General features: G+C 38.2%; 1 protein-coding gene and 2 pseudogenes across 3 annotated transcripts; 1 reads left to right on the top strand and 2 right to left on the bottom strand.

Annotated features, from left to right (window-relative positions):
* The first annotated feature begins 7,238 nt into the window (after positions 1-7,238).
* Positions 7,239-67,926, top strand: ZBTB8A (zinc finger and BTB domain containing 8A). 3 transcript variants are annotated; one of them, XM_007492890.3, is made up of 6 exons: positions 7,239-7,600; positions 25,850-25,947; positions 53,611-54,542; positions 56,502-56,671; positions 62,900-63,231; positions 65,616-67,926. In XM_007492890.3, the coding sequence occupies exons 3-6, from the start codon at positions 53,612-53,614 to the stop codon at positions 65,626-65,628; spliced, it is 1,446 nt and encodes a 481-aa protein (XP_007492952.1). In that variant the 5' UTR covers positions 7,239-7,600; positions 25,850-25,947; position 53,611; the 3' UTR covers positions 65,629-67,926. The 3 variants fall into 3 exon arrangements, with proteins under 3 accessions (XP_007492952.1, XP_007492955.1, XP_007492953.1); XM_007492893.3 differs by having other exon boundaries at positions 7,250-7,600; positions 62,900-63,234; XM_007492891.3 differs by lacking the exons at positions 7,239-7,600; positions 25,850-25,947 and adding an exon at positions 42,031-42,110.
* On the bottom strand, positions 38,870-41,781 carry LOC100618317 (protein DEK-like; annotated as a pseudogene).
* A 28,625-nt stretch (positions 67,927-96,551) lies between the features above and the next one.
* Positions 96,552-98,627, bottom strand: LOC107649115 (actin, cytoplasmic 2-like; annotated as a pseudogene).
* Between the last annotated feature and the right edge of the window lie 45,552 nt (positions 98,628-144,179).

The raw sequence follows: 144,179 nt of genomic DNA on the forward strand, positions 1-144,179 counted from the left end.
GGGAACGGATATTGATCTCTAATCCCCTATAATATTTGGAAATAAACATTTTAACACTTATTTGATAGTTTTTTAAACCAGCTGAGTTTCCCTTCTTATCTTTGTTATGACTTTGTTCATGAAAATTTTTTAATTTCATGTTGTCAGAATGGTTTATTATCTCTTTTGTGATCGCCTTGTGCCTTGTTAAGGACTCTCACTCTCTCTGGTTGAAAATTCACTTGATATGGGCAGCTAGGTAGCTCGGTGGATTGAAAGCCAGGACTCCAGATAGGAAGTCCTGAGTTTGAATCTAAACACTTCCTAGCTTTGTGACCCAGAACAAGTCACTTAACTTCCATGGCCTAGTACCTTTTTGCCTTGGAGATGAAAGGTAAGGGTTTAAAACAAATTCACTTGATAGCTATAATTGGGTTTTGAAAATAGCTGTAATTATTTTTTTAATCTTGTTTCAAATTCTGTCCTTTCCTCCACTCCATTTAGAAGGCAAGAAATATGAATATGAAGTCATGCAAAACATTTTTATATTAGTTTTGTTCCCATTCCTTCCCTCCCCACAAAAAAGGCAAGAAAAAGATAGAAACAGAAGAAAATGTGCTTTATTCAGGTACCCTGCATCTTGGTTCTCTATTTGGAGATGAATAGCATATTTCCTCAAGAGTCCTTTGGATTTATGGTTGGTCATTGTGGTGATTTTAAGTTACTAAGACTTTCAAAGTTGACTATTTTTGATAATATTGCCATTACTATATAAATTATTCTAGTTATACTCGTTTCACTTTGCACCACTTCAAACAATTCTTTCCATGTTTTTCTGAAAATTATTCCTTTCATCATTTCTTATAGCAAAATCATAAACCATAAATTGTTTCGCCATTCACCAACTCATGGGCATTCCCTCAGTTTCCAATTCTTTACAACCAGAAAAAGAACTATCATAAATATTTTTGTAAATGTAGATCCTTTTCCTTTGATCTCTTTGGGGAGCAGGAATACTGTTTGCTAAGTCAAAGGATAGGCACGATTTTATAGTTCCAAATTACTCTCTAGAAGAGGTGAACTAGTTCACAGCTCTACCAACAGAGGGTTAGTATACCTATTTTCTCATCTCTGGTCCAGCACTTGTCATTCTCCTTTTCTGTTATCTTACCCAATCTGATGGGTATGAGGTATTGCCTAACAGTCTGTAAGTTGTTTTGATTTGAATTTTGCTAATTACTAGTGATTGGGAGCATTTTTTCACTTGACTAATGATGGTTTTGACTTCTTCTGAAAACTGCTTGTTCATATTCTTTGACCACATATCAATTGGGGATTGATATCTATAATTGTGAAGGCAACTCTTTCCATTATCCTCTTACCCAGAAGGACATTTCTGTCCCAAGTGTCCTGGTGTCCAAATTGGTGATGTTGCCAAGAATATAATTTCTTTAAAGTCCTAACTTTCATGTTTCACTTCACTATCATTCTCTCTCTCCCCTCAAGACTTCAGTTCCACAGCCTTACAACCACTGGTCTACTCTTCCCTCCATATCCTTCCCTCCTCCAGTTCTGGAACTATGAAATAGGGTCAAATCTACTTTGTCATTGTCTACATCAATCTCTTCCAGTGGGATGTAAACTCATTGAGAGGACAGTCTTTTTGCTTTTGTTTTTATATCCCTAGATATAGGCATAGAATGTGGCATGTAAGTACTCAGGGTATGCTTCTCCATTCATTTTTCTTTTTAAACCCTTACCTTCCATCTTGGAGCCAATTGGCTCCAAGGCAGAAGAGTGGTAAGGGCTAGGCAATGGGGGTTAAGTGACTTGCCCAGGGTCACACAGCTGGGAAGTGTCTGAGGTCAAATTTGAACCTAGGACCTCCTGTCTCTAGGCCTGACTCTCAATCCACTGAGCCACCCAGCTGCCCCCTGCCATTCATTTTTCATGTAACCTTTTGTAGTAAGGTCACATCTGTTTGGAATTTATTGTGATATGTAACCCAAGTTAGTAGCTTAATCTTGTTTACTGATATTGAGAGGATTTTCAGGATCTTGACAGCACAGGTTTGATACAGACAAGTAAACTGCAACTCATCCACTCAAGAGTGTGACACATACCATTGATAGGTGATGGTCATGAGCATCCTACAACTTTACAGATGAGATATATGTATGTATACATACACACAGTACAAATAACTCTACATGCCCACATTTCTCTCTCCCCTGAGAGAATAATAGAAGATGCTTCAGCATTACAAAGCAATTTTGAATTCAGATCAGATTTGGTGGGTAGTCTAGAAAAGACACTTATTAGGATGCTTAATTTGTTACAAAGGAAAGAATGTGTCCTTTAGTATGGCTATTTACTCATTACCAAAGAAAACTGTTATCTTCTTTATCAGTAAATTAGCATTTGTTAAATTCCTACTGCTGGGTAGCTCAGTGGATTGAGAATCAGACTGAGAGATGGGAGGTCCTGGGTTCAAATTTGACTTCAGATACTTCCTAGCTGTGTGACCCTGGGCAAGTCACTTGACCCCCATTGCCTAGCCCTTACCTCTCTTCTGCCTTGGAGCCAATACACAGAATTGACTCCAAAAGGGAAGGTCAAGGTTTAAAAAAAAATTCCTATTACTACTTTATTAGTAGGTTGGAGAGAAGCAGACTAATTTTTGGAACTATTCAAAGTCCTAAGAAGTTTTTTGTTTTTTAAATTAAAACCCTTACCTTCAGTCTTAGTATCAATTCAAGACTGAAGAAGTATAAGGGCCAGGCAAATGAGATAAAATGACTTGCCCAGGGTCACAAAGCTAGGAAGTGTCTGAGGCTACATTTGAAACCAGGTCCTCCTGACTCCTGGCCTGGTGCTCTATCCACTGTGCTATCTAGCTGTCTCGGAGCTTTCTTTTGTAATAGAAGGAAAGGAGGTCATGTTGCAAGGGAAAGAAATATAGTAACAACAAATAGAGTACAACATGGAGTCAATTATGTTTTCCCCCAAATCCACTTTCAACACTGCCAAACTGCTTCTCTAAATTTTCTAGCCCCACTAGTCTATGTTTTTAGGTTTATCCAACACTGGGTTCAATTGTTTCTTATTCTTGCATATCTGTTTGACTTGTTTTGTCTAGCTAGCCTGGAGAAAGCAGCCAGGCACCCTGAAAAAGTGGCATAGACCAGCCAGGTCAAACCACCTCAACAACCATCTTCCCTCAGAACCTGTTGGAGACAATTTAGAAGCCCAAGTCCAAGAGCCCTTGGAATAGTAGGCTCTCCCCTACCTGCCCCATCCCACTCTGCTCCTGACTTGGCCCTTGCAGCCAAGTAATGTATACTGAGGCCAGAAAGATTACATGGAGGTCAACTTGGAAAAGCTTTAAAAGGTAAACAGGAGTCTATATTTTATCTGGGAGTTAATAGGGAGCCACAGTAAAGTACTGAGTTAGAGGAGTGATGTCAGATCTGTGCTTAAGGAAAAGAACAAGCCTGGCAGCGTGAGAAAGATGGATTCAAGGAGAGAGGAGCTTGAGGCCAGGAGACCCATTAGAAAGCCTTTGTCTAAGGTAGGTGGAAGGTGATGAGCCTGTGAGCAGAGAGAAGCGGTCAGATAGACGTGAGACGTTGTGGAAGTAGAAACGGCCAGATTTAGTAGATGGATTCTATGTTATATTACTGTGTGGATATACAGATTGGCTACCTGTTGTGGAGGAGGGTGAGTTGAAGGTAATGTCAAAGTTCTGATCATGGGAGACTGGTGAAGACTTCATCAGAAACAGGACTTTCCAAGAGGAGTAAATGTTTTGTACAGGATGAGTTTAAAGCTATCTCTGAGACATTTGGTTTTACATATCCAGTTGGTGATGGATGATTAAATATCTAGTTGGTAATGGATGATGTGGGGCTGGAAGTCAAAGCAAAGAATGAGACCCAAGTTGGATATGTAGATCTGAGCCATCTGCAGAAGGTTGAGAATTAAGCCCCAATTGGAGAAGAGGGCAGAGAAGAAGGCCTAGAACTGAGGTTTAGGGAACATTCACTAGAAGCCAGAGGGGTGTCTCAAAAATCCAGAGAGGAGAGATTTAGGAGGGGAAGGCGGTCATTAGTGTTACTGTAGCAGATAAACTGAACACTGGGACTGGGAAGAGTTCATCTGACTTGACAAGAGCCTGACGGTGCCTCTGCAGACCAGTTTTAGTTGAATGATGAGATCAGAAGCCAGTTACAAAGGGCTGAGAAGTGAGAAAGCAGGAAGTGGAAGCAACAAGTATGGACAGCTTTTTCCAGGAATTTGGTTGAGAAAGAAAGGAGAGATATATGATAATAACTTAAGGATGGCAGGATCTGATGAAGACTTTTTAAGGCCAGGGAAAATTTAGGCTTGTTAGAAAGCAGTAGAGAATGATCTAACAGATGGGGAAAACTTGAAGATTAGGGAAAGAGAAGAGGGAATGAGTGGGGCATATGGATAGGGAAGAGGCAAGGTCTTCAGTTGAGGGAGGAGAGGGGAAGGTAGGGAGGGTTTTAAAAGAGAAAAGGTTTGGAATGTCTTGCCTAGGGAGTAAGAAGGCGAATTGTTGGGAGGAATAAAAGGTTTGTCTTTGGGCACTGAGAGCTCAGTTGAAATAGAATAGCTTGAATTTGTAATGTACCTCGTGTGCATAATTGTTTAACTTTAGCAATTCAATTCAGAATTATGTTAATAAGAGCAGAGGAGGGGGGTGATGGGTATAATCCAGGACTAAATAAATAGCATGTGGACAGGGGGCCAAGGAATTTACTGTATAGGAAAGTAAAAAGTAGAACTAACTCTGAAGTATAGACTAGGAAGTGTTGGAAGGAAATTCAGAACAGAAGTCCTCAGAAAGTACTAAGTAAAAGACTGAAGATCCTAGTGAGGACCAAGAATAGCTTTAGGAACAGGAGAGCTGGTACATCATAACCAGCATGCTCTGAATTGAAGAGAACATTTTAATTGAATGAACTTCAAAGGAAAAGAGATTTCTAAGTGAGGGAAGTAAAGGGAGAGTCTGAAAGTGGCAGTGGGTAGCAAAGAATGTTCATACCACTCTTTTAAGGTTTGAGGGGTGTTAGTAAAGGTTCAACGATGCTAGAGAGGATAGTCAGGGATGTAATGTCATTGTGGTTGTGGTTGGGGGTAGCCCGGTATCAATGAAGGCTCATAGAGGGAAGAAGTGTGAGAGAAAGAGATCCAGCACAAAGAGAAGTTGGTTCTCTATGGAATGGGAATTCCAGAGGGCACCGTGGAAGGGTGGCAGGTTAGAATAGAACAATGGAAGGCGGTAATAAAGAAGGATGGAGGTGAGAGGATATTGGGATTTGGGATGACTTTCTTCGTATAAGTATGGTGACTGATTAATATTGGGATAGGGAGAGAAACCAAGTGATAGCAGACTGATAGCCACAGGGGTAGTAGAGGGTACCAAATGAACCATAAAAGTCCATAGTATGGGGGGGGGGAAAAGGGGGAAGTATCTGTTAATGGCTAGAAAGGACCAGAGAGGCAGGGCTTCCATCACTCTGCTTTTCCAGTGTGGTTAGGGAGAGGAATACAAAGAACAGTATTGAGTTGGCACGGTGCTTGGGTGCTTGTAGAAGGGCTAGACAGGACTTCTACATTGTCCATATTCTAAATTAGCATCATGTAAACATAATATACTATGTTTATAAATCACCCCTACCTTATATCATCAATTCCATGAGGGCAAAGACCAGATCTTTTATCAGTTTTGTAGATGACTAGCTCATTGCCTCATTGCACATAATAGGCACTTAATACTTGTTAAAGTGAGAAACTGATACATGATTTATTTAGTTGCCTGTTATTCATCAGGTACTGGGCTACATGTTGAAGGTACAGCACAAAAGACAGTAATCCCTAGTCTCAAAGAGCTCCAGGTCCTATGGGGGAGACAACATGCAAACAACTAGGGAGGGGTTGGAGTAGATATCCTTTAATCCCTTCTAGCTCTAAATCTACAATCTTTTTCTAATGGACTTTCAATAAACTTTTCACATATAATTTTTGAGAAAATTAAGATAAATGGCAATGTACCATTGGTGTAATTCAGTCAATACAATCCAAAGAGAAATGTCAATGTTCTTCCATATTCCCACCAATTAAAAAAAAAAAAGACTTTTTGAAAGTTATACTAATAGAGCACACACTATAGAAGATTCTCCCAAATTAGAAAGATTTAAAGGATAGTTTCGGGGCAGCTGGGTGGCTTAGTGGATTGAGAGTCAGACCTAGAGATGGGAGGTCCTGGGTTCAAATCTAGCCTCAGACACTTCCCAGCTGTGTGACCCTGGGCAAGTCACTTAACCCCCATTGCCTAGCCCTTACTGCTTTTCTGCCTTGGAACCAATACACAGTATTGACTCCAAGATGGAAGGTAAGGGTTTAAAAAAAAAAAAGGATAGTTTCTGTAAAAGCCAATCTACTGCCAAGTTCCAGGCTAACTAAGTATAGCTAAGACTGACCACTAAGTAGTTCTGACTATTTTGATTAATGGTAACATATTATCTCTCTAGGAAGAAGAGATAATGGTTAGGCTAAATATCAAGTTGCTCTTCCTCTATGATGTTAAAAGAACCTAAGGAGGGTCTCCATGGCTTTGGGTAGATCTTTTATGGAGGAACAGCTAAGAAGAGTGGAGGAGTTGTGGTCATCTACAGAAGTGGGACTGCATGAGGCATTATGGAATCAGGGTTCTACTGAAGTTTTGTTTCTGCAATAAATGAGTAATTCAGTAATTGTCACATTAGCTAAATCATATCCAGATGTTCCCTCTTCTAACTTATATAGATATATAAATAAGGAAGAGATCAAAGAATCTTGGGAGTTAGCAAAGAAAGACCTTGGACCATCTAATCAGACTATACAACTACCCTACTTTTGAAAATGCAAAAAAGTATATTTTCCTTCTTTCTTTCTTTTTTTTTTACCTTTTCTATGATCTCTCTTAGTAACTACATTCTTGTATTTCAGTCCATCCTGCTTACAGTCTTCACATTTGTTTCATCTAAGTTTAGGAAAGGGTTACCCAAAACTAAGGGCTTGCTCCAATAAAGAGGAAAAAAATTGTACTCTGGAAACCATTTGCATTTGATTTAGATAAACTTAAGTATAGTAATGTCAAATGCATGTACACAGTAATCTTCTGTATGCTTAAGTCCCTCCCTCTTTTCTAAATCCAACTCCCCATATCCAAGAAACCCAGCCCCTTCTGCCCTCCGGAGGCGCCTTATGCAGAGCACTGGGGCATTTTAAATTAAAGTCTTCATTAAACAATGGTTCTGCAGGCAACAGTTCCCGATTCAAGGCCCCCCAGCTTCTGCGGAGGGTGCAAGAGGGTGTAGGGAGGGTAGAAGAGTGGGCGAAGCTACTGGTTGGAGCCTGGAATCAGTGCATTGCCCCTTTAATTGTGTCCCCGGCCCTCGGGCGTTTCTGTCCAACGCCCACGTCAGCAAATACCTTTTGTTTCTCTCACGTGGGGGCTATTAGTTTAAGGGCGGCAGGAAACGGGATTCCAAGGGGCAATTCCCTTGCTCTGCCGCCGGGACTCCCTCCAGTCCATAGCCCGCGGTACCCGGTAAGTGGCGGCGCAGGGAACGGGCAGAGGGCGGGTGGGGCGTCGGGCTTTTCATCCTGCACTGGCCCAAATGCGACTGATTGCAGAAGAGGGAGGCAGCAGCGGGGGCGGCCACCAAAGAGGCGGCACAAGGACCACAGCTTGGGTTAGCCCTGGGAGCGTGGCAGTGGCATCCCTGCTCAGCTCCCGGCCCGCGCTGCAGAGCCGGGGAAAGCCCGTGCCCCTTGACGCTCCTGCGGCCGGGAGGCAGGGCAAAGCAAGTAACCGGGCACAGAGCTGGGCAGGCGGGCGCCATTTGCAGCCCTGGGCGCAGTGGCGGCTATTCGAAGGGGATGGAAATGGCCACAGAACCTGGAGGGGAAGCTGGAGACCAGGGAGATTTGTCTGTGAGGAGGAGGCGGAGAAGCTAGGTCGGCCTCTGGGCTGTAGAAGGGCGCTGGGACGGAGAGGCTCCCGCAGCCCCCTGGGGTGCCCCTCCCCTTTCAGCGGGGCTGGGGGCGCTGCTTCGCTCTTTGGCAGCGGGGTGGGGAGCTGCGGTCAGCCTCGCGGACAATAGCTGGCTCCCGCTTCTCCCCGGCCCCTGCAGGCGTCCCGCTACGCGCCCACCAGCCTGCACGCCCGCCAGTCAGTCCGCCCTGACAGCTGCCGCCGCGCCCGTCTGGTTCTGCCCCGCCCCGTCGCGCCCAGTCCCGGCTTGCCACCACTGGAGGCGGGGATGGGAAGAGGCGGGAAGAGTTGAGAAGCCTAGGAGCCAGGGGCTGCTGTTGTCGCCGCCCTTCTTAGAGCTGTGCAGTGGAGGGTGCCGGGCGGGTCTGGAACCGTCGGGCGTCCCCAGCTACGGAAAGGTCGACGAGCGTCTGCTCCGCACTGGCTGCACTGCTGAATGACAGTGGTAATTGACCAATGGGGCGGCGTCCGACGGAGCCCGGCTAGATTGCGCTAGAGAGCTCGGAGAGCCAGGCGAAGCTCTGGCTCGTTCTTTGGGCGCTGTAGGGAGGAAAAATTTACTAGCACATCACCACTAGCTGGTAGGAGATGCACGGGAAAGCCCCCAAACCCATAGTTAACCCGCTGCTTGAAAGCCCCAAGTTACATCTAATAACAGCAGTACTACAGTTATACAGGGATTGGACCACAGATTCAAGCCTTCCAATCCAGCCCCCATACTTTACAGATAAAGAAACTGAAGCCCAGAAAAATGATGGGACTTTCCCAAAGCCGTTAGCATTAGATGAGAATTTGAACTCAGGTCCCATGATATTAAATTGTATTTGTCTTAATTACTACCAAAACAAATACAGGAAGGATATTTATTTAAAGCTCGTCTTTTGCAAGTCTATTGTTTATTTTCGACCTATATTATTTTTACAACTGTTTGTAAAAAATCTGGGGCCCTGAGAAATCCCCCAGCGATGGACAAACATCAGAATAATTTGTATGATTTAAATACCACTAACTGGTCTTTAAAAAACAAAACGAAACCTACAACACAGATATTCCAAACACTTTTAAATGTTTTTTTTTTTATTTTAACGAAAAGTTTGTAAACACATTATTTTTAGGATTCATGTTAGCACTAGAATCTAGTGGAGGGATCCTCATTTTCTAGATGAGGCAGTGTAGACCTAGAGGGCAAAAATAAGACCTCATTTCCAGATTAGTATCCTCCTTTCTAGGGAATTCTTCTGTCCTCAGCACATAAGATCTTTCTTTGCCCTTGAATGGGGTTCCAAATGGAACTGCCAGATACCATGTAGAATTATAACAAAATTAAAGTGTAAATATGCTGTACCTGGGTGACAAGACCCTGTAATTTCTGAGAACCACGAATATAGTGACTTTTGGCAAACAAAATGGCATAAGGAAGGAGCCTGGGTGATGGAGAATTGACCTGGGACCTACCCCCCAAAGCAGGGAAACTTAGAAACTCTGAAATACTGATTCGAAATGTCAAATCCTGTTTCCAGAAATGTGCTTCTTTGAAGGGATGGGCCCTGATGAAGCAAACTAAGCTGAAACAATGATGTTGATGAGATTTTTTTCTTCATACAAGTTTAAAGTCAAAATGGATGGGTCATCCCTGAAACTGTATTCCACAAATCTGTCAATAAACAAGCATTTTATTAAGAACTTACTATGAGACATCAGTGACTTTTTAATAGCAAAGCTAAGTGCAAAACCAAGGTTCTAACACCTGCTCTAGTGTTCCTGTACCATGCTGGTGTGCTATAGTGGAAAGCAAACACCTACCTGGAGCCTGAGGATCTTTGTTCAAATCCTACCCCTGATGTTTATAGCTTGAATGACATTGGACAAATGGCTTATCTGTAGCATGAGGGTAGGTTTAGATTAGATGACCCTTCTGGATCTAGGATCCTAAAGAAAACATTTGGAAGTGCACTTATCTAGCATAAAAGGTTTTTGGTTATTCTAGAATAGATTTTCTAACCGGTTAAGCGTAAGTCCTTAAGGACTAAACATTTTAAGTTATTTTTGATGGACTTCTAAAATGTATTATTGCACATTTCCTGCCTTATTTTACTGAATAAAATCGAATCTTTTTGCCAAGACTCCGGATCATTATTATGACAGTTTCAGTGTTATGGTGACAGATGAACATCAAATGGGTGCTAGTCCTAAGTTTCCTACATTGCCAGCTTTAAGCTTGAACAAAAATTCCTTATAGTTTACACTGTTGGCCATTGCTGCCTTTCTGTGAAATGACTGAATTAAAAAATTGAATGAGCTCTCTTAGATAATCTTCACTGTCAGTATAAGTGTTTTTTGACTTGTCAGCAATATCCAAAAGATCCATTATTTCTGCATCATTAACTTTCTTGTCAGCATCAACCAACTTGTACTAAATCATAGAATTACAGGATGTTATTCCTGGAAGAAACTCCTCACCTCACAAGATGAGAAAACTAATGCCCAAGAGAAGGGAAGAGACTTTCCCAAGGTTAGTAACCAGAAGACCTATCACTTGAACACATGACTTTGTGTCCAGCCTTCTTTTGGCTTTAAGTATGAATGTGTTTTTGGGGAAGGCCTGCTATAAAACTTAAGCATCAATAGGCCCCACTTTTCTACTATTCTTCTTTAAAAACAAAACCAAAAAAACACCCTTACTTTCTGTCTCATAAAAGTTCCAAGGCAGAAGAGCTGTAAGGGCGGGACAATGGGGGTTAAGTGATTTGCCCACGGTCACACAGCTAGGAAGTGCCTGAGGCTAGATTTGAACTCCGAACCTCCCACCTCCAGGCCTGGCTCTATCCATTGAGATAACTAGTTGCCCCTCTAACCCTTCTTCATGTATGAATTATTATAGAATTCCAGATAAAAGCAATATTTAACATTTTAGCTTTAGTGTTTGGAATTATAGGTCCTTTAACCTAAAGCCTGTATAATTAGCTAAGCTATAATGAAATCTGTAATACTATTTAATGTTCTGAGTAATGGCCTTGTTCTAAATAGTAAATCAATGAGATACTGGAAATCAGAAGACAATAAAGATAAACAGACATGTATATTGCTTCATCAGGGTGGGTTCTATAATTATCTAATACATTTTTTGTTAGACTAAAGTAGATTTATAAATCTTAAAAACTTTCATTCTAGGCATCAAAATATGGGAATCAGTTAAAAATTCCATTCAAGCTTTAGCTTTTATTTTGAATAAGAATTTCATATAGGAGACCATTTTTTTTTTAACCCTTACCTTCCATCTTAAAGTCAATACTGTGTATTGGCTCCAAGGCAGAAGAGTGGTAAGGGCTAGGCAATGGGGGTCAAGTGACTTGCCCAGGGTCACACAGCTGGAAAGTGTCTGAGGCTAGATTTGAACCCAGGACCTCTCATCTCTGGGCCTGGATCTCAATCCACTGAGCTACTCAGCTGCCCCCAGGAGATCATTTTTAAAGCTTTAGAAAGGGTAAAATTTCCAGTCAACAAAGCCTTTTATTTTAGAGGAACCCACAAAATTAGTACTTCCAAGAATATTGTCAACACCCTCAGTCATATTGCTTAAATACAACAATGCTTGATTGTTAGTACCTGCTAGGGCAGAATTTAGCAAGCGCTATAATAAATATTTCACTAGTGTTGCAGAACTGTTAGGGGATGGACTATATTGAGAAATGAGTTAATGATAAGAGCCAGAGAATTGTCTATTTGCCCCCATACTACAATGAAAGGCCCCGCGGTCTATGGCACTTTACAAGCAGATAGATCTACCTTAAATACCATGGCTTATGATGATAATGACTTAATGTTCTCCAGCCTGCAGAGCTGTTTTTATAGGCTATAAAAATATATGCCAATATTTGTCCCTAAACTTAATGTCCCCTTTTCCCTCTACCCATCCGTACTCTAATGGATTTGTGCTCTCATCAATGTAGCTACTCCCAGAAATGCAGAAGAGAACATATGATTTGTTTATTTAGGCATGTGATTTATTTGGGTATATGATGCAATCTGGGGTTTTGGTTTTGTAAGATTATTCATTTACAAAAATGAATACTATGGACATGTTTTTGTGACAATACACGTATAACCCAGAAAAAAATGTATGGCGACTCCCTCTGCAGGGCAGAATGCCCCATACCCTTGCCTGCCTATGCTATGCTACTCTTGTCCATCCCCTCCATAGTTCCAATTTTTCCTCCTAACACTGTGATTAGCGATGGAATACGATTGTTTGCCCCTACTCTGGTATGTGGCACTTTTTTCTTCCCAGTCATGTTTCTGTGACATCCTTTATGCCCCTTCTGTGTAATTCCTCATTTGTTTTGTTTTCTACCAGTTGTCTTCAACTGCCCATTCCATATATCAAACTGGTTGGCTTGTTGATGTCTTAAAATCAGCCCGTCCAATTAGAAGCTTGTTCCCTCTGCCCACCCCCAGCGTCACCCCTTTCCAAACTTCCCTCCGACTATGGAGGGTGTTCCTGGAACAAGTCACTGGATCACCGCATCTCTCAGCTCTGGGCATTTTCCCTGGCTGGTCCTGGCCATGGAGTATTCCCCCTCCTTGTCTCTACCTATTAATTGCCTTCCTTCGAGTCCCAGCCAAAGAGTCACCTTCTACAGGCAGCCCTTCCTCATCTCTTGTCATTCTCTGCCGATCACTTCCTATTTATCCTATGTATAACTTACTATCTACGTAATTATCGGCTTGTCCTCTGCAGGAAGCAGGGCTATCTTTTGCCTTTCTTTGTATCCCCAGAGCTTACCACGGTGCGGGCACCGTAAGGGCTTAATAAATGCTTGCTGACCGACTCTTTTTAGATTATTGCTCTGTGGACCATCCTCAAAACACTTCTTTGTGTATTTTATGACTCATAAACACACTGTGAAAAAGGTGGGTTTTTGTTTCAGGCACAAACATTTCCTAAGGCAGCTTAGCCTGCTTTAGTCTATTCATTCTGGACCCAGCTGACTGTCCATTTGCACTGTCTGTCCAGAATGTATGTACTGATGGATCTCTAAAAGTTTTCCATGCAACTGCATGTTGTAGTCTAGACAATAGGTATTCTTAGTTTTCCTTGAAAAGTTTTCTTAGATTTTCTTGAGGCAGCTAGGAAGCACAATGAAGGGAACGCCGAGCCTGGAATCAGAAAGACTTGAGTTCAAATTCAGCCGCAGACACTTAGTAGCTGTGTGACCCTAGGCAAGTCATTTAACCTCTGTCTGCATCCGTTTCTTCAAATGCAAAGTGGGGATGATATAGGATCCCTGTAAGGATCAAATGAAATGATATTTGTAAAGTGCTTATAAGCACAGTGTTTGATACTGCTTATTCTCTATCCCTCCTTTCCTTCTCTTGCTTGAATTAATGAAATATAATCTTGAAAGATTGTGTCTAATTTAGAAGATTTACAGAGGTTCTGGGAATTGATGCAGTCAGTACACAAGGAGCATCTGGGAGGTTTTATAATCAAACAATAATAAGCACAGCAGTTTCTTGTATTCTCTATACATAGTTTTAAAATCGGTTTTGGGATTCTAAAGTTTTGGTATGCTGTGGCCTATCTATATCATTTGTAGAAGCCTGCCTTTTCTCTTCCAAGATGCCACTCTGCACATAAAAGTTAGGCTCCTGAAAATTTTGTGTATTTGGGGAGTAGTAGGCTTCTGGATTAGTAGTTATCAATAGTGTTTAAATTGCTTTTAAATATCAGAGCTCTTCCCTCTCCCCCCTTGTGATTCTGTCCCTCTCAGATATCTTAAGAAACGATCCCTCAGAGGGCAGCTGGGTAGCTCAGTGGATTGAGAGCTAGACCTAGAGATGGGAGGCCCTAGGTTCAAATCTGGCCTCAGACACTTCCTAGCTGTGTGACCCTGGGCAAGTCACTTAACCCCCATTGCCTAGCCCTTACCACTCTTCTGCCTTGGAGCCAATTGGCTCCAAGATGGAAGGTAAGGGTTTAAAAAAAAAGAAATGATCCCTTGTTGCTGTTTTCTTCCACTATACTCAGTAAGATTTTACAAATGACTTTTATCTTCTATCTTTAGCTGCCAAGGCTCTTTATTTTGTAAGGAGATCAAGTGTCTGCTAGCTGAGGTGGTTTCTAGGCTCTGCTATTCTCCGTGTTGTGGCGATGTGTATTCAGCTGTATACTTCCTTTTATCTATTTCTCAACTTTGATAGTAAGGTAAATTGGAGATGCCTCAACTGCAAGGCATGTTTGATTTTTCTTCTAGTTTGGCATTGACTTTGATCTCTTCTAACAAGTTGATGATGTGGCTATATGGACAGATGATTCAGAAATTATCTCTATATTGGTAACCAATTATTTCTTGTTAATTAGAATATAATCCATTTCAATTTTTAAATTATTTTTTTTCTGCTCACTACATATAGTGCTATTCTTTATGAAGATAGTTTTCATGGTATGTAGGCAGGAGACCTCTAATTTATAAACTTTTGGCATCTTTCTTTTTGTGAAGCCTTGCTTTCTGCCTTAGCAACAACTCTTTAAGTTGGAAGGGCAAGAGGTAGGCAAACAAGATTACATAATTTGCTCAGGGTCACACAAGTAAGAAGTATCTGAGGCCAGATTTGAACCCAGGTTCTCCTGACTCCAGGCCTGGTGCTCTATCCCTGCAATATAGTATTGCCTAAGCCGCATTTATCATGGAGGTCTTTTTTGCAGATACTTGTGAGAACTGAAATAAGAGATGATCAAATGTCTTATAAAATGGTGTTTTTTATTGTCTGTGGATACATAATAAAACCTACTTGGCCAAGGCCTTTATTTTTTTATTTGAGAGCTAGAGAATTATTCTATTCCTTTTGTGTCCCAGTGTGATTTATAATGAGAATGTCAAAATTCATATCCTTCAGTTCCTTCATGAAATGTCTGCCTATCTAAGATCTCATATTTAGTGTGCCAATGGCTGAGTGAATAGCCCTTTCCAGCTCAATCCTCCCCCCCCCCCCCCCCAATCTACTGCAGAGCTATTCTCATTTCCAGCTTTTCTTGGTGTCCTTTCCATAGTCAACAGTATTCTGGACTGCTCTCTCTCTTATTCCTTTTGTTCAGAACATCTGCTGTGATCTTCCCTTTGCCACCAATTTGGCCTGAAACATTTTCCTTCTTCTTTAATTCCTTACTTCTCAACTTTGGACAACAGTGCGGCTTTGGTTTTATATTTCTGACCAAAGAGCAGAACAATAACTGACCACTTACATATGCTGTCTGTAGAAGTTGTGGCTTTTCTTCACTATATTCCTTACTATTATAATTTGTTGTATTAGTGGTAGTAAATGCTTTCTCCAGTCCTTAGTACAAATATTAATTATCTCCATTCCACAGAGAAGAAACTGAGGCCCAGAAAAGATGGTATGACTCACTCTAAATCACAGAGCTAGCGAGTACAAGAACAGCGGTTTAGAGGTTAGGTCTCCTGGGTCCGAGTCTAAAACGCTTTTAACTTTGTTCTATGTTACCAGACTTGTTAATTGTTGATCAAACAGATTTTTTTTTCCTTCAGGATTTAGTAATCCCAGGAATAGCAGTTTCATGATTTCTAATCCCTGGACTTTTTTTTTTTAAGGAAAAGAAAGAAACAAACATTTATTAAACATTTACTGTGTGTGAGGTGCCCATTATATGGCTGGCACTATGTTAAGCACTGGGGCACAAAAAGACAGTCTCTGCCCTCAAGCTCGTGTGTATACGGACAACCTATGAAGTAGGCTCCCGGTATCTTGGGGGAATCCGTTCCATTTCCTACAACATATGTTTAAAATCAGATGTAAGTGAACACTTGCGGACCCTCAATTATATGTGCTCTTTCTCCCCCTCCTCAGCTTGGTGCTCCGAAGCCCTCCCTTCCCCCCAATTAAAAAAAGTAAAAGTAGAAGCAGAAGGGCAGGTAGGCGGGCCATTGCCACAGCCATACTTCAGGCAGATTGATAGTAGATAACTGAAACCTGGAAAGTGAAACTGGTTAAGGAGGCCCTACTGAATACAGAGAATAAAAGAAATAAAGGATTAGAATTGAGAGGTTGGGAAAGATTTCCTATAGAAGATGGAATTTTAGTTGTGATTTGCAAGAAGCCAGGGAAACCACTAGTGGATAAAGGAGAGCATTCCAGAAATGAGAGATAGCCAAAGAAAATGCTTGGAATAAAAAAATGGAATATCTTAATTTTTAAACACCAAGGAAGCTGGTGTCACAAAATCAAAAAGTACATGCTGGAGAATAGGGTGTAAATATTGAAAAGGCAGGAGGGAACTGAGTTATGAAGGGCTTTGGACAGCAAACAAATGATTTTATATCTGATCCTAGAGATAATAGGGAGCCAGTGGAGTTTACTGAGTGGGGGGGTGGTGGTGACATGATTTGACTTCTGCTTTATAAATATCACTTTGGTGACTGAATAGATTGAGCAGTGAAGGGAAATATTCAAGAGATATTGTCATCCGCATGAATCATCAGCATTTTAATATATTACTGAGAGTCCTGCAAAAAGAAATAGAAACTCCATTTAAAGTAACCACAGAATAAAACATCTTTTATCTACTAAAACAAACCCAGGGAGTACATGAACATAATTATAAAATACTTTTTACACAAATAAAATCCTAAATAACTGGAGAAATATTAATTGTTCATGGATGGGCAGAGCCAATATAATTAAAATGGCAATCCTACCTAAACTAATTTATTTAATGCCATCCCAATTAAATTACCAAAAAATTATTTTATGGAGTTAGAAAAAAATAATTCATTTGGAAGGATAATTTAATTGTCAAATTGAAATCATTAGACCTTGGCTTAAGTTGTAAGTTTGGAATTCTGAGAGTATTGTATTGCCCTCTATAATAATAGAGAATTTGTAGGCAGGGTGTAGGAGGGTGAGGGGGAAGATAATGAGTTCAGTTTGGGACAATCTGCACTTAATATTATCTACACATTCAGTTTAAGATAACAGAAAAGCAATTGGAGATATAAGATTGGAAGTTAGCGGAGTGGTTAGGGCAGATTTGAGAATCATCAGTATAAAGATAGTAACTAAATCCATGGGCCCAAGTGAGATCACCAAGTAGTATGTAGGGAGAAGAAAAGAAGAACACTATTGGATACATGACATGATAGAGGATCCAGCAAAGGAGACTGAGAAGGAATGGTCAGATATGTAAGAGGAGAACCAGGAGACAGTGGTGTCCCAAAAACTGAGAATAGAGTGATTGACGGTGTCAGAGGCTGTACAGAGATCAATGAGAATGAGGATAGAAGAAAGGCCATTGGACTTGGCGATTACAAGATTATTGATAACTTTGGAAAGAGCAATTTCAGTGGAATGATACAGTCAGAATCATATTGTAAAAGATTAAGAAGAGTGTTAGAGGTGAATGGAGGCACTTACTGAAGATGGCAAATGAAGGGTATTTTGGAAGATGGGAGAAACATGGGCATGTTTGTAAGAAGGTAGGAAGGAGCCAGTAGACAAGGAGAGACTGAAGATAAATGATAGAGTGGAAGTGACAGAGGGAGCAATCTGGGGTATTACCATATTAGTCAAACTTAATGTAGACACCAGATTGGTATGTTTTACTGCAATTTAGTACTGAGCTCAAATGATTCACCAGCCTTATCCTCTCCAATAGCAGGGATTACAGGCATGCATTACTACCAGTTTTAAAATGATAGAATAAAAACAAATATTTATTAGCCTATGTAGAGTACTCTGCTAGGCAGTAAGAGAGATATAAAGCTTACATAAGAAAAGTTCTCTATTCTCAAATTTATAATCTATTAAAATAAGCTATCAACAGAAATTTTGATGTTTTATATTTTATGTTTTATAATATATTATAGGTATATTAGAAATATGCAAATAACATGTTATGTGAGGTCCAAGAGGAAGATGTTGTAAAAGAGTTAGCATTTAAGTTTGTATTTAAAAGGAGGGGACTGGGGGCAGGGGTGGTTTGAGGGGGCAGAGCCAAGATGGTGGCTTAGGAGTATCTAAAGCCCAAACCTCTGCAACAATCCTTCCAACCAATATTTATATCATGCTTCAAAGAAAACAAATCCAAACCCAACAAGAAGTCACAAGACTCTCCTACTGAAAACAACTTGAAGGGTAGGCACAGTATGTCTATTTTCATGGGAAAAGGCTGAGGCTGGCTGAACCCCACCTCCACCCCCACATCCCCTCCCCCGAGGCCTAGGATAAGACCTGGCTGTCAATATGAGCCCCCCAGGAAGAGATTGCAGCCATGAGGGTTCACCTGTGACCCAGGACTCTGATAACTGCTAGCAGGGAGGAACTGGGAGGGGGGGAACCCGACTGGACACCCTTGGCCTGTTGGCTACAATGAAAAATTTACCCCAGGGCAGGCCAATTCAGCAGGTTAGCTCAACTGGTTGAATCCAGTATACCAGCAGAGGATTGAAAAAAGAGAAGATTCAGTCTCAAGGCATAACAGCTCAACACTCTACTTCAGAAAATCAACAGAGGGGCAGGTCTATATAGTACATAGGGTAAGGGGGAAAAAAAGTAAATAAAATGAGTAAACAAGAAGGAAAAAGAACTACAACTGAAAGCCTCAATGGAGTTAAGGACCAAAGAATAAAACAAATGGACAAGGATGAGGTCCGGGAAACATCAAGCAAAGCCTCAAAAAAAACTAGGGAATAGATGTAGGCTATGGAGGAGCTCAAAAAGGAATTTAAAAATCAAATAAGACAGTTTGAAGAAAAATGTCAAAAGGAAAATAGTAGCTTGAAAAGCAAAATAGGTCTTCTGGAAACAAAAGCATTGGCATTGAAAGCCAGAAATGACCTGCTGGGAAATGATGCACAAAAAATTTGGAAGAAAAGAAGAATGACTTGAAAGGAAGAATGAACCAAAAAGAAAAGGAGAATCAAACGGTCATGGAAGAAATTCAGTCTTAAAAATTAGAATTGGGCAATTAGAAGCTAATGACTTCATAAGACACCAAGGCATATTAAAACAAAATCAAAAGAATGAAAAAACTGAAGATAATGAGACACCATATTGAGAAAATGACCTGGAAAATAGATCCAGGAGAGACAATTTAAGAATTCTTGTACTACCTGAAAATCATGACCAAAAAAAAAAAGGCCTAAACATCATAATAAAGGAAATTATCCAAAAAAAAAAAACTGCCCTGAAATTCTTTAACATGAGTGTAAAATAGATTGAAAGAATACATACATCACCTCTCATTAAATCCTCAATTGACAACTCCCAGAATGTCATAGCCAAGCTCAAGAACTCTCAAGCTAAGTGGAAGATACTACAAACTGCTAGAAATAAACAATTCAGATATCGTTATATATATAATGTAATCCCAATTAGGATTACACAGGATCTGGCAGCATCCACACTGAAGGAATATGAAGGAAGTAAGGAATATGATATTCTGGAAGGCAAGGGAGCTGGTTTTACAACCAAGAATCAACTAGACAGCAAAACTGACTATATTCTTTCAGGGGAAAGTATAATCATTTAACAAAATAGAAGATTTCCAAGCATTTCTAAAAAAAAAAGACCAACCCTAAACAGGAAATTTGATGCCCAAATACAGAATTAAAGAGAAACATAAAAGGGTAAAACAAGAAAGATAAAAAATTTAAGGACTTTAATGAGGTCAGATGGCATGTATTCCTATATGGAAAGACGATATCTGTAACTTTAAAAATGTCATTATTATCATAGTAGATAGAAGAAGTATATATAGAGGGTTCAGTGGTAAGCTGTTTAGGATGATATGTCAAAAAATATAAAAAACAAGGGGTGAAAAAAAGATAATACTAAGAGAAAGAGGAAAAGAGGTAAAATGGGGTAAAATATCACATAAAGAAGTGGGCAGGTGGTCAAGAGGGGAAAAGACCAATGGTACATATACAAAGATTGACCATGTACTAAGGTATAAAAACATTGCAAACAAATGTAGAAAAGCATTAATAATTAGTGCAATTTTTTTTTTCTGATCATAATACAATGAAAATCTTAGGAGAAGCAAATTTAAAATTAATTAGAAACCTGATCTAATTCTTCAAAACCGGTGGGTCAAAGAACAAATCATATACACAATTACTGATCTAATTGAAGAAAATGAGAAAACAACATATGAAAATCTATGGGATATAGCCAAAGTAGTACTTGGGGGGAAATTCATATCCCTAAATGCCTATATTGACAAAATAGAGAGGAAGGAGATCAATGAATTGGGCATGCAACTTAAAAAGCTAGAAAGAGAACAAATTAAAAATCCTCAAATTAAAAAATCAAAGGAGAAATTAATAAATTGAAAGTAAAAAAAACTATTGAATTAATAAATAAGATTAGGAGCTGGTTCTTTAAAAAAACAAAATAAAGTACTGGTTAATCTAATTAAAGAAAGACGAGAATCAAATTAACAGTATCAAAGATAAAGGGTGATCTCACTTCTAATGAGAAGGAAATTAAGATAATTAATAATTATTTTGCCCAATTATATGGCAATAAATATGATAATTTTAGGTGAAATGGGTGAATATTCACAAAAATATAAATTGCCTAAATGCTAAGTAGGGGCACTTCAAATTCTTGATTGATTAAATTAAGAGTTGCTGATTGATTACATTAAAAACAAACAAAGAGAGTTCAATTCACTCTTCACACTAAGAAAAATCCCCAGGACCAGATGGACTCACAAACTAATTCTATCAAACATTTAAAAAACAGCTAATCTCAATAATACTATACAAACTATTTGACAAAATATGCAAAGAAGGAGTCTTACCAAATTCTTTTTATGACACAAATATGGTACTAATTCCTAAGCCAGGCACGTCAAAAACAGAGAGAAAACTACAGACCAGTCTCCTTACTGAACACGGATGCAAAAATCTTAAAATAAAACACTAGTAAAAAGACTACAGCAAGTTATCACAAGGATTATTCACTATGACCAGGTGGGATTTATGCCAGGAATGCAAAGATGGTTTAATATTAGCAAAACTATCCACATAATTGACCATCTCAATAACCAAATCAATAGAAGTCACATGATTATCTCAACAGATGCAGAAAAACCCTTTGATAAAATACAATACCCATTCCTATTGAAAACACTAGAAAATATGGGAATAGCTGGGCCCTTCCTCAAAATAATAAGCAGTATATATTTAAAACCATCAACAAGCATCATCTGCAATGGGGACAATTTAGAAACCTTCCCAATAAGATCAGCAGTGAAACAAGGATGCCCATTATCACCTCTGCTATTTAATACTGTACTAGAAATGCTAGCAGTAGCAATTAGAGAAGAAAAAGAAATTGAAGGGATTAAAGTAGCAATGAGGAAACTAAAGTGTCACTTTTTGCAGATGATATGATGGTATATTTAAAGAATCCTAGAAAATCAACTAAAAATCTAGTGGAAATAATTAACAACTTTAGCAAAGTTGCAGGGTACAAAATAAACCTACATAAATCAAAAGTTTTTCTATGTATTTTCAACAAAACTCAGCAGCAAGAGTTAGAAAGAGAAACTCCATTTAAAATCACTCTAGACAATATAAAATATTTAAGAATCTATATGCCAAGACAAACAGGAATTATATGAATACAACTACAAAACACTGCCACACAATTAAAACTAGATCTAAATAATTGGAAAAACATTAATTGCTCATGGATAGGACAAGCATTAATATAATAAAAATGATAATCCTACCCAAATTAATTTACTTATTCAGCCATATCTATCAAAATACCAGGAAACTTTTTAATAGAATTCAAAAATACTTCAACAAAGTTAATCTGGAAGAACAAAAATCAAGAATATCAAGAGAACTAATAAAGAAATGTGAAGGATGGGAGTTAGTAGTACCAGATCTTAAACTGTACTATAAAGCAGTGGTCATCAAAACAATATGGTACTGCCTAAGAGACAGAAGGGGGTGGATCAGTGGAATAGACTTGGGGTAAATGACCTCAGCAAGCTAGTGTTCAATAAACCCAAAGGTTCCAGTTTTGGGGACAAGAACTCACTATTTGATGAAAACCACTGGAAAAATTGGAATAGTCTGGGAAAATTTGGGCTTAGATCAATATCTCAAACCCTATACCAAGATAAATTAAAAAATGAGTAAATGACAAATATAAAAGTGAAATCATAAATAAATAAGGTGAACATAGACTAGTATACCTGTCAGATCTATGGGAAAGGAAGGAATTTAAGACCAATCAAGAGGTAGAGAATATTGCAAAATGTAAAATGAATTATTTTGACTAAATTTAAAAGGTTTTATACAAAAACTCCAATGCAACCAAACTTAGAAGGAAAAGCAACAAACTGAAAATATTTTTCTAACAAAACTGACAAATGTTAATTTCCCAAATATATAAGGAACTAAGTCAAATTTACAAAACATCAAGCCATTTCCCATTTTACAAATGGTCAACAGTTTTCAGATGAAGAAATCAAAACTATCAATAAACATAGGCAGTTTTCAGATGAAGAAATCAAAACTATTAATAAGCACATGAAAAAGTGTTCTAAATCTCCTGATTAGAGAAATGCAAATCAAAACAACTCTGCAGATTGGCCAATATGACAGCAAAGGAAAAGAAAAAATGTTGGAAGGGGTGTGGCAAAATTGGGACATTAATGCATTGCTGGTGGAGTTGTGAATTGATCCAACCATTCTGGAAGGCAATTTGGAACTATGCCCAAAAGGCTTTAAAAGACTGCCCTTTGAATAGACTATAAACGATCACCCTAGTGCAAATATTAATAATATGGAAATGGGACTTGATCAATAACACATGTTAAACCCAGTAGAATTGTGCATTAGATATGGGAGGGGGATGAGGGAGGGGAAGGAAAGAACATGAGTCTTGTAATCATGGAAAAATATTCTAAATCATCTAATTAAATAAAATAAAAAAAAATAAAAGGCTGCCCTTTGACCCAGCCATACCACTGCTGGGTTTGTAACCCAAAGAGATAATAAGGAAAAATGTTTGTACAAAAATATTCATAGCTGCACTTTTTTATAGTGGCTGAACAAATTGTGGTATGTGATGGTGATAGAATACTATTGTACTATAAAGAATGATGATGTGGAGGATTTCTGTAAGAATTGGAAAGACCTCCAGTAGTGGATGCAGAGTGAAAGGAGCAGTACCAGGAGAATGTTGTACACAGAAAAGGATACACTGGCACAACCAAATGTAATGGACTTCTCTACTAGCAGCAATGCAATGATCCAGGACAATTCTGAGGGACTTGTGAGAAAGAACGCTATCCACATCCAGAGGAAGAACCGTGGGAGCAGAAACGCAGAAGTAAAACATATGGTCGATCATGTGATTTGATGAGGATTTGATTTGGGTTTTGGCTTTTAAAGATCACTCTCTTGCATATATGAATGGAATAATATGGAAATAGGTTTTGAACAATTATACATGTATAACTCAGTGGAATTGCTTGTCAGCTCTGGGAGGGGGGAGGGAAGAGAGGAGGGAAAAATCATGAATCACGTAACCATGGAAAAATATTCTAGATAAATTATTTTTAAAAAAATAAGTAAAAGGAGAGGACTTGAAGAGGCTATAAGAGCCTGGGAAGGTGAACATTTCAGGAATAAAGCAAGGAATTAAGCAAAGGTCCTGAAGCATGAGAGTGTAGCATATTAGAGAAACAAAAAGTTTGATTGGAGTATAAAATGTGTTGAAGGCTCTGATGTAAAATAATTAGAAAGATGTGTGTAGTTAGATTATGGAAGGCCTTAAAAGACAGGCAAAACAATTTAAACTTTTAATCAGTAATAGTATAGTATATCTATAGTAATGTATTTTAAAATTTTTAGCAAAGGAGAAACAGGATCAGAGATGTAAAGCTTGATATCAGAAGTCATTTAATCCCAATCTCTTCCTTTTACAGATATAGAAAAATGAGGTCCATATTGGGGGTGGGTGGGGTTCAGTGACTTGTTAGTAAGCATCAGAAAGCACTATTTGAGAGTTCCTCCCTTTCTTTTCTGCCCTTTATAGCTAAACCTTTCAAAAAGTCCATCTATGATGTCTTCACTTTCCTTCTTCTCACTCTCTACTTAACCCCATTCAATCTGGCTTCCAAATTTATCATTCTACTGATACTTTTCCCTAAGTTACTAATGCTTTTAGTTTCCCAATCCAGTGGCCTTTTCTCAATCCTCATTTTCCTTGACCTTTCTGCATTCTTTGACACTGTTGCTAACTCTCTCCTTGACACCCTCTTCTCTTTAGGTTTTTGAGACACTTTCCTGGTTTTGCCTCTGGGAATTCTGACTGTCTCTTTTACTGGATCCTCCTCTAGATTACACCTTCTAATGGTAGATGTTCCTCTGTCTGGGGTCCACTTCTGTATTACTTCACTTGGAGATTTCATGAGCTCCCATGGTTTTAATGACCATCGCTATGCTAATGATTCTCAAATTTATCTTTCCTGTTCCAGTCTCTCTGCTGACTTCCAATCTTGTATCTCTAACTGCCTTTCAGATATCTCTAACTGGATGTCCAGTAGACATCTGAAAGTCATTATGTCCAAAACAGAGCTCATTATCTTTCCCCCAACCCTCTCTACCTCCTATCTTCTTTCCAGTCTCTCAGACTTGCAACCCAGAAGTCGTCCTAGATTTTTTAGCCTCAACTCCTGTATCCAAGCTGTTGCCAAGGCCTGACTGTTTCACCTATTCAACATTTCCCAAATATATCTCCTTTGCTCCTTCTGACACTGCCATCATTCCAAGTGCAGGCTCTTATCACCTCATTTCTCCATTACTGTATTAATTTTCTGATGAGTCTGCCTGCTTCAAGTCTCTCCCCATTCCACTCTCCATTCAGCTACTAAAGCAATTTTCCTAAAGCTCACATCTAACCATGTCACCTATTGATAAGATCGAATATGATATGATCTATTTGGCATTCAAAGCCTTTCATAACCTAGACCCTCCTTTTTCTGTCTTCTTACACTTTATTCTCCAACATGTCCTTTTAAATCTAGTGACACTGGCCTCCTGGCTGTTTCATGAGCAAAACACCCTAGTTTTTGGCTCTGGGCATTTTCTCTGGCTATCCCCCATGCCTGGAATGCTCTCCCTCATCCACTTTGATGACTGACCTCCCTAGCTTCTTTTAAGTCTTAACTAAAATCTTAGCTCCTAAAGGAAGCCTTCTTCAACCCCTCTTAATTCCAGTGCCTTCCCTGTTTATTATTTCTTGTTTATTCTGTATATGGCATGCTTTGTATATATTTATTTGCATGTTGTCTCCCCTATTAGATAGTTAAGCTTCTTGAGGTCAGGGACCATCTTTTGCGTCTCCTATCCCTAGCACTTAGCTGAGTTCCTGACACAGCTTAATATATATTTATTGAATAGAAGCTACATGGTGCACATTGCTTTTCAGAAAAGATGTAGACCTTTGTTTTGGACATGTTGAGTTTGAGGTGCAAGTAAAACATAAGTAAAGATAGAGATAGAAATGATGGAAATGAATGTTAAAAAGATGTCAATAAAATAAAAGTTATTCCATAAGCATTTTGGTGAGGAGTCCTTGGCCTAGCTAAATACTATGATTGTCCTGGTCTTTGACTTTTCATAGAAGAATAAAACTTAAACTTCATGACTGATAGATTTTTCATTTTCAGTTTAAAAAAGACACCTGCCAGTTCTAGTTTGTTAACATCTGTGTCATCTGTAGCAAAACACATTATAACAAATATTCTCTCTACAGGAAATACAAGATAACCAAAGTTGACAGATTTGGACATTTCCCTATTTTGAATCTTTGGCACAACTGGTTTTTCAGGAGCGGTACCAACTAATTTACAGGTATGATTATATTTAATTATTGACACTATACCTACTTCAATGTATAGAAAATCAGCAGATGTATATAATGACAAGTCAGAGCATATATTCATTACATAAAGATTCACTTTATAAAATCCTCAATAAATAAGTTGTGTTCGTCAAGTCTTCCAATAAATGGCTTTGTGTCTTTGATATTCCCCTAGTTTTTTAACTTGATGTTGCATTTCTCATCTTGTCTCTGCTGTCCTTGTGTCTCCTCATCTACCCAAAATACTGACTTTGGGGGCAACTGGGGTAGTTCAGTGGATTGAGAGCCAGACCTAGAGATGGCACGGTCCTAGGTTCAAATTTTGCCTCAAGACACTTTCTAGCTGTTTAACCCTGGGCAAATCACTTAATCTCCGTAGCTTAGCCCTTATCACTCTTCTACCTTGGAACCAATGGGTGGGCAGGGTGGCTGGCAGAAAAAAACCTGGCAAGAGCAAGCAGTAGGGCACCAGAAGCAGCAGGAGAGAAATGTGGCTTTGCAAAATTTGTCTATTCCCTATTCTTTATTCAAAGGCTTTCTTAAAAGAAAAAAATGGAGAATTCTTTTCCCAACTTCGGTGGTTGCCAGAAATGTAAGATTAAAATTAATATCCAGTAGCTCCAAGTATTATATTTTATAAGATTTGTTAATAATCATTTAAAGTAGAGGAAATAGATGCCTGAATAAAGACAAATTTACCAGATGGCAAAAGTGGGAGAAGAGAGAGGGTGGGCTTACAGAAACCTTATCTTCAAAATGAAAGGACATAACATGAGGACAAAAAGGATTCTGGGAAATGAAGTTCTGGGGTACAAAATTCTAATTACACAATTCAAAGGCAGAAGGTAAGGGTTTCAAAACAAAACAAAACAAAACAAAACACTGACTTTGTTTTTCACTATTGAGAGTCCTACCCTCTTTTTTAAATCCTTACTTTCCATTTTGGAATCAATACTAAGTATTGGTTCCAGGGTAGAAGAGCAGTAAGAGCTAGGCAATGGGAGTTGAGTGATGCCCAGGGTCACATAGATAGGAAGTGTCCAAGGCCATATTTAAACCCAGGACCTCCCATCTTTAGGCCTGGTTTACAATCCACTAAGCTACCTAGCTGCCCCCATCCTACCCTTTTTTCCTTGAAATTCTTTTCCTTTGTTGGTTTAGAATTTTTGGTGTTTGAAGGAATCTCTGTCCATTCAGTTCAATCTTTACCTAATCATAAATTTCTTTTACAACATCCCTAAGTAAGATGATCATCTTAGCCTTAATTCTTTGTTTCTGACACTTTCCCAGTTTTTCTCCTATCTTTCCAGCAATTTTTTCTTCATCTTCTTTACATTTTTCTATTCCCTAAACATGGATTCTTTTCATAGCTTTTAGCTCTTCCTGTGGTACTATCTCCCCTGAAGAACTCATCTACTTCTAGAACCCCAACTGTATATAAATGACTTTAGAAATTCCCTCTTTAGCTTTTATGTCTATTTCTCCATTTCAAAACTGCCTACTGAACACTTTTAATTGGATATTCTGTCATTGCCTCAAACTAAATTAAACATGTCTAAAATTAAAGTGATTTCCCTCCTCCAGAAGCCAGTATATTCCTTCTCTTGTTTGTTAATGATGCTCCAGTCACCTACACTCAGACTTCAAAATCATCTTCAATTCTCCCCAAAACCAGTCAATCAAATCCTTATGATAATTTATTCATTGTGTTCCTCTGATCTCTCCCTTCCATTCAATTTTTCCCAATTACCACCTTATCAGGCCTATTAAAATCAGCTAAGTTATGTTACAAGGGAATCACTTTAAAAGACTGATATATATTAATTTAAGGTCGCCAAGGAATCAGCTATGTAATTCCTAAATGAAAAACTCAAGTCAGCCGTCAGCCTTTTTTGGAGTTTAATTACAATAGGAGCAAGAAAGGAATTAGAGATATATATAGAGAGAGAAAGGGGAGAGAAGGGAATAGGGCTTAAATACCCCTTCTGTTTAGGCTGGGCCAAAAGGCCCAAGCCCTTAGATAGCTGGGGCAAAGAAAAGAGATCAGTCCCTATTACTCACGTGTCCAAAATGGAGAAACAGTCTCAGAGGCCCCCACTTTCAGCTTCCTTCAGAGCAAGCTTCCTCAGAGCCCAGGAACAACACCGACCCAAAAAAAAAAAAACCACCTCCCCGAGTCTCCAGACCCTCCTATCTTTAAGGAAACCATCCAAGTTGCCTCCCCTCAGTCCTCACATCTACCAATCACTCTTCATCAATTTCCCTGTCAATGGAGGCTCTCGCTTAACCCAGGACCGCCCAGAGGTTTCTGGCTTTTGCACATGTCTGTTGAAGGTCATATTTTCAAATGATTAAATCTATACTCCTTTGCTACAGCCCTTTCTAAATCCTGTTAACTTGAGTATGGTAGAGATTGGAATAATTAAATTTTGATCTAGGCTGCAGCCCTTACTCAATCCTATTAGGACTGAATAGGGGAGTATCTCCATTGTATCAATTCTAAAATCAATCAAGACTCAAAGAAATTCCTGTTCTATGCTCAAGCATAGGTCAAAGTCCTTTCCATTGTTCAGCAAAGGGTTTCTGTCCTAAAGTAATCTTAAGAAGGGAAGAGAAGGAACCTCCCATGCCAATGGAGTTCCCATTCCAATAGACTATCAGTAAGAAATTTTCCAAGTATGAAATATCCCAATGGTGAAATTTCCAACATTTATAAGTCTAAGGAATTTTGAGGTTTACAATCCCCCCCTGATGATCATTGGGAGACTAGTCTCCCCATTGATCATTTAATATAATCATTTTGTAGTTCTAAATTCACTTCTAACTAAAGATATATACAATATTCAATTTCTAAGAGAAATTAGAATAGTGAGAGAGGAAATAGAAAAGAAAAGAAAGCAAAACCAATGTTTGCTAGGCGCATTGACAGAAAGCCAAATTAGGGGCAGTCCCTTTTGGCATAAATGTTACAATAAATGTTCAATCAAAAGTTCAGTCCAATCAATCACATCGAAAGTTCATTCTTAATCTTCTTGATGAAGTGTAAGTTTTTGGCATCTTTCTGCAACAGTTCATTCTCTGGATATAAAAGTTTCAAGCTTCTTTCTTGAAGATCTTTTCTCGAACAAAATCAAAATCTTTGAATTTTTTATAACAGTAAAATCATTTTTATAAAAATATAATCTCAAACAAAAGGTCCAGTTTAAAGTAATTTCTATCTCACAAGTATGTAGGACAGAATGCAGTAATATTTCACTTAGCCATTTGTAGCCAAGACTACAGGAAGTTGCCATAATATAAGAAGAAAAGAATTAGAATTCTATTTTGATGGGGAAATGTCATTCCCTTGTCTGATTTTTTTTCCTTCAGAGATATAGGGAGCCAGCATGATAGTCAAGCTTTGTACTTGTTTGAGTACTTCGAAAGGAGTGTAGATACAAGGAAGTCCTACGACTTAAACATAAGTTAAGCGTCGCAACCTTGAGTCTCACTTTAATATTTCATGTGTGCTCTATTGGCACTATTCAGGTTTAGTCTGTGCTCCTTGTTTTTATCCCTTTTCCTGGAATCAGACACAAACATTAATCACAGTCCTATAATATTTTATCAATAAATGGCAGGTTCCCATAGTTTAAAGCTTTTAGGCATATATTGATATTATAGCAAGAGTATATATATTAACTTGTATTACTGCAGGGAAAAAAATAATATTAATATTAATTATGTGTACCTTCAGTACAAAAAAATGAGAAAAAAATCAAATATTCTGATCAAAAAATAAAAAGAAATAAGAAAAAATAAGAAAAAAAAATCAGTAATTCAATATATTCTTGAAAAAAAAACATCCATTTGTCTATGGATTATTATCTCCAATTCATATGATAAGATAGAGTTAATCAGTCTCAGCAGAAGATGCTTTCTTCACATGTGAGCAGTGAATCCAAGAGTCTCTTTCTCCAATCTTTATAGATGTTGGAGTAGTTAATAATATTTGGAATGGTCCTTCCCATGAAGGTTCAGTTGCTCCAGTTCGCTTGAAATTCTTGATATAAACTTTATCTCCTGGGTTCAGGTCATGCAGAGAAAAGTCTAATGGTCCAGCTTGTACTGCAGCTCCGGATTCATGAAGTTCACGTAGTTTGTGCTGTAACTCCTGTATATAGGAAGCAATAGTAATATCTCCCCCTAATAGCGATGTATAAGCCGGGGAGAAAGGCTTAGCCTGTATAGGCGGATGTCCAAAAAGCATCTCAAACGGTGAAATATGTAAGTCTCCTCTAGGCCTGCTTCTAAGATAAAATAGGGCCAGAGGGAGAATTTCAGGCCATTTTAAATGGGTCTCAGTGCATAATTTGCCAATCATAGTCTTAAGTTCTTTATTCATCCTCTCCACTTGGCCTGAGCTCTGGGGGTGATATGGAACATGGAATTTTGGAGTTATCCCCAAGCAAGAATATATTTGATTTAAGACAGAATCGGTAAAATGACTCCCTCTATCGGAGTCAATACGTGCTGGTAGGCCAAAACGAGGAATAATTTCTTTTAAAAGTATCTTTGCAACAAAATCTGCTGTGGCTCGGGTCGTAGGAAATGCTTCCGGCCATCTGGTTAGTTGATCTACAATTACTAGACAAAATTTATAACGTCCAGCCTTTGGCATTGTTATGAAATCTATCTGTAGATGTTCAAAAGGTGTGTAAGCCAGAGGACGTCCCCCAAAGGCTTTTCCACGATATGCATGTTGGTTATATGCCTGGCAAATAGGACAGGCTGAACATACTTTAGAGGCTACAGTAGTTATACCAGGGGCTATCCATACTCTCTTGACAGAGTCCACGATGCCCTGGGTGCCAAAATGACCATTTTTATGAATAGATTGGCAAATTTGGTTATAGAAACTTCTAGGGAGCAGGGGTTTTCCTTCAGGTGACACCCATACTCCATTAATTTGTTTTGCTTTAAATTTTTGTTTCCATTTTTCCACTTCCTTTTCATTATAGGAGAGTGATAAATTTAAATTATCAGTGGTTGTTAATGTTAAAATTAATCCAGGTCCTTCTATGGCTGCTAGTTTTGCAGCGGCATCTGCTCGGTCATTTCCTCTAGAGACAGGGTCAGAGCCACCAGTATGGGCAGAGCAATGAACTACAGCTAGGGCTTTAGGCAGTTTGAGAGCAGAAAGAACTTCATTAATAATTTCTGCATTAGCTATGGATTTTCCAGCTGAGGTTAAAAATCCTCTTTGGAGCCATAGCATCCCGACTGAGTGACAAATGCCGAAAGCAAATCTAGAATCTGTATAAATTGTTGCCTTTTTATCCTTGGCAATTATACAAGCTTGTTTTAGAGCTATGAGTTCTGCTCCTTGAGCGCTAATGTTAGAAGGTAGTGAAGCTGACCATTCAGTGGCAAATTCTGAGACTACGGCAGCTCCAGTGTAACGTATGCCATCCCTCATAAAAGAGGAACCATCGGTAAATAAAATCAGATCTGCATTGTCTAAGGGAGTGTCCAAGAGATTATCTCGAGGCTTTTCTGCCATGGACACTAATGTTTCACAGTTATGTAGTGGTTCTCCTGAAGTGGGTAAATCTGGAAGCAAGGTGGCAGGGTTAAGAGTTGAACAGCATTTCAAGGTAATATTTTCACTATTTAATAAGGTTATTTCATACCTTGTAATTCTCTGATCCGAGAATGCCTGTGTTCTATGTTTTACCAATAATGCTTCAATCTCATGTGGGCACATTATTGTTAATGGACATCCCAATACTAAATCAACGGTTTTTGTTACTAGTAAGGCTGTAGCAGCTACTCCTCTAAGGCATGGTGGTGCTCCTGCTGCTACTGGGTCTAGTTGGGCAGAATAATAAGCAATTGGGCGCTGAGAAGGTCCCAAAGTCTGAGTTAACACACCAGAGGCTACTCCTCTTCGCTCATGCACATATAAGGTAAATGGCTTGTTGTAATCTGGGATGCCTAGAGCAGGGGCAGACATGATAGCCTTTTTCAGATCTGTTAGAGCTGACAAGTGTTCAGGCTCTAATTTGAGGGGTTCAGGAACCGAATCCTTTGTTAATGCTATAAGGGGTTTAGTGATTTCCCCATAGCAAGGAATCCATTGTCTACAAAACCCTGTTGCTCCTAAAATTGCTCTCAGCTGTTTCTTAGTGGTAGGAGCACTCAATTTTTGAATGTTCTCAATTCGTTTTGGAGAAATATAACGAGCACCCGCAGTCAAGATGAATCCCAAATATTCTACTTTTTGGAGACACCATTGAACTTTATCCTTAGAGATTTTATGTCCTCTTTTGTGCAATTCCAAAAGAAGGTGTTTGCTATCTTCTTGACATGTTTCTGCATCTGTTGAAGCCAAGAGTAGATCATCTACATATTTGATTAATTTGCTATTTTTAAATGTTATATTGTCTGTGTCTTGGCTCAAAATTTGCTCAAATAAGCTCGGACTTTCGACATAACCCTGTGGCAGCCGACACCAGGTATATTGTGAGCCCTTCCAGGTGAAAGCAAAAATATGCCTGGAGTTTTCATGTATTGGTATGGAAAAGAAAGCTGAACACAAATCTACTACTGTAAAGTATGTAGCTGTGCTAGGAATAGATGAAATAATAGTATGTATGTTAGAAACTACGGAGTGTCTCTTTATAACGTGATTATTCACTGCCCTTAGATCCTGTACGAATCTATAGATGTGTTTGCCATCGGGTCCTTTTTTTGGTTTTTTAATTGGCAGGATGGGCGTGTTGTATTCAGATTTGCAAGGGATTATTATTCCCTGTTCTATTAATGAGTTAATAACTGGTGTAATACCCTCAATTGCCTCCTTTGAGAGGGGATCCTGAGGGATAGAAGGAGGTGGGCTAGATTTAGTTTTTATCTGCACAGGAACAGCAGATTTAAGTAAGCCTACATCAGAAGAAGATGTGGCCCAAAGAGACTCCGGTATATCTTTAGGTATTTCAAAAATGGAAGGTTCTTTTGCCTCCTGGTTTTCAGAGAGAAGTACAGGGAGTAAATTTAAAGATTCCTCTGGTACTTCTAATGATAATGAGCCATCTGGGGAGCAGGTTATTGTGGCTCTGAGTTTGCATAGAAGGTCCCTCCCCAGCAAATTTAAAGGGGAGTCAGGCATCAAAAGGAAGGAGTGTTGTACCTCTAGGGGTCCTACAGACACCATTCTAGGAGGAAGTCTTTTAACTCTTTGGGTTATTCCTGATACTCCCATTACATTCTCTGAGCCAATAGAATAACATTGTAAATCAGGTGTTCTCTTTAATACAGACCAGGAAGCTCCGGTGTCTAATAGACAATCATAATAGGTGTTACCCACTTTTAAGGTAACATGGGGTTCATTAGTATGGGGAGGGCAGTGGATAGGGACAACGGGTAGTAGGACATCAGGGTCTGGGAAATCAAAGGTTGTATCCTCTGATTCCTGTGCCCCAGCCCCCCCCGGGCACCATCATTGTGTTTGGGATATTCCTTGGGCACCCCCCTGAAGGGCACCTCTCTGAGGGTCATTAGTACCTCGAGTAATTTTTGGACGAGCGCCATTTCTCATATATTGTTGAGTATTATCATTAAAATTTTCTTCAATTTGAGCATTGTCATTAAATTCCCAATTCCTATTTCTATAATTCTGGTTTCTAAAGTTCTTATTTCTATATTCATTATAGTTATTTCCATAGTCATTATTATAATTTCTAGAATTCTGGTTTCTATAACCATTATCATAATTTCTATAGTTATTATTTCTAAAACCATTATTAAACTGTGTATTCCTTCCAAACATCTTAAGAAAGGTTCTACATTCCATCATTTTGTGGCCCTTCTTCTCACAGAAGTGGCAAGTAATGGATTGATAATTGGATTTCTGGAGAGGGGCAATTGTCGTTGGTTCATTATCATGCCCACTTTCTAATTTAGTTATCCTATCTATTACACATCTCATTTTTTTCTTCATTTCCTCCATGTCATCATTATTCTCTTTCTCCTTTTCTTCGTTTCCCTTAAAAACATATATAGCTGTTTTTCGCAATTCTTCAAGGTCCATATCTGACCATCTTGGGCATTGTGTTTTAAAATAATTTTTAATTACTTTGCAAGAATTATTTACAAAGATTCTTCTAACTTGTCTTAAACTATTCTCTTTATTTAAGTCCCAATCTAAGTATCTGTCCCCAAACTCGATAATTCTGTCCATAAATCTGGAGGGTGTTTCGTTTTCCTTTTGCTTAATTTTTTCCAGTTCCATCCACTTATCTGTACTGTCCGCACATTCCTTCATGGCCGTGAGGATGGCCTCTCTACAACGGTATAGTTGTAGATAGTCCTCAGGATTATTATAGTCCCATTCGGGATCCTGAGATGGCCAATGTGCTGCATTACGCCCCCGGGTTTTGTTGACATGAGCAATTATTTTATTTTTTTCACGTTCACTTAAAAAAGCCTGTTGTAAGCTCTCAACGTCCTTGTAAGACGGATTATATTGAAAAAATATGTCTCCCATCTTTTTTGTTACTAGAAAAGGATCTTGTTCATATGTGGGGATATTTCGTGTAAATTCATTTATTTCTTGGGGAGTAAACGGTATCCTATGTCTTAAAGTCACCACATCCCCATTTCGTCCTATTTCAGGTACTTCTCTTAGAGGAAACAGGCCTCTAGTTGAATTTTGCACCTGTGGGTCAGTTTGACAAGGACAGGTTTCTCTAGGAGGACAAGATCTCCCTTGCATTGGAATTTGGTTTTCTGTAGGAGAAGGAACATGAGAAGCTGGGATTGCAGGGGAAGGGTTTTGGGGATTAAATTCAGACAAGATTTGCACTGCACGAGAGAAGCAGTCTGTTAACTGGGCTATAGGGAAGGTGTTTTCCATCTCTATTTCAGGGAAGGAAATTTCCTCATTCAAAGGTTCAGAAACAGGTCTGTTTCTGGTAGAGTGGGTGTTTGCCCATTGATCCTGTAAGAAGCATTTTAGATCTTCTAATTGGGCTTGCATTTTATCCTCAATTTTTCCTATTTTATCTTCCATATCTCCCATTTTATCCTCAATATTTCCTATTTTATTTTCAATATTTCCTATTTTATCCTCAAGTTTTTCTATTTTATTCTCAATATTTCCTATTTTATCCTCAATATTTTCTATTTTATCCTCATTTTTTTCTATTTTATCCTCAACATTTTCTATTTTATCCTCAATATTTTCTATTTTATCCTCATTTTGTTTTATTTTATCCTCATTTTGTTTTATTTTATCCTCATTTTGTTTTATTTTATCCTCAATATTTTTTATTTTTTCATCTCTAAATATAGTATTGAGGAGTACAAAAATGACAGTACCTATTAATATAAAAATTTGGAGGTATCCTTCATTCCTCAATGCCCCTACTTCTTCAGCTGCCATATAATTGTCAAAGAATGTAGTACTCATTTTTATATGTATATTTTGTAATTTCACAAAACACGTGAGGAGCAGGGCAAAGCAACAAACTTTCCACAGGGGTTTTTTTTTTTTTTCTAATCCAGGAAGTTGTTCCTTAAGGGAAAGGATATTTAGAAACAGTTCTTCCAGCCAGGACTTTAGAGTCCTGTTGCTGAGATTTAAAAACAGCTGTTTTCTGTCTATCAGAGTCACACAGCTGGGAAGTATCTGAGGTCCGATTTGAACCCAGGACCTTCTGCCTCTAGGGCTGGCTCTCAATCCGCTGAGCTACCCAGCTGTCCCTTAAGATTAAAGGGAAGAAAAAGAAAAAACTGCTGATTCCAATTTAACTTAAGGAGAAAAGAGAAAAAGTTTTTTATACTCACGTGTTCTAGCAGCTGTGTCTTTAAGCCAAGTTTTTTTTTTTTTAAAAAAAAAAGGACTAAGTGGTGAAACAGTATAGTAAAAAGGCAAGCAAAAAGTTTTATTGAGAGGATTCTTTAGACTCCCGTGTGGTCAGCCACAATGTTACAAGGGAATCACTTTAAAAGACTGATATATATTAATTTAAGGTCGCCAAGGAATCAGCTATGTAATTCCTAAATGAAAAACTCAAGTCAGCCGTCAGCCTTTTTTGGAGTTTAATTACAATAGGAGCAAGAAAGGAATTAGAGATATATATAGAGAGAGAAAGGGGAGAGAAGGGAATAGGGCTTAAATACCCCTTCTGTTTAGGCTGGGCCAAAAGGCCCAAGCCCTTAGATAGCTGGGGCAAAGAAAAGAGATCAGTCCCTATTACTCACGTGTCCAAAATGGAGAAACAGTCTCAGAGGCATCCTCCTTTTTCTAGGGGTATTCAGGGAAGTCAAATATCTCTGATGTGAGGGTTTGCCAAACCCTTTTATTTTCAGAGCTGATTTCTTCCCTTGTTGTCCACTTGCCACCGAGCTCTCATGTATGGCTCCAAGAAGCTGTAGCATGCACAGTGGTCACCCCCCTGGTGAAATCTTCTTGGCAGGTTGTCTAAACTAGGTTGAGGGTAACCAACAAGCCTCAGATCTGTCAGTGAGATATGGGGGTGTCTACCCCAAGCATGGGAAGACTTCTATTTGGCAGGAATAAGTGGATGGAAAGAATTTGTTCCCATAGCCATGAAGGCCGTAGAAGCAGGTGTTGTAGAATGCTTAGAAGTCAAGATCATTCACTGTATTCCAAACCATCATCAGTCATCTTGATTGTTGCCTTTCCACTGGGTTTTAATGATTCAAGGAGAGAGGGAGGCTAATATCTTTTTGTCACTATGACTTACTTAAATCAATTTATGTTCGAGTCATCACCCATGTACCATTTTACATTTTACTGTTTTATTATCTCATTATTTCATTCTATCTCAGAGTCTTATGGCAGTGATCAAGTGGCAAGGTAGTAAGGGTGAATACGTTGAAAGCTGTAGTCATAACTCTGCAAAGGCAGCTCAGGGAATAGGGTTACCTTCTCACTAGAAGCAGCAGTGGGATTATGCAGCCCCATTGATGACTGAGCAGCCTATTTTTTTTACATTTAGTACTCACAATTTTAATTTTTTCACTGACAAGTTTCACAGAAAAAAATGAACTTTTATCTTAAAATCAGAAGTCAATTTTGGGATCTGCATTAAGGTTAGTTTAAAGTAGTTTATTCTGAGTTGAATAAAGATGAATGAAGACATCTGAATTAATAAGCTTACCCTAAAGTTCTAATAAATTTTATTCAAGGAAAAGCCTATTAAAAGGCAACACTATGTGCTGCTTTGCCACATGGAAAACACCATTCAAAGTTGGCATTTCAGTAATTAACACTATCCCTTGATGTGAAGACAATTAAATGTTTCTTATTAAAATGCTTCACAGGCTAAATGTTTTCCCTTTTACAAATCAAAATTGTTTCAGAATTAGATACAATAAGTTCATCTGGCAAAATGATTTAAGATATCATCTATAAAATAAAATGTGTTATTTTAGTCTCGTGAAGAATCACATGCAGAGAAATGATTTCTTCTGTTGAGACCAACTAACATCTTGATTGGCCAAAAATTTTATAATCCAGCAGCCCAGATGTGACTTATCTATCCATTAATGTTAAAATAGATGTACCATTGGCTTTTTTGAGCAATACTTTTAGTCACAAGGGTCTGCTGCTGAACGAACACTATGTAACTACGTTATCATCATTTGGCATTTGTTTAACTTCTGCATCATTACTACAAAAGTAGTCTGTTTCCCGTGAGTAGTAATATATTTTATATGGGCAAAATCAGTTAAATGGAACTGAGTTCAAGTTTATTATGAGCTGGAGGTGGTTATACTCATCTGAGCCTTTCTCCAAAAGTTTCTGAAGCAGTTATTTGTATATGTGCTAAAGTTAATCCTTGAAATATAAAATGCATTTGCAGTCATATTGTAAAGCTAGCTATAGATGGATTATACTTCCTAAATAAAAGAGTTAAGTGGAAAAGAATGAGTAAACTACTAACTACTTCTTTAGCATTGTCTTTATAACTTCCACTTCTCCATCATAACCTTCTGGCAGAACACTGACACTTCGTGTTATAATTCTAAAGATACATAGATTTAAAAGTTGATTTGCACAAAGAAATATGAAAACCTTACAACAAATTTTTTAAAGTACAAAAATAATATCTATGCCAATTGTTTTATCATGCTGATAATTTGCAGCACATATTTAAGATAGTTCAGATTTAATCACCTAAATATTCAAAGCATGTATACTGTATATCCTGAATATAATGAACATACTACCACAAGTTTAGACTATTTGTCAGAATGTGTATTCAAAATATTTTCTATACCAAATACTACAATAACCCAAACTCTGCATGTATAAGATGCCAATAGTTACAACTTTTTTTCTACTTGATTATTAAAAGAATTTCATTATCAAGCTATGAATATTAAGCACACTAAAAGCTATAACAGTCTAAGATTCCATTACCTTATATTAAGAAATCCAAAATGTACAAAATACCCAACTATAAAAAAAAAGCAGGGAACATTCATTGCCATGCAAAAATCTTAACTAATAAAACTGCATAAAAATGCAATTTAAAAGGGGTGAAATCAAACAAATTTTTACATTAACACATATGACACAAATTCAGCAGTCAATTCTGCTCAACACAATACTTGACCAACAAAGATTTAGAAAAGGAAATGCATTCTTTTTGCTGGTGTTTATCAGATCTTTGAATTCACGGGAACACTCCAAATCAGCAGCCTTTATAAATGATCTCTGTCTCATGAAATTAACTCTTTAATAGTCTTTTTTTTCCCTCTGGATATTCTATTTTTTTTATACCATTATTTTATTTGGTCATTTCTGAGCATTATTCATTAGAGACAAAGATCATCCCCCCCCCCCCCCCCCCCATAGCCGATGTGTGATTTCCACTGGGTATCACATATGTTCTTGATTCAAACCCATTTCCATGTTGTGGGTATTTGCATTAGAGTGTTCATTTAGAGTCTCTCCTCAGTCATATCCCCTCAACCCCTGTAGTCAGGCAGTTGCTTTTTCTTGGTGTTTTTACTCCCACAGTTTGTCCTCTCCTTGTGGATAGTGTTTTTTTCTCCTAGATCCCTGCAGATTGTTCAGGGACGTTGTATTGACACTAATGGAGAAGTCCATTATGTTCGATTGTACCACAGTGTGTCAGTCTCTGTGTACAACGTTCTCCTGGTTCTGCTCCTTTCGCTCTGCATCACTTTCTAGAGGTTGTTCCAGTTTCCATGGAATTCCTCCACTTTATTATTCCTTTTAGCACAATAGTATTCCTTCACCAACATATACCACAATTTGTTCAGCCATTCTCCAATTGAAGGGCATCCCCTCATTTTCCAATTTTTGGCCACCACAAAGAGCGCAGCTATGAATATTCTTGTACAAGTATTTTTCCTTATTGTCTCTTTGGGGTACAAACCCAGCAGTGCTATGGCTGGATCATAGGGCAGATTTAATAGTCTTTTTAATGAAATCTTTTTTTTTTTTTCAGACAAATCATAAGCAGGATAGTTTTTATATACCTCGTTGCAAATCTGTTTCATTGTTAATTCCTCCAAGTTGGCACTGTCCAGAAGTTTCTTTACAGTCTCTTTTAATTCTTCATCTGTAGGATGTTTCTTCAGCTTTTAAATTAAAGGTTCATCGTCTGAACTATCTTCAGATTCACTTGCATTTTTGGAATTATTTTGATTTTTCTTAGTGGTACTGCTATCTGCCTTCTTGACATTGGCACTTTTTTTACAGATTTTTTGCTTGTAGAAGGAGTTTTTGGTTTAGGTTTTTCTTTTTTAGATGTCTTTTTCAGTGGCTCTTCTTCGCTTTCTTTATCTTCTTCATCTTTTTTTCCATCTTCACTACTAGATTCATTTGCTAGAATTTCAGGACATTTGGTACACTTAGCCTTTCTTGACATTCCAGAGCTGCTCTGTTCCTTTTTACTATCTTTGCTTGGTGCTTTTTTTTTTTTTAATTTGGGCAATAGCTTGCCAGAAGGTTTTGGATGCATCAAGAAATTCAAGATCCTGGTTACTAATTCACTATTTATTCCTGATCTCTCTAAATTGAGAACTTCACAGATGCTCTTTAACATGGCATTCCTAGATTTTTTCAACATTTCTTCTTTTTTTTTATATTGGTCACTTCCTTTTTTCAAATGGAAAGCCACTGAACCGACCCACATTCTTCTTCAGAAATACTACTGTTCCTGGCCTGTTGTAAAGTAGTTCATGAAGATTTCTAAGTTCATCAGTTTTCTTCTTCTTTTTTTTTTTTATAAAAACCCTTACCTTCCGTCTTGGAGTCAATACTGTGTATTGGCTCCAAGGCAGAAGAGTGGTAAGGGCTAGGCAATGGGGGTCAAGTGACTTGCCCAGGGTCACACAGCTGGGAAGTGTCTGAGGCCAGATTTGAACCTAGGACCTCCCGTCTCTAGGCCTAGCTCTCAACACACTGAGCTACCCAGCTGCCCCCGGTTTTCTTCTTACTTAGAAAGAAGTGTATTCTTTCAATTTCACAAAATTTCTGTCCCTTTCCTTGGGCAATTGTAAATGGTTCCCTTTATAGAGAAGATACTTGCATTGTCAATCTCTCTACTTTCTTCTTTTCTCTCTTACCTTCTATAATGAGACTTTTTTCTTTTTTTCTTCCTCTTTCTTCTCATCTTCCCCTTCCTTTTCTTCTTCACTTTCTTCCTTGTCGGGAACCTCAGGGTCTCAGATGTGGGCTGGGAAGGAAGATCCTCCCCCTCTGGGGTGGGAGCTGATGAAGACATACTAACAACTGGTAGGTCGGGGATGCCCGGGCCTGCCTGGCTCATGAGGAGAGGGGAAGGTTCTTAAGACCAGCAAGCAGGTGGGGAATGGCTGAGGACCCTTTTTTGCCTTTTTCGCCTCAGGTAAGCCTCCGTACAGAAAAGCCACCAGATTTTCAAAATGCTGAGCAGCCTTTTTTAAGAATTGTACTGCTCAGTTTCTGGCTCAAATTAGGGGCTAGAAGAGTTGTCTTAAAGATTGTTTGCTTTAAGCTGGTTGCTTCACCTAATGCTGGCCATTTTACCACAGCAGGCAGGGATCCTACCTTGTAGTCAAAACACAAAATAATGTACAAAAGCTTGCAAAAATGATTCCAACCCACCACTGGCACATGGAATGGATGCACATTTATGGACAATACGAAATCCAGTAGACCTGAAAGATGAATAGCTCTTATTGTGAGAGAACTCAGGAGGTATCATAACTAAATAGTAGCTCTGAGTGAAACAAAACTGGCAAATGAATGCCATCTTATTGAAGTTAGAGCTGGATACACGTTTTTCTGGAGTAATTGCTTGAAGAACACCATGAAGCTGGTGTAGGTTTTGTAATTAAATCTAATCTAGTCATCAAACTTGTATGCTTCCCCAAAGGAGTGAACGATGAGCTTATGACCATGCAGAATGTATAATTGAAAATCTGTTACCCTAAAAAAGAACTACATTTCCTGGGAGCCCACTGACTTCCTGTCTTTATGTACTTCCTGTAGTCAAAGGATATTAGGCAGGGACATGGAGGATCCCGCCCTTTTTTTTTTTTTGGCTCTGTCAGGGAACATGGCGGTGGTGAGTGGGGATTCTGAAGTGGCTAATCAGCCATGAACATGTGGTCTTTATTTTGTATCCTCTTTATTCCTTTACTTCTAATGATCATTAATAAATCTCCAAAAATATAACATTTTATTATTGAGATTTAATTTTAACTTTTATGTTGATGGCAAAAGAACCTCTCAATTTTTTAAGATAGCCTAGATAAAATTTTTTTAAGCCATGTTTCTTCTGCCAAGGCTTTTCACCCACTCCACCCACCCTCTCTGAGAGAACTCTGAACTCTCTTTGGAGCTGCTACCCTTTTCTTTCCCTACTTTTTGCTTGGCTGCTCTCCCTACTGGCCGGGTAAAGAGGAGCTGCTTCTGTTGCCCATCTGCTTGAGCCCATGTTCCTCAGTTCCTTCCTGCTGCCTTTGCAATCTTCCTCCTGATCTCCAGCCCCACTCCTACTCCTGCTCCTGAATTGGCCCCCGCTCTGACTCCAACCCTGACCCTGACCGCTGTTGCTGATCCTGCTGCTGTTTGCTGCTGCCGAGAAGCAAGGAGTTCTTGGAGCCACTCTCCAGGCAACTGGTAAAAACTGGGGTGTATTTTCCTTAGGCAATGATTAGCCTCCTAACGCCTTATCCACATGACTGGGGAAACTAGCATTTTACCTCAGGGGGGAAGGGAAGGAGGAAATTACTCTTCCAAACAGGAAGTAAATTATAAGCATGGCATACTCTTTGAAAGAGCAGTACCTTGTCTATTTCAAACAGCTTTTAGCATTTATGAGTGTACTACTACTTTCAATTATCTTGCCTGAGATTCAGGGGAGAAATTCATTTCTCTACAACCCTTTGCCATTTAGGCCTGCCCAGTCTCTAAGATTCATCCAGTTTGGGATTCCTCAGACCCATGTTCTTTTCATCATAATCACTTGTAAGAAAGTGACACGTCATCATCCATAGTACTTGTGCTTCCAACTTGACACATCCTGATAAGGTCAAGGAAAAAATTTATGAATACCTGAAAACCATTCTCACCAACAGTGTGCCAAAATAAGGCAAGTTTGTAATTCTGGGCGATTTTAATGCCAGAGTATTTATCCAACTATTCAACAAAGCAGGAAGTCAGGAGGAATGGAGTCAGAAACAGCAAGATCAGTGGTCACTTACTACTGAGGACTTGTGTGTCTCATGACCTCATCACCAACACTGTCTTCCATTTACCTAAAAACAATAAAGCTTCATAGATGCACCCTCAAAGCAAATACTGTCATTTAATAACATGTCATTATAAGAAGAGAGAACAGATATGAAAGTGATAGGTGATGTGTGTTGAAGAATACTATAGGTGAGTACTCACACAAGGAAATGAAACAACGCTTTTGTTTTTTTAATTTTTTTAATTTAAATTTTTTTTAAATCCTTACCTTCCATTTTGTAGTCAATACTGTGTATTGGCTCCAAGGCAGAAGAGTGGTAAGCGCTAGGCAATGGGGGTTAAGAGACTTGCCCAGGGTCACACAGATGGAAAGTGTCTGAGGCTAGATTTGAACCTAGGACCTCCCATCTCTAGGCCTGGCTCTCAATCCACTGAGCCACCCAGCTGCCCCCAGTTTTTGTTTTAAGTTAAATACTTCTATAAATTAAATGGGAATGCTAGAGGAAAAAAATGAGGGGAAATGAAAGCCATAGAAGAAAAAATTAGAAAAAGGATTAATAGCTTGACACAAGAGGTACAAACTCTTGCTCAAGTAGTAAATTCCCTGAAAATTAGAATGGACTAAATAGAACCCAGTGATTCCATGGAACAATAAGAAGTAATGAAACAAAGCCAAGATTTTGAAATAGAAAAAAAAATCTCATAGAAAAAACAAGTAATTTGGAAAACATTGATGATATGAGGAGAAAAATTTAAGAATCACTAGAGTTCCTGAAAGCCTTGATCATTTAAAGAGTCTAGACCTCCTATTTCAAGAAATCCTAAGTTAAAACTACCCAAATCTCTTAAGGAACCAGAGAGTAAAGTGGAAAAGAAAGAACCACTAGTTACTTCCTGAAAAATCTCTACATATAAATACCTGAGAACATGATAGCCTAAAATCCAGCACTTATAGGTCTGAGAAAATTCTGCAAGCAGCCAGAAAGAAAAAATTCAAGTCCTGAAAAGCCACAGTCAGGAATTTATTGCTTAGGCAAGTTTTTGTATCTCTTGTGTTAAGCTTTTAATCCTTTTTCTAATTCTTTCTTCTATAGCTCTCATTTCCCCCTATTTTTCCTCTAGCAGTCTTATTTATTTCATAAAATATTTTCAACTTTAAAAAAACAAAAACTCTTTTTTCATTTCTTCTAGAAATTCTAGTTCAGTTTGTATCTAAGATATGTTTTCCTTCAAAGTTTTGCTTGTATGTATTTTGTAGTTGTCATATCTTGAGTGTTCTTATCACCATAATAACTCTTTATAGTGAGAGTCTTTTTAAAAATTCTTTAAAAATTTTTTTGAATTCCAAATTCTCTCCCGCCTTGCCCCACACTAAGAAGTTAAGTGAAATCATTAATTATACATATGAAATGATATAAGTCATTTCCATATTAGCCGGAACATAATGAGATTTTTTATCTAGATAATTTTGCTCATTTTTTTTACTTCCTGACTTTGGACTTGATGTTAAGACTGGGCTTTGCACACTTTTGGAGGAATGGTCTGGGCTTTTGGAAAAATGGTCTGCTCTTCTTACTGCATTCTTGAGATATTCAATGTTGTCTTATTCCAGTATCTCAGAAAGAGTGACAACTTAGGCTAAGGACCTGCAGGCTTTCAGTGCTCCTAAAGTGGTCCTTCTCAGAACAAATCTAATTTCTGAACATGCTGGGAACTAAGATAGCAGATTAGGAAATGCTCTAAGCTTACTCAAACCCTATACACACACAAAAAAGAAAATAAATTGCCTCCAAAAAAAAAAAGAGAGAACAGGAGGAACATGTCTAACTGGAGTGAGAAGGGAGAGTAGCCCAGGGAGTGAGGCATCCAAGGGAACTGGCAGAGCAAAGACAAGCCCAACACACTGCCATGTGACCTAGGCCAACTGGCACAGTGAGGAACTAGTCCAGTGTAAGCCACAAAACCTAGAGCATCAAACCAGCAGAGCAGGGACCAGCCCAGCCTAAAAGACAATTGGGGAACTGGCAGTTTGGGGAGCTGGACACAATAGCCATATGCCTCCCCATAGCTAACCAGTTATCTGCCCCTTTAAAGTACATGCTGTGGAGGGGGGCAGCTGGGTGGCTCAGTGGATTGAGGGTCAGGCCCAGATATTTTTTATAGCAGATGTCTCTGACAAAGGCCTCATTTCTCATATATAGAGAATGGAGGCAAATTTATAAGAATACAAGTCATTTCCCAATAGATAAATGGTTAAATGATATTAAAAGGCGTTTCTCAGATGAAGAAATTAAAACTACTTATAATCATATGAAAAAATGCTCCAAATCACTAGAGAAATGCAAATTAAAACAACTCTGAGATACTACCTCACACCTACTAGGTTGGCTAATATGACCAAAAAGGAAAATGACAAATGTTGGAAGGGATGTGGGAAAATTGGGATTCTAATATACTTTGGTGAAATTAAGAACAAGCCCAGGGACTTATCTGCACAAAGAGATACATATGCACTCTGGGAGGATACCAGAAGCCTCCTGGAGCCCTGGCTTCTGGAAGACACTTGCCTTTTCTCCCATGTGACTCCTGGTGTCTCGAAGACTGGCCTCTGATCAGAGTCTGCCAAATTGAGGGACTTGGGAAAGTGACGCCACTGAGTGTATAAGTTTAGGTTGGAAAAGGAAATCGGTCTCTTTTTGGCTCTGGAACCACAGCGAGAGCAGATGCATTGGTAGTGGGACCACACAGTAAACTCAGGGAAGGTGGCTAGGAGAGTGTGAGCTTGGGTAAGGGTTGGCTAGATGAGGAGGCTTACAAAAGGAACCGCTAGCCACAAGTGGCTGGTGCCTTTTCTTTATCTGATCTGGTCTTTAAAATGATTCAACTTTAATAATAATTATTAAATAATTATTTAATAAATATTATAAATTAAGATAGAACCTCCAGAGAATTTTAATCTTAACACAACTGTACTGGAGAGCAATCTGGAATCATGCCGAAAGGGCCATAAAACTACGTATATTCTTTGACCAGCAACACCACTACTAGGCCTGTATCTCAAAGAGATCAAAGAAAATGGAAAATGATGTATATGGATAAAAAATATTCATAGCAGCTTTTTTCTTAGTGGCAAAGAACTGGAAACTGAAGAGATGTCCATCAAGAGGGGAATGGCTGAACAAGTTGTGATATATGGTTGTGATTAAATACTATTTCACCATAAGAAATGACAAAGATAATAAAATCATAAAAACCTGGAAGAGTTATATGTACTGATACAAAGTGAAGTGAGCAGATCCAGGAGAACACTGTATATAGTAACAGAAACATAGTATTGATTCTAAGAGAGAAGGTAAGAATTATTTAAAAAAAGAAACAAACAAAAAGAACCAATGTTAACACATTTTTTTTAATAAGATAACTACACTAATTGATGAAGAGAATGCTATGGATATGCTTTACCTAGATTTAAGCTAAACTTTTAATAAAGTACCCTGTGCTATTCTGGTTGAAAAGATGGAGTTATATGAATTAGATTAGCATTGGCGAACCTTTTAGAGATCACATGCCTAAACTGTCCCTTCAAGCCTCCTGCGAGCCTCCTGTGTTATCCCAGACAGTGGAGAGAGGAAGTGCTCCCATTTAGCTGCTGAGCAGAGGGACAGGGGCTGTGAAAAATATCCTCAGGTGCTGTGGAAAGGGAGGACAGAGTAGCCCCCTTCTGCATGCCAGGGCACAGACTTTAGGAGATTTCCATAGAGATTTATGCTTGGCCCTGTGCTGTTTAATATGTTTAGAAATAACTTGGATAAGAACAAAGATGACACACTTATTAAATTTGCAGGTTCCAAAAAGATATTGACAGGCTTGAGCATTGGGTTATATCTAATAAGACAAAATCCAATAAGGATACTTCTGTGTGTACACAAAAAACATCACAAGTTCAAACTGGGGAGCTATGGTTAGATAGCAATTCTGAAAAAAATCTGAAAGTTTTATTGAACTATAGGCAACAGTGTGAGTGGCTAAGGTAATCTTGTACTGCACTAACAGAGGCACAGCTTATAGAAATAAGGAGATATGTCAAGTAAAAAACATTTATTAAGTATCTGTTTTATGTCAGGTACTGTGAAAGGGTTGGAAATACAAAGAAATATAAAAGCAATCCAAGCTGTCAAGAAACTCACAATCTAATGGTACTGAGATGACATGTACAAGTTAAAGAAATGATAAATTGGAGACACTCATAATAGGTCCACACTAGTATTAAGGAAGGGCTTCTTTTTTAAATTAATTAAGAGTATTTTTCCATGGTTACATGATTCATGGTCTTTACCACCCCCCTCTTCTTCCCTCCCCTCTGCCTGAGCTGACGACCAATTTTACTGGGTTATACATGTATCATTGTTCAAAACCTATTTCCATATCATTAATATTTGCAATAGAGTGATCATTTAAAGTCATAATCCCCAATCACATCCCTATTGAACCACATGATTGTTAATATGTTTTTCTTCTGCATTTCTACTCCCACAGTTCTTTCTCTGGATGTAGATAACATTCTTTCTCTTAAGTCCCTCAGAATTGTCCTGGATCATTGCATTGCTGCTATGGACTTCCATTACATTCGATTGTACCACAGTGTTTCAGTCTCTGTGTACAATGTTCTCCTGGTTCTGCTTCCTTCATTCTGTGTCACTTCCTGGAGGTCATTCCAGTTCACATGGAATTCCTCCAGTTCATTATTCCTTTCAGCACAATAGTATTCCATCAGCATCAGATACCACAATTTGTTTAGCCATTTCCCATTCGATGGACACCCCTTCATTTTCCAGTTTTTTGCCACCACAAAGAGCACTGCTAGAAATATTTTTGTACACATATTTTCCCTTTTATCTCTTTGGGGCACAAACCCAGCAGTGCTATGGCTGGATCAAAGGGCAGGCAGTCTTTTTAAAGCCCTTTGGGTATAGTTTCAAATTGCCTTCCAGAATGGTTGGATCAATTCATAACTACACCAACAATGCATTAGTGTCCCAATTTTGCCACATCCCCTCCAACATTTATTATTTAAGGAAAGACTTCTTGAAGAAAGTGGTACTTTAGTTGTCACTTGAGGAAAGCCAGGAGGTGGAGTTGAGAAAGAAGAGAATTCTCTGTAGAAGGCAAGGCAGTGAAAATGAAGTTTAGAGAATATCTTGTTCGAATCCAAGGTCTAAAGTATAAGAAGACTGGAAAAGTAATTCCAGTGTACTCTGCCTTCATCAGATCTCATCTGAAATAAACTGAGTTCAGTTCTGGAAATCATGGTTTAAAAAGGATATTGGTAAAAGTTTTGGTATAGGACTGTAATGGAAGATTATTGTGGTATAAGAAATGACAAGTAGGATGACTTCAGAAAAATTTGGTAAGATTTAATTGAACTGATGCAAAGTGAATTGAGCAGAACCAGGAGAACACTGACGCGGTAAGAGCAATATTGTATGATGATCAACTGTGAATGATTTTGTTATTCTCAACAATACAATGATTCAAGACAGTTCCAAAGGACTTATGATGAAAAGTGCTATCCACCTCCAGAGAAAGAATAGATGGCATCTGTATGCAGGCAGAAGCATACTTTTTTCATTTTATTTTCTTCATGGGTTTGTTTGTTTTAATATGTGTCTTCTTCCACAACATGACTAATATGGAAATATGCTTTGCATAATTGCACATTATAACTGGGAGAAGAGAGGAAAAGGAGAGAATCTACAACTCAAAATTTTAGAAAATGAATGTTAAAAACCATTTTTACATGCAATTGGGAAAAATAAATATATGTAAAAATAAAAAGGACATTGATAAGCTGGAGAATGTCTTGTGGAGGACAACTAGGATAATGAAGGACTTTAAATCTGGAACATTTGAGAATTAGTTTAAAAATCAGGTTTTATTTAGCCTGAGAAGGCAGAACCAGGTACAATTAGTGGAAACTGCAAAGAAGCCAATTTAGGCTTGACATCAGGAAAAACTTCTTAACACTTAAAGTTTAGCTGTCCAAAATTAGAATGGGCTTCTTCGAGAGGTGATGGGTTCCCTCACTGAACAACATGAAGTAAAAGCTAGATGACCACTTCTCAGATGTCATAATAGGGATTCCTTTTGTTTATAGGTTAAAAACAGATGGTCTCTAAGGTTGCTTTCACCCCTCAAAATTTATATTTCTTCAAATTATTTCTATAAAAGAAAGGGTGAGCATTCAACTTGAAAATGCTCCAAACAAAAAAACACAAAATATGTAAACAAGAATAATAATTATTAAATACCTAAGCAATGAAATACACTTTCTTGTGTTTCTAAGTTATTAAAAAAAAAATCAGAGGGGGCAGCTGGGTGGCTCAGTGGATTGAAAGCCAGGCCTAGAGATGGGAGGTCCTGGGTTCAAATCTAGCCTCAGACACTTCCCAGCTGTGTGACCCTGGGCAAGTCACTTGACCCCCATTGCCTAGCCCTTACCATTCTTCTGCCTTGGAGCCAATACATAGTATTGACTCCAAGATGGAAGGTAAAGGTTTAAAAAAAAAATAATAGTAAGGGACTAGTGGTTCAGTGGATTGAGAGCCAGGCCTAGAGATGGGAGGTCCTGGGTTCAAATCTGGCCTCAGACACTTCCCAGCTGTGTGACCCTGGGCAAGTCACTTGACCCCCATTGCCTAGCCCTTACCACTCTTCTGCCTTGGAACCAATACATAGTATTTATTCCAAGATGGAAGGTAAGGATTTAAAAAAAAATCAGAATGAAGAGTAAAAGAGCAAAAGTGGGATTGCCAAGGGACAAATGGATCTAAGGGGATAAAGATTTTTTTTTTTAATTTAAAGATATTTTGTTTTCCCAATTGCATGTAAAATTTTCAACATACATTTTTCACAATTAGAAGATCCAAAGGGGTTTCCCTCCCTCTCTCTCCCTCCCCCCCCCCCCCCCACCACTGGGATATGGTAAGCAATTTGATCTGGGCCATACATGCATTACCATGCAAAACACATTTCTGTATTGGTCATTGTTGTAAGAGCACACTCAAACAAAACTAAAACCCCCAAATAAAACTGTAAATAAACTGATGTTTGTTTGTTTTTTAACCCTTACCTTCTGTCTTAGAATCAATTCTGTGTATTGGCTCCAAGGCAGAAGAGTGGTAAGGGCTAGGCAATGGGGGTCAAGTGACTTGCCCAGGGACACACAGCCGAGGATAAGGATTTAAAAAGAATGTAGGCATTAGAAGAAAGGAAGAACAGAATTAATATTATTTATACAAAATCCAACATTTCCCTAGAAGTGAACCTCTGGTTTTTGTAGGTTTAGGGGTGGGCTGGGAAGAGTAGGATAGTTCAGTGAGGTGAGAGAGGAGGTAGAAGATAGAGGGAACCTGAAGACTTCCTTATATTCTGCCTAGATGTTCACTAAGTATAGTATCAGCATCTTAGTGAACAAGGCTTGGGGGCACAGAAGAGGATGACGGTGGAGGGCAGGGCCCAGGTTGGAGATGAGTGGAAAGCATGTGTTTCCTTGGAGGAGGAATCGGAAGTGTGCCGTTAAGCATGTTCCCTTGTGGTTGGGATGAGGAGAAAGAGGGGAATTTATAACGAGTTTCATCTGAGAGGAACATGTACCTTAGGGGAGACCTCCTCCAAGCAAGGATTCTGCTTTCCAGGAATGCATCTGCCCCCACGAGATGACACATATAGTTCCCTTGGGATGATGGTAAGCCTCTGAAGGAGAGGGCAGTTAGGTGGCACAGTGGATGATGATGAAAATAACAGCGATTCTCGTAGAATGATCATAGCCAGTGTTTATATAGCATACTGTGTAACAGGCACTGTATTAAAGCACTTTTTCCAATTAGTTGTTTGTTTTTTTTAACCCTTACCTTCTGTCTTGGAATCAATACTGTCTATTGGTCCCAAGACAGAAGAGTGGTAAGGGCTAGGCAATGGGGGTTAAGTGACTTGCCCAGGGTCACAGAGTTGGGACATGTCTGAGGCCAGATTTGAACCCAGGACCTCCCTTCTCTAGGCCTGGTTCTTAATCCACTGAGCTACCCAGCTGCCCTCCCCAATTATCTCTTGATCCTCACAATATCCCTACTGTTAATAGAGGTGCTATTAATAGAGAAAATAATAGTACCAATCTATGAAAGTTTTTGTGAAGGTAAATTAAGATACTTAGGAAGGGTTTTACAAATCTTAAAGCATTATATAAATAATGTTAGCTGTTCTAAGGTGGGGAATATTAATCTAGAGGAAGGATATACTGACCTCAGGAGGTGAAGGGCATGGTATAGGATTGGGCCTTATGACTCGGGATACTGAGTGATTCCTACCATACATACTACCTTGCCTCCGTTATTATTCCTAGGAGAGTACATAGTGGAAGACCATGAAAAAAAAATTAGAGGAAGGGAAGGTTTGGTGAATTTTATAAATGCATTTGCATAGGAGTGAGATAGAGGAAGCGACATAACTTTTGCATTTCAAATCTCATAAAACTTATTTTTAAAAATCATTTTTAACCCTTATCTTCCTTCCATCTTAGAAGATAAGGAGTAGGCAATGGAGATCAAGTGACTTGCCCAGGGTCACACAGCTAGGAAGAGTGAGGCCAAATTTGAACCTAGGACTCCCCATCTCTATGCCTGGCTCTCAATCCACTGAGCCACCCAACTGCCCCCAGAAAACTTATTTTTTAAACTCTTACCTTCTGTGTAGGGATTCTAAGGTAGAAGAGTGGTAAGAGGTAGGCAATTAGGGTTAAGAGACTTGCCTAGGGTCACACAGCTAGGAAGTGCCTGAGGCCACATTTGAAACCAGGTCTTCTTGACTCCAGTCCCCCTGCTCTATCCACTGTCCTACTTAGCTGCCCCATCATCTGTATTTTAACATTGATGAAATGCTAGTTAGCATTGTGAATCCTTTCCAAGTCAATTATCTATGTGAAATCAGACCAATAATATGTTATGGTAAAGTTCAAAATTGATACCAAATTAGGAGAAAGAATAAAAATGAGAATATATTGTGTTAAAATAGTTCCAACCTAATATTTAAATAAATTACTTCCATTAAAAACAGAGATCTTTGTTCCAGACATCATCCTATTATCAAAGACTAAGATAACATGTCGAAGCCAAGCTGTATCACCTTGTGGTTAAGAAAAATTCTGAGGGTTGCTTGCAATAAATTGCCATCAAGCCCCTACCCTACGATTGTTGAAAGGGATTTTATATTTGAACAACAAAATTTTTTTTTTACCTGAAAGGCAAGTCTTTTTGTAAATCTGTCCCAAATAAAATTTTATCTTGGTTTTATCCTATAATCTCAGCCTACTAAATTTTAAAATTAAATTTTTTTTGCTAAATTTAATTTCCATTACCAAAACATATAATCAAACAATCATTCTAAGTAAGAATAAAATCTTAACAAAAACCTATAATTTTTAAAATGGACTCATTTATTGAATAAAGAAAAAATGACAACTGTTCTTTAATAACTTAACTGATGAGCTATGAAATGATTGTTCCTAATGGAAGGGATATAGTCTCTCTACTACTTAATACATTTAAAAGGAATTATTACAAACTAAATAGCTATGAATACAAAGTAATAAAATAAATGTGTAAAATAAGGAGTAAAATGAATTTGTTTAAAAAAAAGTTTTTCTTCCTTCTAGGTCTGCCCAAAGTTCTAGTATCTCTGATTTTGTATCTTTTTTCTAAAAAATGTAGTTGTAGTCAACGTACAGATATATTTTCAATTTCATTTTCCATCATTTCCTATGTATCCTTCCATAGTTCCTTACATACTTCCTATTTATCTTTATGGCAATATAGTTTACAGTAAACTTTCATTGGGGAGAGTAGAAGATACACAAAAAGGAGCCGGAGGGGGAAGGGGATACTGAACTGAGTGTAAACTTCATTGAAGGGCTAGGTAAGATAAGGCCAAAGGGAGCTTATTAGTTTGGGCTTGGAGTACAGTCCAGGGGGAGAACAGAAGAGTAAGAGAATGGATTTGAAAACAAAACCCTCCATGGTCTTGCAAATAAGAAACATACTTCAACAAATCTCTGTTTTGGGGGGAGGGGAGCTTATGACTAATTTCCTCTCCCATTGAAAAAGGAAAAAAGAACCCTTCTAATAAATATTCAGTTGAGTAAAACAAAGCCCCACATTGGCCAAATCTGAAAATTAAAAAAAAAATTAATTTAAAAATTTAGTAGGCTGGGATTATAGGATAAAACTAAGATAAAATTTTATTTGGGACAGATTTGCAAAAAGACTTGCCTTTCAGGTAAAAAAAAAATTAGTTGTTCAAATATAAAGTCCCTTTCAATAATATCTTATAGTATATCTTCCTCTAATGCAAAGATTTTGTTCATTGAAAAATGTTTTAAGTTTTATGTAGTCAAAATTATCCCTACCATAGTTGTGGAAAGTATCCCCTCCATTCCTCCTATATATATTATTTTCTATACATATTTGCATAAAGAAAATAACCTGAATTTAATCATCTATCTTTATTAGTAAGTGATTATCCTTGCAATTAAATTTGACAAAGATATAGCCATCAAAATATTTATAATTAAACTTGAATTAATGATGGTTTACTTTACATTAACTTCATAAACATGTTAGTTATGGCTCATCATTAAAATAATCATAATCAAACATTCACAATTCATTTTTAAAAATTAAAAATTCCATTACATGTATACATTTATATAAGCCTCTAAAATTGTAATCCGTGAAGGAAAAAGATGACTAAACAAGAATATTAATTTTGTGGGAAGAAGAAAAGATGAAACTGAGTCCACTGATAGGGATTTTAGTTGTCACCCTTAAAAAGGCAATTGCATTTCTTTTCGGATAATTGTGTTTTCCTTTTTCTCAAGGATGGAGATTTCCTCACATCAGTCTCATCTGTTGCAACAACTTAATGAACAGCGCAGGCAAGATGTGTTTTGTGACTGCAGTATTCTAGTTGAAGGGAAAGTCTTCAAAGCACATAGAAACGTGCTATTTGCAAGCAGTGGCTATTTTAAAATGCTTCTTTCTCAGAGCTCAAAGGAAACAAATCAACCAACCACAGCTACATTTCAAGCTTTCTCTCCTGACACTTTTACTGTTATTCTAGACTTTGTATATTCAGGCAGACTTTCTCTCACTGGTCAGAATGTCATAGAAGTGATGTCAGCTGCTAGTTTCCTTCAAATGACTGATGTCATTAGTGTATGTAAGACCTTCATTAAGTCCTCACTTGATATAAGTGAGAAAGAGAAGGATCGCTACTTCAGTCTCTCCGATAAAGATGCCAATTCCAATGGTGTAGCAGAACGTTCTTATAGTGCTGGGTGGCATGGAGAAAGCAGCCCTCCACAATCTCATTTAAGCCCGGATCAAGGAACGTGTGCCATGAGTGGCAAATCTTGGAGTAATTACAACTACTATCCAACTTCCCAATGGAACACTCAGCAACCCCCAACCAAACACGAACAAAGACAAGACTTGGTTAAAAAGTCCAGGCCTTTGGAGTTACCGCAGTCTACAGATGTTCCTCATTATAAGTTAAGCAAACTTGAAGATCGAACTTCTGAGGCTCCTAATCACACCCCTCCATCCGAAGAAAAAGTACAAAATGATGCTGGAATTGACTGCTCTCATGTGGGGCTTACATATGGCAAAGAATCTGATGTCACACCCAGAAGCCTGCCAGATGCCCATCAGGAACAAGAGTCCTCTCGATCTACGTGCAAGTCACCTAAAACGGATAAACCCTGTTCCAAAATGCCTTTAATTTTAGGTGTTATGGGTAGCTGGAATGAAGGTAAGAATTCTTAAATCTATACTAATGAATCCCTAATAACAGTATTCTCGACAGTTACTTACCAAGATAAAGAAGTCGTGAAGGGGACGTAGACCTAGAAACTGAATACATTTATTGACGGCCGAGGAATGCAAGACAGGAGGCAGTAAAACATAAGCTCTTCCATTACTAGAGTAGGGAGATAGCTGTTGAATGTTCTATCCTAATTTCTAAATAGTTCAGTCTTTTAAAACTGAGAGATGTTTTATTCTTCTCAAATAATTCATTATCCCAAAAGACATGAGGATAAAATTTTGATAAAGGAGGAGGAAAACAAAGTGATCATGTCAATTGTTACATATTCTCACAGGCTCAGTAAAACTAAGAAATTTTGCCCATCAGGTTATAAATACATATGAAGTTTAATACAAACCTCTTATACATTTCATTTTTCAGTACTAATCTGTACTTTTGCATTTGATTAATGTACACCACTATCAGATGCCTCATTGACAAGGTACTGTTAAGTGATAGGGGATAAGGATAAGGGGAAGTGATAAAACATTTAACATTGAGAGCTTAAAAAAAAATCACAAGCCTTAAAAAAGTCAAATCAAGAGGGCAGCTGGGTAGCTCAGTGGATTGAGAGTCAGGCCTAGAGACAGGAGGTCCTGGGTTCAAATCTGACCTCAGACACTTCCCAGCTGTGTGACCCTGGGCAAGTCACTTGACCCCCATTGCCTAGCCCTTACCACTCTTCTACCTTGGAACCAATACCCAGTATCGATTCTAAGACGGAAGATGAGGGTTTAAAAAAAAAATCAAATCAAGTTTATTAAGCTGCTCTGATGTTCCAGGCACCAGAAGGTCTAGAAATTTTTTTAAAAGGTCAAAAACAGCCTTGACTTTCAAGGAGTTCACAGTCCAATGAGAGCTATACAAATAACTATGTTCAAATGAGATATATACAGAATAAATAAGTTAAAAATCAATAGAGGATAGGCACTAACATTAAAGGAAATCAGGAAAGGTTTCTTGGAGAAGATGGGATTTTAGCTTGGACCTGAAGGAACTTTCCATGAAATGTAGGAGTTAGAGAATTCCAGGCACTAGAGAAAGCCAGTGAAAATGCAAGGAGTCATGTGCCTGTTCACTTTGGTTGTAGAGTTTGTGGATGGGAATAAAGCATAAGAAAACTGTTAAGATATCTGGCCCTTAATGCCAATAACAGACAATCTATTAAAAAGGGCTCTTGAACTGATGCACTGTTTGCCTTCATGACAAATTCTCTTTCTCTCTCTTTTTTTTTAATAACATTTTTAATCTTTTATAGAGACAGCATAGCATATAATGGATAGAGTGCTGGGTGTGGAGTCAGAAAGATAGACTCAAATCCTGCCTCTGACACTTATCAGCTGTGTAACCATGGGCAAGTTAGTTAACTCTGAGCCTCAGTTTCCTCATCTATAAAATAGGGATGATAGTCTATATAGTGCCTAATTCACAAAGCTGTTGTAAGAGTCATTTGAGATAATGTACATTATATCTTTGCCAACTTTGAATTTATAATATGTCATTTTGTCACATAGTGGACAATAATTGAAATTGCTTATTTCCCCATAAATAGCAATAAAGTATTAGCTCTACTTTTAATGAATTTAGACAACCCAAATTGAGCTAATTGTATGCATTTTATATATAATATATTTAACATATAAACCTATTTAAAAGCTTAAATTCACCCAATAGTAGTGATTTGCATATTTTGATTCATCTAGCTTCAAAATTCACTATTTTTCAAAAAGATAGTAAATTTAAGGAAATATGCTTATCAAGTATAGACATTCTCATTTTGTTACTACAGATATAGCCTTAATAAAATTTCTCTTATATTAAAAAAAAGACCCTAAAAATCTTGGATTTTTATGTTACTAGAATCATTACATAAACTCACTATTTAATGAGATTGTTTTATAACAGATGAGCTGCCTAAAATGAGATTCAAATGCCCGTTCTGCACACATGTGGTGAAAAGGAAAGCAGACCTAAAGCGCCACCTTCGTTGCCATACAGGAGAACGGCCTTACCCTTGTGAGGCCTGTGGGAAAAGATTCAGCAGGCTAGACCATCTAAGTAGCCATTTTCGAACAGTACGTATTTGAAAAATCTTAATGTTCATTTTTTAGTAATGTTTATACGTGGATATTAGGAAAATATAAGTTAGTGTAAGGCAACTATTTAAAAAACAACCCTTAAAGAGCTAGAGCTACCTCAAGGCAGCCAGGATTTTGCCCAGGGTGCCAGCAGCTATGAAATCATTTCTTCAGACCTAAGGCTTACCCCCTGGGGTCATAAGGCCATCAAATCCCTTTCTTTTTATCTACTTTTTTCTTTCTTTTTAAACAAGGTTTTATTGATGTTTTTTGTTTTCACATTACAAACAGATCTCATGTGGATTTTTTATAACAAAATAAAACTAACAATATAGTGACCTCATCTGAAAGTTCATGCAATGATTAAGATCTATAGCATCTCCTCACTTATTAAAAAAATCAAAAGGAATCTTTACTCTTCCATTCACTTTGTTCTTTACTCTCCCTCTCACTTCACACTTTACTGTGGAAAAGAAAAGGCAAAATAAATTTCCTGTAACAAATATAGAAGACAAATCTCAGTTGTTGTATTCGTGTGTGTGAGAGGGAGATTATATACCCTTAATTCATTATCTTTATATAATGAATATCATATTGGTCCTCTGGAATAAAGAATGGTCATTATACTTATCATAGTTCTTATGGCTTTCAAAGTTATCATATAAGTTGTTCTGGTAGTGCTCATTTCATTCATTAATGAAAGTCCTCAAAATAAGTCAGTTTCCTAATACTGATGTTAAAGAGTATAAGTTTTTGGGCTTACTTCACTCACCATATAAGTCCTTTCATGACTTTTTAAAACCATCTATTTCCATATTCCTTACAGTACAACAGTATCCCATCACATTTATTATACCATAATTTATTCATCCATTCCTCAATTGATGGATATTCCCTCAGTTTCCTGTTTTTTTCCACCACAAAAAGCATAGCCTGGGGACCAATGGAACCCCAAACACCTGCAGTCATCAAGAAGAATCATTGTTGAAGCATGCTGGACACTGTCCTTTCATCCTCACGATAAACTCAGCCTCAACTGCTCAACCTTTATCTTCTGCTATATACTTTTTAAAAGTACCCTTCATTCCTCGATTTCTTCTTCTCTCATTGCTTCCATTTTCTGATGCACCCTAAAATCTAGCGGTCTTATGAAGACATGTGTGTTGGCACTTTCTCTAAGTGATAACCTTTTAAATTTCATCCCTGTTGACACATTAGAGCCAGGATGAGTTGGTATAGTGCTTTCTCTCCATTGCCATATTTAGACCTTTAATCTGCTATGACAAAGCACTCCATTCTGTCTAGATCGTTGTCGCATTCCTTTATGGTCCTGCTCCCTCTTCTGCAATAAGTTTGATACCTAGTGCAGTTAAGAACTCCAGCTCCCTCTGAATATCCTGGCCGCCTATTTCTTCAGGACTCCAGTGCTCATCACTTGTATTTCCAGTTTATCTCAACTACTCAAGAGAAGGTCACACCTTAGAATTTCTACATACTTCATCTCAATTTGCTTTTAATACTAGATTCTTTTTTTTAAACTCTTGCCTCCTGTCTTAGAATCAATACTGTGTATTGGTTCCAAGACAGAAGATTGGTAAGGGCTGGGCAAAGGGGGTTAAGTGACTTGCCCAGGGTCACACAGCTGGGAAGTGTCTGAGGCCAGATTTGAACCTAGGACCTTTTTTCATTGGACCTGGCTCTCAATCCACTAAGCCACCAAGTTGTCCCCTTGATTCTTAATCATGGCTCTAGTTTCCTTGAGACTTAAAGCTTATTAACTTAAAATTACCTTATATATCTCAAATAACTCAAAGATATGTGATTTTATGGCTATGTATGCTTTCTCCAAAAAGGTAGCTGTGGCCTATTGGTTAAGAACATTGAACCTGGAGTCCAGAAGATCTGATTTCAAATCCAGCCTCAGACAGATACTTACTAGTTATGTGACTTGGGCAAGTCAGTTACCCTCTATATGCTTAGGATGCTGCTAGGTGACTTAGTGGATACAGTGTCAGGAAGACCTGAGTTCATATCTAGATCATATACTTCCTAGCTGTGTGACCCTGGGCAAGCCACTTAATCTCAAACCGTCTGATGGAAGGATCCACAACATCCTACAGAAAGAAGTGGCAAAACCACTCCAATATGCTTGCAAAGAAAACCCCATGGAGAGGTATGGTTCATGGGGCTACAAAGAGTCAGAGCTAACTCCACAACAACATGCTTTCTCCACTGATACAGATTGCAGCTCCTAGAATTTGAGGCCTAAAAAGTCATCACCTAGTACTCAAGCCTATGGTGACGTGGATAGCATCACTTTAAGTCAGGCAGCCTGACTTCAGTTCTTCACAAAATCCTGGAAGGTATTAAACAGAAGGTTAAAAATGATCTGAAATAGAAGTGACAGTCACAGAGGGCCAGGCTGATTTTATCAGGTCTTGCCAGACTAATTTCATTCCTTCTTTGACAGGGGTACTAGACTGACCAATACGAGTTTGTCTAAAGTATTAGCAAAGTATTTGATAAATTGACAGATTCCTTTCTTTTGGAAGGAGATATATGGGCTAGGTAATGGCACAATCAGGTATATTTTGAACGGAAACAGTGGCTAGACCTAAAAGAGCAGTCACTATTAATGGGTCAGTGCCAACTGTAAGAAGTTTTCTAGGGGGCAGCTGGGTGGCTCAGTGGGTTGAGAGCCAGGCCTAGAGATGGGAGGTCCTGGGTTCAAATGTGGCCTCAGATAGCTGTGTCACTCTAGGCAAGTCACTTAACTCCCATGCCTAGCCCTTACCACTCTTCTGCCTTGGAACCAATACACAGTATTAATTTTAAGACAGAAGGTAAAGGTTTTAATTAAAAAACAAAACAAAACAAAACAACTTCACAACCACAAAATGGAACTACACAGCAGTTTCTATAAAAAGTGGTTTTTCATAGAATTAAGTGTTCAGTGAGACAACAGTGTGACATGGCAGCTAAAAAAAAAAGTCTTTAGGTTGCATTACAAGAGGTAAAATTGTCCAGGAATGGAGAATATATAGTTTATCACTGTATTGATTTACACTCTATCTGGAGCCCTGTATTCAGTTCTGGGTGCCACATTTTAAGAAGAACATGCATAAAAGCTAGAGATGGTCTACAGGAGGATAACCAGAGTGGTGAAGGGCCTTAAGATCATGCTTTATTCAAGTTGGATGGAGGAACTGGAAATGTTGAGCCAAAAGAAGAGACGAAGTAGGGGTAACAGTTGCTATTTTAAAGTAACTGAAAATATGTTAGAAACATTGGTTCCAAAACATATAACATGTATAACAACAATGCATGGAAATTACAAAGAGGCAAATTTAGATTTTACATAAGAAAAAAATTCTCAACAATTAGCTATCCCAAAGTAGAATAAGTTGTAGCAGAAGGTTAAGAATTTTCCCACAGTTGAATTCTTTTTTTTCCCCAAACTTACCTTCCATCTTAGACTCAATACTATGATTGGTTCCAAGGCAGAAGAATGGTAAGGGCTAGGCAATGGGGGTCAAGTGACTTGCCCAGGGTCACATAGCTGGAAAGTGTCTGAGGCCCAGGACCTCCCATCTCTGGGCCTGGCTCTTAATCCACTGATCCACCCAGGTGCCCCCCATGGTTGAATTCTTGAGCAAAGACTGGATGATCCCTCTTAAGTATGTTTGGAAAAGATTCCTCTTCAGGCAACAGCTTACACTAGATGGTCTCCAAGGAGCCTCTCCAACTTTGTGATTGTGTGAATAAGGCTCTGAAGAGAATAAGGCTAAGCTGATTCCCATGATTCTTCATCCCTCAGTTCTATATATTATGTAATATTTAATGTCAAACATTTAGTTCACTGTGGTTCTAAGACTCTAATGACATAATACAAATGCACATGAAACAAAATTCTTATGTATTGCTCTTCCATGAAACAAAAATAATCTTTTAAATAAATAGATCAGTTCTATGTGGTTAAACTGAGGCAGCGTAAGACACTACGAGAGGGCCTCCTACTTTAAATGTCTGTGCCTGCAGTCTCCAATTAGTATCCCTAGAAGAATGGCCTAATGAATCAAGAAACCTAGAGTTCTAAAGCAATGGCACTAGTAGAACTGACTGTTCATGTTACAAAGGGGATTTATTTCCAAACCCAATTCTATTTATGTTCTAAATGAATATCATCCTGAAGAGCACTGCCATGACAGGCTCTCTTCAAGTGTCTTACAGGAAAGTTAGGTTACATATTGACAGAAGAGAGGATTCTATGCAACTAACCATTTAGATAGTCTTTTGGGTTCTCATATTTTATTGATCAATAAAATAATTTCTTAAGTAAACAGTTTACAGCAAAATATGGCTAGCCCTAATTGTGTTCTATTTTTAATCTTTAGAAAGCCTACAATTTGATCTGTTTTCAAGGTTTTACAACAAAAATTAAAATTCTGGCAAATTCTATTCAATAGCCAGCTAAAGAGAAATTTAAAAAGAGTGAGGTGGTGTTTTGTGTTTTTTTTTTCCATTTACCTACTGACACAAAATAAAAATATATGACACTACTAATTGCTTCATGGTCAGTGTCGATGCTTTTCCTGAGATAATCTAACCTGGCAGCATTACTGCTGGCACTGCTATTTATTTTAACATTATTGTTCTGCCCTTCTAACTCATCTATATAGATGTACCACACTCACAAATTATGTACATTAAACAAAAGATTTTAATCCTTTTGGGATTACAACACAGCATCCTGCTCTAAATCAAATTGGAGAACAAAGCTGATTATCCTAATAAAAAGAAATGTACACAAGGCAGATTCTAGTCCATCAGTAATATACTACTATACACCTATATGACACTTTTTAGTTTTGAAAGCACTTTCACATATATTTTCTTTAAAATTGCAACATCCTTGTGAAATACAGCAAATATTATACCCATTTTATAAGTAGGTATAATGTAATAGAAAGGATAAATGAATTGCCTAAGATCACAGCTCCAAGAGGAGAAACCAGGCCTTCTCATTTTTACTCTGTTGTTGCAGGATGTAGTACTGCTTTTTTGAAATAAAGGCAGGTAATCCTTTTCCCATCAAAACTTACTTTGTTCAGTTTTAATTTAGGGACAAATATTTATTTTCTCTAACATAATAGCAAAAGCCAAATAAAACCAAGGTAGAGTTTGAAGCAGGTTTTGGCAGGGTGAGAATTTTAACTTTCTCAGACTCATAATATTACAGTTGGAAGGCCCTCAGAGTATAGTAAGTATAGTGAATCAGTTAACTATCTGCAACTTCTTCTAACCATTCCCCCTGGTTTTGCCTTTTAGAACCAAGCAGGTAAAAAAAAAATTTGAATCCTGTGTAATAACGGTTCTGTTATATCCTCCTCCACCCCCACTAACATTTTATACTTTTCCTAGTTATACTAAAATATTGTTTGATTAAAGGCAAACACAGGAAAGGATTAATGATTAAGTTATTTAAACTTTATACTTTTTTACTTTAATAGATTTTGTCAGTATGGATACTCTTTTCAAGGATAAAGACCATGAACCCTCCATGCCAACGTAGTTGCTTTTTCATGAATTATTAGGAGCCAGAAAAAAATTCATCAGCCAGTGGTCAGCCCTCCTCTGGTAATTAAATTAGCCTTTCCGAACTCAGCTGACCTTTGTACAGCAATCCGTATAACACCAGGCCCGATCTTGGTCTTTTCAGCTTGGTATGAAATGCTGAGTTTGTGCTGCCATCACACCATGTTCCTTCATACCACAACACATCAGAAAACATTTATTTTTTTAAACCCTTACCTTCCATCTTGGAGTCAATACTGTGTATTGGCTCCTAGGCAGAAGAGTGGTAAGGGCTAGGCAATGGGGGTCAAGTGACTTGCCCAGGGTCACACAGCTGGGAAATGTCTGAGGTCAGATTTGAACCCAGGACCTCCCATCTCTAGGGCTGGCTCTCAATCCACTGAGCTACCCAGCTGCCCCCAAGAGAACATTTAACAGGATTAAATTTTATAGCAAACACCTTTTAGAAAAGTCTATTGAGTTAAATATTCAGGGAATGCAGGATTTAACATCCCAAAATATTTTAGTTTAGATGTTAAATGGAATTTCGGGCTTGGCCTCTTTCAGTTTAATGAATTGGCATGTCTTTCTGGTTTTGTACACGTCCTGCTTTTGAGAATTCAACCTTTTTGTGTCTAATTATTCACATAGATTCATCAGGCATGCAAGCTAATCTGCCGAAAATGCAAGCGCCATGTGACTGATCTAACCGGGCAAGTGGTACAGGAGGGAACGAGGCGCTACAGACTGTGTAACGAGTGCCTTGCTGAAGCTGGCCTAGACAGCATCCCCATTAATCTGGAAGCTGAACAACCACTTGTGTCCCCTTCAGATGGAGAAAAGAAGTCCAAGTGGCAACTGAGTGAAGGGAAAAAAAAATCTTATGTGGAGATTGTAGAGGATGGGTCTGCGGATCTGATCATACAACAGGTTGATGATAGTGAGGATGAGAAAGAAGAAAAGGAAATAAAGCCCAACATTAGGTAGTTGTGAAACAACTGACCCGGCATGTCTTATATTTGAATCCTTATATTTCTCTCTTCCCCTCACAAGAGTCTGGTTAACACCCCTATCATATTGGCTTTTTTAAATGACTTGACCTAATTTGCATGCATTTATGGACAGACCATTAAGTTCTTATTCTGAACTCTTGCTCTGGGGTACCAGTATGTTGCTGCACTGGAAAAGAGGACCTAGCTTGAGTTGGCATGACGGATGATGAACAACTGCTTTCTGAACTATAATAGAGTAATACTTTTTATATATTAGAAGATCAACTTGGGAAATTTGTCAGTGATAAAACACATAAGCTAAATTAACTGTAGCCAAACATGAAACTTTATAAGACTTTCCAGATGCTTTTAAAAACATAGATAAGCTATCACATATTGCATATTCCTGGGGAAAAAAGGTAAGAGCACATTTCAGAGTCTTGCTGCCCACCTCAATGCACCAATAAAAAAATCTTTTATGATAATTTCATATCTGGAACAACTGGTTCATTAAGGTTTTCTATCCTACATGAAGTTTGTTGTCCTTCCAAAATGTATAAAACGGCTTAGGAATTATAGCAGAAAACTATAGTTTAAGATCAGTATTTGAGGTTAGTCATTCTTAAGGAAGTGACAAAAGCTAAATTAAGAAATGCAAAACTTCCAAAACTCTAGAGTGCAGCTGGAATCAGATTAAAATATAAGTGGGAAGAGAACAAAATAAATAAAAACCTTTCTATTTGAGTTTGACACCTCTGTGTTAAATGAGTGATCAACAAAGGGCTAGAAACAGGCAATACTCTGTTTATTGTAACTTCTAAAAGTAAGAAATAATACTAAAATTTAGGCTTCAGTAAATGAAATCTTGCTAATTCAGTTTTTCTTATGGGCAATGTAGCTGTTTAGATTGTTCTTATTAGTTCTTTTAACCTCTTTGAAGCTACTAAGAATAAAGGCAAAATCTCAGATGAATTAAAGATCTTTGAAATATAGTAGTTACTAGGGTATTAAAGTGTTGCTTACTATAATATCTGTTTTTAATAGATTAAAATTATTAGCAACACCAATTTTTTTTGGTTAATTTAATTTTCTGAAACTTTGAAAATTTCACATTAATATAAATTTAAAACATTCTTACTGTCATATTACTTAGCATGCTTTAAATTGTTTTTAACTTAAAAAATAAGTTAATTTCAGTTCTGCCAAAGTTAATAAAATAATTTAAAAATAAGAACCAATTTGTGAGGCATAGTTACAGTTTTGAAGTTGAAAATTAAATAGTAGTATTAAGAACTAAGCCACTCTACACCATAAAAAGTCAAAGCATGTGTTGTCACTATTAAGTTTGAAATTAATTTCATTTTTTGGGATTAAAGGCTGCATACTAAAAAAAAAATACAAAACTCCATATCACACATCAAAATGGTACCTCTAATTTATTATTTCTATCTTTTTTAACCATTATCCTTGATACCTATTTGTGGATATGAAATTATTGCTATATCCAAGTACCAGTATAAGACCATTGTCTTTCATGGTATTCTGAGAACTTCATTAGGATTACCTTGCCTTAAATGACCTAGAGAATCAATGCAGAAGAATCTAGCTCATGTTCTTGGGTTCCCCGACATAAACATCTCTGCATCATGATGCTTAAAAACTGTTCTGTACTTATTCTCTAATGCCATTTAGGCTGGTAATAACACCTTTCCAGAACTGATGGATTTTAATTAAGAATCTATAGGAAAAATGGCTAATATGAAATTCACTCATAATGAAGTATTGCCATATAGAGATATTTTCATATTTTACATTTACATTTATACACTCAATTTATACATTTTGAATATTCTTTTATTCTATTATCTTTTCTGCATGGGAATGTAAATACTGTCAGCATGAATATTAATATTTCTTTTCAACATGGTACCATTCCAGGGCATGCAGAGTAACTGTATCCTTTCATAAATGATGCTACCTTTCAATAGTAAAATGACATTAACTACGGTATTATTCCCCATACTATCAATACCCAAATACCTATTGAGTCCAAACTACTGGGTACTTCTATTTGACCATTATAGCAAAATATAATTTAGAAATATGACATCCTTACAAAATCTGTGATTATGTTATTAAAAATAACTATAATTATAAAGGAATTCTAATGAAAAAGCTTTCTAAATTATAATTCCAGACAAAGCGATGCTTTTTCTACACTGAAGCATTTTTTAGAGAGAATGCTTAAAAAATACTGAACTGCATTTAAGGGGACTGAAAGCTTTAAATATTATATATGAGAAAATATTTTATAGGGCAGTAATTGATTGCTTAAGTAAGCCTTGTACTAAGAATTTTTAAATTTTTTAACACAGGAAACTGATTTAATTTGGAGTGAAGATTACAATAGTAGACATTTTGTTCCAATCACCAACTTCTGAATTCTGTCACAACTGTCAATGGAAGAGTGTTTAACTGATGAGCTTGGAATCTTGCAGAAACAATATGGAACAAAAATTCTCCATTTAAATGCAGTTTTGCCTGGAGGCAGCAAAATGAACGAAATAACTTCTTGAATTCTTTTGAGTTCTGTCATCTTAAAGTTTCCTACCCTACATCATTTAATTGTTTATGTAAACAAACGAACATATAAACAAAGAAGATGGCTTCTGCACAGCAAGTAACATTCTTAACTTTTCCTCTAAACGTGGTTGTTAGTTCTGAAATTTTCACTGAAGATCAAAACTTAGATACAGCATTTAGTAACACTAGCTTTGAACAATTAAGTCACTTAAATGGAGTCTCTTTTCCTTATCTATAAAATGGAAGCAGTGTAATATTAAGAGCTCAGGATTTAGTGCCAGAGGACTTCAGTTTAAATTTGTAACTGCTACTTACTAACTACATGATACCAGGCAAGTCACTTCATACCTCTGGACCTCAGTTTCCTCATCTGTCAGATGAAATGGTTGGACTACATGACCTCTAAGGTTGCTTCTGGCTCTAAATCTATGATCCTGTGATTAAATATGTTTTTTTTAATATAAACTAATTAGAACTTAGTAAATGATTTAATTCCACAAATATTTATTAGGTGTCTACTATGTAAAAGGCACCAATAGTTATTGCCCTCAAGGAGGTTACATTGTACTGACAGCTTCTGAGTTATCAGAGAGTTGTCAGTTACTAAATTCATTAAAAATTATTTTTATAAACCATATGGTCTGATGAATATCCCTTTTTCCATTTTCAGCTTTTGCATTTAATTTTTAAAGACTATTAAAACATTGAGAAGCAGTATATTAAAAAGTTTGATTGGTATATTATATAACATCATTTCCAGAGTTTGACATTCAGATATACCTGTAACTTTAAATCATAGGCAAGAAGTTCTATATTGCATTTTGTTAGTATTCATATTTAGCTTTTATACTGCATTTTCTATTTGCCAAGTACTGTAATAATTATTATCCTTCATATATACCTATGAAATAGGGCAGTTATTTCACTTCAAAGATAAGGACTCTGAGGCACAAGATGTTTATGCAACGTGTAAATAACCAGTTAGTGGCAGAAATGGAAACTAAAACTATCAGATTCTTGGAATTCTAGAGTATTATGTACTGCTTAGTTCATTAAACTGTAATGTTTATTACTTTAGTTTTATAAGGTAACTTTCTACAAATAACATTCACCTGTTTTAAAGCATTGTACGGATATACCATATACAAAATAAATATTGTTCATATATAAAGCACTTTTAACTCAAGAGTTTTGAATGGTATATAATTTAGATGATTACAAAAATGGCATTAAAAGTACATTAAGACATTCTGTATATTGTATAATGTAATTCATATTATGTCCAACCCCTTGATGTTCAAATCTTAATTAAATTTTAATGCTAATGAGTATAGACTGGGAAAAGAAAATGGTAAGAAGCCTCAAATCTCATGTTAGATGTGTCAACATGTCCCCAACCCACAAACTTTTTGGTTGGGTTTGTCAGCAGATAGTTAAAAAATAACATCTCTTTTCCTTTTAAGGTCCATCCTCTAAGAAAAATGCTAAGCAAATTACTTCCTTACTCATTTTTATTTTCTTTTCAGTTCTTTGTTCATATTTTTGTCCAATTGTAGAGCGTTTGTGAAACAGCATGTATTCATTTGTTCCAGGGACAGTGGTTTTATTTAATACTTTTGAGAGAGTGAAGAAGGTCCCCAGTACCGTGGGTGAACAACTGTAAAGAAAGATATGGACAAGAGTTCCACATGATGGGGTTTTGATCTGCAGAGCTGGAAAGAATACCCATATTGGTCACATTACAGATCCATTTGGGTATCACCCCAAAAAACTAGCCATAAACCTAAATGAATAGGATTTTATGCAAACCACCACTTTGTTTCTACTTAATTGTCTCAATTTAAGGACAGCAATTTGATTTATATTGAACCCCTAAGAATAGTCACCTTTTATGAAAGGATTTGATGTCTGTTTATTCTCAGGGGAGTTTGTTGGTTTTTTAAATCGTTATGAAGTGGAGACTGCAACAGGCTCCCTTGAGGGCCAATCCTATTTTTGAAATGCTGATTTACAAATGATTCTTATGCCTACAAACTACTATTACTTTAAAGAGATGCTATACATTTATGTCCAAAATAAAGTTCAATATCTGCATTGGAAAAATAGTTTCACTTCTTAATACCAACTATTGTTTACTTTGCTCTTTTAGAAAAGGTGCAAATGGAGTAGTCTCATTTAACCCAATAACCCTGTAAGCAAATGGAAAGAAAAAAGAACCTCCTGAGGCTCCCAAGGAAATTGTGAACTCTGTCTAGACTCAATCTGAACGGTGCTTTTGCTCATCCATAGTATAGAGGGGATGGAGAACAAAGTAGATCAGAACAGAAGAGTAGGATAGGGAAAGAGGCCAACAATTCAGTCAAGCTTTCATAATATAACCTAGCTTCATTTTTTTTTTTAGTGTTATGAATTCCAGAACACAAAAGATTTTGCCATATAATTAAAAGATTCCAAAGTTTTTATTTAGCCTTGAATTTTGGATACTATTTTGGATATTTTATGTTATAACTCATTATTATTATGTCAAAAAATTTTAAAATACCATCATAACTTAAAAGCACAATTCTACCAGAAACAATTTTATCCATTTAACATTAAATCGAAGTATTTCTTGCCCAGAGAGGTGATATTTATAGGAATCTTAAGGAAAACATTGTAATGGGTAAAAAATATAGTTTGGGATCACCATTCTAGAACTGGGGTTTTGAACCTGGGGACCATAAATTTAGCCAGAAAAAAAAGTCCCTTTATTTTCACTAAACTCTTAACTGAAATTTAAGATTTAATTTAGTTCTGTGAAAGGGTCCATATGCCCCCCCAGACTCCCAATGGAGGTCTTTAACTAAAAAACATTAACTCCTTATTCCAAAACAAATCACTTCTTTATGATTAATAATTTAATCTTTTCAGAATGGAAAATAGAACACTGTCCATAGATAGGCTACTGTGTCCATCCTTTCAGAAGCTGGGGGAAAATGGTTTTAACTAAACTTAAGCAGCACGTTTTGTTCTAAATTTAGTTAATCCATTTTCAGAGGCCTTAATTTTTTTGTTCTTAAGTATTTTAGACTAGAAATATTTATTTCTTAATATTTTCCATTTAGCAAAAATGATGTTTTTTATTATGTTTCTATATGCTGAATAATTTACTAAAACAAGAAAATTTAAAAAAACATTATTTTATGACCAGAAAAATTTATAACTGATGGAACAAACAAATATCACTACAAATTAGAAATCCACTTTTATAAGTAGATTGAATTAGATTTTTCATCTGTGTTCAATTAATTAATATAAAAATAGTGCTTGGGATATTAACTCCATCAGTTTGAAAGACATTCAAAAGAAATTATGAATAAAGAGAAATTTAAGCAAGACTATATTATTAAAAATGTTAGACTCGTTGCCAATCCTCTTGACTATTTCTGCCTGTGCCACATAAATGCTGTGAGCTTGAGCAAAAACACCCTCTCCAAGCCTCAGCTCCCCATCTGCATATATCATACTATGTCTTACAATTGATAATTAGACACCAAAATTCTTTCCAAACTAAGTATTATAGCTGTTTTTAGCATAAAAGAACCATTTTCAATTCATAAATGCAAGATTAGTTTCCTACGCAATCCATACCTTTGAAGTATCCCTGCTTCTTTTTAGCTTAAATTGTAGCAAAGTAGGGATGACAATTATTTCCATCATTATTAAATTTCTGATAGCTATAGCAAAAAGACAAGGAAAAGAAAATGAGGGAATAAGCATAGAGAAAGGAAGACAATATCCCTTTACAGAGGATATGATGGTTTACTTAAGGAACCCCAGAAAATCAACACAAAATTTAGTTGAAAAAATGACTTATAAAATAATAATACAAAATAAACTCCCTCAAAGCAGAAGCATCTCTTTAAATTATTAATAGCTTAGACAGATGGGAGAATTTCATTTAAAACAACAAATTATATTGAGTTAACCCACCAACATTACACAAAGGACATATAAATACCACAACAAAACAATTTTCACAGCATTAAACAGATCTAAATGCCTAGGAAAAAAAATTCAGTGTTTATATCTGTTATTATATAAGATACAAAATACTGGCTAAATTTTCTTTAAGCTCAAGTCAAGTTAACAAGCATTTATTAAGTGCTCATTTTGTGTCAGACCCTGCTAAGGGCTAAGGTACAAAGAAAGGCAAAAAACAAACAGCACTCAAGCTCACAGTCTACTGGGAGAAACACCAACAACTAATGTACAAATGAGCTCTCTATAGGATAAATTGGAAATCATGGATGGAAAGAGCACTAGCATTAAGGAGAATCAGAAAAGGCTTCCTGAAGAAGGTAACATTTTATCTGGGACCTGAAGGAAGTCAAGGAAAGCCAGGATATGGAGATCAAAAGGGAGAGAATTCCAGTCATGAGGGACATTGAAAATGAATGATGTGGGGCAGCTGGGTAGCTCAGTGGATTGAGAGCCAGGCCTAGAGATGGGAGGATTAAATCGGGCCTCAGACGCTTCCCAGCTGTGTGACCCTGGGCAAGTCACTTGACCCCCATTGCCTACTCTGACCACTCTTCTGCCTTGGAACCAGTACACAGTATTGATTCCACGACAGAAGGTAAGGGTTTTAAATTTTAAAAAAAAAAGAAAGAAAGAAAGAAAAGGGATGATGGAGGGGCAACTAGGTGGATGAGAGCCAGGCCTGGAGACAAGATGTCTTGGCTTCAGACACTTCCTAGTTGGGTGACCCTGGGCAAGTCATTTAACCCCAATTGCTTAGTCTTTACCACACTCTTCTACCTTGGAATTGATTCTTAGTATCAGTCTAAGGCAGAAGGTAAGGGCTTGAAAAAAGAAAAGGAAGTAGAATGATGGGAGAAACCAGGAAGAGAAAGGAGGGAAAGTAGCTAAATCGTCAAGTCTGTGGAGATGAGTATAGCATAATTAATAAGGCATGAGGTTATAAAATGCTTTAAAAGCCAAAGTATTTTATATTTGATCCCAGAGGCAATAGGGAACCACAGGAATTGACTCATGGGGTGGTGGTGGTATATGTCCAGATCACCAGGTTAGAAATGACTTTGGCAGTCGAGTATAGGATGGGTTTGGGCAGTAAGAAAGTTGAGGCCAGGGACCCAACCAGGAGTCCACTGCAATAGTCTAGTCCTTGTTGGCAAACCTTTTCTGAGTTCAAGTGCCGAGAGGGCAAATTCAAGCTGTCTTCGAGCCCCCAGAAAACAGGGAGAAACTGCTTGCTTTGGGCAGCTGGACTGAGGAGTGGGGTATGCAAAAAAATGTCCTGGGGCACTGGGAAGAGGGGGAATGGAGGCTCCCCTAGTGCTGGCTCTTCACCAACACTGCTCTAGGTGTAGTTAAGGGCCTGTACCAGGATGGTGGTAGTTTCAGAGATGAGAGTATATTTAAGAGATGTTTCCAAGACAGATAGAAATAACAGGACTTGACAAGATTTCAGGGGCAACAAAGTAAAAGCACCAGCATTGCAAAGCTCTGAATTGCTGGTGCTGAGGAAAGCAGGCCTGGAACTACCAGGACCAGGACAGAGAATTAAGGAACTAAAGGAGCAACACAGGGCACAGTGTGTGTATGGAGAGTCGTGCAGCACTCTCAGCCTGAGGGAAACAGTATCCAGGTGGGGCCATTTCTGACAACTCAAAAATCCGTTGGGGCAAAGACCCAGACTGGTGAATCATGAATTGCCCAGTGTGGGAAAAAGTTGAGATGCTTTGAGAACCAGCCCCTAAGGAAACCATAGTCAGAGGAGAAGGAATCCAAAATTGAGGGGTAAATGAAACAAAGGGTGGAGGGGACTAAAATTGGAGAAGAAATCCCAAAGACCTCGAAAATAAGCAGATAAATCAACAGGAAAAGCAATTAACAAGAGGAAATAAGGCTTCCCAATCTAGTAAATGAATTCAGACATCTATGAATAAATACTGCAAAATGAAGGAAAGTGATCAAACACTTGAGGAGAGAGACCCTGTGGAATTTGAGGAGGATAGAAAACCATAACATACTGTTCCCAAGTGGTTTAAAACAAGAAATAAGAATCATGAGAGCAAATTTTATCTTTGGAACAGCAAAAAAATAAATAAGCAGAACAGAAAAACCTGGATCTGCAAAACTTGTAAAACTGGGGGGGTGGGGGTGTGAGCCTCACCAAAGAAACAAAAGAGAGAACAATAGATTGGGAATGCAAATTCGGAGAAGTAAAAGATAATCTAGAAGATGAGAAGCAAAAAACAAAAACATTAAGAGAAAATATGCTCATTATATAAACAAAACATGGATCTCAAAGACAGAATGCCTAAGATTACTTAAGGATCACAGGTTTCCCAGAAGAAGATGACAGGTCAAAGAACCATAACACCATAATGAGAGAAATCATAGAAGAGAATTGCTCAGAACTTCTGATCATAGAAAATGAATTCCAATTGAATTAATTTACACAATGCCTCAAAAAAAACCAACAACAAATAAACCCAAGACTGCAAATTGTTAAAATTAACAATTCAATTCGGAAACAAGTTCTTCAAGCCATGAAAAATAAAACAAATACAAATGAAAAGATATTTAAAAATAAGTCAAGATTCTTCCACATTCACCAGAAAAAGGAGGAGAGAGTGGAATAATATGTTCAGAAATGCAGTGGAGTTTAGGATGTAGCACAGGCTAACTGATCCTGCAAATCTGAGCTTAATTCTGCAAGACAAAAGATAAACCTTCAATAATAAAGAAGAGTTTTAAAACATTTTAAGGGGTAAATCCCAAACTGAAGAAATGATTTACTTCTTGAGTACCTAAACAACAAAATTGCAAGAAAAGTGAATAATTACAGAAAGCAACAACGACAGAGTGACAACAGAAAGAGCAGTAAGAGAATTCTTTCTAAAATACAGAAGGAAATAAGGGTGAAGTTGGAAATCTGGTAGAGATAACAGTGAAGAAGTGGATAGGGACATTATGAACAGAACCTGGTGACACTGGCCCACAAATGAATGTTTCTTTTGTGGGTCTAAATTACAACATTAACAGGTATGTGAAAAGGAGGGAAAGGAGCACAAGGATAGAGAGGAGTGAGTGATGTGCCAAGGTTCAAATAAGGGCTAACAATGAGAAGGTGACTGCTGTGTTCTCAGAAAAGCCTACAGGGGAATCATTGAGAAAAAGCTTTAAAAAAAAAAGAAAAGGAAACCTTACTTTGGAAGTGGGAAAGGGCTCCACTTATGAATGCTCCTATAAGTGGAGGAAGATGAGAACCTTAAACTGGATGAGGCCTGGTGAATTTGGTGCTGGGAAATTCCATTTGTCCTGAGAGGATGTGAGGTAGAACCCTTGGGAGTAACTGACCCCTAGAGGAATGGACACTGGGAGATTTCCAAGCAAATGTGCAGCAAGTGAGGTCAGAGATCAGTAAGGGAGGAGGATACCACAGAGTTCTCTCTGCAGTCTGCAATAATTAGCATTGTTAAGAGAGTGAGGTAGGGGAATCCATGGAATTAGGAGACCCTACCAGGCAGTGGCAGAAAGTGCCTAGATTGACAGCCTATAATGAATGAATTGGAAATTTTAATTGTGTAAAGAATACAGAGAGGAGAAACACCAGATGATTATAGGGGTCATGAATCAGAGAATGAAGGTCTAGAGCAGTGATAATGAACCTTTTAGAGACTGTGTGCCCTTCCCTGCCCCTCAACTATCAACTATCCTTGAGCATGCCTCATGCCCCGCCTTCCCCACCCCCCACCCCCCACCCCCGCTCTCAATAGCTCCCAAAGGCAATTTTTAACATTAATTTTCTTTAAAAATTTGAATTCCAAATTCTTTCCCTCCTTCCCACCATTTTTCTGAAACAGTAAGCAATCTGATATTGATTTTACATGTACAATCATGCAAAACACTTTTCAAAATTAGTCATTTTGTGGAGGAGGAGAAAGAAAGGAAGAAAGAAGGAAAGAGAGAGAGAGGAAAGAAGGAAGGGTGGAAGGAAAGAAGGAAGGAGAAAGGAAGGAAGGAAAGAAGGAAGGGAGGGAGGGAGGGAGGAAGGAAGGAAGGAAGGAAGGAAGGAAGGAAGGAAGGAAGGAAGGAAGGAAGGAAGGAAGGAAGGAAGGAAGGAAGGAAGGGAAATATAGTATGTTTCAGTTTGCATTCAGACTCCATCAGATGGCATTTTTCATTGAGTCTCTGTGATTTTCTTGGATCACTGCATTTCTGAGAACAGCTAGGTCATTCACAGTTGTTCATCAAGAAATATTGCTGTTACTGTGTACAGTGTTTTTCTGGTCCTGCTCACTTTTCACTTTGCATTATTAATGTTCATATGAGTTTTTCCAGATTTTTCCAAAATTATCCAACTTGTCATTTCTTATAGCAAAATAGTATTCCATCATAATCATAAACCATACCTTGTTCAGCCATTTGCCAACTAATCCTCATAATTTCTAATTCTTTGAGACCACAAAAAGAGCTGCAATTATGAATATGTACTTTCAAAATTAGAAAATGAACAAACCTAAAATAAGGACAAAAAGAGAAGACATTAAAAATTAGAGGAAAAATAAATTAGAAATAAGAAAACCCCATAGAAAAGATAAATAAAACTAAAAAGCTGCTTCTTTGAAAAGACTATTAAAATTGATTTGCTAATCTGATTAAAAAGAAGAGAGTAGCAAATCAAATCAATAAAATAGTAAATGAAAAAGGTTAGGGGACAGCTAGGTTGCTCAGTGGATTGAGAGCCAGGTCCAGAGATGAGAGGTCCTGAGTTCAAATTTGACCTCAGATACTTCCTAGCTATGTGACCCTGGGCAAGTGTCCTTACTGCTTTTCTGCCTTAGAACCAATACACAGTACTGATTCTAAGATGGAAGGTATGGATTAAAACAAAGTATATAGAATCACAGCAAACCCAGAAGAAATAAAAAATAATTGAAACATATTATACACAGTTATATGCTAACAAAACTGACAACACAAGAAAAATAGAGGAATACCTTTAAAAAATATAAAATACCCAGGCTATTAGAAGACCAGACAAATATCTTGAATAATCAGATCTCAGAAAAGGAAAAAAATCTAGGAACTAACAACAACAACAAAGCCAACTCTGGGACCTGATGAATTAGTATATTTTCTTTCTTATCTTCAAATTTAAGAAAGAAAGAATACTATCAGAATTCTTTTATGAGACAAATATAGTCCTAATTGCTAAACCAGAGAGATAAAACATGAAAAAGAAAACTTTAAGTACAATATCATTAATGAACACTTATATTAATAATTTAAATACAATCCTATCAAACATTTCATTAATTTATCCAAGAAATCAGACTTCATCATAAAGTAGAATTTATATCGGAAATACAATAGTTCAGCATAATTTAAAACAATTGATATAATTAATCATATTAAAACATTGTAAACCTTATGATCATCTCAATTGATGCAGAAACAGTCTGAGAAAGTATAGCATTCTTTATTAAAATTTTATTTATTTAATTAATTTAGAATATTTTTCCATGGTTATATGATTCATATTCTTTCCCTTCTCTCCTCCCACTCCCTTTCTGTAGTCAATGTCCAATTCCACTGGGTTTTACATGTGTCATTGATCAAGACCTATTTCCATATTATTAATGTTTTGCAATAGAGTGATCATTGAGAGTCTACATCCCCAATCATGTCCCCATTGAACCATATGATCAAGGGAATATTTTTCTTCTATGTTTCTACTCCCACAATTCAAGAAAATATAGTATTCTTTCATGTTTTTAAAGACCCTACAAAGTTTAGTATTTTTAATAACATAAAAGCATCTACCTAAAACTAAAAGCAGGCATCATATGCAATAGAGATATACTAGAACAGTTAAGTAAGGATGTCCACTGTCTCCACTATTATTTGCTATAGTTCTGGAGATGCTAGCAACAGCAATGCGTATAAATGGAGATGTTGAATCTTTGACTTAATTCCCCAGAAGTCCTTAGTATTTCCCAAAATTTTCTATAATCTCTCCTTTGTCTCCAAATTGGTGGGATCACGTTATTGGTGTTTAACTGGTGGTAACTCCTCCCACAGCCTCTTTTTTGGTCAACAATCAGCAGTGATGGTGGTGAGTGGGGATGGCTGAAAATGGCTAACCAGCCACAGGCACGTGGTTTTTATTTTGTAACCTCTTTATTCCTTGATTTCTAATGATCTTTAATTAACCTCATAAAATATAATACTTTTATTATTAGAGATTATAATTTAGATTTTACAAATGAGATAAAATAAATGCATTTAAAAAGCATAATAACAGGTAAAGAGGAAAAAAAAACTATCCCTATTATATAATGGTTTATTTAGAAAACTCCAGAGGATCAACAAAGATACAAACTAAAAAAATTAATAGGTTCAGTAAAGTTGCAGGCTACAAAATGAATCCTCAAAAAACCATCAACATTTCTATATAATAATAATAACAAATACAAGAAATAATACTAGAAAGAGAAATCCCATTCCAAATAACTACAAAATACATTAAATCTCTAAATATCAACCTCCCAAAGTGCACAAAAGACTTATGTAGACTCAATTATAAAGCATACTTTAAAGAAATAAGAATCACTTAAATAGGGAGGAATATTTAGAGCTCATGGCTAGGCTATGCCAATATAATAAAAATGACAATACTACCAAAATTACACCTTTAATACTATGCCAATTAAATTACCAAGGAGTTGCTTTATTGAGCTTGATAAAATAACAAGATTAATTTGGAAAAGCAGAAGATTGAGAATACCAATGATGAAACAAAGTAAGAATAAAATGGGACTAGCATGTCCAGACCTCAATGTAAATTATAAAGCAGTAGTTATAAAAAACACCTGGTAGCCATTCTCCAATTGATAAATGGGCAAGGGACATGAACAGGCAGTTCTCAGCCAAAGAAATCAAAACTATTAATAAGCACATGAAGAAGTGTTCTAAATCTCTGATAATCAGAGAGATGCAAATCAAAACAACTCTGAGGTATCACCTCACATCTAGCAGAATGGCTAACATGACAGCAAAGGAAAGTAATGAATGCTGGAGGGGATGTGGCAAAGTAGGGACATTAATTCATTGCTGGTGGAGTTGTGAATTTATCCAACCATTCTGGAGGGCAATTTGGAACTATGCCCAAAGGGTGATAAAAGACTGTCCGCCCTTTGATCCAGCCATAGCACTGCTGGGTTTGTACCCCAAAGAGACAATAAGTAAAAATACTTGTACAAGAATATTCATAGCTGCACTCTTTGTGGTGGCCAAAAATTGGAAAACGAGGGGATGCCCTTCAATTGGGGAATGGCTGAACAAATTGTGGTATATGTTGGTGATGGAATACTATTGTGCTAAAAGGAATAATAAAGTGGAGGAATTCCATGGAGACTGGAACAACCTCCAAGAAGTGATGCAGAGTGAGAGGAGCAGAACCAGGAAAACATTATACACAGAGACTGATATACTGTGGTACAATTGAAGGTAATGGACTTCTCCATTAGTGTCAATGCAATGTCCCTGAACAATCTGCAGGGATCTAAAAAACACTATCCACAAGCAGAGGATAAACTATGGGAGTAAAAACACCGAGGAAAAGCAATTGCTTGACTAGAGGGGGTAGGGGGATACGAATAAGGAGAGACTCTAAATGAACACTCTAATGCAAATACCAACAACATGGAAATGGGTTCAAATCAAGGACATATGTGATACCCAGTGGAATCGTGCATCGGCTATGGGAGAGGTGGTGGGAAGGGGGGGGGGAGGAAAAGAAAATGATCTTTGTTTCTAATGAATAATGTTTGGAAATGACCAAATAAAATAATGTTTAAAGTGAAAAAAAAACCTGGTTAAAAAATAGAGAAATCAACTAAGAGAAAAGACTAGACAAGCAATATTCAAAAACAATATAACTCAAATCACTCAGTGTTAGAATAAGTGGAAATAAGTTACACAAGAAAAAAATCCTTTACTTGATTAAAAAAAAAACTTTTGGGAAAAATGGAAAGCAATCAGTAGAAATTTGGCTTATATCAATGCCTTGCAACACACACCACAATACATTCTAAATGGATATGTGGCTTCAATGTTAAAAATTATACTATAAAAAAGTTGGAAGAGAAACAGATCATATGTGTTTCATAGCTATGGATAGGAAATGTTTTCTTTATCTTTTTTCATCTTTATTTTCTATCTTTGTATCAATTCTAAGTCAGAAAGTGGCAAGGGCTAGACAATTGGGGTTAAGTGACTTGCCCAGGGTCATACAGCTAGAAAGTGTCTGAGGCCAAATTTGAACCCAGGTCCTAAGAATTTCAGATTTGACACTCAAGCCACTGTATAACCTAATTGTTCTATGAAATATATTCTTAACCAAACAAAAGATTAAGGCAATTACAGAAGTAAAATAGATAACTTTGATTACTTAAAACTGAAAAGCTTCTGCAGAGGCAATATTAATACATCTAGTATATGAAGGGAAGTGGTTAAAATGGGAAAAAAATCTTTGTATTGTGAAGAGTCAATCAAACTTTCTTTGTCTATCAATCGGCAAATTTTAAGTTAATCATTCAAAAACTTAAGCATTCCTATTTAAAACCAAGTAAGAGTGATGACAAGTCACTTGCCCTACCCCTGGGCAGTGCTAGGCAAATTGAAAGACTGCAATTGGTTCCTGTAAAGTGGAGGAAGGGACAGGAAGGGACGTGGGAAAAGGACTATAAAACATCCTGACCTTCCTGTCCAAGGGACTTTGAACTTCACTTTCACTTCAGGCTGAGACTTTGGTTCTTGGACTGCTTCTTGAAGGACTGCTCCTGGATCTTCTCCTTTGGACTTCAATGTCAGAAACAACTGACTGACCCCCTGGGCCATCCAAAGCAAAGTTTAAGCCACCATTGGTACGTGTAAGACACAGGAAGTGACATAAAGAACTGCATCACTTCCTGTGAGAGGGTGGAACTCGACTGTGCAGGAGCTCCAGCGTGAGACCTGAGACTGCTTCCCTTAGACTCATGTGGTGAGTGATTAGGCTGAATCCCCTTTCCTTGGCTTTTCTGGAGGCAACAGCCTCTGGAAAGGCCCATCCCTTAGGACTCCCTTTCCCTTGGCTTTCTGGAGTTACTAGCCTCTAGAGAGACCCCTTGGCTGAGGCTTCTGAACTCCTGCTGGGTTCAGAGCAGGCTGAGGCAGCTATCCTTCCCTTTTTCTTCTTCTCTTTCTCTCATTCTTAATTTCTTCCTTCTATTGTAAATAAACCTCCATAAAATTCCATTCTGACTTGAGTATTTCATTGGGATTTAGAATTTAAATACCTGGCAACCAACTTAAAAAACAAATATATATATATATATATATATTCAGTCCAACCATAAAATTTACCCTTTACAGCCTTCCTTTCCTGGAGGAGGCTGCATTGGTATAATTCTTGCTGAAGACACCACTGGACTTCTGGCTGAGAATGACCAGAAAATCCACATGGGGACAATGGATGTGGTGAAGCCCTGCTGGGCCTAAACCCCACGCTGGAGAAGTGCTTAGTGTGATAGGCTAGATAGTTCTCTACCTTTTTCTTACATTTTCCCACTTTCACCCTTTCCACCTCTTTGTAAATAAAGCTACTAAAGGTCATTTTTACTCTAGTTATAATATTTTTAAATTGGTGACCATAATATTACTATAGAATTCTCATGTTTAACATAAAACCTAAATTTAATTTCTTACATTTTCAGATTTCTCTGACAAGGATTTTGTATCCAAGATGCATAAACAATAAATATATATGACTAATGGCCATTCCCCAATAGATAAATGATCAAAGCATATGAACATAGTTTTCAAAGGAAGAATGGCAAAGTATTCACAACATGAAAAAATGTTCTAAATCACTAATAATGAGAAATGCAAATCAAAACATCCCTAAGGTTGTCCTTCATAATCTGCACATTGTTAAAAATGGCAATAGTAATTTTGGGGAGAGGATATGGGAAGATGGGCACACTAATGTATTGTTTAGTGGAGCTATGAAATAGCACAATAATTCTGGAAAACTATTTGGGGTTATTAAAATAAGATGACTAAAAAACCCCTTTGAACCAAAGACTCCATCACTACCCTTTAATACCCCAAGGAAGTCATCAAAAAAAATTTTTTTTTAGAGGAGATGTGGCAAAATTGGGACACTAATGCATTGCTGGTAGTTGTGAACTGATCTAACCATTCTAGAGGGCAACTACTAGCTCTGTATCTCAAAGAGATTAAAAAAGGGGGGGGGGAACATACTTGTCCAAAAATATTTATGACTGCTCTTTTTGTGTTTGCAATGAATTGAAAATTGAAGTGATGTCCATTAACAAAGGTCTGGGTGAATAAACTGTACTATATGATGGTGATGGCATACTATTGTGCTGTAATGAATGATGAACATGATGATTTCAGAAAGAGCTGGAAAGACCTACATGGACTGATGCAGAGTAAAATAAGCAGAACCAAGAAAACACTGTATACAGGAACAGCAATATTGTGGAATGATCACCTGTGATAGACTTAGCTACTCTCAGTAATACAATGATCCAGGACAATTCTGAGGGACTTATGACAAAGAATGCTATCCATCTCTGAAGAAAAAACTGTTGGAGTCAGATGTAGAACCTAGCATACTATCTTTAAAATTAGTCTATTTATGGTTTTTTGGGGGGTTTTGGTTTTATATGATTATTCTCTTACAAAAATGAACAATATGGAAATATGTTTTGCATTGAATTGCTTGCCAGCTCCACAAAGAGAAAGGAAAAGGAAGGAGGGAGACAACTTGGATCATATAACTTCAGAAAACTTATACAGAAACTTGTTATTACATGTAATTGGTAAAATAAGATATCTTTTTAATAAAAAAAATTATTTTGTTAAATCCTCAAATACTCTAAAACATTTTAATAGTAGTTTTTTTGATAGCTAAGAATTAGAAACAGTAAACGCCTGTCAATTGGAGAATGGCTAAACAAACTGTGTTATATAAATATGACAAATGTGCCTTAAGACAAGATGTGTGATGGTAAATTAATTTAGGTAGCATTGTCATTTTTACTATATTGGCTTGGACAATTAATGTTTTTCCATATGTTCAGGTCTAACCTTATTTGAGCAAAGAATGTTTTGTAATTGTATTCATATAGTTGCTAGATTTGTTTTGGTGGATATGCCTTCAGGTATTTTATATTGTCTGGAATTATTTTGAATGGAATTTTCTTTTCTATCTATGCTATTGGACTTTTTTGCTGTTAAATAAAACTGCTAATGATTTATGTGGATTTATTTTTGTATCCTATGACGTTGGGGTGTATGGGGTGCTCAGGGAGGGGTAGTATCTCTGGTATGGAGGGCTTGTCGTGCCTTCCTAGGGCAGCTCTCCAGCCTCTGACCCCCACCTGACACCCAGCTCTCACTTGTGGCTCCTAGTAGCTGCTAGCATGCGGCAGCGGCCACACCCCAGGCAACGGCTTCGACAGGCCAGCTAAACCTTGTGAGAGTAGCCATCGGGTCGTCGTGGACCCCTGGTGAACTAGGGCTTTGCTCACCCAGCATGTGAAGACTGCTTCGGCTGAACAGATGGAAGAAACCAATAAGAAGGTTCAACAGCTGAGATGATGACGCAGCAAAGCACTGTGGAGTGCTTAGGGCGTGTTGGAGCACAAAAGACAACACAGTCATCCAATGCAGCTGAGAAAGTCTCCAGGTATAACGATTTTTTGTGCCATTGGACCCAGGCTTCCAACGCTGAGAGAGTGGGACTGTCTCTGTGCATCGACTTTTCCACTTAAATCTCTTTCACGCACAAGGGTCTTTGTGCACACTCATCTATACACCATAGATAAAAACGCACAAAGACAATCGTCATCCTCAATTACCGAGAGACTACTACTACCTATGACTTTGTAAAAATTGTTATTTTCATTAGTTTTTTGGTTGATTCTCCAAGATTCTTTAGGGATACCACCATATCATCTGCAGAGTGATAATTGTGTTTCTTCCTTGCCTATTCTAATTTCTTCAATTTCTTTTTCTGCTGTTATTGCAATAGCTAGAATTTCTAGTACAATATTAAATAATAATAGTGATAATGGGCATCCTTGATTTACTCCTGATCTGAATGGGAAAGATTTAAGTTATTCCCTATTATAGATAATGCTTGGTGATGGTTTTAGATAGATGCCATTTATCACTTTAAATAAGATTCCATTTATTCCAGTGTTTTTAAAAGGATTGGATGTTGTATTTTGTCAAATGATTTTTCTGTATCTATTGAAATAATAATTTGACTTATGTTGGTTTTATTATTGATATGGTCAATTTTGCTGACAGTTTTCCTAATATTGAACCATCCTTCCATTCCTGGTTTAAAAACCACCATGGTATATGAGTCTTGTGATATGATGCTGTAATCTCCTTGCCAGTGTAATATTTATAGCGGAAAGATGGGGGAATTGAAAAAACAGGGGATACGGAAGGTTTGTAGCAGGGAATGGAGGAGTTGAAGATGAGAGGGGATATGGCTGTTGGTGAGGCAAAGGAAAGAGATGACCCCTGCTGAGAGGCTATATTTTGAACAAAATGGGGTGTCTAAGAAATATAAAAATGGAGATTTTTGAACCCCAGACTTCAATCCCCAGAAGTCCTTGGTGTTTCTCAGAATTCCCTATAATCTCACCTGAGTCCCCAGGTTGGCAAGATCACAATTGGTATTTAACTGGCAGTAATGCCTCCCTCTTCCTCTTCCATTCCATTGCAATGATGTAGTAAGTAAGCTAAGCGTGGGGATTCTGAATTGGCTAATCAGCCATGGGTACATGGTTATATATTTGTATCTTCTTTATTCCTTGATTTCTAATAATCCTTAATAAATCTCATAAAATATAATTTTTATTACTAGATACTAATTTAAGTTTTACAGAAATGAGCCACTTATGATAGCCTGCAGGGATGTCTTCTCGCTGGATTGCTGCTGAAGTTGCCCCAGAGCAGGTAAACACGGACCCTCCTAAGGGACAAGCCTTTCCTCAGAATTTTGTCGCCCAGGAGGGGTACAATAAGGAACATTTGTAATTGGATGACTAAACTGAGGTTCAGCTCCCTCTATGCCCCAGAAAAGATAGTCCACTTATCTGACTGTGATATTCAAATAAGATAAATTTTAATAACCAGTTCAGATTGGAGAGGTATCAGGGAAAAGGGAAGAAGGATGTCCCTAAATAAGGTTGGAGTCTTTCTCAGCTTTGGAGCTGAGGCCAGACCTCACAGGCTGGTGGAGGGTTTCTCTTATTCCTGTCTACACTGTATCTGTGCTAGTTTTCTCAATTTCAAAATCATAGCAGTAGACAGCAAGCAACAAGAAAAGTTCTGACCTTCAGAGCTGGTTGGATCTGTCTCTTCAGGCTGAAGAAAATAGAGGCACTCTCTCTAGACTGGGAAGCCAAAGCTCCTCCCATTTCCAAAGCCAGGAAGGAAGTGCTCAAGTCACAAGACCAACTGCCACTCCCAGTTGCCCCTTCCCCCACCAACTGTCAGTCCTGACAATTTTCTTCTCTCTCTAATATTCCCATTGTTGCTTGTTCCAACACAGTGGGAGAAAGTCCAGAACTTGTTCTAGTTTCCTTTACACACCAGTATTTTATTTAAAATCTTTGCATTGATGTTCATTAAGGAGATTGGTCTATACTTTTCTCTGTTAGCTCTTCCTGGTTTAGATATCAATATTATAGTTGTGTAATAAAAAAAAAAGTTTGGAAGGATTCTATCTTCCTCTATTATTCCAAATGGTTTATGTAGTATTGGAGTTAGTCCTTTGAATATTGGGTAGAATTCACTTGTGAATCCATCTGGCCCAGGGGCTTTTTTTTTTTAGGGAGTTCTTTAATGGCTTATTCAATTTCTTTTTCTGTGATAGGGTTGCTTAAATATTCTATTTCTATTTTGTTAATTAGAGTAGTTTATATATTTTAAAGTATTCATCTATTTAATTTAGTCAGATATATTAGCATAAGGTTGGGCAAAATAATTTCCAATAATTCCTTTAATTTCTTCTTCATTATTTGTCATTTTACCTTTATCATTTTTGATAATGGTGATTTGGTTTTCTTTTTTTAATTAACCAATGTTTATCTATTTTTCATAAGACCAGTTTATTGTTGTATTTAATAGTTTAATGGTTTTCTTACTTTCAATTATATTAATCTCTCCCTTCATTTTAAAGTTCTAATTTGGTGTTTAATTGGGGGTTTTTAATTTGTTATTTTTCTAGTTTTTTTTTTTTTTAGTTGCATACCCAATTCACTGAGATGCTCTTTTTCTATTTTGCTGATATAAGTATTTTGAGATAGGAATTTCCCCCTAACTTCTGCTTTGGCTGCATTCCATAAATTTTAATAGGTTGTCTCTTCATTGTCATTTTCTTTAATGAAATTATTAATTGTTTCTATGGTTTATTTTTTGACTCGTTCGTTCTTTAGGATAAGATTATTTAGTTTTTTATTAGTTTTTAGTCTTTCTGCTGCCTTTTGTTGATTGTAATTTTTATTGCATTATGGTCTGAAAAGTATGTATTTAATATGTCTGCTTTTCTATATTTGATTATGAGGTTGTTATGCCCCTTTTTATGGTCAACTTTTATATGTCAGGTACTACTGAAAAAAAGGTTTGTATTCCTTTTTATTCACATTCATTGTTCTCTAGAGGTCTATCATATCAAACTTGTTTAAAGTTTTATTTACCTCCTTAACTTCTTTCTTGGATTTTTTTTGGATGGGGGGTTGTATTTATCTACTTCTGAGAGGGGAAGGTTGACGTCCCCCACTAGTAAAATTTTACTATCTACTTTTCCAGTAACTCATTTAACTTTTCTGTTAAGAATCTGGATATTCTGTTAAAATGTATATGATGAATAAAGTAAAGTGTGAACTGATTCAGAGTGGAATGAGCAGAGCAAAGAAAACAATATACATAGTAACTACAGCAATACAAGCAAAAAAGACATCAAAAAGAATAAATGTAATAAAATTATAAAGGAAAAATAGGGCTCAAATGAAAAGAAATAAGAAGTTACCCACAAGCTTCCACTTTGTGGTCATGAGAGGTACATAGGTATTATATGCTACATGTCCTCCTTGGACTTTTCAACATATTAAAAAATTGTGCTGACTTTAATTTTTCTCTTTTCTCCTTTTTTTTAAAGCTGTCATATGAAATAGCACTTGGAGAGGGGGAGGAAGAATACATGGAATACTACAGAGATATAAGAAACAGAAAATATCAGTAAAAATGATTTTTTAAAAACATAGATGTATACAGGATGCATACAGAATAAATGAAAGGGAATCCTTGAGGGAAAGGCTTAGCATTTGGAGGGATTAGGAAAGGCATCTTGTAGGAAAATGCTTTTGAGCTAAATCTTGAAGGAAGTCTGAGATTCTAAGAGGTAGATAGAGGGATCATTCAGGGAGATTTTATAAAGGAAAACTTCAGAAAGAAAATCATTCAAAATTAACTGGAAGAATTCCATGTGAACTGGAACAACCTCAAGGAATTGATGCAGAGTGAAAGGAACAGAACCAGGAGAAAGTTATACATAGTAACTGATACACTGTGGCATAATCAAATGTAATGGACTTCTCTACTAGCAGCAATGCAATAATCCAGGACAATTCTGAGGGACTTATGAGAAAGAACACTATCCATATCCAGAGGAAGAACTGTGGGAGTAGAAACACAGAAGAAAAACAACTGCTTGATCACATGGGTCAATGGGGATATGATTGGGGATATATACTCTAAATGATCACCCTAATACAAATATTAATAATATGGAAATAGGTCTTGGTCAATGATACATATAAAACCCAGTGGAATTGCTCATTGGCTACAGGGGTAAAAAGAAGAACATGAATCATGTAACCATGGAAAATATTCTAAATTAATTAAATAATTTTTTTCAAATATAAAAAAAGAAAACCATTCAAGCTTGAAAACATAAATGCAAAGAAAAGCATGAAGATTGAAGACAGTGTATTGTGTTCAAGGAACTGTGAGGAGAGGAGTAAAGTTATAAGAAAACTAGGAAGTATGAAGGGGCTCAACTGCCAGAAAATTTTTGATTTGATCTAGGAGGAAAACACTAGAGTTTCCTTAGCAAGGTGAGGGGAGGTATAACATGGTCAAATCTATACTTTAGGAAAATCACTTTGTTAACTGAGTAGAGGATGAATTGGAGCACAGAAAGACTCATGGCAAAGAAAGCAATTAGGTGACTGCAACAGTACAAGTGAGAGATGACAAGGGGACCTGAATAAGAGTGGTGACTATGGAAATAAAGAGAAGAGGATTTATAATAGGGATGTTGTGAAGATAGAAACTGCTACAATACTTAACTGTTTGGATGCATAAAATGGCACTAAAGTTGTAAACCTGGATGATTGTGAAAATGGTATTGACAGCCACAGTAATTGGGAAACTTAGAGGGGAAGGAGGAGAAATATAAATAGGGACATAATGAAAAAAAGTAGAGTGAGGGAAATTAACATTAGCAAGACTATTGAGCATGAGATAAATAAGTTGATATGTGAAATAGATTATTATCCATAACACATGAACACAAGTAGTCTAATATCTACTTAACTCAAGAGCAAAAATTACTACCTAAGAGATTCAGTGACAAGAATTGCCAGGAAAACCAGAAACAGATGGGGACTTTCAGGATCATACCTCTAAAACTGGAAGGAACCCTAAAGGTCTTGTAGTCCAACCCTTTTATTTTACAAATGAGGAAACTTGAGGCTCAAGGATGTCAAATGACTTGCCCAACATCTCACTGGTAGTAAATGTATTGGGATGGAATTTGAACTAATATCTTCTGAGATTTAAGAGCCAATGATCTGGATTTACTATATCCTGATTTGTAACAATGAAGATGCTTAGTCTAACAAAATCAGGGATGACTTAGGAAGTTTGCATTATTCCACCCTTCTTTGTCTAACAAAATTGGGAATGTCTGTAACCATGCTTGAAGATTGAGTGTTTAGGAGGATGGCCTTTGACAGAGAAATTGACAAATCAGAAACAGCTGATAGACCCCTGGGCTGTCCTAAGACAAGCTTAGGCTACGATTGGTGCAGAGGAGATGCAGGAAAGGGAGGTAGAATCATCTAGGTTCCGCCCCCCCCTTCCTCTTGTCCGTCTCTTCCCCCCCCCCCCCCCCCTATTCCCCCATGTGGCTCTGGCTGGCAGCATGCTAAGTGTTTTATTCTAGCATCTTGTATCATCTACTACAGCACATTTCAAACAAATAAATGACTTAAATGTAAAAAATACACCATAAAAATTGTTTTTACAGGTAAGGAAGGCAATTAATTCACAGCTCTGGGAAGGGATTGAAGATTGTAAGATGGCAGGAAGCAATGCCATGAATTCCTTTCCATGAACTCGTACTCACAGGTTCTGAAAGGGCACCAGACTGAATCTTAATGGAGAAATACAGGAAAAAGTCACAGTGAATCATATATCCTAACCAGTTTGACATAGGGCATATAGAGTTCTTTGAACACTAGAGCTAGGGGTCCACCCAGAAGCATATTGCCTCTGTTATACTCCAAAACCCAAGGAGAGCCTGTGCACAAGTACAAAAGGGGGTCTCAGATCCATACTGAGGCACTCTGAGACCCACATCTGGATTTGGGGATGGGAACAGGTGCCAAATAACAGCTTTTACTGCCCAATATTCAGCTCCAAGTCACAGATCTAGGAGGGACTGATAAAGGGCACAGATGCATGGGAGGGCCATTATGGGGAAGGGAAGCTGCTGTGTAAGAAAAAGGAAGTTCAGAAGTCAGTAGCAGCAGCAGCAGTGCTGTAGCTCCGACCTCAAACACAAAGCAGAGTTTCACTTCTAATGTCTAGCCCCGTCTATAGAGGAATAACTAAGATAGGAAACCCACACCAAAAGGGAGCCTACAATTCTGTCACTGTGAACAAATGTAGCTGACAACAGTGCAATCCAGCAGCACTCAAAATCTCAGATTAAGGGAGTGGCAATTAGACTTTGCCCTGCAACACACTACTTTGTGAGCATTGAAAGCTTGCAGTCCCAAACTTGTCCCTGAAATCCTGGAATAACACAACATTTAATACCCCAAGAAAGCAGGAATAGGACCAGCCCAGACCCTCCCTCCAGAAGTGCTGCATAGCCCAGTCCTAACATCAGGGCTGAAGTCAAGAAGTAGGAAGAATGGGCAAACCAAAAAAGAATCCCACTATAACGAACTATTTTGGTGTCAGAATGTTCAAGACACAAACACAAAAGAGAATGACTCCAAAACATCTATAAGTATTGACCCAGAGAAAAACATATCTTAGGCACAAACTCAACTAGAATTCTTGTGATGAATCAAGAGTTAATAAAAAGATTTTTATAAATTAAATATGCATACCTGAGGAAAAAGGTTTTTGGGGAAAATGAATCACGGAAGAATTGGAAATGGAATTAACAGCTTGGCAGAAGTATGAAATCATACCCAAACAAAAACTCCCCCCAAATTAGGATTGGACCATGTAAAAGCCAATGACTCCAAAAAACTACAAAGAATATTAAAACCAAGACAAGAAACTGAAGAAATAAAAGACAATGTAAGATACCTTAAAGCAAAAATTGACCTGGAAAACAGATTGAGGAAAAAATACTTAAGAATCAGTTGACTAGGAGGCAGCCAGGTGGCTCAGTGGATTGAGAGCTGTGACATGGAAATCACTTTAAAAGACTGATATATATTAATTTAAGGTCGCCAAGGAATTCAGCTATGTAATTCCTTAATGAAAACTCAAATCAGCAGTCAACCTTTTATGGAATTTAATTACAAACAGGAGGAAGAAAGGTATTAGAGAGAGAGAAAGAGAGAGAGAGAGAGAGAAGGGAATAGGGCTTAATACCCCCTCTGTTTAGGCTGGGCCAAAAGGCCCAAGCCCTTAGATAGCTGAGGCAAAGAAAAGAGATCAGTCCCTATCACTCACGTGACCAAAATGGAGAAACAGTCTCAGGGGCCTCCACCTCCAGCTTCCTTCAGAGCAAGCTTCTCAGAGCACCACCTCTCAGAGCAAAACCTCTCCAAAAAACTCCTCAGTCCTCAGACCCCGCTATCTTTAAGGAAACCATCCAAGTTCCCTCCCCTCAGTTCTCACATCTACCAATCACTGTCCATGTCTTCCCTGTGCCAATGGTGGCTCTAGCTTAACCCAGGACCGCCCAGAGGTCTGTGGCTTTGCACATGCTGTTGAAGGTCATATTCTCAAATAATTAAATCTTGATCTATGCTGCAGCCCTTCCTAAATCCTGTTAGGACTGAGTAGGGTGGAGATTGGAAGTTCCAAGACCTGGTTCTGTCATTCCAAGTATCTCTATTGTATCAATTCTAAAATCAATCATGACTCAAAGAACTTCCTGTTCTATGCTTAAGCATAGGTCAAAGCCCTTTCCATTGTTCAGCAAAAGGTTTCTGTCCTAAAGTAAATCTTAAGTAGGGAGAAGGACCTCCCATGCCAAGGGGTTCACATTCCAATAGACTATCAGTAGGAAAATTTTCAAGTATGAAATTTCCCAATGGTGAAATTTCCAACATTTATAAGTCTAAGAAATTTTAAGGTTTACAGAGCCAGGCCCCCAGATGGGAGGTCCTAGGTTCAAATTAGCCTCAAATAACTTCCTAGCTATGTGACCCTGGACAAGTCACTTTACCTTAATTTCCTAGCCCTTGCCACTCTTTTTCCTTGGAACCAATAAACAGTATTGATTATAAAGTGGAAGTTAAGAGTTTAAAAAATCAATTAGAATTAAGATTTTAAGAAATTTTAAATTTTTCAGATCTCTTATAAGAAACCAGAAAGCAAAGGGGAAATACAAAGAATCTACCAATCAACCTCCTAAAAGAAAACCCCAAATAAAAACTCCCAGGAACACCAAAGCCAAAATCCAGAATTTCCAGGTAAAAGGAAAAAAAAACAGTAAGAAACCAGAAAGAAAAATTTCAAATACTGAAAAGTCAGTCCGCATCATACTTCTAAGCAACTTAACTACCACTATAAAGAAGTAGAGAACTTGGAATAAAATTTAATATAATAAAAATTACTCATTTTATATCTTGTAATGTTGTCTGTTTCTTGTTTGGTCATAAATTCTTTTCTTCTCCATAAATCTGACAGGTAAACTATTCTATATTCCCCTAATTTACTTATGGTATTACCCTTTATGTCTAGATCATATACCACTTTTGACCTTATGTTGGTATAGGGTTTGAAATATTGGTCTATGCCTAGTTCTGCCATACTGAGGCAAACAAGGTTTAGTGACTTGCCCAGGGTTACACTGCTAGGAAGTATCTGAGGCCAGATTTGAACCTAGGACCTCCCATCTCTAGGCTTGTCTCTTAATCACTGAGCCACCCAGCTGCCTCTTTCCCAGCAGTTTTTGTAAAATATTTGACTTCTCCCCAAAGCTGGAATCTTTGGGTTGATCAAATACTAGATTACAAAGGTCATTTACCCCTAATCTATTCCATTGATCCATCATTCTATTACTTAGCCAGTCCCAGATTGTTTTGATGATTATTTTTTTTTAACTCTTTACCTTCTGTTTTGGAATCAGTATTGTGTATTGGTTCCAAGGCAGAAGACTGGTAAGGGCTAGACAATGGGGGTTAAGTGGCTTGCCCAGGGTCACACAACTGGGAAATGTCTGAGGTCACATTTGAATCTAGGACCTCCCATCTCTAAAGTCTAGCTCTTGTGAGATTTAAAATGGTTGAGGTCTTAAAATGTAGTGATTAAAATAGTGGAAGATATAAATTGTGATAGATAATAAGAGAGGGTGAGTAAATTTGACCGCAGAAATATGTTTCACTACAGTGTCTTGGGTTTTAAAATCAAATATAAGGTGGTCGCCAGGGAAATATTCCCAATTATTCAAATACCCAAGTCAATTGGGTTTAATAGAGATTTTAATTAACAATACAATGAGTAATCAAAGAAAGAGAGAGTAAGAAAGGAATAAGTATGAAGGGCCTCAAGCCAATATGGCCTAGACCTGAGTCTTAAAAGAGAAATCAGTCAGTTTTTTATAACTCACCATAAGATCTGTCTAAGTAAGGATTTCTAATGACACCAGGCCAGCAGCATCTCAGCTGCTTTTACCAGCTCCCTCCTCCATCTGAATGTTTCAGATTCAGTTTCCTCAGAATGACTTCCCAGCTCTTCCCTGAGCTCTTATTTTTAAGGGCAAAATCTTCTCTGTCACCTCCCCTAAGTCCTTACATCTACCAATCACTGTAGATGTTTTCTAAAGGACCGCCCATTCTTAGTCCACACCTAAGAAGGTGTGGATTTTTGAGTAATTCACACTAGGAAAGCTCTGAGTAAGTTTTCCAGTTCTTTGTTCCTTGTAAATTCACAAGTTGCTTGACCTTTATAGGTACTTAGCTTAAGAAAAGTATGGGTTTAAGTACTTTTCATTGTTCAGAAAAGAGTTTACAACTTTATCTTCCCCTAGGGCAGACCCAAGTAGGTAAAGTAGAATTCTCACATTCCTGCTTTAAGTAGAGTTCACTGCCCAAATAAGGAATGGTCTTAATCCAATCTTATAAAGTAGGGTCTGGGAAATTTTAAGGTTTACACTCTCAATCCACTGAGCTACCCAGCTGCCCTGATTATTTTTTTTTCTTATAATACAGTTTGAGATCTGGTACTGCTAGTTCACCTTCCTTCACATTTTTTTTTCATTAATTTTCTTGATATTCTAGACCTTTGTTCTTCCAGAAGAATTTTTAAATTTTTTTCTAGTTCTATAAAATAGTTTTTTAGTAGTTTAATCTCAGGAATATTATAGTCAAAATTCAGAAGTTCTAGTTGAAGGAAAAAAATGCTGCAAGTAGCCAGAAAGAAAGAATTCCAGTACCAAAGAATCACAATCAGAATCATATAAGATTTATAGCATCTGCCAACATAAAGAAGCAGAGAGTTTGAAATATGATGTTCCCAAAGGCAAATGATCTAGGATTACAACCAAGTATAATATATTCAACAAGGAATTGGGCCATAATGAAAGAGGCAGGATTTTCAAGCATACCCGACTAGAGTAGAAAATATGACATTCAAACACAATACTCAAAAGAATAATGAAAAGGTAAATACAAATGGGAAATCATAAGGAACTAAACAAGATTAAAATTATTTGCATCCTTATATGGGAAATGATGCCCTTCAGACTTTATTTATCATGAATCCTGTGTGGAGGGATACAGTAGTCGACCAGCAACCACTGCATAAAAGAGAAATCTAAAGGAATATAATTTTGAGGATGAGAACAGAAGTTGGAAGAAAGGGGAAGGAACAGCACAAATTCCTGATATCTTCCTTTGTAGGGTATTCAGTAAAGGAACATATAAATAGCCAAGAATACGTGGAATGTAGAATTCCTAGATAGGAATAGAAATCAGGTGTGAGGATAGAAATCAGTTGAAGATAAAGTACCGCTGGCAGAACTGGGAGTTTAAGCTCTAAGAGCGGAAGCACTGGCTGGCATTCAGGTGAGAAGGGAACAAGAGAATAAAGAAAGAAGATCTTTAGAGATCACATTGGAGCTCCATAGAAGGAGCGATACCTTGGCATGCAGCCAAGTTTCCAGTGAGAGAGAAAAGGAAGGTAAGAGGCAGCATCCTGCTGTTCCGGTCTTTTTTATTAAGGTAATGAGGTAAGAGGTACATAATGCATATGCAACAGCACACAGTGGATTGCCATTGGTTTAAATGTAAATTACGACACGGTCCAGGTGTGGATTACTCTAGCCAGGTGAAGACAAAGAAACCTGGATTCACACCAGAATATTAAGAATGCTGAGATCAAAGGTTGAGACCTGTACTGCCATGAGCAGGTCTTATCCATGCGTTTGTTAATACAATTTCCATACATCAAACATATACCTTATACATATATATGTGTGGACTGTTACAAGGGAAGTTCATCCCCTCCCCCTCCTGAGTTGCCAACCCAGTTCATCCACATTTTTTACATACTAGAATTACATCTGTAAACCTCAATAAAAAAGAGTGGGCAGAGCCCACCTGGGCTTTTGGCCTGGAAGCTAGGCTGGAGGAGAGAGGTGAGGGAGAGAGAGATTCTTGGAGAATAGGCTACACGTGGTCAGAACTTAGAGTAAGGAAGAAACTTTAACTTTATGCTTATCTACCTTTTCTATCTCAAGTGATTATTAAAAAACTTTATGGAAAATAATAACTGGTAGTTATATGTGAATGTTAAATATAACAACTGTATTAATTCTTGTATGTTAGGGAAAATTCCCAAACCATGTCTCGATTCAATCTATAACATTTTTTCATTCTCTTTGTCTTAAGTAATGTGGTTGTTTCACAGACTCTGGCTAACAGGAAAGTTCTGCAATGATACTTTTCTGGCATAGGTGCAAAACTTCACCTGTCAGTTTTGGGAAAGGCTGGTTGACAATTAGAGTTGTTCAAGGGAAGAACTAAATAATGAGCTCCCAAAAAACACATATAGGTAAGTGGGCCAGGAGTTTCCATTTGTCTTATCATGGCCAAGAGTCATGTGACCATAATTAGAATATCTTGACTAGTAAAATAATAAATTATATTTAAAATTTAAATATCTAATTTAATTTAAATATTAAATATTTTAAAACCAAGAAATACTATCTCTCAAGAATTTCAATTGCTACAGGTCTTAATCTAATTAGACAGAGAACCTTGGTATGATTCTATTATATGTTTGGATGACCTCAAAAGTAGATGAGTGAGGTAGAAGAATTCATTGGAAGAGGGACGATGGGAACAAAAGAACAGGGAAAATTATCTCACATATTTAAATAGAGTGTATAATGAAGAGTTAATATAACAGAGGGGACCATGGAGTGAGGGGAAGGAACTTGAACTCCATTGTCATCTGAACCGGTTTAAGGAGAGAAAAATACATATAAATGTGCAGTTGATCACAGATATTCATCTTACCAAAAAGGGAGGAAAGAAAGAAGTTAAGAAGATAGGTCATGGAGGAAGGGACAGAATAAGAAGGAGGGTAGACTAAGGGAGGCAATTGCTAGAAGAATAAAACTCTTAAAAGAGAACAGAGGAAAAGAAGGAAATGAATAAGAGAAAAGGATGAAAAGAAATATATAATTAGCAGATCAAAACTATAAATTTGAATGGAAAATGGAAATAATATATAAAATGAAAAAATGGAGTAGACTGGATTAGAAATGAAATTTAAACAATTTGTTGTTTATAAGAAACACACAAAACAGAAAGATATATACAATTGAAGGATTAGAAAAGAATCTATTATTCTTCAGACAAAGAGAAAGCAAAAATAGACCTAATTAAAAGAGATAATCAGAGAATATACAGTTAAAAGATATGAGACAATGAATTAATATAAGTATTAAATATACATGCACCAAATGGCATTGCATCTAAAGACTTAAATGAGTTATTGGAAAAAATTGCAGAGTAAATGCAGAGTAAAACCATACTAAAAGATCTCTATTTACTTCTCTCAGACCTAGATAAATAAAACAAAATAAATAATCTACCTCACCTAAACATATACTAATAAACTAGTGATCTAAATTTGGGAAATAACTGAATATTTATAAAAGCAGAAATTGTTCATATTAACAGAAAGGAAAATAGAAAACTTAAGTAATCCTTAATTAAATTAATAAAAATAAAATATAAATTAAAATAAAATTTTAAATTAAAAAAATTTTAAATAATTTTTAAAAAGTAATCCTTAGAAAAGAGAAATTAAACACCTAGAACTTGTCCAGCCATTCTGGAGACCAATTTGGAATTATGCCTCAAAAGCTATTAAATTGTGCATAGCTTTTGATGCAAAAATAGCATTATTAGGTATATGTATCAAAAAGAGCAATAAGATTCATATATACAAAAGTATTTATAGCAGCTCTTTTTCTGGTGGCAAAAAATTATAAACTGAAATGGTACTCATCAGTTGGGGAATGGCTGAACAAGTCATAGTAAATGAATGTGATAGAATACTTTTGTTCTATAAAAAATTATGAAGGGAATGATTGGGGAAAAAAAACCCTGGGAAGACTTGCATTAACTGATGCAATGTGAAATGAGCAAATCGGGAGAACAACTTCTACAATAACAGCAATGTTATAAAAACAATCCACTTCAAAAATAGCATCTCTGACCAACACACAATTATAAATCACAAATCCAAAGGACTCCTGATGGTACATACTATGCATTTCAAATAGAGAACTGATGGAATCAGAGTGCAGATTGAAGTATATTTTCCTCTTTTGCATTTTTTTGACATGGCTAAATTATGAATTTGTTTTACATGACTATATATAGTTATAATAGGTTTTGTTTTTCTTGTTATCTCAATAGGTAGAGGAAGGGGAAGGAGATAATTCATAAATGAAAATGAAATTAAATAAAAAAAATTAAATAAGATTTTGCATTTTTGTTGACTATATGAATTCACTAAAAACACAGTTCTGGATACGATTTCTTTCTTGAAGGCATGGTGCTGACAAGTCTGTTAAAAGTAGCACCAAAAAATGCACAGCAGTGCCTCTACACTTATTTAAAAAGAAGATTCTCTCATGCCTCCTTTGCTCTTTTGGGACTATTTCAATGAAAAGAAAGTAAAGTATGATCTCTCTCTAACATTTCATGATACTTTAATAGTTGGCCCATATAATATTCTTTTCTCCCACCACTAGGATTATACTAGAGATTAGGCAAGAACACTTCACCTGAAGTCCATTTCCATTTTCCCCTCACTTCCTACTCTAATATGTAGTATTTTGTCTCCATTCTTTGTTAGATTCACAGAGGCATCCATGTAACAGAAAAAAATTCCCAAGGGCAGATTTATATTAGTCCTAAAAGATCCTTAAAGAGCATCTAATCTAAAAGATCCTTAAAGAGCATCTAATATAGTGACGGTGAATCTTTTAGACACTGTGTGCCATGCCCCCCCTCTCTGAGTGCTGCCCCACCCTCCTTATTGCATAACAGGGGAGGTAGAAAGCACTCACATTGGACTGCTGGTCAGAGGATCAGGTGAAGTGAGGAATATCCTCAGTGAATGTAGAAAGTCCAGTGAGTGTGTGTGTGTGTGTGTGTGTGTGTGTAGCCTGAGCATTCCACTCCCCTCCAGCTTTGCTGCCTGTGAGCCACCCACTTTACCCCAGACAGGGGAGGGAGAAAATGCTCCTATTGGGCTTATGGGTGGAGGGGTAGGTGATGTGAAAAAAATGTTATCAGAAATGGTAAAGAAGGGGAAGGGAGCAGCTCCACCCGAGTCCCTCTGCCTTTCTAGTAATGAACTCTGGGGCTAAGGGGTGGGAGGGATGGTAGCACACATGTCCACAGAGAGTGCTCTGTGCGCCATCTTTGATATGCATGCCATAGGTTCACCATCAATGACCTAATACAACCCTTCATTTCCTAGAGAAAGTTCATAGAGGGCAAATGTCTTAGTCAAAATCAGAAAAGAATGGCAAAGCTAGAACTGAAAAATAGATCCAGTGTTCTCTTCACTATACCACATTGCCTCAAAGAATAAGAACTTAAATTTATGGTGGGTTTTTTTTTTCAGTTTACTTGCAGCACTTTTATTTTTCCTTACACAATGACGTGTTGGGCATTACAATTCTCAACTCTTAGGATAACTTACAAATTTTGGTATTCTACTGTCATGTGAGAACATTAAGGCAACTTACAAAAATCTTACATAAATTAACTAGATGCACAAATTTACAGAGGTTGTAAATGCAACTTTTTTGCAACTCAAGGTTGAGTAACTTAGCCCCATGACTTAGGGGTAAAACAGTGGGTTAAGGAAAAAAAAAACAATTCCTAAGGATTCATTATGTGTTCCTGCTAGGATGATGGCAAGATGTAACATACATTTAATAAACTCTTGCCAGCCTTAGGAGAGAAATTATATAAGTCAGCTCTTTTAGATGCTGGAAATCTGACCTTTAGATACCCTGTACAAATCTGATGCTTTATAGAACTAAACTGTACAGCTGTTGAGTGTCAACCAGCCAGATACTATATTGTCATGTTATCAAGTTGATTCTCTATAGAAGTTAACTCAGCCTTACCTGTCAAAATGAAGTAACCTGTATCAGGGTTTAGATCAAAGATATGTACAAGGTATGCTAAAATGTACACCAAGGGAACAACTGTTAACTTGAATACGAGGTCAAATCAGTAACAGTTCAACAATCTAAAAAGTGCCGATATTTGTCTAATATCAGATACAAACTTCCCCAAGGACAAGTTTCTTTTCAAAGAAGGCTTATGCCAGTTTCATGAGGCTAACATGAGGTGTATATTTGCCAAGGCAACTTTTTACTTTGTGAATACTCATGCAGCAAATGCTACGCATCTGCTAGCAGCCCATTTAGAAGCATTTGCAATGGACAATGGATGGGCCAGATTCATCATATTCCTGCTTGCTGATCCACATCTGCTGGAAGATGGAGAGAGAAGCCAGAATACAGCCCCCAATCCAGATGGAATACTTACATTCAGGGAGAGCAATGATCTTAATTTTCATTGTGCTAGGTGCCAGGGCTGTGATTTCTTTCTGCATTCTGTCAGAAATTCCAGGGTACATGGTAGTACCACCAGACAAGACTGTGTTGGCATATAGATTCTTTCGGATATCAACATCACACTTCATGATAGAATTGAAAGTGGTCTCATGAATGCCACAGGATTCCATTCCCAGGAAGGATGGCTGGAAGAGGGCCTCTGGACACCTGAACCTCTCATTGCCAATAGTGATCACCTGGCCATCGGGAAGCTCATAGCTCTTCTCCAGGGAAGAGGATGAAGCAGCAGTGACCATCTCCTGCTCGAAGTCCAGGGCAACATAGCACAGCTTCTCCTTGATGTCCTGAACAATTTCCCTTTCAGCTGTGGTAGTGAAGCTATATCCTCTTTCTGTCAGTATCTTCATGAGGTAGTCTGTCAGGTCACGACCAGCCAAATCTAGATGAAGGATGGCATGGGGAAAGGCATAACCCTCATAGATGGGCACAGTGTGGGTGACACCATCACCAGAGTCCATAACAATACCAGTGGTACGACCAGAGGCATACAGAGACAACACAGTCTGAATAGCAACATACATGGTTGGAGTGTTGAAGGTCTCAAACATGATCTGTGTCATCTTCTCTTTGTTGGCCTTGGGGTTTAAGGGGTTTAAGCAGAACAGGGTGTTCCTCAGGGGCTACACAAAGCTCATTGTAGAAGGTATGATGCCAGGTTTTCTCCATGTCATCCCAGTTGGTAACAATGCCATGTTCAATTGGATATTTCAGAGTCAGGATACCTCTCTTGCTCTGGGCTTCATCACCAACATAACTGTCCTTCTGCCCCATTCCCACCATGACACTCTGGTGTATTGGGCGTCCAACAATGGAGGGGAACACAGCCCAAGGAGCATCATCCCCAGCAAAGCCAGCTTTGCACATGCCAGAGCCATTGTCAGTGACAAGAGCAGCAATTTCTTCTTCCATTTTTATTCAATCTGAGGTTGTGAACCGTCTTAGTCTGAGAAATTAGAGCTGGGGGGAAGGGAGAGGGGCAAAAATTGGGGAAATGTCCAAAGAAGCCTACAAGTGCTGCTGGCTACCACTGAGTGAGTAAATTTATGGTGTTTTAAGATATTCAGGCAATAAATATTTGTTTATATTATGCCTACTATGTGCTAGGCACTATGCTAAGATCTAGGGATAAAAAGAAAGACAAAGTCCTTGTTTTCAAGGAATTCAGGCCAAAGGGAAGATAACATGCAAGCAGCTTTGTACAAATAATCCATCTACAGGATAATTTGAAAATGATCACTAGAGGGAAGACAAAGCTTTCTGTAGAAGGCAGATTTTGGCTGGAATTTGAAGAAGCTAGGAAAGCTGGGAGAGAGCATGCTAGGCATGCAGGACAGCCAGTAAAAATCCCTGGAGTAAGGAAATTACTATTTTGTTCAAGAAACAGCAAGGCCAATATCACTGGATCACAGAGTACATGGAGGAGGTAGATTAGATAGAAGGTGTAAGAAGCCTGAAAAGGTGGTAGAGGACTTGATATTTGTAAGGCCAGAAGTCTCTAATAAAATGTCCCAGAAATCTATGCCTACCTAGTTGTTTAAAATTCTTATCAAGGTCTTAAAAGTATATATGTCATGCTCAACAAATCTGCAGATGATTCAGAAGTGGAAGGAAAAGCTAACAATTTAGATAAGAGAGTCAAGATCCAAAAAGATTTTGACTAGATAGCTGACGGTTGAATTTAATAAGTTGAAATTTAATATGGATAAATGAAAAGACTTACACTTGGGATAAAAAAAAAATCACCTTCATAAGATGGAAACATGGTTAGACAGCAGTCTGAAAAAAGACCTGCAAATTTATAAGTCTGATGTAGTAGCTGAAAAGGCTAATGTGATTTTAGGCTACAGTATGTTGCATAGCTTTCTGGAATAAGGAGGATAAGGAGGTGATATTTTTTATTCTAAGTCAAAGTCAACCTTTGTCTAGACTAGAGTATCATGTTGAATTCTGGGTCTCAGAGTAGTTTAGGAAAGATGCTAAACAAGTAGAAAAGTATTCAGAAGATGGCAATCAGTATGGTGAAGAGTTTTAAAGGCTATATCATATATGACTAGTTGACAAAATTAGGGACATTTAATCTGGAAAAGACTATGGGGGACAAGATGGCTATATTCAAGTATTTGAAGGACAATTTATATGGAAGGCTAATTAGGTAGTACAGGAGGTAGAGTGCTGGGCCTGGAATCAGGAAGTTGTTTAGGCATTCAATCATGTCCAACTCTTTATGACTCCATGGACCATAGCATACCAAGTCCTTCTAATCTTCACTGTCTCCTGATGTCTCAAGTTCATGTTCTTTGCTTCCATGACACTATCTACCCACTGTATCTTCTGCCATCACATTCTCCTTTTGCCTTTAATCTTTCCCAACATCAAAGACGTTATTAGTGTGTCCTGTTTTTTCATTATGTAGCTAAAGTATTTAAACTTCAGCTTCAATATCTGATTTTCCAACAAATAGACTGAATTAATTTCTTTCAGTATTGACTAATTTAATCTCCTTGCTATTCAAGGGACACTCAAAACTTCTCAAAAACCCTACTTTGAAATTGTGAATTCTGTGGCACTCAGCTTTCCTTATAGTCCAGTTTTCATAGTTATATGTTGCCACTAGAAAAATCATAGTTTTGACTATATGGACCTCTGTCAACAAGGTGATGTTTCTGCTTTTTGTATGCCATCCAGATTTGGCATAGATTTCCTTCCAAGGAGCATCTTTTAAAAAAATTTCATGCTTGCAGTTAGCATCTGTAGTGATCCTCAAGCTCAAGAAGATAAAATCTGACAGTTTCCATTTCTTCTCACTCTGCTTGCCAGGAATTGATGGGACCAGATCCCATGATCTTAATTTTTTTTCATGTTATTTTCATGTTATTCAATTCAGTTTTCTATACACTTTTCTTTCACCTTTATCAAGAGGTTTTATTGTCTGCATATCTGAGATGGTTGATATTTCTTCTAGCAACTTTAATTCTGGCGTTTGATTCATCCAGTCTGGCATTTTACATGATATACTCTGCATATACATTAAATTAAAAGGTGACAAAAATGTAGCAGGCTGAGACCCTCAAGCAAAGCTTGGGTCTAGAGACCCTCTGGCAAAGTTCAGGTCCATAGAGGAGAAGTCTTTCTTTCTCTTTACTAAAAAATGCTTATAAATCTAGGAATAAGTCCTCAGATTAATTTTTATTTATAACATCATCACTTCCACTTCATATTCACAAAAGACCTTATTTAGGTCATACCTATATAGTCTGATAATTTCCCCTACTTTCATCAATTTAAGTCTGAATTTAACAATAAGAAGCTCATGATCTGAGCCACTATCAGCTTCACTCCTTGTTTTAAATTATTATATTATATAAAGCATCTCTACCTTTGGCTGTAAAGTATATAATCAATCTGTTTACAATATTGACCATCTGGTGATGTCCATGGGTAGAGTTCCCTTTTGGGTTATTGGAAAAGTTTGCTAAAACCAGTAAGTTATCTTGACACAACAATATGAATCTCTGCCCTGCTTCATTTGCATTCCAAATTTGCCTATTATTCCAATTATCTTTTGATTTCCTTCTTTAGTATTATAATCCTCTATGATGAATCTGACATCACTGGATCACTGCCTTGCATAGGGGTGGAGCTTATGTGGTTTAATGAAACTATAAGCTATGCTGTGCAGTTACCCAAGCAGATGTGTGGAGAGTTCTGATAAAAGGTAAAGCACTGGAAAAAGAAATAGTAAACCCCTCTTCCCCCCCCCCAACATCTTTGCCAAGAAAACCCCATGGACAGTAGTAAAATGATAAAAAATATGATACAGGGAGATGAACTTCTCAGGCTCAAAAGTATCCAATATGCTACTGGGGAAGAGCAGGGGATAACTACAATTAGCTCCATAACTAATGAAGTGGGGGGGGGGGCCAAAGCAAAAAGGAAGTTTGGCTATGCATATCTCTGGTGACCAAGGAAAGTTTGGTGCTATGAAGATCAATATTGCAAAAAAGCATGAAATGTGAGTTCAAGGTCAGTTGGATGTGGTCAAACAGGAAATGGAAAAAATAAACATCAGCATCATCAGTGAACTTAAATAGATGGAAATGAGTGAATTTAATTCAGGTGATCATTACATATATGACTGTGGGCAAGAATCTCTTAGAAGAAATGGAGTAGATGGGAAGTCCTGGGTTCAAATTTGACCTTAGATACTTCCTAGCTGTTTAATCCTGGAAAAAAAAAATCACTTAAATTTGCCTAGCCCTTATTGCTCTACTGCTTCTAAAATGGAAGTTTGATTTTTTTGTTTGTTTGTTTTTAAAACTCTTACCTTCCTTCTTGGAGTCAATACTGTGTATTGGCTCCAAGGCAGAAGAGTAGTAAGGGCTAGGCAATGGGGGTTAAGTGACTTGTCCAGGGTCACACAGCTGGGAAGTGTCTGAGACCAGAACCTAAGATCTCCCATCTCTAGGCCTGACTCTCAATCCACTGAGCCACCCAGCTGCCCCCTGTTTGTTTTTTTTTTTTTAAAGAAGAAATGAAATAGCCCTCACAGTCAATAAAAAAGTGAGAAAATCGATTCTGGGACCTAGTCTCAAAAATGATAGAATGAGGGGGGGGAGCCAATATGGTGAAGAAAAGGCAATGGCTCACCCCCCCCCCAAACAACTTTGAAATAATACCTCAAAATGGATTCTGAAGCAGCAAACCCCACAAAAGGCTAGAGCAGTGATGGTGAACCTTTTAGAGATGAAATGCCAGGGTCTGACCCTGCCACAGACTAAGTGCTATGCTCCTTTTCACCACTGAGTGCCAGGTTTGCCCCACCCCTATTACCCCACACAGGGGATAGGGAAAATGCTTCCATTGTGCTGCTGAGCAGAGGGGTAGATGAAGTGAGGAATGTCCTTAGCCCAGGTGGAGAGGGGGAGGGGAAATATGCACTCCTACTGGGTTGTTGGAGGTGTGCTGAGGGGATCTTATTCCCTCCCCCTCCTGGGTTGCTGAATTGGTCCATCAACATTTTTCAAATACTAGAGTTATGTCTGTGAATGTGTGGTACATCAATAAAAGAAAGGGGCAGAGCTCACCTAGGGCTTTTTATGCAGATGGCTGGAGTAAGACAGGTAATGGGGGAGAGGAAGATACTTGAAGGCTAGGCATGTATGGTTTGAGAACTTAAGAGTAAAGCAGAAACTTTAACTCTGTGCTTATCTACCTTCCTATTAAAAAACTTTATAAAAATAATAACTAAGAGATGTATTAATTTTAGATATAACAGGGCAAGGGTGAGTGATATGAAAAAATATCATAAGGCACAGTGTAGAGGGGGAGGGGAGCAGCTCCACCCAAGTTCCTCTGACTTTCTAGTAACAAATTCTGGGGTGGGGTGGGGAGGGTAGCCACATGCACCTGTGCCATAGGTTCACAATCACTGGGCTAGAGTGAAACAATTTCCCTTGCCTAAGACGACTTAGAAGTGTGTAATTAAAACTTGAACCCTAGCACTACAATTCCCAGCATCCCATGTTCCTTCTCATATTATGTGCTGATGTAAGAAGGATATAAGTTTTGTGTAGCCCTGCCTCTTGGTCTCTCTTCTTGTGATTACAAATGGCTGAATCGAGCTTTTTGAGAGAAGTGAGAGAACTTACTCACATGATCTTATTTTGTTAGAAAATTACCTTTTTATTCCTATACTTCAAGTGATAATTAATAAACTTTATAAAATATAATACTTGGATTATTGGACATTGATTTAAATCTTACAGAAGTTCATCAAGAATATTCATTGCAATGGGGTGAGATTGGAGGATAGGCCAGCAAGGCTGAACCAGATTAGACCCTACTTCAGCAAGTCAGTGCAGACCTGGGGAACAACTGAATCAGCCAGCACAGGCTTCTGGGGCTCTCAGCCTATAGATTATAAGGGAATCAGACAACTGCATCTGTAGGAGATTCCAGGAGACTCCAGTGTCAATTCTTTGTTGGCACTAGGTGCAGAACTCTTGTTGGTTTCTTATCCACAGATCCAGGTCACAGACCTGGGTCACAGGCCCAAGGTGAGGAAGAGTACTAGCACATTAGATTATTCACCTGCAGGGTGTGATAGAGAAATGATCCAGAGACTTTGAAGGGCAGAGTCTGGAAGTCATGCAGAGGTTTGCATCCACAGTGGGAGATGGGGAAAAGACTTGGAATCCAGGGGAAAAACAGTTGATCTCTCTTTCTTGAGAAAGCCAAGGGTGACAAGCTCATCTGAGATTTCTCTCCTGAGCCATACAAAATCCCTCATTGATCCTAACCACCATTTCCCCAAAGACACCAAGAATTGTGGCAGAAACTGAGAAGACTAAGAACAGTACCAGAAGATCTCACACAGCTCCTGTGACACCCTGGGTCTAGACATTGACTCTACTGTGATAAGACCAGGGGTCACCAAACCCTAAGTCTCTTAGACACCAAGCTGACAAGCCTAGGTCTCTCAACTTTGGGGGGAGGGAGAAAAGATATTTTTAGACAAACAGGGATTTTCCTTACCCTCTTTCCTATAAATCCAACCTGCAGACATCTTGCTTATCTTACATCTAACCCATTTGTTAAAATAAAGTTCTCAGTTATCTTAAATTGACTTCCTAGTCATATTGAAGGGGGGAGAGAGCTGATTTCTCTCTCTTTCCCCAAGGGAAAAGGTTCACCCATTAATTCAGTTATTAGAAAGGAGTAAAGGCAGGGTTAGTGGAGAGATATATTTGAAGAAGGCTGAAGGGGTGGGGAATCCATCTCTCACCCTCTTTCTATTTTCTGGGATCATCTACTATTTCTCCATTATACTCCAACCAACCCTCTAATACAAGGGGAGTGGGAACCCTGGTCATAGCTCCAGAGCAGAAAGGACAGCTTATGGTCATTCACAGGCAAAACCCCTTAGAAGAACTAAAAACTCACAAATCCTAAGAACTAGCTCAGAAAGCAACTATACAAAAAAACCCCTAAAATTTGAGACAGTTTCCCCTTTACTCCAGGGGGAAAGTCTGCATTTAACAGATATTTTTAGCTAAAAGTCAAGAAATAGGCTGGAAAAATTTACAAACAACAACAAAAATAAATTAACCATAGAAAGCTATTATGGTGACAGGGAAGATCAAAACACAAACTCAGAAAAAGACAACACACTCAAAACTGCTGCATCCAGAGCCTCAAAGAAAAATGTGAATTGGACTAGACCAAAAAGAATTCTTGGAAGAGCTCAAAAAGGATTTGAAAAAACAAATAGAAAAGGTAGAGGAAAAACTGGAAAAGCAATAAGGCTGATGCAATAAAATCATGAAAAAAAGTCAAATTAGTTTTAAAAGAAACACCCCCCCCCCCATCAGGAAATAACTCCTTAAAAAACAGAACAGGTCAAATGGCAAAAGAGGCACAAAAATACCTGATGACAAAAACTCTTTAAAAAGCAGAATTGTCCTCTGTAAAATTTAAATTAATACAATACCTCTAAGTGTTATATTTTATAAGATTTATTAATAATCACTTGAAGTAGAAGAAATAAAAGAACAAAATAAATAACTTAATGACCATGTGAGTACATTTCTCTTGTCTGGCTCTCCCACAACCTCCATAAACCATGTTCTTGGGAGAAGCAGGCAAGGGTGGATTTACACAAAACTTATATCTTTTCTACATTAGTTAAGTAATGTAGATACGAAAATGGAATGCTCGGAGAGAGTCCTAGGGATCAAATTCTAATTACACGCCACATAGTAAAAGATGTACAAACACTCACTGAAAGAAAAGAACTTCTTAAAAAGTAGAACTGAACAAAAGGAAAAGGAACAAAAAAAGCTCACTGCAGAAAATATTTCTTAAAAAATAAGAATTGGGTTAGTGAAAGCTAATGACTCCATGAGGCATCAAGAAGCAATGGAACAAAATCAAAAGAATGAAAAAAATAGAAGAAACTGTGAAATAGCTCATTGGAAAAACAACTAAATTGGAAAATAGACCCTGGAAAGCTATTTTAAGAATTCTAGATCTATCTGAAAGCCATGATCAAGAAAAAAGCCTAGACCTCATCTTTCAAGAAATTTTCAAGAAAACAATCCTGATATTCTAGAATCATGGGATAAAATAGAAAACAATTTTATAAAGATATTTTATTTTTATCTATTACATGTAATAACAAATTTCCACATAAGTTTTCCAAAGTTATATCATCCAAATTATCTCCCTACTTCCCTTCCCTCCCCCCTCCAGGAGCTGGCAAGCAATTCAATCTGGGTTATACATGTATTATCATACAAAACATATTTCCATATTGTTCATTTTTGTGAGAGAATAATAATATAAAACCAAACCCTGAAATAAACAAGTGAAAAATCATATGCTTTGATATGCATTCCAACTCCGACTCTTCTTCCTCAGGAGCTGGATAAAACAGAAATTGAAAAAAAAATCCATCAATCACCTCCTTAAAAAAACCCAAAGTGAAAAATTCCAAGAATATTATAGCCAGATTACAGAGCTCCTAGACCAAGAAAATGTTGAAAGCATACAGAAAGAAATAATTCAAATATTGAGGAGCCACAGTCAAGATAATATAAGATTCAGCAGCTTAAACATTAAAAGGATCAGAGGACATGGAATATAATATTCTAGAGGGCAACAGAGATAAGACTATAACTGAGAATCCAGCAAAACTAAATATATAATCCAGAGGGAGAAATGGATATTCAATGAAAAAGAGGACTTTTAAGCATTCCTGATGAAAAGGCCAGAGTTGAGTAGAAAATTTGACTTTCAAAAATATAAGAGACAAGAGAAGCACAAAAAGGTTTACAGAAAAAGAAATAATAAGTTATTCAATAAGGTTAAATTGTAGGGGAAGCTGAGTGGCTCAGTGAATTGAGAGCCAGGCCCAAATATGGGAGGTCCTGGGTTCAAATCTTGCCCCAGACACTTCCTAGCTGTGTGACCCTGGGCAAGTCACTTAACCCCCGTTGCCTAGTCCTTACTGTTCTTCTGCCTTAGAACCAATACCCAGTATTGATTCTAAGATGGAAGGTAAGGGTTTAAAAAAATATATTAAGTTAAATTGTTTCTATTCCTACATGGAAAGATGATACTTGTAACTCCTAAAAATTTTGTCATTATTAGGGCAGTTATGGAAGAAGTGTACATAGTGTGAATTTTAGATTTATTCCACCCTGCTTAGTCTTTAGAATTCTAGCAACCAGGAATGTATGCACCCCCTCTTAAGAATTAACTGTAGGGGAGGATGGCCTATGACCGGCCTGTGCTAGCAAGTGACAAATCAGAAACAACTGACTGACCCCCTGGGCTGTCCTAAACCAAGCTTAAGCAACCATTGGTACATGTGAGACACAGGAAGTGATATAAAGAACTGCCTTTATATTTTGTGTCATTTCCTGTGATCATGCTCTCAATGGTGTTGAGAGTTCTTGGAGGCATTTGTCATGCTTGTGGCCTGGGAGGAGCTCTGTAAGAATGGTTTAGGTGAGGCGTCTTCCCTGAATCAGCCTTGGTGAGTGATAAGGCTGACTCCCCCTTTCCTTGACCTCCTGAAGGCACTATCCTCTGAGGAGGCCTCCTGGCTGGAAGCAGAGCTAGATTTAATCTTCTGAGAAGGCCCCTTGGCTAAGGCCTTTGAACTTCCCTTGGCTGAGGGAAAGCCAGAGAAAATCTTATTTCCCTTTTTTCTTTCTTCTTAATTTCTTCCTTCTATTGTAATTAAACCACCATAAAATTCCAAACTGACTTGAGTATTTTATTGGGATTGAATTTTAATCCCTGGCAACCACTAATCTAATATATTCAGTCAACAACCCTAAATTTTACCCCTAACAATAGAAGGCATGGGTGTGGGTTGAATACAGTGGGATTATATCTAAAAAAAATAAAATAAAATTAAGGGGTGAGAAAGAAATGAAATGGAAAAAAGGGAATGGAAAGGTAGAATGAAACATTTTTTTACATAAAAGAGGTATAAATTACTTTGTTATGGTGAAGGGGAAGATGGAAGACCTGGAGATAAGGGAGCTTGAACCTTAGTCTCATCTGAATTGGCTCAGAGGGAATACACTAAATTGGGTATAGAAATCTATCTCACCTCAATGAAAGTAGGAAGGAAAGGGGATAAAAGAAGTGAGGTCTGATATAAAGAAGGGCAGATTAAGGGATGTGATGTTCAGAAGCAAAACACTTTTGAGAATAATCAAGGTGAAAGCGAGAGTATGATAAACAGAGGAGCAAATAGGATGGAAGTAAATATAGAGTAACTGAAACTGAAAAAATGTATTCTCTGATAAAAGTCTCATTTCTCAAATATATAGAAAATGGAATCAAATGTATAAGAATACAAGTCATTCCTCAATTAATAAAGAGCTAAAGGATAATATAAATAGGCAGTTTTTAGATGAAATAATTAAATCTATAATTGTATGAAAAAATGCTCAAAATCACTACTGATTAGAGAAATGCAAACCAAAACAACTCTTGGGTACTACACCTATCAGATTGGTTAATATGAAAGAAAAATAAAATTACAAATGCTGGAGATGTGGGGAAATTGAGATACATTTAATGCACTATTATTGGAATTGTGAATTGATTCAGTATTTCTGGAGAGTGATTTGGAACTATGCCCAAAGGTATATATCTAAAACTGTGCATATCCTTTGACTCAACAATACAACTAGTAGGTCTGTATCCCAAAGAAAATTTTAAAAAGAAAGAAGAAACTTGTATGTACAAAAATATTTATAGCAGCTCTTTTGTGTTGTCAAAGAACTGGAAATTGAGGGGATGTCCCATTAGTTGGGGAATGGCTGACTAAGTTATGGTATATCATTGTGAGGGAATACTATTGTGCTATAAAAAATGATGAACAAGATGCTCTCAGAAAAATCTAGAAAGACTTACATGAATTGATACCAAATGAAATGCACAGAACCTGGAGAACATTGTACACAGTATTAACAATATTGTACAATGATTAATTTGTAAATGACTTGGCTATCTCAGCAATACAATAATCCAAGACAATTCTGAAGGGCCTATGATGAAAAATAATATTCACTTCCAAAGAAAGAACTGACAGAATCAGAATGCAGATCAAAGCATACTTTTAAAAAATTTTGATCTGTGTTTTCTTTCACAACATAACTGACATGGAAATGTTTTGCATCCATGCACAGGTATAACCTATATCTAATTGATTGCTATCTCAGGGAGAGGAAGGGGGAGAAAGGAGAGAATTTGAAACTCAAAAAAATTTTAAGTGAATGTAAAAAATTGTTTTTATGTATATTGGGAAAAATATTTTTTAAGTGCAGGGTGAAATCTGTTTGAATTCAGGGCAAATCATTCAATATCACAGTAATACAAGTCTTTGCCCTAACCACTGATGCCACAATAAGGAAGACTTGAGTTTAAATTTGGCCTCAGACACTTGTTAGCTGTGGGTCCCTGTATGTCTTGGCTTCTTCATCTGTAAAATGAGTTGGAGAAGGAAATGGCAAACCACTCCAGTATCTTTGTCAAGAAAACCCAAAATGGAGTCACAAAGAATCGGGCACAACTAAAACAAATGAACAGCAATAAGTTCATAAAAGACATCAGACTTGGATGATTTCGCTCCAAATGGCAAAACTAGAAGTAATGGATACAAACTGAAGGGGCAAATTTAGACTTGATTTTAGGAAAACTTCCTAATAGCTAGACCTATTCCCAAATGAAATGTGCATACTCCAAAAGTAAGGTTCCCTGTCCCTGGGTGTCTTACCAAGAGTCTAGAGGACAATTTGTCAGGTATGTTATAGTAGGATTTCTTTTCAGGTTTGGGTTGGATTAGATGGCTACTGAGATCCTCTCCAACTTTCAAGTACTAAAAAAGGAAGCCTAGTACTGTGGTGTGGAAACTAACCTGAGTCAGGGGGGTAAAATGGGTTCAAATTCTGCCTTGGACATATCTTACTTATTTTACGCTGGGCAAATCAATTAACAAATCACCTCAGGCAACTTGAGAACCCAAAACTCGCCACACAAATGAAATCACAAGTTAGAATTCCTCCCAATTTAAAAAATATATATTTATTAATTTTTAACAAAGAGATCGAAGAGACCTTAGAGGCCATGTAGTCCAAATTCTTCCTCATCTGGATCTGAGTTAAGGAGTGTTTTGCTCAAGGTTACACAGATGATAAGTAGCAGAGGTAGAATTTGAACTTCTATTTAATACACATTATTAACAAGTGACAGACCCAAGGTCACAAAGGTAGCAGACACAAATATGAACAGAGATATTTTGATCCCAAAGCTACCATTGCTCAAGGTTTAGGCAATACTTTCTTCAAAATGATCTCACAAGTACCCCACTTATGCATTGTGTCTTCTCTGATTAACAGAGAAGGAAACTATCTCCAAGAGCTTAGATGCCTGGTCCAACTTCTTACCTCTAGGATATGTAAGTTCCTCAAAGCAAGAATACATACCCAGATCCAAATTTAGAGGGAACTCTTCCCTTTGACTAGAGTAATTTTTTTTTACTGTTTTGTTTTTACAAGCCCTCAGTTTTCCCATTGTTTCCTGAGTTGGCCACAGAAAGAACATTGATCTTGACCTGAGGAGACCAGGCCAAGTCAACTCTCTCTGGGACTTTCCCCCCTTTGTCAGATAAGGAGTACTCAGTACTACAGACCTTACAAGGCTGGTAATATGAAAAACCCTTTAAACCTGGGCCTGGTCCAAGACAGGGCAGGATAGACCACTTTTAAAATGAAGGTCTCCATAGCTCTTTTTGTAGTGGCAAAGAATTGGAAATTGGGGGGTTGTCCATAACTTGGGAAATAGATGAACATTAATTGTGGAATATGGTTGTAATGGGATATTATTGCACCATAATAAACCATAACAGGATGAGTTCAGAAAAACTTAGATTTATATGAACTGATGCAAAGTGAAGTGAGCAGAACCAAGAGAACAACATATACAGCAACAGAAATATTATACAATGATCAACTGTGAAGAACTAAATCATTATCAACAAAGCACATCTCCAAGATAACCACAAGGGACTCAGGATGAAACTGCTATCCACAGCAAAAGAAGAAACTCTTGGAGTCTGAGTGCAGATTTAAAGCCTGCCATATTCACTATATTTCCTTCATGAGACTTCTGTTGTATGTGTGACACATTACTTCTATCATGATATGAACAACATGGAAATATATTATTACATGAAAATATGGATGTAAAATGGTCAAAGGTGTAAGGAAAAGGTTACAGCACAAGATGGTTTTTGCAAGAAAAAGCAAGAGAGGGAATCTTGAAGGAACTGCCAATCAACCAGAGAGAGAGAAGATTCCAATAGAATTTGGTCAGGAGGCAGTTGAGAAGCCCAGCAGTTGGAACTGGGTCACTTCTTCCTGGCTGATGGTTGGGAAGAGGCTAATAGACAGATTTGATCCTGATCCATGATCACTCATTGACAGAATACTAAGAAGATTTGGAGCTTAGCTCTAAAGAATCTTTGTCAGTTTTGTCACCAATATCTCCTTATAGAGAAATTAACATTTCCTGAATTGAACACCATGTGGAAATCTTTCAATCAGCATGAAACCATTAGAGATTAGGGAAATCTTATTCCCCTCTCACCTCCTCCATTTCCCTTATTCCCTCTACCTTAAGAATAAAACCCCTTTTAGTAAAGAGTAGTTCTTGGAGAAACTCTTAAATCTTACCAGTCTGAGAAGAGCCATTGAAATCAGTTGAGAAAGAGACAGGAAGTGGTGTGGGGGAAGGAGTGCAAAATTCAGCCTTTGCCTTAGCTGGCTTCCTGTGTCCTGGTCTTACTACTGTAAATCTTCTAGTATAGCATCTATTACAAAGGATATGAATGAGCAATTTTCAGATGAAGAAATCAAAGCTATCAATAATCATATAAAAAAAGTTCTAAATCACTTTTTTTTTAACCCTTAGTTTCTGTCTTAGAATCAATACTATGCATTGGTTCCAAGGCAGAAGAGCAGTAAGGGCTAGGCAATGGGGGTTAAGTGACTTGCCCAGGGTCACATACCTGGGAAGTGTCTGAGGAAAGATTTGAACCTAGGACCTCCAGTCTCTAGGCCTGGCTATCTAAATCACTCTTGAATAAAGAAATGTGAATTAAAACAACTCTGAGGTACCACCTCACACCTATGACTGATCAACAGGAGGGTAAAGTAATAAATGTTGGAAAGGATGTGGCAAAACTGGGACACTAATGCATTGTTGGTAGAGTTGTGAACTGATCTAACTATTCCAGAGAACAGTTTGGAACTATGCCCAAAGGGCAATAAAACTATGCATACCCTTTGATCCTATAATATCACTACTGGGTCTGTTGACCAAAGATTAAAAAAGAGAGAGAGAGAGAGAGAGAAAAGGACTTACTTGTACAAAAATATTTATAGGAGCTCTTTGAGTGGAGGCAAAGAATTAGAAACTGAGGGGATATCAATGGCTGAACAAATTGTTATATGTTGGTGATGGAATACAATTGTGCTATAAGAAATTGATAAGTGACTTCAGAAAAAGTTGTCAAGATCTACATAAACTGATGCCCAGAGTACCCAGAACCAGAACAGCAATCTTGTGTGATGATCAACTATGAAGGACAGCTACTGTCAGCAATACAATGATCTGGGATAATTCTGAAGGGCTTAGGATAAAGAACGCTATTCAACTCCAGAGAAAGAACTGTTGGAGTCAGTTGCAGATCAAAGCATACTATCTTTCATGTTAGTCTATTTATGGTTTTAATTTGGAGTTTTGTTTCCATAGGAATATTTTCTTACAATTACCATTATGTTTTGCATGAAAATACATGCATGATCCAGATCAAATTGCTTACCATCTCCAAGAAGCCAGAGGAAGTCAATTTTGATCTTATAAATTTGGAAAACATATGTTAAAAATTATGTGTAACTGGGAAAACAAAATATCTTTGAACAAAAATGAAAAAAAAAGAAAGACAAGTACAGGTATTAACCAAATCAGACTACTTACTGCTCTGGGGAAAAAGGGGAAGGATAGAGGAGAAAATTCTAAAATGCTGAAAAACAATTGTCAAAAATAGTTTCTACATATAACTGAAAAAAATTTTTAATGGAAAAATATTAAGCCCTCCAGTTGATTCTGAGCAGCTCCATCCAGTTGGAATGCTTCTTCTGCCCTGTTTCTCTGGAGGCCCTGAGCATAGTAGGAGATTCAAAAATGTTTGTTGGCTGTAATTTGAAACCCCTCAAAAACTTAGTGGGGAGGATCCTGATCTCATCCAGCTCTGCTTAGGCAAGTCCCTTCCAGTGTCTAGGCCTCAGTTTCCCTCACCTATAAAATGGAAGGTGTATAAATGGAGATTTTGAGCCTTTGGACTTCATCCCCCAGAAGTCCCTCAGAATTTCCCCAAATTCCATTTTCCTGCGTGGGGGCAAACTCCTCCCTCTCTTGGACCTGCGGGCAGAAGTCAGGCAGTTCTTTTGCTTTAGTTATTATTAATAAAACTTTATAAAATATAATGTTTAGTTATTGATTATTAATTTTAAAACCCACAAATAGGAGGTGAACTAAATGGCCCTTAAGGTTTGTTTCTGCAATAAACAAATCTGGGATTCAAAGTTTTCAAGGTCGTATCAAGAGTGGGGTGGTCATTGAACCACACCCTTACCCAACTCCCCACCCTACCATCCTGCTTAAGGACATGACCTCGGGTTTCTTCCTCCTTTCTGACCCCCACCTCAGGCTCCGAGATCAGGCCTCAAAAGCAGCCCCTTCCTCAGACATTACAGCGAGGGAACCTTAAAGCGCCCGAAGAAAAGAAGTCCCAAACTGGAAGCCCCGCCCCCCAGACCCAAAGGGTTCTGGGAGGGTTGTTTGAATCTTTCAGCCAATAGGAGCCAGAAGGCTGTCCAGGACATTTTTCAGCAGGACCAATGGATATAGGCAAATTTTGTTTGTGGGGCGGGATCTAATGAAGCCAGACAACTCTGGTAACTCGAAGCCCTATTGGGTAGTATTCTCCTCCTCACCGCCCCTTCTCCCCCCGCTCCTTCTCCCACCCCTCCTTCTCCCGGTTTACCCCACCCCCCTTCTATAGGCGGAGCCAGCTGTTGCATTGGCACGCCAGTGTTTGTTGGGGTTGCACTGAATAGGAGGCGCTTGGATCTGGGAGCTAGGTAAGAGAGAGATTCTTGCATTAGCTACGGACCCTTTTCGGTTCTCCTGCAAACAAGGGCGAGGTCCAAGCGTGCCCGTCTGAATTTTTAGCACAGTGAATTAGGAAAGAAAAATGTATGAAGGGGCCCCCTCTCGTTGGCAATTTGATTAATATGGGGAGCACAACGAACAAAAATAACAGCATTTATAGAGGACTTTACAAATACCAATTCATTTTTATCATCACAACAACCCTGGGAGGAGATCGCTGATATTATTGTCCCCATTTTACAGATGAGGAAACTGAAGCAGACAGATGTTAAATGACTTGCTCAGGGTCATTACAGAGCTGGTCAGTGTCTGAACTCGAGGCTTTCTGATTCCAAGTGGGGTCCTTTTCCCACCATGCCACACAATGCACATTATATACCCGCTGAGCGCATAAATCCATACTCCATACTAAGGAAAATACAGCGTCTGACCTCACAGCACTCATGGGCACGTTAGTGGAATATGTAAACTTCTTCCAGTCAGGGACTGTTTTTCTTTTTGTCCTAGTACTCTCGGAGTGGTGGATAGAGAGCTGTCCTTGAAGCCAGGAAGATTTGGGTTCAAGTCACAATTCTGACACAAATTGGCTAGGTGACCCACTCTATTCCCCCACAGTAAGAACTTAATAAATATTTGTTCCCTTCCCCTCCTTGTTTTCTTCAGACTTGTTAGTTTTAACAGCATAATAATTTCCCTTTAGTGTATCACGATCATTACCTTATTATTTTCTTCCAGCTTTTTGCAATCACATGTAAATGCTGCCATGAGAATCTTTGGAAAAATCTTTTTCTTTTGTTCTTGACAAAAGCTATGATTATTTTTGTATCTTTTACTCCATACTATCTTGCCTTCCAAAAACAATTCTGCAGGTTTGTAATTCTACCAGTAATGAATCAGCATCGAATTTCAAGGCTTTTAATTATTTTTTGCCAACTTAATGAATGTGAGATGGTACCTCATGTTAGAATAATTAAATATTTTTCTGAGTGACAACTCATCATTCATTTCCTTTTTTTAAAATTGTCCATAACAATGCTTTGACCATTTATCCATTGTAGATGGAAATTCATTGTGATTTTTTTAAGTTTCTATTTTAGAAGTCAATAAAACTGTAATATTTGCCGTTAATATTTCCCCCAATCTGTTGTTTTTCTTTCAATAATGTTTTGTTGAATATAATTTTAAGCACATCTCTTATCCCTAATAATTCCTTTTATTTGTTGAATTGGAAAAAAAAATCCCTTCTCCACCCCTGTGGTAAACATATTAATATATTTTCTTTTATATTTTTATAGTTCTTTTTTATATTTGTACTTCCATCTGGAATTCACTGAGGTTATATGGCATAAGATCTAGGTCTAAAATTCTTTCCCACCATATTACTAACAATTTACCCAGGCACGTTTATTAAATGATAAATTTTTACTTTCTACAATTTTATCAAAAACTAATAGACACTAGCAGTTTGATCCTGGGCAAGCCACTTAATGCTGTTTGCCTCAGTTTCCTCATCTGTAAAATGAGTTGGAAAAGGAAATGACAAACCATTCTAGTCTCTTAGCTAAGAAAACTCAAGGGGTGGGCAGCTGGGTAGCTCAGTGGATAGAGAGCCAGGCCTAGAAAAAAGAGGTCTTGGGTTCAAATATGGCCTCAGATACTTCCCAGCTGTGTGACCCTGGCAAGACATTTAACCCCCATTGCCTAGTTACCACTCTTCTGCCTTGGAATCAATTCCAAGGTGAAAGGTAAGGTTTTTATAAAAAACAAAACAAAACAAAACTCCAAATGGGGTCATAAAGATTGGAACACAACTGAAAATAAATAAACAACAATCTTTTGTATATATTGTTTCGAGTATCAATATTCTATTCCTTTCTATCAGGTCCAGGAGAACTTAATCTAGTTCTCTTGGGGTTTTTTTTTGTCCCATACCAAATAGTTTTAATAACAATTGCTTTGTAATTTTTTAAAGTCCCAAAGTATACTACCTTAATCAATGGTTCTTTTTCAGTGTGTCCCTTATATTCTTGCCCACTTGTTTTTACATATGGAACAAGGGTGATTAAGAGAATCTGATTTTCTAGACCTCCCAGAAAACTGGTCTTGGACTTGCTAATAGATTGGCAATTTGTGGGACTAGCATAGCAAATCCTCATTGGTTTTCAGTGACTCAGGATTGTCTCAAAGGTGATTGGCAACCTGAAACCTAATGAGTGTAGATTATTGTTGAGGAACCTTCCCTCTCTGTAGTCTAATAAAAGACCTTTGGAAATGACTCTATCATTTATTCTCTTTCGAAACTCTCTATCTTTATGCTCCCTTTCTCTATTTTGAATTTCCTGAAAAATGGGGTAATGAGGAGGGTGAACTTCCTGTTCATCCTACACTGGTTACAGCACTAGCACAATGTAAAAAGGAGGCAAAAAGGAATGTATGCTTGTTTAGGCTATGAGGTCTGGTTTGGACTTCAAGTCCAGTCCTTTCCCTGAGCAACTTGCAATTCTAAGAAATTCAAATTTATAACCTTGGTGGCTTCAAGAGTTCCTAAGTCAGGTTCCAGCTGCCTAGCAGAAGATGATTTCTAAAATCAGGGAAGATGAGCAACACTATCAGGAGTATCCTGTGAAATGCCTGATTATTGATCCCAAGGATGAAACCAAGACCAAAAATGCAACACACAAGAGGGAATTTATTAACAAACTGCAGTTTGGGCTCAGCTCTCTAAAAGTGGCTGGCCCTGAGTCTGGGGTCTGCAGGCTTTTTATACCCTTCTGTGGTAGGGGGAATGCATAGGAACTTCTGGGGTGGGGGTAGTGAACAGGAACTCCTGGGGTCAGGGGTGTTAGTTCCTGGCATATGTCAGGAGGGGGAGGGACAGGAACTCCTGGGGTTAGGGGTCTTTATGGCTCTTGGCCATAAAGTTCACACAGGATATGGTAACTTGACTATAGGGGTTCTAGGGGCAGGGGGGCAGGGAGAAAATGGGTTCCTGGGCTGGTCCTTTACCTGTAGCTGAAGGGCTAAAGAAAGCACTGCCCAACTGGCCATGAGAGATCCTCCTTGTGAGTTGTTCACACATATGAGTTTGAGGTGAATGTGAAACATCTATCCAACCATTCCATAAAAGACCTTTAACTTTCAGGACAAGTGTAATGGATTTTGTGAGTTGCTTCTATACTTCCTGTATTTGTTAATTATGTGCTTGAGAGTATTTGGTGGTTTCTGTGGTAGAGGAAATAAAAAACTATACTATAACACCTACTTCCTACATTGTACAATGAGTGTCTTTTCTATAAAAGACCCTGTTATCTACCTCTGTACTTCACCAGGCTTTATTTTAATTTCTCAATATTTATTTTGCATTGTTGTGGTTATTGTAGTTATGACAGTCACCATATGTAACACCCAAGTAGCACAAATGTACCAATGGGTGTTCCTTTCCCTTGAATATCATGGCTTAGAGCCAATGCTCTACAGGCTTCTGTGTCTGTAAAGAAAGATTCCAAATGGGACTCAAGTCCTGTACTGTACTAGCTCAATGAAAAACTGATAATGCCCAGAATCAGCTTCAACCCGCTATATACCTGTAGAACACTGAGATTAAAATTCAAGTCTAAGGATATGAATTAATTAATTAATTCCCTCAAAAGTCCTATTCATCAGAAGTTAGATGGCCCACTGGATTAAGAGCCAGGCCTAGAGTCCTGGGTTCAAATCAGACTTCCTAGCTGTGTCACCCTGAGCAAATTACTTAAGCCCCATTACCTAGCTCTCTAACTGCTTCTCTGCCTTGGAATCAATACACAGTATTGATACCAAGATGGAAGGTAAGGTTTAAAAAAAATCCTATTTATCAAATGTTTCTAGTCTCCATTTCTGGTTCAGTTTCTCCAAACTTGCTTTTTCTTTTCTGGAAAAATTCCTGAATAGTTTACTCACTCAGCATTTAGACTAAATGGAATTTGTTAAAATGAAATCAAAATGGGGGGCAGCTGGGTGGCTCAGTGGATTGAGAGCCAGGCCTAGAGAAGGGAAGTCCTGGGTTCAAATCTGATCTCAGACATTTCCTAGCTATGTGACCCTGGGCAAGTCACTTAACCCCCATTGCCTAGCCCTTACCACTCTTCTGCCTTGGAGCCAATACACAGTATTGACTCCAAGATGGAAGGTAAGGGTTTAAAAAAAAATTAAATCGAAATGAAAGGCTAAAATCCAAAGTAACTTAATTATCTGTCATAACTGCTTGTTTTCAAGTGTGAATTTCCAGTGTCTACTCTTTCTTATAGGTTCTGGCCCTCGTTTACCAAAGGGGCAGATATTCCCAATGGCCTTTTGTCAGTCAGTAGTGTAAACCTCAAAATTTCTCAGACTTATGAATGTTAGGGGTTTCCCCCATTGGGGAATCTTCTACTTAAAAAAATTCCCTAGCAGATGGTGAGAACTCTACTTGAGTGTGGGGGCTCCTTGCCTTGGGAATATCCCTACTCCACCCTACTTAGGACTGCTTTAGGACAGAGAGCTCCTGGAGAGGTCTTGAAGGAGGCTGTGGAAGGAGAACTCAGGAGGAGTCAGGAGGAGAATTCTCTGGAAACATTTCTTGAAAGGGGGCTCTCTTGAAGGTGGAGCCTGAGGTTGGCATGAGAAGCCTTACCTAGAGAGATCTTGGGTGAGTGATAAAACCAACTGACTGATTTATCTCTTAGGACTGAGGTCTAGGCCTTATTGGCTTGAGGCCCTTCATTCTTATTCCTTTCTTCCTTTCTCTCTTTTTCTATTGATTAATCAGTGTATTATAAATTAAATTTCTCTATAAAACCCAGTTGGCTTGGGCATATTCATAAATTGGCAATATATTCCCTGGCGACCATCTTATATTTATATAAAACCAAGACACAGTAGAAAACATATTTCAGCGGTCATAATTGTTATATATTTCCATTGCTCCCAAACATTTTAATTATCACAGTTTATGGCTGCCACTCTCTTATCTACAACTATTTAATGCTCAAAACTATTTTAAATCTAACAGTAGTATTAAGAATGGGGTGTATGGGGTATTCAGGGAGGGGTAGTATCTCTGGTATGGAGGGCTTGTCGTGTCCTCCTAGGGCAGCTCTCCAGCCTCTGACCCCCACCTGACACCCAGCTCTCACTTGTGGCTCCCAGTAGCTGCTAGCATGCGGCCACACCCCGGCCAACGGCTTCGACATGCCAGCTAAAGCTTGTGAGGGTAGCCATCTGGCTGTCGACCCCTGGTGACCCAGGGCTTTGCTCACCAAGCATGTGAAGACTGTTTAGGCAGAACAGGTGGAAGAAACCAATATGAAGGTTCAACGGCTGAGAGGGCGACACAGCAAAGCACTGTGGAGTGCTCAGGGCGTGTTGGAGCACAAAAGACAGCACGGCCATCCAATGCAGCTGAGGAAGTCTCCAGGTGTAACGACTTTTTGTGCCACTGGATCCAGGCTTCCAACGCCGAGAGAGTGGGACTGTCTCTGTGCATCGACTTTTCCACTTAAATCTCCTTCACGCACAAGTATCTTTGTGCACACTCATCTATCCTAACCCCGTCTACCCTCTTCAAGACCTGCGGCAATGGGGGAGTGGCGATGCTACAGGTAGAGGTGACCACTGGCAGTTGTGGTCACGATCCTGCACGTAGGCGACCCACGGACCAGTGGTCGCTCGGACCTGTAGGGCAGCAGGGACGTTCAGCAGCATCCTGTGCGACTGAGCAGCCCTCTCTAGGACAGCACTGCTCACCCTAATCAAGGGAGGGGATTAGAAAAGGTGTCCCAAACATTGCCTGCCCTACAAACACTTGGTCAGCACACCGTGGCTGGTGGGTCATCCCTTTAAGCGGTCAAAATCAAAGAAAACAAAATACAAAGAAACTCCTACTAGGAGCATGGAACATCAGAACATTTCTTGATAGAGAGAATCCCCAAGACCTGAGAGAAGAACAGCTCTAATCGGTAAAGAACTGGCGCGATATAACATTGACATCGCAGCCTTAAGCGAAACCAGAAGAGGGATCACTCAGCGAACCCACCACTGGATACACCTTCTTCTGGAAAGGTAGAGCCTCAAATGAAGACAGAATCCACAGTGTTGGCCTGGCCATCAAGACCAGTTTGCTCAAACAGCTGCCAGACTTGCCTGTGGGCATCAGCGAGAGACTCATGAAGATCCATTTGCCTCTCAGCAAAGACCGGTATGCCACAATCATCAGCGCATATGCCCCAACACTGACCAGCACAGAGGAGACCATCGAGCAGTTCTACTCTGACCTGAGTGCCATCCTGCACTCAGTGCCCACAAATGACAAGCTGATACTACTGGGAGACTTCAACGCCCGCATTGGCCAGGACCATGAAAGATGGAAAGGAGTGCTCGGCAAACACGGCGTGGGCAAAATGAACAACAACGGCCTACTGCTACTCAGCAAATGCTCAGAGTTCAAACTCACCATCACGAACAATGTGTTCAGAATGGCGAACAAATATAAAACAACGTGGATGCACCCAAGATCAAAACAGTGGCATCTCATTGACTACATCATTGTACGCCGGCGAGACATCCAGGATGTACAGATCACCAGAGCCATGAGAGGAGCTGAATGCTGGACAGACCACCGATTGGTTAGAGTGACTCTTCAAATGCGCATTGTGCCTCGCCATCCAAAAAGCACCCAGACAGTTCGCGCATTTTACGACATGAGTCATCTTAGAGATCCATCTTATTTGCAAACATTCCAGTCCTGCCTGGATGACAAGCCATCTGTCAAGGGACCACTCACTGGAAGCTCAACCGAGAAATGGAATCAGTTCAGAGATGCAGTGAAGGAAACATCAAAAGTAGTCCTAGGCCCCAAACAATGCAACCACCAGGACTGGTTTGATGAGAACAACACTGCTATTGAAGACCTATTGAACAAAAAGAACAAAGCCTTTATGGAGTGGCAAAATAACCCAAACTCTGCTCCTAAAAAGAACAGATTCAAGTCTCTCCAAGTCACGGCGCAGCGTGAGATCAGGAAAATGCAAGACCGATGGTGGGAAAAAAAGGCAGAAGAAATCCAGCACTTTGCTGATACGAAAAACTACAAACAATTTTTCAGTACCCTCAAGACTGTCTATGGGCCATTAAAACCCACCACCACTCCCTTACTATCCTCTGACAGTGACACTCTCATAAAAGATAAAAAAGGCAATGTTATCCCCCCAATGTTATCTAATTCTCTTTCTTATTCCTTTGGTCCCTTCCCTCTAAAGCTGGATCATTCCATTGTAATTCCTAACCCACAGACCACATTCTTCATTCCACCTCTAGTGGATGTGAGGATTAAGCCCACATTGCACTAAAGCTGCTGCTAATAATTTGAAAGGACTACTATTCTTAATATTCCCTGGGGCATATTCTCTGCCATGCTATGACTTCTGAGACTTTGGTCCCAGACCAGTGTGTTTTACAAATAGTACTATGCAGGAATAAAAAGATAGCCAGACAAAAAAAAAAAAGGTTTCTGTCCTAAAGTAGTCTTAAATAGGGAGGAGAAGGACCCTCCCATGCCAAGGGTTTCACATTCCAATAGAGTTTCTTACTATCAGTAGGAAATTTTTTCCAGTATGAAATTTCCCAATGGGGAAATTTCCAACATTCATAAGTCTAAGAAATTTTAAGGTTTACACGACAGAGCCAACTCCACCAGTATCAAAGTAATGGTCCTCAAAACCCAGCTACGATGGTCTGGACACGTCATCCGCATGGACCCACAGCGAATACCAAGACAGGTATTCTATGGTGAACTGTCAGCTGGACTCAGGAAACAAGGCCGACCAAAGAAAAGATTCAAGGATGAGCTAAAGTCCAACTTGAAGTGGGCTGGCATTACACCAAAGCAACTAGAACTTGCTGCCTCTGACAGAAGCAGCTGGCGTACCCACATTCACCATGCCGCCACCACCTTTGAAGATGAATGACGTTGACGTCTTGCCGCTGTGCGTGAACGCCGACACCAGGTTACAACTGCACCTCCCGTAACAACTGGCGTTCCATGCCCCATGTGCCACAAACTTTGAGCCTCAGTCTTTGGACTTCAAAGCCATATGAGGGTACACTGTAGATGAAAACGCACAAAGACAATTGTCATTCTTGGTCAACGAGAGACTACTACTAACTAGTACTAAGCATCCTCAGTCTCAGAGAGCCATGTCAGGGTGAGGGAAACACAGTTCGCCACAAACCAGGTCACAACATCTCCTTTTCATTAACAGTGGTGATTATCACCTCTCTCTCCTGGTATTGCTCCTAAAGAGTGTGGCATACCAGGCATGTTAGCATCTTAGAAGTATGGTTGATGTATGATATTGTATCATAAATATTCATTTACCAGACACATGGTCACATCACTTAATGTTCATTGTATAGAAGTTACAGTCCAAGGGGCAAGAGAATTCCCGAGCGGCCACAGGGTCCTAGCTCACACCTTGTCAGACCACATTCCTTTACAAGCCGCATGTCAGTTTGATTTCATCATTGTCAGTTCAACCAATGTTAAAACCTATGCTATGTTATGTATTCATTGATCACCTTCCTGAAACCTCCAATAAATACTGGGAAACAAGCACGAATCTCTCTTTTACATCTCTGGATCTTCTCATTGCTCTTTCTTATCATTCCTCCTGACCTCTCTTTCCTTGTGACGCTGTCACCCCCATGCTTCCTATTAATCCTCTGACACTCTTGTCAATAGGAGACATTAAGGAGTTCTTACTTCCCACCTGTTTTCTTATTCCTCATATTTCCCATTAATTCTTTGGCACACTTGTCAGTGGGAAATATTCATGGAGATCACGATTCCCCATGTGTTTTAACTTGTTGTCTCTGAGTCTTCATTATTCATCTATTTCCTTCAGTCTCCCTTCTCCTTCTCAGGTTATCACCCACAGGTGAAATATATAGGAATCACAGGTTGGTCTCTATAAAGAGACTGCATCTCAGCTCCTGATCCCACACCAAGAAGACCCAGTGGTTCAAGATGTCAGTAGACTAGCCTCTAAAGGACCTGCCAATCACAACTTTCTGCTCTCTGTTTCTTCCCTATAGTGAAATAGAAAAAGCACCAGAGAATGGGAAAACTCTAAAACAATTTGTCTGGCCCTTTTTAAAGTCCTGCTGGAATGCCAAAGTGTGACCTCTTACAAATGTCCCCTTTAAGGCAGATGCCCCCCTAGTGCATTCCTGCTCTCTACTTCTTTTTCTCTTTGTGCTTAAAAATGTGAAAAATGTATAAAGAATCATAGATAACTCCTTGGTAACAAATTGCTTTGGTGGAAGGTGTCATACATTTATTTTTCTTTTGAGTCTGCTTTCTTTATTTCACATCATGTCTCTTAGTCCAGTTTCTATTTTTTTTTTGTGAATTTGTAAATTTTGTCATTTCTTACAACACGATCATATTCCATTACATTCATATATAGTTATTTGTATGTTTTCTCCTTCCAATCATTGAAACCCTGTGGTTGATATGAGTATTTTTGTAAAAACTGGGTCATTTTTAGTTGTCACCTTCTTGGGTGATAATTCCAGTAGTGGAGTCTCAGGGTCAAAGGACACGAGCAATTTAGTAATTTTCTTGTACAATTCCAAATTGTTTTCCAGAACAGTAAAACCATCCATCCCACCAGTGATGAATTAGTGTGTGCCTGTTTTCCCACAATTTTGACTACTTCCCCTCCTCTTCCAAGATATTCTCTCTTTAATTTACAAAAAGCCAAGCCATTCTCCAATCAAAAAATGGTCAAGGGACATGGGGCATGAATAGGCAGTTTTCACATGATGAAATAAAAATTATCAATAAGCACATGAAAAAGTGTCCTAAATCCTTCCTGATTAGAGAAATGCAAATTAAAACAACTCTGAGGTACCACCTCACACCTAGCAGATAGGCCAATATGACAGCAAAGGAAAGTGATCAATGTTGGAGGGGATGCAGCAAAATTGGGACACTAATGCATTGCTGGTGGAGTTGTGAATTGATCCAACCACTCTGGAAGGCAATTTGGAATTATGCCCAAAGGACACTAAAAGAATGCATGTCCTTTGATCCAGCCATACCACTACTAGGTTTGTATCCCAAAGAGATAAGGGAAAAGATTTGTACAAAAATATTCATAGCCACACTCTGTGGTGGCAAAAAAAAAAATTGGAAAATGAGGGGATGTCCATTGATTGGGAAATAGCTGAACAAATTATGGCATATGCTGATGATGGAATACTATTGTACTCAAAGGAATAAAGAAATGGAGGAATTCCATGTGAAAAATATTCTGAATAAAAATTAAAAAAAAAGTTATTCTCTCTTTTTTCACTTCTATGGCAATTTTCTATCATGGTTTTCCCTCTACCTGTCTGTCCTTCTCAACTACCTTTGTTGAATGAATATCTATCTTCAGCCCCCTAACAATGTGACACTGCCCCATCTTGACTCCCCTAACTTTTGTTCTGGATCCTATTTTCTTCTCTTCCTACATTCTTTCCTCTGGTGATCTTATTTGTTCCTTGAGTTCGAATATCATACCTAAGAAGATGATAACAATATAGGTATGATTAAATTAACTATCTATTTAATTTCCAGACTTAATTTCACCCCTGAAATTAACAGAATATCTCCACTCAAATTCAATATGTCCCAAACAGAACTCATCTTCCCTAAACATACTCTTCTTTAGAATTTCTGTACTTCTGTTGGAATCCTACCAGTCATCCAGATTTATGACTTTTGAGTCAGTCTTAATTCATGGGATCACATGACTTAAAGTTCAACAAGATCCTAGAGAACATCTAGTTCAAGCCTCTCATTTTACAAATAAGAAAACTGAAGTCTAGAGAAGTTAAGTGACTTGCCTAAGGTCTCACAAGTAGAAAGTAGCAGAGTCAAGAGTTAAACCCAGATCCTCTGACTCCAAATCTAGCACATTTCCTTTAAAAAATTTTTTTTACATCAGTCTAGCAATGTTAAGTGGCAGCTAGATGGCACAGTGGATAGAACACTGGGACTGGAGTCAGGAAGACTCAGCACCTGTTTCATCCATCCCCTGGAAAATGAGCTGGAGAAGGGAATGGTGAACCACTCTGGTATCTTTGCCAAGAAACCCCAAAATGGTGTCACAGAGTCAGATATGACTGAAAAGACTGAACAAGTGAGAATTTATCCTAGACCCCTGACATACCTCTCCACGCCCACAGCAATCCTTTAGATTGCTATTTAGGTCTCTGGCCAGACCACAGGCCACCACTTCTAAGATTCTCTCTCTGTGATATCTTTCTTCTAGAACCCACCTTTCTCTACCCCACACCACTCCCTTCTGACACCTTCACACTGCCATTTAGAGGATATAAGGTCAGAGACCCTCTGTCCTATTGTAGAACTATAACCTGGATTCCCTATGGGACAAGTTTCTCCCTCTCCTGGTGTGATTGTATCTGACCAGTTCAGATGGGTAGACTGGGGACTGCCTGGTGAGCCCAGGGGTATGGATTAGACTCTACAGGCTTTTTAAGCAATTAGATGTCACTATTAAACATTTTCCTATTCTATTCAACAAGAAGGAGCCCATACCGTATAGCAGGTACCACTTTTACTTTGGGGAAAAAGGTACCATTAGGGATGTCCATCAATTGGGGAGTGGCTGAACAAATTGTAGTATATGATGGTGATGGGATGATGAACAGGATAATTTCAGAAAGAGCTGGAAAGGTCTACATGAGTAGAGGTGTACCCCTGGGTTCGGGAAGGATATCTTTCACAAGAATGCAAGACTCTGAAACTTAGCTTAAAAGTAAAGAGAGAGATTTATTAGTAATGTTAAATTTTTTGGCCAGTAAGGTAGCATGAGTGGAACAACCTGGGAGGTTACTCCCAGAATGCCTCCATTCTGGGGTTTTTATATTTTTCTAAAACAGTGAGGACATGACTCTGGAGCTAGGGGTGGGAGGAGATTGGCCTGAGGGCATGGGGGTGGTTCTCCTGATTTGGAGGACAGATGGATGAGGTGTGTCTCTTTGTCCATCTCAATTCAATGGGGCAATCAAAGGAGGGTAATGATCCAAGTTGGGTGTTTTGGGTGGGAAGTCAGAGGGCCTAAGGGAGCAGAGGAATTTCCCTGATAATAGTTTGACTGAGTTTCTGGGGGTACAATCCCCTTGCCAAATAGATGCAGAGTGAAATATGCAGACCCAGGAAAACATTGAACCATAAGAGCAATCTTGTAGAATGATCAAATGTGAGAGATTTAGCTGCTCTCAGCAATACAATGATCCAGGACAATTTTGAGGGGGTTACAAAGACTGCTATCTACTTCCAGAGAAAGAACTGTTGGAGGTGGAATGCAGATCAAAGCAGATGATTTTTCACTTGTTCATTTGAATATGTTTTAGGGATTTGGGTTTTATAAGATTAGTCTCTTACAAAAATGAACAATATGGACATTTTTTTTACATGACAATACATGTATAACCCAGATTGAATTGCTTGCCAGCTCTAGGAGAGGAAGGAAAAAAAGGAAGGAGACAATTTGGATCACATAACTTCGGAAAACTTATGTGGAAATTTGTCATTACATATAATTGGATTAAAAAATTAAATTATTATTTATTTTTAAAAAACCCTTACCTTCCATCTTGGAATCAATAGCGTGTATTGGTTCCAAGGCAGAAGAGCAATAAGGATTGAAGTGCCCAGTTATGATCCCAAGTATGAAATCGTACCCAACAATGTAACACACAATAGGGATTTATTCACAAACTGCAGTTTAGGTACAGCCCTAAAAATGGCTGGCCCCTAGTCTGGGGCTTGCAGGCTTTTTATACACTTTGGTGGTAGAGGAATGCAGAGGAATTCCTGGGGTGGGGGGTGGGGGGAGTGAACAGGAAATCCTGGGGCTGGGGTCCTTATCAGTTAGGGTTGTTATCAGTTCCTGGAGGGGGAGGGACAGGGACTCCTGGGGTTAGGGGTCAGGGAGGGGAAAGAAGAGGTTTGGGACCTGGCTTTTCATTCCCCACTTCTTCTACTGTACATGAGGATTCTTACTCATGGGACTGTGGGATTCAGTAGGAGTCATAATTTGATATTGCTGTATAGTATTAATGCAATCCTTGAGGAAGTCTACTAGGAGATTAAGAATGCATGGAACTAGCCCCGGATGATCAGCATAAAATCAAAGAATCCTTAGGCTAGGAATCATGAGGATGCAACGGAGCAGAAGATTTTCCCTGACAAGAGTCTGCCCGAGTTTCTGGGGGTACAATACCCATGCCATCTTCCCCCTCTCCAAATAGCTAAGAGAAAGGGGACAATGGTCTAAGTATTCTGTAGCTTCTTCAGAGCTGAGAATGGTTGTAGAGTTGTGCCTTCCTATTGTCAGGAGAGAGGTATTGACTGTAGGCAATGTCCAGGGCTTCAGGCTGGAATAGTTGCTGAGGTTACAGTGGCATCTGGGTGATTCCCATAAGTGCTTCTACCCTAGAAGCAACTAGAGAAGTGACAAGGTTATAATGCAAGGTCCACATATCCCACAGGGGAGTACCCAAAACTTGAACAGGGAGAGAAAGGCTGTGGGAACAGGGTCTTTAGGAGTGTGTCTTCAGTGAATGTCTGAGTCCTAGGTAGGTGGGGAGCTGCTTGGAGATATGAAGGATATCCAGCAACTGCTTTCCCCAATTTGCAGACAGGTCACAATGGGGAGAGTCAGCCCCTAAGATAGAAGTGTAAAAACCAGGACTAGGTCAAACACTAGAACACCAGATAGAAACAGAGAAAATTAGTATAATAGTAATTGACATTACACATTTGCATTTGGGTATCTTAGCAAACAGACTTTTTCAGAAATCATCTTCTGACAGGAATAGATTCCTTTAGGAAATCAGATTCCTGAGTTGTTTGCAGAGTTGGCATGTGATGTCTCTGTTAAAGAATATCCTTTTGCAAAGTTCACATTAACTATAAACATCTATAAACACTTGAGTAGCAATATTTTACAGATGAATTTCTTTACCCCAGATTCTGGGGGAAATTCAAGAAAGCTTTGAGCTGTATTTCCAAGCTCAAGATCCAAACTTCAACTGTGGTAAATTAAGGCTACAAATACAAGCCATCTTTGAATAAACTCCACCTACTTTTCAAAGTATGTTCTCTAACAATTTAAGAATTTTCAATTATTAACCTAATAGGTTGTTTGAGGAAATGGAAACTTTAATTTTAAAATTTACATTATGTGCTGATTATGGGAATTTGTCACAAAGGAAAAGGCAGACAGGGAAAATATTTTCTCATGTCCCAAGGGACACATAGTGAGGGCTTCATGTACAGGCCAAAGCTGTCACTGGCTCATGCCATCATTGGATCACTCAAGGATTAACAGCCTAGATGGTCAGAAAGGGTCTATTCCCAGATGAGCCCAGAATATGCCTCTGTAACCATCCCAGGATGTTCTCTGTCCTTTGGGTACTTTGTCACCATTAGATCCCAGAAGCCTTCTTTTTCCTTTAAAGACAAGTCTCATCCATTTCAGCTGAGAGAAATTCTGCTTATCAGCAAATAAGAATTTCCACATACCTCAAACAAGCTTTTCTGACCATTTGCCTACTCTAAGGATTCCTTAAAGCTTATGAGTCTACATTATAGCAATTATATTTACATATTTTGTCAATAATTAATTTATCACAATTTAGTCACAAAGCCTGAACAGGAATGTTGAATTCATTAGCTCTTCAGTAAATATCAATTAGGGCTAGATCATATCCTGGCCTTAGGCCATCTGAAGGAACTAAGACAAGATCAGTCAGGAATCTCTCTAAGAATTTCAGAAAAATTCCAGAATTATTTGTGATTTTCTAAAACCATCAATACATCATACATCAATTCTAGATATTATCCCTAAATTAAAGATCCAATTATGAGAGCAGAACATCTATCTGTTCTCTTTTACCTCCTCTCTCTCTCTCTCTCTCTCTTCTCTCTCTCTCTCTCTCTCTCTCTCTCTCTCTCTCTCTCTCTCTCTCTCTCTCTCTCTCTCTCTCTCTCTCTCTCTCTCTTCCTTCAAAACTCTCTGCTTAAAAAGCAGAACACAACTTCCATTCTTCCTTTACAAACCCACATGCTCAAGCTTTATGGACTTTAGATCAAAGTCCCTCTTTCTTCTGAATCCAATACCAACATACCTTCTCCACCTTCTCTGACCTGCTTTTACCATCATAAGTCAAACAAACATTCAGTTGGTATCACTTCAATTGCTAATCGGTAACCCCAAAGAATTCTGATTTAAAGGATTACATCACTGAAACACTGTGTCTTTAGCATAGTACTCATCAGTTATAAATTTCAGTTCATAGTACAAATTGGTAAACTGAGGTAACCACTGAATATTGAGCAAAATCTATGGTACAGTCAGGTTTACATTAAGCTTTTGTTTACATCCAAATAATACTTAAAACACATATTTTAGCAGCAACTCATAACATAATTTTAAAAAATTGCATAAAGCATTTAGTATTATGGGATCCATTTTAAATTTAGAGATTTGAAATCTTTTAAAGTTTAAGGTCCTTAAAGCAAGCCTTTTGACAAGTACGCTGATTTTATATTTTCGAGACCAAGAAGTTAAGTGTAATAATAAAGTTAGTCCAACTTTAATACACTGGATGAAAACCATTGAGATGAAAACCATTTGATAATTTTAAACAAAAACCCATTTTTTGTAAGTTTAAACACTTAAACCCATTTTTTCCTTTAAACCTCTTATTATGGAAAGATAGATAAGGGTGGAACTCAGTCTTCTTAAGGCTATACTGCTAAAAAAATACTGTTTTACAAAACTTACCCGTGGCTTTTCTATACAGACTTAAATTTCACTATCTGACAAAATTAAAACTAGGACATTATTTTTTAAACCCACATATATACATTATGACAATTTTGAAATAAAATACCAATAAATACCTCTAATAGAGAGATTTAAGCATTACTTCCTTCTGGCTAGCAGATAGGGAAAGGAGATTTGTGAGATCTTCTTATAGGAATAGCTTTGTTTACCCCTAAAAAACAGGATAAGTTGTTCTACTATCTGAATACACGTTCATCTCTAGATCACAAATTCCTTCCTATACCTTGTGCACGTATTTTTAAAAAACAATTCATATAACCTTAGTCAAAGGAAACACCATTTAGAAATTCCCTCTTTTGCAAAATACCAAATTCTTAGTACTTGCATTATTAAATATCCTGCACAGATTAACCACTTTAAAAACTTCTTGTGTGTCATATGATTTCTTGTTGCTAGTTCTGACAGCACATCCATTAAAATAACATCTGATTTGAAAAATCCCAAATTTAAATTCTAGAATAAGTTTTTCTCAACAACATAATAACTTTTTCTGGATGACTTTTACATCTATAAAGTAGTCAGTACAGTTTCTATCCGTTTAGAATAAAAGATTCCCTCTCTGTGTCAGGCTGGCTATCAATCACATTTAGACAATTCTCAAATTCACTGAAACCATTATGCATTGCAAGATCTAACAAAACAAACTTCTAACCATGAGTTTTTGTGCTCAATCAAATCTAGCTAAAATTTCACATTTAACTGACAGTTACCACAATACATGAAATTACATTTGTATCATATCAAAATCATTAGCAATCCTCTTAAGTTGCATGCATCAACCCTTAGAATTAATCTTAAGTGGAAAGTGCCTCTAACTGTGGAGTAAGAGATGAGACTGGGGTCTCACTAGTTGTCTTTCTGTCCAGAATCAACCCTCTTCCTCCCTGCAGCAGAGGAGGAAGTGTAAAATAGAGATTTGAACCCTAGACTTCAACCCCCAGAAGTCCTTGGTATTTCCCCGAATTCCCTATAATCTCACCTGAGTCTCCACCTGGGCAAGATAACAATTAGTATTTAAACTGGCAGCAATGCCTACCTTGGCTTCTTCTATGTTCTTTTTCTCTCTACTCAGCCATTTGCAAGATGTAGTAAGTAAGCTCTGAATGGGCTAATCAGCCCTAGATACGTGGTTTTATTATTTTGTATTTTCTTTATTCCTTGATTTCTAATCATCCTTAATAAACCCCATAAAATATAATACTTCTATTATTAGAGCTAAATTTAATTTTTACAGAAGACAGATCTGATCAGTGAACTGATAGCTTCCATATTGCCTGTTTTCCTTATCATCTCTGCCTGAATTTCTCAGCGGGCCCTTGCCTTAAAATCTAAGCAAAGATTAAGGGACTTCTGTCCATATTATGCCCCCTTTCCTGCAAAATATGTCCAATTGCCACCTGGTGTTATAATTTAGGGTAGCAAAAAGCCAATTGCCTCATTTTCCCCCTGATGGTGCTCAGCTATTTAACATGAGAGAAAACAAACAACCAACCAAACAAAAAAACCTAAATGAATTTTTGCTCCGGCTGCTTAGATTTGATCTTTTCCCAACAGGAGGGGCCTGTGATGAAACTTTTCCCTTTGTCTTAATTGGGTTGGCTAGTCCCTATCTGGCTCAGACCTCAGGCTTGGTAGCCACTCTACACCTGAGGCTTCCCAGACTGAAAAGGGAGAAATCCAGCACAGCCACTACCCAAGTAGAGGATGGCATTACAATTTTAGGGTGCCATGGATAGGCCATGCCTCTTGCTTATTGAAGGTGTAACATGATTATTCAACATTAAAAGAAATTAGTTTTTTTCAAGCTATTTAGAGTAAATTTTTCCCAACACAAAAGCAGACAGGGTAATACGTGACGGACTGGACAGTCAAGACAGACACAACAAATATGAACGTTGGGCTGGATGTGCTCCTCTATTCACCCCAAAGGGCTAGGGGTGAGTGGTCCCCAAAACAAAGTGGTGTGGCCAGATTTCCCTGGGGCTGCATCCCCTTCCTCCAGTGTGTCCACTGGGTTTCCTACTTCCAATGGGGGGGCCTCTAACCACCCCAAGTTCCAACCAGGGGCCTCTAACCACCCTGAATTACAACTGGGGGGTCTTTAACCATTCCTAACTCCAACCGGGGGCCTCTAACCACCCAGAACCAGGGACTCTAATCCCAGGCAAGGGCCTCTAACCCCTGCAGTGGAGACTCTAACCCCACAAATAAAGTCGACTAAAATCAACTGGCCAGAATACTCTGCTTAAAGGAGTCAAGTCCAATCGATCCTTCCCACAGCCCATCCAAGGGAGAGGGAGTCAAGGATCCTTAAGTGAAGGTAGCCAAGAGGGGTGGCACAGTCTTCGTCCACACACTTCCCAGGATTTCCGACCTATTCCCTTACAGGAAATAGAGACTGCATAATTTCCCGGTCCACACTTAGAAATAGGTGGGCAGTTCTCGTGTATTAATCTGACTTGGCAATAGGCTGTCCCAAATAACCCCGGGCCTGTGACCAGTGGTCAGCCACTTAGCCATATGTCAATGACTCAGGAGGTCTTACCCCCACACTCTCACACAACATTCTCCACACATTCATTCAACACCTCCAGAGGCTACTCACTGGACCTTACTGTCCTCCACCAAGATATGATGTGTTCTGGATCCCGTCGACCCAAGTTGCCCTGGGACAGGGGTCCCTTCCCTCTGTTGGTGGTCATACTCTGTTTCCTTCATGGGATCCCAGAACATTAAGTGACTTGCCCAGGGTCACACAGCTGGGAAGTGTCTGAGGTCAGATTTGAAGAAAATTAAATTATTTTAAAAGTACCTTTAGTCTTGTTAGTGATTGACACTGCTATTCACCTAGGGACAAAGCCTTTTCTCCATCCTGAAAGGATTAAGATAAATGTAACTGACTCAAGGTTATGAGGCAGATTTATAAAATAGGGCCCAGATTCTTAAGAGAATTGTGAAATGGTTCATGTTTATGTCTCCCAGTTAGAGAATAAAACTAACAATGAACTGGGTTCTCGGCCCTACCCTAGGAAAAATCTCTCTCCTGTGTAGCACCTATTGAATCCTCTTGGAGCAAACAAAGGGACACTCAGTAATGTAAGGGCAGGGCCAACCACTACTCTTTATGTGAAATAATATTAAATCTGGCAAATGTATCTGTCAACATGGAATCTAGGAACCCCAAACTTGTGACCTAGTGGGATCTGATGAGCCCAAAGTTTCAGGACTAGATTATAGGTTGGAGACCCCAAAGCTTGTACTTGTTCCCTTTTCCCATGGGAATCTACCCTGAAGGGAATACCCAGGTTAGCAGCTTCAGACTGAGTGGGGGACCCTCAGGGGAATGACAATCCTAGTTGAGAGGGACTAAGCATATGCTAAGGACCCTCTTTGTCTACCTAAGGGTAGTCTCCCCTAGGGTATCAGAGACCCTTTCCCAAGAAAATCCACATCTGGGCAGGAACCATCCTTTAGTATCCATTGTAAGCAGCCCCTTCTCTTATACTCTAGTCTTTAGCTATGATTCCTTTCCCAAGCTTGGTTGTATCCTGTCAGTGTAGTTTGAACACTCCCATTTTCTTTGTAGCTATAGTGATGTCAATCATCTTTCCCTGCCCCCAGATTCCCCAAATGGTATAGAGGTTCCCCAAATTCTTTTGTTCCCTGGAGTTGTCATCTAGCATGGTGGCACTCCCTGGGATAACATCCCCAGAGTCCAGGATTTATACACTGAAAAAGTTGTGATGCCAGACTCTGAGTAAAGAATTAAATACTGGACTTATCCCTATCCTGATTAAAGACTTGGTTTTTCTGACTATTTAATAGTTCTGTGTTATTTCCAACATATTCTTTAACAGAATAAGTTTAAGAAAAACAATAAACAGACTTAAGTTTGGGAAAGGGTAAGGCCTGCCTGATATTTGATGGCTTATTTCTTTCTTCACTGCTTTACCTTCTGGGGCAAGTATCTATGATAAAACACCTCTCTCTCTCTCTCTTTCTCTTTCTCTCTCTCTCACATACATCACCCAACTTGTTCATTTATGTAGGAATTGTTTTTCATGGTCCTTTTTTCTTTTATTGGTTTATTTATTACATTAAAATATCCAGATGATTCCTTCCCTCCTCTCTCTCTATTAGAGAAGGAATCATTTGACAAAAAATAAATAGGTAAAATAAAAAATATAAATATAGCTATATCTTGCTTATTTCTATTCATCAATTCTTTCTCTGGGGATGGACATACACAAGTCATTCTTCAAACAATATTTCTGTTGCTGTATATAATGTTCTCTTGGTTCTGCTCATTTCAACCTTCATAATTTTATGTAAATATTTATGTTTTTTTCATTTATTGTTTCCATCTCAAAACATTTGCCACAACTTGTTTAATCATTTCCTAATTGATGGACATTCTATCAACTTCCAGTTTTTTGCTACCCCAAAGAGAGCTGATATAAATATTTTAGAATATATAGATTCTTTTCCTTTTTCTCTGATCACCTTTAAGAAATAAACCTGATAGTTGTCTTGTAGAAGAGAACTACATATATGGGAGACATTGGTGGCTGTACTGGTGGTTATAATTGCTATCTCCATCTTCTTTCATCATTCTCTTCTAAATTTCTCCAAATTCTTTTTGTTGCTCTGAGAACAAACCCCAAACAAAATGGCTGATCTTCTTAGTTTCCTTTACTCCCAAACTTAGAAGAACCAGAAATACCAGTGTGTTTTGTGGCTAAGCAATTCCTTACCAGAGATTATTACATATTAATTATAGAGAGCTCCCCTTTGATTATTCCAGGAAAATTCTCAAGGAAGAATGGTCAAGAGATTGAGTACTTATTAAAATGGCAATTCTATTAAGGAGAGTAGAATGCTAGCTCCAAACTGCATTTTAACATATTGTGATGTTTTATTTGTTCAAGATTCCTATTGTTAACGTGTAATCTAGAATCCCCAAACTTGTAGCCTAGTAAGATCTGATGAACCCCAAGTTTTAGGACTAGATTGTAAATTGGAGAACCCAAAGTTTGTCCTTGTTTCTTGTTAATCCACCCTGAAGGGAATCTCAGGCTAGCAGTTTCAGACTGAATAATGGACCCTATTATATCAGAGACCCTTTCCCAAGAAGACCCACACCTGGGCAGGGACCATCTTTTTAGTATCCATTGTAAGCAGCCCCTTCTCTTACATCCTAGCCTTTAGCTAGTGTGGTTGGCTCTCCCAGGGGTCAGGGTCCAGAGTATCCAGAGTTCAATCCTCAGATTCTGTGTGGTTGGTAGTGTGCAGCTCTGTGTGGAGGCCTACTATCACACTGAACCCCTTTTCCTTGATTAAAGAGTGATTTTCTGACTATTTAATAATTTTGTGTTTTTTCCAAGTCAACACTATAAATGTTACTTCGAATTGTCTGATGGTAAAGAAATACTCAAGGATGGGGGGGGGGGGAGGAGGAAAGAAAATTATTTCTAGATATTTCTCTAAGTTAGAAATATGAGGATTTAAAATAATGTTAAATTAATTATTGTTTCTGGAAGATGTGTTTAAAATGTAGAGTATAATAGTAATATACTCTCTTTGACACCATCTACAATGATTTGTAGGTTATTGTGAATTTACTTCAACAGATTCATCTCTTAAGACCCATTCTATAGAAACTGTCTCCTCGATTTTGCCATATTTTATGAGAGGCAGTGAATAGGGCACTGGACTGGGAGGAAGGTAGGAAAGAAGGAAACAAATATTTTTTAAACATTTACTATATGCCAGGTACTATGTTAAGCACTTTACAAATATTACCTTATTTGATTAATTTCTACAACAACCCTGAGAGGTAGATGCAATTATTACTCTGATTTTACAGTTAAAGAAATTGAGGCAAACAATGACTTGGCCAGGTCTGAGGCCAAATTTGAACTCAGAACTTCCTGATTCAACTACCACCTAGATATCTGGGTTCAAATTCTGAATTAGGTACTTACTAGTAAGCCATTTAGCCCTTTTAGGCATCAAATTCCTCATCAGTAAAATGAGAGGGTTTGACTTTATGACCTCTGAGGTCCCTTCTAATTCTAAATCTGTGGTCTTATTTCACTGACTATGAGCCATGTGACCTTGATGTGGCCCTCCACAAGAACAAATGAGCAGACACATTTAGCTACCTTGTAAAATATTTTGCTCCTGGCATAGAACCCTTAAAGGCAATAGAACAATACATAATGTAAAACATTTAACATCTGACTATGAGCCTAGAACTTCTCCCAAACCTAGGATGTGCAGCTGAGTTGGCTTAGTTGCGTATACAACTGATTTCTGACCCATGGCTATCAAAGCAGCACAATTCATAATTGATTTTTAGTAGGTCCAATCTGTAGATGAAGACACATGAACTCAGGACCCAGAACTTCCACAACATGGTTCATGACTTAAAAATTAGATGTAGACTTGAATGCCTGAAGGCTGATTTTGGAAGAAAAATTCTTTCCCTTCTGGTCTTTTACCCTGATTAACAAAAAACAAACAAACAAACAAAAAAACCTCAGGATAAGAGATTAAAAGTTTATTTAAAATACTTTGAGGTAGACACATATCAACTGGCTGATCATGGGAGATCAGCCCCAATTCCAGTATAGGCCAGCTTTTTATAACAAAATTTTTATGTGAAACTGTACAGGTGAGGTACTTGATTTGCCTACATCTCAGAAAATGCAGACCAAGTGACACCAATGGGTCAGAGTCAAGATATTTGCAGCATTGTTTTTTTCATTCACTTTCCTGTGCAATCACTGGGCGTGGATTTCCAAATGCTTCTCCTCATGGCTAATTCATTGTTTAGGGAGCAAGGAGGAGTCTGCCATTGCCATACCACCCATGAAGTTCTAGCCTTGACACTTCTCCTGCTACCATATTGTTATTGTTATACATTTCTGTCTTTCTCCCTCCTACCCAAAGTCAATGACTTCATCCACCCTCATAGTTCTATGCAAGAGGAGGAAGGATATACAGAGTAAGAAGGATGCTACATATCATCCTCCTGCTGGAGAAATGCTTTGTTTAACCTCTCTATTCTATCTCCATTTCCCATCCCAGATTTAAATATGCCTTTGGCACAAAAATTCCCATTATTGGTTATTACTCTGCCTCTTATTAGTCTTTCTCCTTCCAGAGAAGAGATTTAGTGGACTGAGCTCTAGATTTAGAGTCAGGAAGACCCAAGTTAAAAGACTGCCTCACAAGTCACTTAACCCCTCTAGCTCAGCCCTTACCACTCTTCTGCCTTAGAACCAATACACAGTATTAATTCTAAGACAGAAGGTAAGGGTTTTAAAAAAAAGACTGCCTCAAATCATCATGATCCTGGTCAAGTCACTTAACCACTCTGAGCTTCAGTTTTATGTTCTGTAAACATAAACATATGTAAAATGAAGGTGTTCTAGCCTCTAAAGTTCCTTCCAGCTGTAAATCCTTTCCTATTATAGTAAATCTTTTGCCCAGCTGTTAAACTCATCTTCCTGAGGGGCATCTAGGTAGCACAGTAGAGAGTCCCAGACCTAGGGTCGGGAGGACCTGTGTTCAAATTTGGTAACCTTGGGCAAGGGACTTAACCCCCATTGCCTAGCCCTTTCCTTGCTCCTTGCCTTACCACTCCTGCCCTAGAAGCAATACCTAGTATCAATTTGAAATCAGAAGGTAAGGTTTTAAATAATAATAACAATCTTCTTGAGGCACAGATCTGACATTATTCCCTTCCCTATAGCTTGTCTCTGCAGGCTGAGAGACCTGCATCCAGGAAAGTCCAGAGAATGTGTGAGAAAAAGGTCTTGTAGGGACTGTAGAACATGTGTGGGCATTGGCTGGCTGATTCAGATTGGCTGGCTAGCTCTGTGGTGATGAATGGGAGGCTCTTTGATTAGTTACAGGGGTATTCAAGAGACCTTAGTTGACTTCCTCTGCTCTGGCATCTCAGACCTTGGGGCTACTCCCTTCATAGCTAGACTCCTTTCAAAGCATCCAGATAGAGACAATGTTAAAAGGGCAGAGGCAGAAGTGACCTCCCTATCAAGGTCACATGGCCCTGAGAAACTGGCCTCCTTCTTTGGACTCTGCATTCATCTTTTATCCCAGGTGAAGATAGTGGAGTCTTTCATCTTATAAGTTTTGAGAAGTCAGAAGAGGACCCATAGGAATGTGAGAGTTGGCACTCAGGCTGGGTTGTGCCACCTGCCCAGCACTGATGTGTTCAGGAAGGAGTGGCCTTTGAGAATGCCCTTCTGGACCCCGGCCAGGGGAAACTAAGCCCAAGAGTCAGTCATTCAGCAGACAAGTAGCTTCTTGACATTAAATTCGTGAGAAAAATGCTATGAAAGAACTGAACTAAGATGAACCTATTCTTCCCAGTGTGAATTTTAAAAGTCTCCATCTTGGTATAGCACCCAAAAATTGTGCACACCCACACTACACGGGCATGTGCTAGTCAATGACAAATCAGAAATAACTAACTGCCCACCTGGGCTGTCCTAAGCCAAGCTAGAGCCAACCATTGGCATTTGTGAGACACAGGAAGTGAGGTAGGGAACAGCCTCTGAAATTCGCTCACTTCCTGTGGAGAGAGCGAGACGGGAGTTGGTGTTAGAAGCTTGGACAGGGAGGACGCCCGCAGACAGCTTTCCTTCAGATAGGTCATGTGAGTTAAGGACTGATTCTTTCCACCTGGGCCTTTGGGCCTAAAACTCCCTCTGCCTTGGTCAGAGGTTGAGTAGCCCCTTTCCCTTTTCTCCTCTCTCCTTCTCTCCCTCTCCTTTCCCTACTCCCATTGTGATTAAACCTCCATAAACTCCATTCTGGCTTGAGTGTTTCATTTTAGGAATTTCATAAGTAAATTCCTTGGCGGCCATTGTTCAATATTACAACAATCTTAAAAAGGTGAAATTTTCACCATTACACCAGAGACAAGAGTGATATAAGGGGGTATGCCCCTGAAGCATTGGATGCTTGTGCTTTGTTCTTATTATATCTTTAAACGTCTGTTTGTAAAAGTTAATTGTAGAACTCAGTGGATAGGGTAATGGGCTGGAAATCGAGATTCATTTTCCTGAGTTTACATCTAGCCTGAGATATTTACTAGGTAGGTGGCCCTGGGCAAGTCACTTAACCCTATTTGCCTTAGTTTCCTCATCTGTAAAATGAACTGGAGAAAGAAATGGCAAAGCACTCCAGTACCTTTGCCAAGAAAATTCCAAATGGGGTTGCCAAGAGACAAGAAATAACTGGACAACAACAAAAACTAATTGATGTTAGGTGGTTAAATGGAACTGGGCTGGTAACTGGAACTATAGTTTTTGTCTAATGGTGATAAGGTGGTTGAGGTTTGAAGCAAGGACAAATAATAAAGAGAAACTGCCACTCCTTGATGTATCTATGAATCCTGAGGGGCCTTATGGCAGGCCTGGCTTTTAAAGAATGTGTCAGATGAGGGACAGTTCGCTGACAGGTTGGGGGACATGCAGAAGGAAATGACCAGGATGGGAAGGAGACTCAAAACCATATCATATGGGACATGTAGGAGGCTCAATGGATAGAGCAGTAGGCGTAGAATAAGGAGAACCTGGGTTCAAATCTGGTCTCAAGACACTTCCTAGCTATGTAACCATGGGCAAGTCACTTAATCCTAGTTGCCTACACCTTCCCTCTCTTCTGCTTTGGAATCGATACTTTTTTAAAATGGATCCAGGATAAGGAGAGAATGGGGAAAAAAATCTTTCAGATATCTCCAATAAGGGGTTGGCATCATATGTGTGTGTGTGTGTGTGTGTGTGTGTGTGTGTGTGTGTATCACCTAGAGCCATTTCTTAATAGATAAATGATCAATAGATATGGAAAAGCAATTCTCAAAAGAACTACAAATATTCCCATTACATAATAAGAACAAGAAGAGAAATACAAATCAAAATTATCCCAAGATTTCCCTTTACCCTCTGAAAATTGGCAAATGTGGCAAAAAATGGTAATAGTCAGTGCTGAAGGAGTGATGAACACAAATAAATTGTGCTACTCATCCCCACACCCCACCCCATCATCCTTATGTTTCTGGTGCAAGAGGACATAGCTATTCATATTGAGTCTCGGGTTTTCATTTGTAATGGCATAGAAGTCACTATGATAGCTTAAAGGGGTGGTATCTGTACACTATAATCTTTTGTTTTTTGCTTCTTTTCATTTTTTCCTCTAACTTGGCTGTCTGTACTTTAGTAGGCAGGATGTTTTCTAAGTCAGACTTAAATCTAGGGAATGAAATGGAATGTGATTCAAACTATTAATGTGTGGGGAGATGTTTCCTGTGTAGGCTATGTGTATGTCCACCTGGGGTGTGTCTTAATTCATTCATAAGGAGACATGAATAGATATCTCTGGAATTTTGCCCATTCTTCTCTGAGAGAATTTGATTGCAGCCTAGAGGGTTGGAAATTGGGACAGTGAGGCTGGCTTATTATGTTTTCCTCACGGCAGGGATACCAGACTAGAATTCTATCTATCTTCCACCTTAAATAATGCCAGGCTAGCAGAAATGATTTATTCAAGCCACTTTCCTGGTCACCATCTTTTCATGGAGAAGCTATATTGGGAGTTTGGGCTCTCTTCCCACCAAATGCTACTTATACAAAGGCCTTCACACACAATTAATAACAAATAAGCCTAGTTATGCCAATGGATAGCAAATAGAAATCAGAGAAGTTATATAGATTTTAATATATCAGACAATATAAAGCTGAATGAATTCTCCTACTGGGGGCAAGACATCTCACTTAAACTGAGAATACCCTCTTATATGAATGTACCAGGTTTATAATCCCAGGATGATATTAAAATAGAAGAAAAAGAAGTTGGACTAATCACTGCTGTGTGGAGTTATTCACCTATAACCATCTCCTGATCATCTTCCCATTTCCCTCCTAGACTTTTGACTATGGAGGTGATAAAACCTTGCCATATACATGCATGGTGCATGGAAAATGAAATGTGTGGGGTGGTGTTTCCCGATGTCTCAGACTCATAAACTAAAAAGTGAATTCAATTCCTCAGATCACTAATCCAACAGGAGACATAATAGCTGATAGTCTCAGTATCTCTGGATCTTTTTTTGCAATGAAAATGACTTCCCTCTGGTCACCACCTCTCCTCTCATGGTGCCATGGCTTCCAGCCAACACTTATCATGGTGTCCCCGCCCCTCCATCTGGTCCCCACTCACCCTTGATGCTTCTGTCTCTTTCCCAGAAGTATAACAACAAAGTCAGAGGAAGGAAGAGAGAAAGCAAAGAAGGGACATTATAATATGCAGATACTTTATACTTTATGCTGTCATAGTGACTTCAATCCCATTGCAAATAAGAGCTTGCTAAGTCTTTAAATGAGAGAACATAACTTTTCCTTTCCAAAATAATTTTTTAAATGACTCTATAAAACTCTATCCATAAGGGGCAATTTAAGAAGATAAGTAGGACCTGCAGAAGCTGAAGATATGGGAGGAAAAGGGAATGAGACTAAAAGACTTAAATTGACCTAAAACACTTCAGATGAAGACTTATTTTTTCATTTTTATCCCCAATATCTGGCAAAGTCTTTTGCACATGATTGGTGCTTAATACATGCTTGTTGACTTAAAGGAGATCAGTGTTCATTTAAATTCTGTAGCTCCAAGAAAAAAAAATCAGAAATATTCCCCTCTTATTTGCAAAGGAAGCAGACATCCAGCTGCTGCCAATAATTTCCCTGTCTGTGTGGGCTGAGTTTAATTGGGAGTGGGGGGAATAAAAGGTTGAGGGAAGTGTGGAATTGTCTGTAAAGTGTTTTCTGGAGCCTTGGCTGTCTCACATAATTTTCTTTTTTTTTTTCCAGAAAAAAAAATTAAAGTCAATTTGTTTATTTGAGGGGCAACAACATTACTCTGCTTTTTTAAGAGACCAGATACTCTCTTTAAACTGCTGAAACATATAATTTACTAAAAAAGATCACTTAGCTTATTGTTTACATGAATGTCAGGGAAGGGAAAGAGTTATTGCCAGCTGTCTGTTTTTCATTCTTCAGACATAAACCCCACCCAAACCACAGTGTGGTATAACAGAAAAGAGCCCCGACCTTGGAATTAGAAGGCCTGGGTTTCCCAGTTCCACCATTAACTGTCTGTGTAGTTTATAAAACTCACTTCTCTAGGCTTCAATTTCCTCATCTGTCAAATGAGGAGGTTGGATTAAATGATCATAAGGACCCTTTCAGCTCAAATATCCCAGGATTCCTTATGCTTTTGTAACAGGGCCCATTTCCCTTCCCCCTATGGAGAATGCCTAGTTGTCATTGAGGATTCCAGATGAACACATGGAAGCTTGTGGAGGAACTACTTTGGCTATGTATAACTCATTGCTAAGGGGTTGTCACTGTGTAATGAAAACTGCCCTGTTTACTGAGCCAGAAAAGCTAATGGTTCAGCGTTTTCAATGGGAGATGCTAAAGAGTTCCCCAAATGGCTGCCCAGCTGGAACTCAAAAATGGTGGCCTACCTCTCTACCTCTCTCTCTTCTTTTCCAGCTTTGAAGCCCTTTGGAGGATTATTGCATGTGAATAATCATGTGGTAGAAGGATAGATGCCCTATATCTCAATTCCATGGGAATTTCAGCATATTCCCTATTAAAGCAAAGTCTGGGATGGATCCATCTTTCCCTTGCATTTTCTTTCCTTAAGTAGAAGACCTTGTAAGTTTTGAAAGGTCTGGAAGGCTGTGTTTATAGCTGCAGCAATAACAGCATCCTTGCTGGCTTGGCAATGCCACTGGAATCCACCAGAGCCACAGTGACTGGGGAAATATCATATCAAAAAGACTGGCCACCACAAAAAATTGGAAAATGAGGGGATGCCCTTCAATTGGAGAATGGCTGAACAAATTGTGGTATATGTTGGTGATGGAATACTATTGTGCTCAAAGGAATAATAAAATGGAGGAATTCTATGTGAACTGGAACAACCTATAGGAATTGATGCAGAGTGAGAGGAGCAGAACCAGGAAAACATTGTACACAGAGACTGATACACTGTAGTACAATAGAATGTAATGGACTTCTCCATTAGTGGCAATGCAGTGATCCTGAACAACTTGGAGGAATCTACAAGAAAAATCACTATCCACATTTAGAAGAAACACTGTGGGAGTAGAAACACTGAAGAAAAACAACTGCTTGATTACATGGGTCAAGGGGATATGATTGGGGATGTAGACTCTAAATGAACATCCTAGTGCAAACATCAACATTATGGAAATAGGTTCTGATCAAGGACACATGTAAAACACAGTGGAATTGTGCGTTGTCTCTGGGAAGGGTGGAGGGAGGGGAGGGAGGAATAGAATATGATTTTTGTAACCAAGGAATTGTTCTGTCTGGTTCTAGTTCAGATTCCAAGGAGGAAACACACACGGTAATGCAACACACAAGAGGTACTTTTATTAACCAAACTGCAGTTTGGGGCTCAGCCCTAAAAGTGACTGGCTCCGGGTCTGGGGTTTGCAGGCTTTTTATACACTTTTATGGTAGAGGGAATGCAGAGAAATTCCTGGGGTGGGGGTCGGTCTTGAGAACCAGGCACCAAAAGTGAAGATACATCAATCTTAGTCCCAGATGCTTCCTTTTAACATATGGTCTGGCTGGTGACCTAGGTTAGGTCAGTGAAACCTGAGGTTCTGAGATAACATATCCTTGTGAAACTACATAAATAAGGACATGTCAATCTTAGTTCTTGGGATAAGGGATGCATTATGGGGTCATCTGCAAGTTCCCATAATAACATTATGTTTCTTCATTCACCACTTCTTTTAGGACAATGAGGAATCCTACTCTTGGGGACAGTGTCCTCATAGGGGCATGGATGTCATTTAGGGGCAGGTATTCCTGCCTTAGGACCATGAGCTGTACTGTGTTAATGTGCTCCTTTATGAAGCCTACTAGGCAATTAACTAGCCCCATATGATCAGCATAAAAGCAAAGAATCCTTAGGCTAGGAGTCACGAGGATGCAACGGAGCAGAAGAATTTCCCTGACAATAGTCTGCTCGGTTTCTGGGGGTACAATGCCCATGTCATCTTCCCCCTCTCCAAATAACTAGGGGAAAAGGGTGATGGTCTCAATATTTTGTAGCTTCTTCAGAGCAGAGGATGTTCGTAGAGCTGTCTCTGCCTATGGTCAGGAGAGGGGTATTGACTGTAGGCAACGTCTAGGGCTTCAGGCTGGGATGGTTGCTGAGGGTACAGTGGCATCTGGGTGACTCCCATGAGTGCTTCTACCAAAGCAAATAGAGAAGTGACAAGGTTACAAATGCAAAGTTCCCATCTCCCACAGGGG

The sequence above is a fragment of the Monodelphis domestica genome, chromosome 4 (assembly GCF_027887165.1).
Source record: "Monodelphis domestica isolate mMonDom1 chromosome 4, mMonDom1.pri, whole genome shotgun sequence".
NCBI classification, from domain to species: domain Eukaryota; kingdom Metazoa; phylum Chordata; class Mammalia; order Didelphimorphia; family Didelphidae; genus Monodelphis; species Monodelphis domestica.

Bases quoted from the DNA above. Each gene is read 5' to 3' on its own strand.
- ZBTB8A (XM_007492890.3), top strand. From the start codon at position 53,612: ATGGAGATTTCCTCACATCAGTCTCATCTGTTGCAACAACTTAATGAA. The intron at 54,543-56,501 runs GTAAGAATTCTT...GTTTTATAACAG, and splicing joins TATGGGTAGCTGGAATGAAG to ATGAGCTGCCTAAAATGAGA. The intron at 56,672-62,899 runs GTACGTATTTGA...TTATTCACATAG, and splicing joins TAAGTAGCCATTTTCGAACA to ATTCATCAGGCATGCAAGCT.